We start from the raw sequence: 116,105 nt of genomic DNA, 5'->3' as shown, positions 1-116,105 counted from the left end.
GTTTGCGTCACCGGCACAAGAGTGGCAAATCAGAGACATTTTCAACATTCACAATTTGAATTTCTAAAATTTGCCTTTCGCGAAACAAGACAACTTGACGTCGAAAAACCGGGAGCACGCTTCAGTACTATTCGCGATGTTTTTGATCAGACCACCACTTATCGAAAAACTATAGTGCTTGAATCCCTCTGAGAAATCTGAGTCCGACAGGAGCTTGACATCAAAGCCCCGATCAGTGAGACAGAGCCTGATCTGAGAGTGAGCAGAGCAAGAGGATCCGCCTTACATCTCGCGATTCTGCACCGTTTGCGTCGAGCCCGTCTGACTTCGAACATGCGAAATGGACTTGACGTCTCAGCCTGATATGGGTCCGATGTCCTGCTATGGAACGTCAAGCCACATCGAGCTCCTGATATGGGGTTCTTCTTCTTGTTTTTGTTTTCTTTCGTGAAAGAGCTTGCTGATGTCTAATCATCTTTCTCTTTCAAGCGCATAGAAATGATAGGGTCTCCTATGCGCTTGAAAGAGAAAGATTATTAGACGTCACCAAGCTCTCAAGAGCTGTTGATTACATTTTTTTTATCATTGTTTATTAAATATTAAAATCTAAACTGCTTCCAGAAGCGACATTTTACAATAATAATTATTTATTTATTTATGTCGAAATCATCGTTGTCATCGTTGTCTGGCTTTTCCGGGATCAAGATCAAGCAAACGGAATACCCAAATCGTTGCGCCATAAAAATACCTGGAGAGAGGAAGTTTGTTCCGCGATTCGTTCATTACGTTCGGCGCTGTAAAAAAGGGAAGAAATTAAAATACAATTTGTGAAGGACAAAATATGATGAAGGATACTCACCAACTAAGCAGTCGAACCCGGATGCAATTGCCTCAGTAAAGTTTGGCGCAGGTTCGTTGCTGAGTCGAAGAATATTCGGAGAAGGATGTGGCAAGGGTTTCGATCCAAGACCCACAAAGATGAAGCATAGAATTGTTCCTCCACGGTTGCTGGGAAAATTTTAATTTGAGGGGATCAATTACGAGTAAACATTGCTGAAAGCGAAAGGAATATTGCTGAATCCTTGAGAAGTATGGAACTTTATGTGAAGATGTAAACATTCATGAAAAATCATAACATATTCGCACAGAAGGAGTTTTCACCATCGAAAAACAGAAATTTCTCAAACTATACCATCGGCAATTCCTACGATAATTCTTCCGGTAATTCATTTGAATTTCTTAAGGAATTCCTTCGCTCATTTCTTTCAGAATTCTTTCGTAAATTCGTTTGGTTTTTCTAATGGAATTACATAGCAAATCTCTTCAAAAATTCCTTTGGAAATTCTACGAAAATTCTTCGGGAATTCCTACGATGATTCCATTGGGAATACCTCAGGGAATTCATTCGGAAAATCTTCTGGGAAGCCTCTGTGCAGTCCTTCGGAAGGGAAGGTCCTATGTACAGTCCTTCCGATGTTCCTCTGGGAATTCCTTTGGAAGTTTCTCTGGCAATTTCTTCGGAAGTTCCTCTTGTAATTCCTTTGGAAGTTCCTCCATTGACGAATACGTCAATGGTTCCTCTGTCAATTCCTTCGGAAGTTCCTCTGCGAATTCGTATGAAAGTGCCTCTGGAAATTACTTTGGAAGTGTCTTTGGGAATTCCTTCGGAAGTTCCTCTGAGAATTCCTTCGAAAGTTTTTCTGAGAATTCCTTCGGATGTTTCTTTGAGAATTCCTTCGGAAGTTCCTCTGAGAATTCCTTCGGAAGTTCTTCTGGCCATTCTCTAGCAAGTTCCTCTGTGAATTCCTTCGGAAGATCCTCTGTGAATTCCTTCCGAAGTTTCTCTGGGAATTCCTTCGGAAGTTCCTCTGTGAATTCCTTTGGAAATTCCTCTGAGAATTCCTTCGAAAGTTTCTCTGGAAATTCCTTCCGAAGTTCTTCTGGGAATTCCTTCGGAAGTTCCTCTGGAAATTCCTTCGGAAGTTCCTCTGGAAATTCCTTCGGAAGTTCCTCTGGAAATTCCTTTCGAAGTTCCTCTGGAAATTCTTCGGAAGTTCCTCTAGAAATTCCTTCGGAAGTTCTTGTGGCAATTCTCTCGCAAGTTCCTCTGGGAATCCTCACGGAAGGTCTTCTGGCAATTCTCTCGTAAGTTCCTCTAGTAATTCCTTAGGTAGTTCCTCTGAGAATTCCTTCGGAAGTATCTCTGGGAATTCCTTCGAAGTATCTCTGGGAATTCTTTCGGAAGTTCCTCTGGGAATTCCTCCGGAAGTTCTGCTGGGAATTCCTTCGGAAGTTCCTCTGCGAATTCCTTCGGAAGTTCCTCTGAGAATTTCTTCGGAAGTTTCTCTGGGAATTCCTCCGGAAGTTCTGCTGGGAATTCCTTCGGAAGATCTTCTGGGAATTCCTTCGGAAGTTCTTGTGGGAATTCCTTCGGAAGTTCCTCTGGGAATTCCTTCGGAAGTGACTCTGAGATTTCCTTCGGAAGTTCCTCTGAGAATTTCTTCGGAAGTGACTCTGAGATTTCCTTCGGATGTTCCTCAGGGGATTACTTCGGAAGTTTCTTTGGAAATTCCTTCGGAAGTTCTTCTGGGAATTCCGTCGGAAGTTCCTCTGAAAATTCCTTCAGAAGTTCTTCTGGCAATTCTCTCGCAAGTTCCTCCCTTCGGAAGTTTCTCTGGGAATTGCTTCGGAAGCTCCTCAGGGAATTGCTTCGGAACTTCCTCGGGGAACTCTTTCGAAAGTTCCTCTGGGAACTTCTTCGGAAGTTCCTCTGTGAACTGCTTCGGAAGTTCTTCTGGGAGCTCCTTCAGAAGTTCCTCTGGGAACTCCTGTGGAAGTTGCTCTGGGAACTCCTGTGGAAGTTCCTCTGGGAACTCCTGTGGAAGTTCCTCTGGGAACTCCTTCGGAAGTTCCTCTGGAAACTGCTTCGGAATTTCCTCTGGGAACTGCTTCGGAAGTTCCTCTGGGAACTCTTTCGGAAGTTCCTCTGGGAATTCCTTCGGAAGTTCCTCTGGGATCTCCTTCGGAAGTTCCACTGGGATCTCCTTCGGAAGTTCCACTGGGAATCTCTTTGGAATTTCCTCTGGGAATCCCTTCGGAAGTTCCTCTGAGAATCCATTCGGAAGTTACTCTGCGAATTGCTTCGGAAGTTCCTCTGGGAACTCTTTCGGAAGTTCCTCTGGGAACTCATTCGGAAGTTCCTCTGGGAACTCTTTCGGAAGTTCCTCTGGGAACTCATTCGGAAGTTCCTCTGGGAACTCCTTCGGAAGTTCCTCTGGGAATTCCTTTGGAAGTATCTCTGGGAATTCCTCCGGAAGTTCTTTTGGGAATTCCGTCGGAAGTTCCTCTGAAAATTCCTTCAGAAGTTCTTCTGGCAATTCTCTCGCATTCTCTTCGGAAGTTTCTCTGGGAACTCCTTCGGAAATTCCTCGAGGAACTCTTTCGAAAGTTCCTCTGGGAACTGCTTCGGAAGTTCTTCTGGGAACTCCTTCAGAAGTTCCTCTGGGAACTCCTGTGGAAGTTCCTCTGGGAACTCCTCCGGAAGTTCCTTTGGACACTCCTTCGGAAGTTCCTCTGGGAACTTCTTCGGAAGTTCCTCTGGGAACTCCTTCGGAAGTTCCTCTGGGAACTCCTTCGGAAGTTCCTCTGGGAACTGCTTCGGAAGTTCCTCTGGGAACTCTTTCGGAAGTTCCTTTGGGAACTCCTTCGGAAGTTCCTCTGGGAACTCCTTCGGAAGTTCCTCTGGGAACTCCTTCGGAAGTTCCTCTGGGAATTCCTTCGGAAGTTCCTCTGGGATCTCCTTCGGAAGTTCCACTGGGATCTCCTTCGGAAGTTCCACTGGGAATCTCTTTGGAAGTTCCTCTGAGAATCCCTTCGGAAGGAAAAAAATCCATAGGGAATTCCTACGGGAACGAAGGAATTCCCAAAGGAACTTCCGAAGGAATTCCCAAACAAACTTTCGAAAGAATTCCCAGAAGAATTTCTGATGAAATTCCAAGAGGAACTTCCGAAGAAGATCCCAGAGGAACTTCTGAAGGAGATCCCAGAGGAACTTCCGAAGGAGATCCCAGAGGAACTTCCGAAGTAGTTCCTAGAGGAACTTCCGAAGGAGTTTCTAGAGGACTTCCGAAGGTGTTCCCAGAGGAACTTCCGAAAGAGTTCCAAGAGGAACTTCCGAAGCAATTCCCAGAGGAGCTTCCGAATGGATTCTCAGAGGAACTTCCCAAGGGACTCCCAGAGGAAATTCCAAAGCGATTCCCAGTGGAACTTCCGAAGGAGATCCCAGTGGAACTTCCGAAGGAGATCCCAGAGGAACTTCCGAAGGAATTCCCAAAGGCTCTTCTGGAAGAACTCACAGAGGAACTTCCGAAGGAATTCCCCACAGAAACTTCCGAAGAATGCACATGGAACTTGCGAGAGAATTGCCAGAAGAACTTTCGAAGGAAGTTTCAGAGGAATTTCCGAAGGAATTTCCAGAAGAACTTTCGAATTAATTCCCAGAGGAACTTCCGAAGGAGTTCCCAGAGATACTTCCGAAGGAATTTCCAGAGGAACTTCCGAAGGAATTCTCAGGGGAACTTCCGAAGGAATTCCCAGAGGCACTTCTGGAAGAACTCACAGAGGAACTTCCGAAGGAATTCCCAGAGAAACTTCCGAAAGAATGCACAGATGAACTTGCGAGAGAATTGCCAGAAGAGCTTTCGAAGGAAGTTTCAGAGGAATATCCGAAGGAATTTCCAGGAGAACTTCCGAAGGAATGCACAGAGGAACTTCCGAAGGAGTTCCCAGAGATACTTCGAAGGAATTCTAGATGAACTTCCGAAGGAATTCCCAGATGAACTTTCGAAGGAATTCCCAGAAGAATTTTCAAAGGAATTCCAGAGTAACTTCGAAGGAATTCTCAAAAAAAACTCCCGAAAAATTTCCTCGAAGAATTTCCGTTGGAATTTCCAGAGACTCTTCCGAAGAAGTTCCCAGAGGAACTTCCGAAGTAGTTCCCAGAGGAACTTCCAAAGCAGTTCCCAGAGGAACTTCAGAAGGGTTCCCAGAGAAACTTTCGAAAGGAGTTCCCATAGGAACTTCCGAAGGAGTTCCCAGAGGAACTTTCGAAAGAGTTCCCTGAGGAAGTTCCGAAGCAATTCCCTGAGAAGCTTCCGAAGCAATTCCCAGAGGAACTTCCGAAGGAATTCTCATAGGAACTTCCGAAGGAATTCTCAGAGGAACTTCCGAAGGAATTCACAGAGGAACATGCGAGAGAATTTCCAGAAGATCTTCCGAAGGAATTTTCAAAGGGAGGAACTTGCGAGAGAATTGCCAGAAGAACTTCTGAAGGAATTTTCAGAGGAACTTCCGACGGAATTCCCAGAAGAACTTCCGAAGAAATTCCCAGAGGAACTTCCGAAGGAATTGGGTTGTTTAGGGGTATATATGTTTTTAAATATTCTGAATCTGCATAAAAAACTGAGCCTAACCCCAATTTTTCAGAATTTTTGGAGCCCCGGAACTATTTTTAATTTGCATTTCAAATGTATATGGGACCAAAAATTTGTTCTTATGCTGCATGGGCCAACTGTCATTCTATGAATGTTAGTGTCATTCTATCGATTGAAATGGATTATTGTTTGCTGTTCAAAAATGTAAATAAAAGGTTTTCAAACAAAATAAAAATATGTTGGAGATCAGAAAGCATGCTCTTTATGTTAAACTGCAAAAAAACTAGATATTTTTCTGAGCTAAACAACCCAATTCCCAGAGATACTTCCAAAGGAATTCCCAGAGAAACTTCCGAAGAAATTCTCAGAGGAACTTCCGAAGGAATTCTCAGAGGAACTTCCGAAGGAATTCACAGAGGAACATGCGAGAGAATTTCCAGAAGATCTTCCGAAGGAATTTTTAAAGGAATTTCCGAAGGAATTCCCAGAAGATCTTCCGAAGGAATTCCCAGAGGAACTTCCGAAGGTATTCCCACAGAAACTTCCGAAGGAATTATCAGAGGAACTTCCGAAGGAATTCCCACAAGAACTTTCGAAGGAATTCCCAGAGGAACTTCCTAAAGAATTCTCAGAGATACTTCCGAAGGAATTCCCAGAGAAACTTCCGAAGGAATTCTCAGAGGAACTTCCGAAGGAATTCACAGAGGAACATGCGAGAGAATTTCCAGAAGATCTTCCGAAGGAATTCCCAGAGGAACTTCCGAAGGAATTCCCAGAAGATCTTCCGAAGGAATTCCCAGAGGAACTTACGAGGGAATTCCCAGAGAAACTTCCGAAGGAATTATTAGAGGAACTTCCGAGGGAATTCCCACAAGAACTTTCGAAGGAATTCCCAGAGGAACTTCCTAAGGAATTCCCAGAGATACTTCCGAAGGAATTCCCAGAGAAACTTCCTAAGGAATTTTCAGAGGAACTTCCTAAGGAATTACTAGAGAAACTTACGAGAGAATTGCCAGAAGACCTTCCGTAGGGATTCCCAGAGGAACTTGCGAGAGAATTGCCAGAAGAATTCCCGAAGGAATTTCCAGAGGAACTTCTGAAGGAATTCCCAGTAGAACTTCGGAAGGAATTTCCAGAGGAACTTCCGAAGGAATTCTCAGAGGAATTTCCAGATCATCCAAAGCAATTTTGAAAGGAACTTCCGAAGGAGTTCCCAGAAGATCTTAAGAAGGAATTCCCAGACGAACTTCCGAAGGAATTCCCAGAGAAACTTCTGAAGGAATTCTCAGAGGAACTTCCGAAGAAATTCTCAGAGGAACTTCCGAAGGAATTCCCAGAGGAACTTCCGAAGGAATTCCCAGAGAAACTTCCTAAGGAATTCTCAGAGGAACTTCCTAAGGAATTACTAGAGGAACTTACGAGAGAATTGCCAGAAGACCTTCCGTAGGGATTCCCAGAGGAACTTTCAAAGGAATTTCCAGAGGAACTTCCGAAGGAATTCCCAGAGAAACTTCGGAAGGAATTTCCAGCGGAACTTCCGAAGGAATTCTCAGAGGAATTTCCGAAGGAATTCACAGAGGAACTGCCGAAAGAATTCTCAGAGATACTTCCAAAGGAATTCCCAGAGAAACTTCGGAAGGAATTCTCAGAGGATCTTCCGAAGGAATTCACAGAGGAACTTGCTAGAGAATTGCCAGAAGAACTTCCGAAGGAATTCTCAGAGGAACTTCCGAAGGAATTCTCAAAGAAACTTGCGAAGGAATTCGCAGAGGAACTTCCGAAGGAATTCCCAGAGAAACTTCCTAAGGAATTCTCAGAGGAACTTCCTAAGGAATTACTAGAGGAACTTACGAGAGAATTGCCAGAAGACCTTCCGTAGGGATTCCCAGAGGAACTTTCAAAGGAATTTCCAGAGGAACTTCCGAAGGAATTCCCAGAGAAACTTCGGAAGGAATTTCCAGCGGAACTTCCGAAGGAATTCTCAGAGGAATTTCCGAAGGAATTCACAGAGGAACTGCCGAAAGAATTCTCAGAGATACTTCCAAAGGAATTCCCAGAGAAACTTCGAAGGAATTCTCAGAGGATCTTCGAAGGAATTCACAGAGGAACTTGCTAGAGAATTGCCAGAAGAACTTCCGAAGGAATTCTCAGAGGAACTTCCGAAGGAATTGTCAAAGGAACTTGCGAAGGAATTCGCAGAGGAACTTCCGAAGGAATTCCCAGAGAAACTTCCTAAGGAATTCTCAGAGGAACTTCCTAAGGAATTACTAGAGGAACTTACGAGAGAATTGCCAGAAGACCTTCCGTAGGGATTCCCAGAGGAACTTCCGAAGGAATTTCCAGAGGATCCTCCGAAGGAATTCCCAGAGGAACTTCGGAAGGAATTTCCAGAGGAACTTCCGAAGGAATTCTCAGAGGAATTTCCAAAGGAATTCACAGAGGAACTGCCGAAAGAATTCCCAGAGATACTTCCAAAGGAATTCCTAGAGAAACTTCGGAAGGAATTCTCAGAGGATCTTCCGAAGGAATTCTCAAAAAAAACTTCCGAAGGAATTCGCATAAAAACTTTCGAAGGAATTCTCAGAGGAACTTCCGAAAGAATTCGCAGAGGAACTTCCGAAGGAATTCCCAAAGGAATTTCCAGAGGTACTTTCGAAGGAATTCCCAGAGGAACGTCCGAAGGAATTTCCAGAGGAACTTCCAAAGGATTTACCAGAGGAACTTCCGAGAGAATTACCAGAAGAACTTCTGAAGAACTCCCAGAAGAACTTCCGAAGGAATTTTCAGAGGAATCCTCCGGGAATTCCTCCAGAATTTTCAGGAATTCCCCGAGAATTCCTTCGGGAATTCCTCCGAACGAAGAAATTCCCAGAGGAACTTCCGATGGAATTCCCAAAAACTTTCGAAAGAATTCCAGAAAATTTCCGATGGAATTCCCAGGAACTTCGAAGGAGATCCCAGAGGAACTTCCGAAGGAGTTTCCAGAGGAACTTTCAAAGGAGTTTCCAGAGGAAATTCGAAGGATTCCCAGAGGAACTTCCAAAGAGATTCCCAGTGGAACTTCCGAAGGAGATCCCAGAGGAACTTCGAAGGAGGAATTCTGACTCGAATTCCCAGAGGAACTCAGAGGACGAAGAATTCCGGAAGCGAGATTCACTCTCGGGAGAATTCTCGAAGGAGGAATTCCAGGAGTCGGAGAATTTTTTGTTTGGGATGCTATTTGTTGTGGCGACGTATATGATTTTGTAAAAGTTTCAAACGTCGATTTGTCTGATCTGATGGCACACCGCAAACCAACACCACCAACAGATGGAAGCCTCCCTATCTGTCTATGGTGATGTTTGCGTGGAAACTCTCAGATCGGACAAATGGACGTTAATCTTTGTTACAAAATCACTCCTTGAATAACACCTGAAATCTCAAAGTAATTTGGGTGGTTGTTACTAGAAATACTAGAATAAGAGATCGGCAAAGACACCATCTTGTTTCCAATCGAACCGTCAAAAGCGGTTCCATTTCGACTGTTTACTTTTTGCACCCATAAGAAGCAAGCAAAAGTTCAGCTGCCATTATCATTTCGCGATTTCATGCATTTTCATACGTTGCCATTCGACGGTTTTCACTCCGCTGGTCTCTGCTTATAGGGTTGCTAGTTGTTACTATGAATACCATTGCATATACCGGAACTAAGAGTTTCTTTGAAGTTATTTCTTCATCATCGGCGTCTGAAAGAGGTAGATAAAATAATTGGGCCGCCTCACTGCCGGCCCAAAAAGATTAGTAATTAATTACACAACAGACACAAAAATGCAGTTGTTATAATTCTGCCTTATTCCAGTGGATATGAAATCACGGAGGACCTGAGCCACGTCAGTTCATCCATGTTTATAGAGCTTAGCTTTTAAATATGTCACCGAATACGATCAGGTGCTCAGTCTGCCAAGCACCGAGTCACTTGAATCATTACAGACGCAATAAAGGTATCCTAATGTGATATGATACCGTGCGCACCTACCTGTGTGCAGCTTCTAACCTGCGCATATTGCAATTATTTTTTTATAGAATGGGTTTCAAGCTTAAATCGAAATAAAACAATTGTCACCAGAATATATATGATAATACGAATACATTTTCCGTTGTTGAATGAGACATTTTTTATCACTCAAATAAAGTTAAAAAAGACATTTTTGCATTTTATTCCTGTACTGTACTGAAAGCAGTGAAATGACAAAATGGCAAGTTTTGCACAAATGACAAAAATCTTTTGGATTCTATTGCTGCTGCTGCTGCTTTTAAATTTGAACGTTTGTTTGAGAAACTGCATATGTAACATTTTTGGCCAAAATGAGATTTTATATAATTAACTATTCGTCCAAAATACGTATTCTGGCAAAAACGAAAAAAAAAAAATTTCGTTCAGGAATGTATGAATTTTTTCGTTTGTTTGAGAAACTACATAAGTCCACGTACTTTGAAGAGCAATTGTGGAATACTGCCAGATTTTTTGAACTGAAAATGCCCAGGCTGGAGATTTGCCAAAACATTGATCTGTATCGAAGAAAATGTAAGATTTGGTAAATTTGTTCAAAAAAAGTTTTTGTTGTTTTCTGAAATAGTGTAAATGGACTTTTTATTTATTTATTTATTATTATTACATCAACAGATGATACAGCCCCAATGATGGTTTAAAAATATATATAAAATACAATATCCATCACTACATTAAACATTGTCAAGGATTAAAATACAATACAATACAAATACATTAACTATAGTCTATGTGCGTCAATTGTTCTGGTCGGTAAAAATGATGTGAAGAACCGGTGGAGGACATCTCGTGTCAAGTGGAAATCAAACACCGACGCCACTCTATTGAAGAACGCTGCAAACCATGGGAAGACTACGCAGCCCATAGTTTGCGACGAAAAGGAAGTCTTAGCATTTGGTTACTCCGCAGTTGTCTGGGTTAGTGCGTTGATGTTTATTTGCCGCAGAAGAGTGTCACAATCTATTCTTCCTTGCAAAATATCGGCGAGTTAATGCTCTGCATACATCCTTCGGATACATAGAGGTTCTAGCTGATCAGCTGACACGGCTCTCGTAGCGAGGAAGTCGTAGCGGATCTCTAGGAAGGTTGGAGTGCGTACCGTATAAATCGACGTTGAACGGATTCGATGCGTTCGACACCATTATTATAGTTTGGACCCAGACCGCAGAGCAGTATTCTACGTGATGCCAGAGAGCATACAGTGTTTTCAAACAGTAGATGTCTGTAAAGTCTTTTTTACTTTGATCACAAATCCAAGAGACCTGGATGCTCTATCAACAAATATGAAATGTGATCCGAGTATGTCAGTTTAGTCAATAGAACACGAGATCTTTCACAGTGCACTCTTTCAATAGTCGTCCCGAACAGGCAGTAGTTGAAGGTAATTGGTTTTCTTCCGAGAAAAAGTGATCGAGCACTTTTCGGTTAACTAAGTAATTTAGATCACCAATGAGCGAAAGCATCGATCTGGTCTTTAGTAAGTGACAATCGGCTATTGAGCATATGCGCAAAACATTTTAAGATCATCTGCAAAATGATAATCGCGGTCTTGCTAGAACTAGATGCGTCGTTGAAGTAGAAGGAATATCAACGGTCCCAGATGACTACCCTGCGGTATGCCAGACATCGCAAAGAAACTTTCCGAGCGACAATCGCCTAGAGCAACTGTCAGCTGGCGCTCAGTAAGGCATGAACCAAACAAGTAGGCTGCCTCCACCCAATCTGTCAAACTTGGCGATCGTCAATGCTGGTTCAACTTATCAAATGCTGCAGTTAGATCCGTATAAATTACATCTGTTTGATTACAAGCCAGCATACTGTCTGTAACGTATGAAGACACAGTAGATTCGTACATGTAGAACGTTTTCCATAAAGCCATGTTGATCGGTACTGATATAATGTTTACATGACCATTTAGAGAATCCATGACGACCAGCTCAAACAACTTCGATACAGCATAGCGACGTGATTCGTATAATATTTAAATCGCGCTTGCTTCCTTTTTGTACACAGGAAACATTTCAGCTGTCTTCCAGCAGGACGGAAATACACTATTAGAGAGGAGAGCTGGAAGATTCGATATGGATCGACAGAAATGCTTTTGTGAGAAACCGACGGAACACCGTCAGGTCCCGATTTGTACGACGTTTTTTAGTCGCGTGGCTGCTCTCGCTATGGCATCTGTACTTACATCGACAGCGTTTAGCGTTTGATTCGTTAAGAGTACTACCGCTGCGCTGGTTATGGAGTCATTGAGAGCGCTCATTGACAAACACGCTAGCAAACTTGGCCGAGAATAGGGTTACAAATCTCTTGTTGAGTTGAGCCATGTCTCCATTGTAGACCATGGACGATGGAGACCTACTTCACGCTGCTCGTTTACGTAGTTCAAAGGATTTCGGATGGGTTTAAGCCGTTGCTGTATCCTCCGCTGGTAACGTTTAAAGAAACGACTAACCGTTTGTATTCGTTGTTCAGCCTAGCATAATGGTGCTTCAAGGGAAGAGCGGAACCTTGTGAACCTTTCAGGACGGCCTTTAGTCCTTTCAACGAACGAAGGTCTTTTGTCATCCACGGAACTTAGAGTCGTATGGGCAATCTTTCTGGAACATGTCTGTCAATGACATATGCCAAGACATGAGAAAAAGTCTGTGCAGCGATATTTGCATCAGCCGGGTCGAGGATACTCTGCCAATCAAGTTAGACAGCACTTGGCAATACGCAATAATTCGCCTTGCGAAAACTATGACACAGCCGTTGAAGTACCAACATAGTCACGACGTCATCATGGTGCAGTGAAATAAATGGAGGTGTAACGACCGACGAAGCACAGATCCAGCAAGGATTATTCTCATTCAGGATGCAATTAATTGAGATAACGTTGCAGTACTGTAATTATCGCAACCTGAGAGCTCCGGTGAAACGAGAATGCTCCTGATCAGGGTGGAAACCGTTGTGAGTTGGAACCCATGCGACTCCTGGAGGTTGAAGTCGCCCAGAACGAGATTTCATCGTTGGGAGCTTATTCCGACGCAAAGAAGACTGATGGCAGTGCGTGTCGATGAGTTCAAGTCTCGAGTTCGGTCTGGAGGAATGTACACCGCACAAACAAATAGTTTACGGTCTCCGAGCTGAATAGATACCCAAACCTGCTCCACGGTGTTGAACGAATCTTCTTCGATTACTGATGCCTTCAGCCTAGAACTTACAGCGATTATGATGCCACCTCCTGTCGATTTCCTGCTGTTATTCGAGTTTCGATCACATCAAAACCTCGTACCCAGTTCGAAAATATAGCTTGAAATTGCGCGAGTAGCCGTTTCGTCAGAACTACGATATCGTAACAATGATCCATGACTGCTAGTCGATAATCTTCCACTAGACCATTCATTCCGCCAACGTTCTGGTAGTAATATAGTAACATGCGATTTCGGACGGGGGTTGTTGCTCTGGAAATCAGGATAATATCAGGAAGAGAGGCGGTGGTTGATTGATCGTACTTGCCGGTAATAGAATTCGGAAGACCCGTCTCCTTCCCATGCGCAGGACCGGAACGGCTGCTGGACGCTGGCAGGAGGGCTCGACAGCGATGGAGGAATAGGGCTTCCTTAGGACTTCAGACACTGAAGCGTCCGGTGTTCCGTTAGCAGCAGACTTGGTTGGCTTGACGAAGTTCCATTGCCTGAAGAGGAGTTCGGAAGACCCCGTCTCTCAACCAAACGCAGGACCAGGATGGCTGATGGTCGCTGGCGGGGGGCTGACTGCGATGAGAGATGAGGGCTTCCTCGTAGCTAGGGGCAGAGTGCATCGATGTACAACAGAATAACGGTCGTTGATTGCTCAGTTGTCCGACAACGTCCAGATGACTCCATAGATTCCACAGCAGTGGGTTCGGTCGTAGAGATTTCGCGGTTCCGTGATTGCATACAGTGTCAAAGGATAGCAGTTGATCCATAGAACTTGTAGTACGCTTGCGCAGTTGTCGAAACGGTTAGAATTGAAGGCGGTTGTTCAGTTGATAGTCGACTGGAAACAAGGATTTTTCAGGAAGCAAAATGTTTTGAATAGGAGCGTACGATCCTGAAGGACGATTTTGGGATCCTCTCCGGTCTCAAACACAGGACCAGGACGGCTGCAGGTCGCTGGCAGGAGGGCTCGACTGTGTTGAGGGGATTAGGGTCTTCCATGAAGCAGCGGCAAAATGCGTCCCGGTGAAATGCTGAAGGGAAGTTGCTAGGATCACTGATTATCACCATTTCTGTTTCCGCCGGAATGCCTAGCGGATCGTTGGTCGCAGGTGAGGCTTTGGTCGCAAAAATTTTCTCTTGGAGTTGTCGCGCAAAATTCTCGGTAAAGAATTCCTTTAGGCCATGTCGAACTAAAAGCGCTCTCGATTTCAATTCGGCATTTATTCAATTTGAATGAGACAAAGATAAGTGCGAACTTATGTCTCTCCCTCTAGGCACCAAACGAGCTACTTGAACGTCATTGGTTTCAAGACGCTTTTTGTCAATTCGCCAATTTGATCAGCTGAAACGTCTGGTGCAATCCGACAAATAAAGCCAGAATTTAGAGGCTTAGGGACTGTCTTGATTTCTTTGCATGAAGAAAGAGTGCGCTGGCCCGAGCAGAGATTAGGTTCGTAACTGGGACAGAATCGTTAGTCATACCTGAAAAGGCGCCGTTTCTTCGTAAACCGGGTTCAGTATAACTCTGTTTTTTCCTTCAGGGTGAGCAAGTTAGAATTCAATAATTTGTAAAATTCGGATTTCAGATTTCACCCGTCAGTATCTCAGACTTAAGCTGCCAAAATATCCCCATGATAATTAGAAGCTTGTTCATGTCCAGCCTCCTGGGCAGCTTGAAGTATTCGGAAACGCATATCCTTCATCAACGAGGTGCACGATGGACAGAACCAAAAACTTGATTGATATCCTTCACCATCTCAAGCGTCGGCAGAAAGACCGGTGCATTTAGGGGGAAATATCGCTTTACAAAATCCTCCACATTTGACGTGGGTTTTCGTTTGCGTCACCGGCAAGAGTGGCAAATCAGAGACATTTCACATTCACAATTTGAATTTCTAAATTTGCCTTTCGCGAAACAAGACAACTTGACGTCGAAAACCGGAGCACGCTTCAGTACTATTCGCGATGTTTTGATCAGACCACCACTTATCGAAAAACTATAGGTGCTTGAATCCTCTGAGAAATCTGAGTCCGACAGGAGCTTGACATCAAAGCCCTCGATCAGTGAGACAGAGCCTGATCTGAGAGTGAGCAGAGCAAGAGGATCCGCCTTACATCTCGCGATTCTGCACCGTTTTGTCGAGCCCGTCTGACTTCGAACATGCGAAATGGACTTGACGTCTCAGCCGATATGGGTCGATGTCCTGCTATGGAACGTCAAGCCACATCGAGCTCCTGATATGGGGTTCTTCTTCTTGTTTTGTTCTTTCGTGAAAGAGTTGCTGATGTCTAATCTTTCTCTTTCAAGCGCATAGAAATGATAGGGTCTCCTATGCGCTTGAAGAGAAAGATTATGACGTCAACAAGCTCTCAAAACTAATTGATTACATTTTTTTTATCATTGTTTATTAAATATTACAAACTGCTTCCAGAAGCGACATTTTACAATAATAATTATTTATTTATTTATGTCGAAATCATCGTTGTCATCGTTGTCTGGCTTTTCCGGGATCAAAGATCAAGCAAACGGAATACCCAAATCGTGCGCCAAAATACCAGAGAGGAAGTTTGTTCCGCGATTCGTTCATACGTTCAGCGCTGTGTAAGAAATTAAAATACAATTTGTGAAGGACAAAATATGATGAAGGATACTCACCAACTAAGCAGTCGAACCCGGATGCAATTGTTCCAAAGTTTGGCGCAGGTTCGTTGTCTGAGTCGAAGAATATTGGAGAAGGATGTAAGGTTTCGATCCAAGACCCACAAAGATGAAGCATAGAATTGTTCCTCCACGTTTGCTGGGAAAATTTTAATTTGAGGATCAATTACGAGTAAACATTGCTGAAAGCGAAAAATATTGCTGAATCCTTGAGAAGTATGGAACTTTATGTGAAGATGTAAACATTCATGAAAATCATAACATATCGCACAAAGGAGTTTTCACCATCGAAAACAGAAATTTCTCAAACTATACCATCGGCAATTCCTACGATAATTCTTCCGGTAATTCATTTGAATTTCTTAGAATTCTTCTGCTCATTTCTTTCAAATTCTTTCGTAAATTCTTTGAGTTTTCTAATGGAATTACATAGCAAATCTCTTCAAAATTCTTTGAAATTACGAAAATTCTTCGAATTCCTACGATGATTCCATGGAATACCTCAGGAATTCATTCGGAAAATCTTCTGGAAAGCCTCTGTGCAGTCCTTCGGAAGGAAGGTCCTATGTATAGTCCTTCGATGTTCTCTGGGAATTCCTTTGGAAGTTTCTGCAATTTCGGAAGTTCCTCTTGTAATTCCTTTGGAAGTTCTCCATTGACGAATACGCTCAATGGTTCTTCTCAATCTTCGGGTTCCTCTGCGAATTGCATGAAAGTGCCTCTGGAAATTACTTTGGAAGGTCTTTGGGAATTCCTTCGGAGTTCCTCTGAGCATTCCTTCGAAAGTTTTCTGGAGAATTCCTTCGGATGTTTCTTTGAGAATTCTTCGAAGTTCCTCTGAGAATTCCTTCGGAAGTTCTTTGGCCATTCTCTAGGTTCCTTGTGAATTCCTTCGGAAGATCCTCTGAATTCCTTCCGAAGTTTCTCTGGAATTCTTTGGAAGTTCCTCTGTGAATTCTTTGGAAATTCCTCTGAGAATTCCTTCGAAAGTTTCTCTGGAAATTCCTTCCGAAGTTCTTCTGAATTCTTCGAGTTCCTCGGAAATTCCTCGAAGTTCCTCTGGAAATTCCGGAAGTTCTTTGTAAATTTCCTTCGAGTTCTCTGAAACTTTTCGAAGTTCCTCAGAAATTCCTTCGGAGTTCTTGTGGCAATTCTCCAAGTTCCTCGAATCCTACGGAAGGTCTTCTGGCAATTCTCTCATTAAGTTCTCTAGTAATTCCTTGGTAGTTCCTCTGAGAACCTTGAAGATCTCTGGGAATTCCTTAAGTATCTCTCAGAATTCTTGAAGTTCCTCTGGAATTCCTCCGGAAGTTCTGCTGGGAATTCTTCGGAAGTTCTCCGATCTTCAGTTCCTCTGAGAATTCTTCGGAAGTTTCTCTGAAATTCCTCCGGAAGTTCTGCTGGAATTCCTTCGGAAGATCTTCTAGGAATTCCTTCGGAAGTTCTTGTGGGAATTCCTTCGAAGTTCCTCTGAATTCCTTCGGAAGTGACTCTGAGATTTCCTTCGGAAGTTCCTCTGAGAATTTCTTCGGAAGTGACTCTGAGATTTCCTTCGGAAGTTCCTCTGAGAATTCCTTCGGAAGTTCTCTGGAAATTCTTCGGAAGTTCTCTGAATTGTCGAAGTTCCTCTGAAAATTCCTTCGAAGTTCTTCTGGCATTCTCTGCAAGTTCTCCTTCGAGTTTCTCTGATGCCTGGAAGCTCCTCGGAATGTCGGAACTTCCTCGGGAACTCTCGAAGTTCCTCTGGGAACTTCTTCGGAAGTTCTCTGTGAACTGCTTCGGAAGTTCTTCTGGAGCTCCTTCGAAGTTCCTGGGAACTCCTGTGGAAGTTGCTCGAACTCCTGAAGTTCCTCTGGGAACTCCTGGAAGTTCTCTCTGGGAACTCCTTCTCGGTCTCTGAAACCAATGCTTCGGAATTTCCTCTGGGAACTGCTTCAAGTTCCTCTGGGAACTCTTTCGGAAGTTCCTCGGGAATTCCTTCGGAAGTTCCTCGGGATCTCCTTCGGAAGTTCACTGGGATCTCCTTCGAGAGTTCCACTGGGAATCTCTTTGGAATTTCCTCTGGGAATCCTTCGAAGTTCCTCTGAGAATCCATTCGGAAGTTACTCCGAATTGCTTCGGAAGTTCCTCTGGGAACTCTTTCGGAAGATTCCTGGAACTCTTCGGAAGTTCCTCTGGGAACTCATTCGAGTTCCTTCAAACTCTTGAGTTCCAGGAACTCCTTGGAAGTTCCTCTGGAATTCCTTTGGAAGTATCTCAGAATTCCTCCGGAAGTTCTTTGGAATTCGTCGGAAGTTCCTGAAAATTCCTTCAGAAGTTCTTCTGGCAATTCTCTCGCATTCTCTTCGGAAGTTTCTCTGAATTGCTGGAACTTCTCGAGGAATTCAGTTCCTCTGGAACTCTTCGAGTTTCTGGGACTCTTCTCGGTCTTCCGGAACTCCTCTGTGGTTCCTCAACTCTGGAGTTAACTCTCGGAAGCTTCTCGGAAGTTCCTCTGGGAATCCTCAATCTTTGGAATTCTTGAAATCTTAACGTTTCGAAGTTCCTCTGGAACCTTTCGGAAGTTCCTTGGGAACTCCTTGGAAGTTCCTCTGGGAACTCCTTCGAAGTTCCTCTGAGAACTCCTTTCGGAAGTTCCTCCTGGGAATTCTTCGGAGTTCTCTGGATCGGAAGTTCCACTGGGATCTCCTTCGAAGTTCCATCGGAATAACTATAGGGAATTTTCCGGGAGACGAAGGAATTCCCAAAGGAACTCGAAGAATTCCCAAACAAACTTTCGAAAGAATTTCAGAAGAATTTCTGATGAAATTCGAGGAATTCAGAAGATCCAGAGAACTTCTGAAGGAGATCCAGAGGAACTTCGAGAGATCGAGGAACTTGAAGACCTAGAGGAACTTCGAAGGAGTTTCAGAGGACTCGAGGTGTTCAGAGGAACTTCGAAAGAGTCTCAAGAGAACTCGAAGCAATCTCAGAGTCAATGGATTCTCAGAACTTCCCATCCCGAGGAAATCTAAGAGAGCAGTGGAACTCCGAAGAGATCCAGTGGAACTTCAAGAGATCGAGGAACTCGAAGGATCCAGAGCTCTTCTGAAGAACTCACGAGGAACTTCCGAATTCCCAGAAACTTCCGAAAGAATGCATGGAACTCAGCGAGAGAATTGCCAGAAGAACTTTCGAAGGAAGTTTCAGAGGAATTTCCGAAGGAATTCAGAAGAACTGAATTAATTTCGAGGAATGAAGGAGTTAGAGATACTTCCGAAGGAATTCCAGAGAACTTCGAGAGAATTCAGACTCAGGGAACTCGAAGGAATTCCCGAGGCACTTTGAAGAATCGCAAACTAGAATCAAGAACTTCGAGCAGATGAACTGGAGAGATCCAGAAGAACTTTCGAAGGAGTTTCAGAGGAATATCGAAGAATTCAGGAGAACTTCGAAGGAATGCACAGAGGAACTTCCGAAGGGTTCCCAGATACTTCGAAGAATTCCCAGATGAACTCTGCGAAGAATTCAGATGAACTTCGAAGGAATTCCCAGAAGAATTTTCAATAGGAATTCTGAAGTAACTCTGAATTCTCAAAAAACTCCTGAAAAATTTCTGAAGAATTTCTAATTAGAGACTCTTCCGAAGAAGTTCCCAGAGGAACTTCCAGTAGTTCCAGAGGAACTTCGAAGCGTTCCAGAGGAACTTCAGAAGGGTTCCCAGAAACTTTCGAAAGGAGTTCCCATAGAACTTCGAAGGAGTTCCGAGGAACTTTCGAAAGAGTTCCTGAGAAGTTCCGAAGCACATCCTAGAAGCTTCCGAAGCAATTCTGCCAGAACTCTCGAAGGAATTCTCATAGGAACTCGAAGGAATTCTCAGAGAACTTCGAAGAATTCCTGAGGAACATGCAGAATTTGGACAGATCTTCCAAGGAATTTTCAAAGGGAGGAACTTGCGAGAGAATTGCCGAAAGAACTTCTGAAGGAATTTCAGAGGAACTTCCGACGGAATTCCTAGAAGAACTTCCGAAGAAATTCCCAGAGGAATTCCGAAGGATGAGTTGTTTAGGGGTATATATGTTAAATATTCTGAACCTGCATAAAAACGAGCCTAACAATTTTTCAGAATTTTGGACCTGAACTATTTTTAATTTGCATTTAAATTATATGGAAAAAAATTTGTTCTTATTAGGGCCAACTGTCATTCTATGAATGTTAGTGTCATTCTATCGATTAAATGGTTATTGTTTGTCATATAAAAGGTTTTACAAACAAAATAAAAAATATGAGATCAGAGACATGCTTTCTGTTAAACTAAAAATCTATATTTTTCTCTGCTAAACAACCCAATTCCCCAGAGATTTAAGGAATTCTAGAGAAACTTCGAAGAAATTTCAGAGGAACATTGTCCTGAAGGAATTCTCTCTGTAGAACTCCGAAGGAATTTCTAGAGGAACATGCGAGAGAATTTCCAGAAGATCTTCGAAGGAATTTAGGAACTTCGAAGATTTCCCGAAGATTCGAAGGAATTCCAGAGGAACTCCAACAAGCCCCCAGAAACCTGGTTGAAATTAATTGAGGAACTTCCGAAGGAATCTACAAGAACTTCAAAGGAATTCCGAGGAAATCCCAAAGAATTCTCACAGAGATACTCCGAAGGAATTCTGTGAGAAACTTCCTTGAAGGAATTCCCAGAGGGCCTGAAGGAATTCACAGAGTTGAGCGACACGTCTACTGGGCAACATGTCCGATGGGCACTGTACTAAGGTCTTCTTAGATGCAACCGGACCGAGATCTATTTTAGGCTCCGAAAGGTCCCGTTTCGTAGTGATATGTTGCCATAAAATCATAATTTATACACTCACTCTTGCACTTGGTAATCCACTGGAATATTCTATCGTATTATTGATATTGATTATTAACGATGTGTCTAAATATGTGGCAAGTCAATTCAATCACTGATCAGATTAGAACGAGCTCCGTGCAATTAAAATATAAACGGTACACTTATCTCTAATTCACAGAGTATATGGGTGGTTGTTAGCTATGAATACCATTGCATATACCGAAACTACGAGCTTTCTTTGAAGTTATTTCTTCATCATCGGTCGTCTGAAAAGAGGTAGATAAAATAATTGGGCCGCTCTTACTGTTACTTACATTTTTTGCATTTTTATTCCTAAAAACTGTACTAAAAACAGAGAAAATGATTAAAATGGCAAGTTTTTAGCACAAATGACGGTCCACCAGAAAAAAACTATAATTTTTACATTTGATAACAACAGGTTACATATGGAACCAATAATTATAATAATGTTAAAACCATCTCATGACAATCTGATTCGTTGCTTATGATGTTCTTTAAAATATATTGTGCGCAAATTTTGGAATCATTTTTCAACACATTGTACCTAATTTTGCGCACAACTCTTATTTTCGCTATATTTAAAAAAAATAATGATATGTCATCAAAAAAGACATAAAAAGAACTTTTGTAATTATTAAGAACAAGTTATATGTACCTTACAATTGATAAGGATTTCTTTACAACATTATCACATTTTATTTGAACCGAAAAAATCGTCCCCAAAACAACAAAAAAAAAAACATTCTGAAACAAATCGAAATAAAACCAAAAATTCAAGTTTTCACGGAAAACATCTTTATAGCCCCTAATGCATTGGGTTATTGTCAAAATACTACGCATATAAATTCTTCTGTTCAGTACTAAGTCCGGCGAATTTTTGACTCAAAACTTTCATAGTGTCCGCGTGGTTACTCTCACCCTGTCGCACGTGCTTGTATTTGTCTTTCACGAACGCAGCAAATCCTTTTCCTGCCTTGGCCGGAGTGGCCACAGTTTCACCGTCTTTGTTCTTCTTATTCACAAATAGCTCAATCTTGCCGTGACAATAAGCACATCGAATGTTCTCCGTCTTTTTAGAACGGGTGTGTGCATTGTATCTGAAAATGAGACGCATATATTGGTTAAACGCCTGTTTGAAATAGCAAGAATATGGTTCATTACTTAGACTTGCAGAGAACACATTGGTACGTGTACTTGTACTCGATCTCATACTGGTGGCACACGGTGATGGGTGGCAACTCGGGAAGAGCTCGCCGGGCACGATACGTCCAATGCTTCCAATGTTTACCATGGCCGTTTTCTGCGTGGAAAATCCACGCCGCAGCATGACACATTTCGTGTATCAGCGTCGATCGCATTCGCTCGGCACAAGTAATAACTTTGTCACTCAACTCAATTTTGCACGATCGCTCTCCGTTCCTGTTGAAATATTATTTAAAGCATTCTTATAATATTTAATCAAATTAGTATACACAAATTTTCTTACTTACTTCTTAATATTGAAACAACGTCCGGCAGTGCAGGTTAATTTCTTGTTCCAGCTCAGTGGTACATTCATTTTGTCTTCAAATACCTCCCGATTGTATAGCTCATACAACTGAGCCATCAATTTGTCTTTAGTGGTATTGAAATGTGTTCTGTATTTCCGTAATTCCGTGGAGCACAAGTCCAAGGGGGTTTTCTCTGGAAAGTAACAGGATTATGAAAGTAGATTCGTTTCCAAAGTAACATCAACTTATTTATACATTACCATCTAACGACTGAAGAAATGATACTTTCCCGGGAATTGTGGAAATGTGGTCTGGAATATGCAACTCCTTAAAAATAATTCGCAATGATCGCTAGCTGAGTAGCCAAACAGTAATACTAATTTTCAATATGTAGTCTTCTTCTGGTGGCATCAAACGTACCTATAGATCACTCAATTCCAGTAATGGAAGGTAGACACAGGACAAAACAATTTAGTTCGATTTCATACGTTTCACAAATGAAATGAGTTGAACATGAATCCTTGAACAAGGCTTAGTAAAGAGCAATTTTATATCAAATATCTAACGGCACATCTTTAAAAAAATATCCGAAAACAGGATTCCCAATGCTGCATTTTAATTGACTTGCAAATGCCAGAAATGATTTTTTTTTTCAAAATATTGAACATGAAAGCACAGTCGAAATGATAGTTTACTCTCAGGCTTAACTCGTAGATTGCAGTCGGGTTACATTTTTATTGTAATATCCCATGTTGACGGAGGATCCAGATATTGGTTATGATGTACATTCAATACGCATTGTAAAACTACATATGTTCCCCTGACCGGGCCTCGATTGAAGTCTTCCAAAAGATCGCTTACCTTTCGGTTGAACAGGTCCCTTTTTCGGTCTTGGTTGACAGAGAGCCACATTTTTCGGAGTCCTCCATGCGTTGCCGTATATTTCCGTCAGAATGTCCATCATATCATTGTCGATTATTTGCTCTGACCTCTGGATGCCCTGATTTGCTTTTGATTGGTCCGTTTTTTCAGTAGGTTTCTCAGACTCAGAGGAACTTTCGTCGCTGAGTTCCGAGACGTGAACTTTAATTTTGATTTTAGCCGAAATCTTCAAATTTCTCAATACCGGCGAATGATCCTCCTTAGGTTCACTTTTTTCGTTCATTACGGGGGAGGTTTTGTCAGATGTCTGCGTTTCGACAATAGACTCTTCTTTGCTGCCTTCGTCTGGTGTGTGCTCGAACATGTTGTCAGACAGCTGAGATTCGGTCAGTTGAAATTCTGGTTTACTTATATTTTGCGTCGAGCTGGGGATGTTGTCGAAAAAATCATTCAGGCGAGCCCGTGCACCGGAACTCAGTCTATTGGCACTGCTGTTCATCGTCGAGCAGTTCAGCTGAGCGGAAGAGGAATTGGCACTGTCAGAAAGTACGATTGGCGAACATGGTGTGTTTTCGGACGTTTCTACATATTCTGACCGTTTTGAGGAAACTGTTTCATCGAGACTGTTGGACAGCGTGGTCAAATCGACGAGTCCTTCAGAATGTTGTTCCAGTACTGGGGAAGGTGACCGTGTTCGATGACTGGTGTTCTGCGAAAGGGTTTCATCCGAATCGCTAATGCACAATATTTGAGAGAATGGCTGCGTCAAACTTGCCTGATGATAATCTGCTGCAGAACTCAGGGATTCTGAAAAAACTGATTTTGTTGTTGTTAGAATTGAAGATCTGATGCAATAAACGAAAGAATAACTGAAGTTCTGATTTCCGTTTGAGAACCTCTGCATAACCGTCAACGACGCTGTCGTTAACCGTTGATGTTGACATTTTTTGTATGGACTTTTTTTATTAAATAGAATAAAACTTACCTGGGAGGGACATTTCTGTAATTCAGTTTCGACTACTCACTGTGTTAACCTATGAACTAAAATAAACCATTTACTATTTTTATAACATCAATTAAAGAAAATTTGATTCAATCAACTGAAAGCGATTTTCATTTTTGAACCTGAAATACCTACACTGGAAATAATGTCTACCTAAAACGTCTTTGCAGACCTGCGCCGCGACGCCGGTTTTCTTTTGACATGAAGAAATCAAAGTTTTCCAACAGCAGGTTATTGTTTAGAATTTGTTAGGCGCACTGGTCATTGACAATAGGCCTTTTCACGAAACGTTTAAAATCAGCGACTCACGCAAAGAAATAACGGGAATAACCGAGGGGATAACAATTTCAATGAACTGTCAAAATCTCGCTCTTAGATTCATAGGGGCGTAACTGTATATATCGATTTCTCTTCAATTTTTGCCTTTCTCGTACAACAAAGTTGTACCGAAAGGCTATCATTTCACTCCGAATACTAACTTTTTATAAAAGCCTCGGAGACCCATAGTGTTATATACCAATCGACTCAGTTCGACGAGCTGAGCAAATGTCTGTCTGTCCGTGTGTATGTATGTGTGTATGTGTGTGTTTATGTGTGTGTGTATGTGTGTGCGTATGTGTGTGCACAAAAGTTAACAACTTTTAGACAACTTTTCATATAGTAATCCTTAACCGATTTTCTCGCAACAAATTTCATTCGACATGGGACAAAGCCTAGTTGATCACTATTTAATTTGATAACGATTGAACGCTGCGTTTAAAAGTTATAAAGAAAATGGTACACCGAATCATATAAGCAACATATAATGTTGGTGTCTTGGCTAAATGCGAGAAAGGCAGTATCACTACTCGGTGAATTAAGTTGGGTTTTTCTTCTCATTATTGTACCGAATTGCGCTAGTTTTTCGATGATTTATTAGTTTGGTGTGATAAAGGACGATTGTATCTTACACCAGAATCAATAATCACGAATGTACACGTAAAAAATTTTAATGTTGTTTATTATTAATATTTCTAATATTGCAGGTTGCAGTGGAATGTCAAAATGCATGCAATCTGGCTAGCAAAAGTTGAGGAATGCCTGAACATCTTGCAACCAGTGTTGTTGGCAATTAAAATAAAAATGTTTTTGAACTTCGCAAAACAATTTTTTTCAGTCTTGGAGGAGTCAAATAAAATCTTTGGTTTTTAGCCACGCTATATTCCAATATATGTTCAATTTTCAAAACAGTAAAATACTCGTTTAAACAAGACAAATTTCACTTCAAAAGCATATTTTTTGATTGTCGTAATTATACAATTAAAATCATTCCTGAAAGTCTGGCATCACTGTTTTTGGCGCGCTTCGAAAAAAAAGCTCGACGAAAACAAACGGACAGCTTTCAGCTGACGTCTAATCGTCCTTCTCTTTCAAGCTCATAGGAAGGATAGGATTTGACACAAAAAAAGTTGACAGCTCGCTGCTTGCATTTTGGTCGGAAACTTCTTGCAAGATCTTTGCATTTCGCGTTTTGGAAGAAATTTGCAATACTTTTTTACCAAAGCAGGCGCTTAATGACATGTATAAGAAAAAACTTATACATCGCATTAATCACATACAATATAAGTTTCCCATACTTTTCATTAACTTATGAATGTTATTAGCTTTTTGATATGGGATCATTCATTAGGTGGCATAATGAAGAGTATAAGTATTTTCGAATGGTTTTTTGCCATAACATATAAGGTTATTTTTTTACGTGTAGCTTTTGAAACAATTGAGTTATTACCAGAATATAAAATCGATTAAGAGAAATCGATCAATACAGTTACGCCCCTATGAAACTAAGGGCGAGAAATGGGCGCGTCGCATCGCGAACAAAATATTTTAGTTACAAGATAAAGATTGTCGCTGTCCGGAGCACGTTTTGATGGCGAAGGTGCTAAATGTCAATGACAGTAAGGTACCCAGCATGTTTCGGACAGCAGAGCAAAGGGAACCGAGATGTCTTATCTCATTTCAGGTTTGTATGTTAGGGGTAATATGTGTACGACCCCTTATATTACAGGTTTGGTCTTTAGGCCTTTTCACGAGACGTTCAAAATCAGCTTATTTTAACGTCAATTGACAGTTCTTCTATGAAAGTGACAGCTTCGGGTTTGCAGGCCTGTTCAGCGGCTGTAAACAAATGCAGTCTCGGCAGTGTCAGATAAAAAGGCCTATACTCTGGCTTCACCCTAAATTTAGTGTTACGTAATTTGTGAAGAATCCTTATGCGCCGGTGCACCGGCCGCCGGGGTTCGAACGAAGTGCGGAGAAACAAACAAAAATAGCAAAACAAAAGTCTGTCAAGCGTTGAGTTTAGTATTTTTTTATGAAACTTTAATTTTAGTGAAAATGTTATCAAAATGTGTGATAGTAACATCGCTATGCAGTCTCTTGCTATTTGCGTATGGACTACTCATAAATATCACTAAAATAGAGGAAAATCGCTGTAAACTAACGTATATGTACGAGTACCCCCAGTTTGTGGTAAGAGGCCTTTACTGCTTATAATCCATCAAACCATAATAACCATCCCCTTTTTACTGCACAGAGGATTAGTTTCGCCGAGAACGACCAATTTCCGGCGTATGGCTTGTACGCTTACTCGGAGGGCCAGCTGGCCCACAATGCTCGTAACATGATGTTCCGGGGAGCGCCGGTGATATTCATACCGGGAAATGCTGGGTCGTACAAACAGGCACGATCACTGGCATCCGTTGCCCTGCGGAAGGGCATTGATAATGGTATGCGGTATCATCTAGATTATTTTACCGGTAGGTGGACATTTGAATTTATACTCTGTTAAAAGTTACTCATGACGTGTACAATAGTCTCAATAGTACCTACTTATATATAATAATCCTGATAGCAAAGTCATGATGCTCATTGACTTTTCAGCAGCAAGGTTGTTATCGATCATTTAGTAATTTGTGTTCGATCATTTAGTAGTTTGTCAATAGCTCATTAAAAAAGTTGAATTTCAAAATGTTTTGTATGGTGGACTTCTAGTGCGAAGTTTTTTTTTTCAACTCTGCCTTATGGTTTGCTGTTTGAATCCCACTAGCAACGAAGTTATAGCTGAAGTTTCAGTAACTTAGGCTAAATGATAACAAAATTCCAATCATTTAGCTTAAGTTGCTTCAACTAGCGCTATAACTCCGTTATAGTTAAATTTTAACCTTCGCACTAGAAGTCCACCATACAACACATTTTGGAATTCAGCTACTGGAATGAGTTATTGACAAACTTCTAAATGATCGAACGCAAATTACTAAATGATCGATAACATCCTTGTTCAGCAGTCTTGTACATATAACAAATATTGCATGCCAAGTTCGTCAATGAGTTTAGGTTTTCTCGATGGCAGGAGCCAGATAGTGGAAGTGGGTAAAAGTATGTCGGGAGAAAATGGTCTTGCTTAATCGCTTTTCCGTTCAGCCTCTACATAAATAACTTGCCGTAGAAACGTTTGCGTTGCGTTTGACACATTTCCCATTGTATAACTGTCAAATGCAACGCAAACGTATCATATGTGCGGGGCTCAGTAGTCAATTTCCTTTCCTCACGCGACGGTTAAATGAGCAAATCAAACCACCTTCATTTTGCCTTTTCATACGGACATTCTTCCTTTCCTTTTCATACGGAAAAATAGCAGAAGCAAAGTCGTGCGACTTATATCGTTACCAAAATTTCCCTCCGCTCGCTTTCAAATCCATTACTTATATCAATCTTTATGTTTGTCGTATCCTAACGGAATTTTCAAATCTGTACGTATTTGATCGTATCTAAATGTATCATGATTTACATTTGCATTTCCATATCATTGTAACAAAAAATAAACTCAAAAGTCGTTAACCTGGGGCTCACAATGAACTGTGGTCTAGAATGAGCAGATCACCTCAACCTGGGCCTCAACCAAATTGTCTTGAAGATCTTCAATGTTCTTGAAAGAACGAAGAAGGAAAACAAGGAAGAAAAAAAAAGAAAAGAGAAGAAAGAAGACGAAAGAAGGAAGATGGAAAAAGAAAAAAGGAACAGGGAGAAAGAAGAAGAAAATATAAATAAGGAAGATGGAAAGTTTAAGAAACGAAGAAGAAAGAAGAGAGAAATGAGTAGGGAAAAAGAAGAAGGAAGAACGATGGAAAAAGGCAGAAAGAACGAAGAGAGCAAAAGAATAAATAAGAAAGAAAATAAAAAAAGAATGCATAAGGATTAATTTCTCACTTTTCAAACGTTATTTTTCATTTCTCTCTCTTATTTCACATTCCACTTCTCACTTCTCAGTTCTCAATTAATTTCTCTCTATCCACTTCTCACTTTTTAGTTCTCAATTCTCATCTCTCACTACACACTTCTCACTTCCAATTTCACATTTCTCACCACTCACTTCTCATTTCTCACTCTTAATCTTCACTATTCATATGCTGGGGTATTTTTTTTTAATTTCGGCCAAACGACCTGTGCAGCCAAATGGCCTGACATCAAAACTCAATAGACCAGCGGTTCTCAACCTTGTTCTTGAGAGGTACCCCTTAGAACTTTTGCATTAATTGAGGTACCCCCTCTCGAAAGTAGGCTACCAATCCTCTTGAAAAAATAATTCCGAGGCCTTTGAAGGGAAGCTCCTTTCAACTTTTGAATCCCTTTAAAGTAGGTTTCCGCGGCTCTTGATTAAAGGCCTCTGAACCTCTTGTAGATAGGCTTCCGAGCCTCTTGAAGGCGGTTTTCGAATCACTTAAAAGGAGGCTTCCTTTGCATCTTGAAAGGACGCTTCTGAGCCTCTTGATAGTATGCTGCCAAGCCTCTTGAAAGAAGTATTCCGAGCTTCTTGAACTGCGGCTTTCGAGCATCTTGAAAGGAGGCTTCCGAACCACTTGAAAGTAGACATTCGAGCCTCTTGAAAGCAGGCTTCCGAGCCTCTTAAAAGGAGGCTTACGAGCTTCTTGAAAGAAGGCAACCTAACCAAAATAAAAGGCTTCTGAGCCTCTTGAAATGCGGCTTCTAAGTTTTTTTTTAAATGCAGCTTCTAAGCCTCTTGAAAGGAGGCTTCTGAGCCTATTGAAAGGAGGCTTCTAAGCCTCTTGAAAGAAGGCTTCTGAGCCTCTTGAAAGGAGGCTACTGAGCCTCTTGAAGAGCTTCTGAGCCTCTTGAAAGTAGGCTTCTGAGCCTCTAGAAAGAAAGCTTCCGAGTCTCTAGGAAGAAGGCTTCCGAGCCTCTAGGAAGAAGGCTTCCGAGCCTCTTGAAAGAAGGCTTCCGAGCCTCTTCAAAGGGTCTTTAAGGGATGCTTCCGAGCCTTTTCAAAGGAGGCTTGCTTCTCGAAAGGAGCCTTCCGAGCCTCTTGGAAAAAGGCTTCAGAGCCTCTTGGAAAAAGGCTTCAGAGCCTCTTGAAACGAGGCATCTGAGCCTCTTGAAAGGCGGCTTCTGAGCTTCTTGAAAGGCGGATTTTGAGCCTCTTGAAAGGAAGCTTCTGAGCTCTTGAAAGGAGACTTCCGAGCCTCTTGAAAGGATCTTAAAAGGAGGCTTTTGAGCCTCTAGAAAAGAAGTCTTTTGAACTTTTTGAAAGGAGGCTTCCGAGCCTCTTGAAAGAATGCTTCCGAGCGTCTTGAAAAAAGGCTTCCAAGCCTCTTGAAAGGAGGCTTCCGAGCCCCTTGGAAGAAGTCTTTTGAGCTTCTTGAATGGAGGCAACCTAACCATTTGAAGGAGGCTTCTGAAGTGCCCAGGAGGCTTACGAGCCTCTTGAAAGGAGGCCTTCGAGCTGCTTGGAAGAGGGCTTCCGAGAAGTGTAGAAGGATGCTTCTAATCCTCTTGCAACGAAGCAAATGAGCTTTAGTGAAAACAAATCATTTTGTTCGTGCGACGTTTTGTTCGTTTGATCTTTTGTTCCGCAGCCCTTCATACATTGTGTTGATTGTGGAACGCAGGATTCAATTGGAATTTATTGATCGCATTGCATATTATATACAATATTAAGTTTTGAAATAAAAAATACACAATTATCAAAACTTTATCAATGAGTTTTGATTGGAAATGTCCGCCATTACGCATTTTTGTCCGAGGTACCCCTTAGAACCAGTGAAGGTACCTCCAAGAGTACATGTACCCCAGGTTGAGAACTGCTGCAATAGACAAACCAAAAGGTTTTCCATTATTAATATGTTAAAGAATTGATCTCCTATATCTTTTACCATCGCTTGTATTTGTATTTATTAATTGAGCATGTATAAATCATTGCAGTTGATCTCAATGAGCAATATTCTGGTCTCTATGGTGGCGTCTTAAACTATCAAGTAGATTTCGTACGACTATGTATACAAAGCGTTCTGAATTTGTATAAATCAATACCGGGGGGACCTACGACGGTCGTATTGATTGGTCACTCTATGGTAAGATGGTGGAGTATTTTCTGTATACATTCGTCTAAAGTTATAATAATTTCCTCTCAAGGGAGGAAAAATTGCACAAGCTGTGGCGGCGTCACCCGGTATGGGTCCACTTATCAATTCAATCGTTGCCATATCATCACCAATGGATGCTCCGGTCATTTCACTGGACCATTATCTTCAAAACTTCTACAACACGGTTAACAATCAATGGAAACAGAATCGTACAGTCTGTACGACGCCGGATAGAGCTGCACGTTTGAAAGTTGAAGACGATTACTGTTTAACGACTGGAAAAGCTTCCAGACAGCTAGATCATATTCTACTAGTAACAGTTGGTGGAGGAATTCGTGACACGATGGTTCATGACAGTTTTACCAATTCATTGTTCAGCGACGTCCACTCTATGGTAAGTTCTAGCTACCTGACTATCGAGTATAAACTATATTAATTTATTATTCTAGACCTACAATGTTCCAAAAGTGTGGCTATCAGTCGATCACCAGTGCGCGGTATGGTGCTTGCAATTTGTGCTTGTGATGAATCGGTTTTTGCACAGTCTTCTGGACTTCAATGCCAAACGTGGACCAAATAAGTTTGTCGAAGATAAGGACATAAAGCTAAGGAACGCGCTTTTCTATCTCAAAGTTTGTTAATGTAGCAAAGTACTCGAGCAAATTGATTAATTCTAAAAATTGCATTCGCAGAACGTGAGATCGGTGGAACCATCTGACATGGTGGTCAAAAACGACGTCGTAGAAGAGGATTGGATTGAGGATATACGACGAAATTTTCAGCTCTCTTTCGAAAAAGGTCTACAGCGTACTCGTGTGCAAATGATAATACTCAATTCAAATTCATTGTATCGTGTAAGTACTTTATAGGAATATTTTTTCTAAGGCATAATCATTTTAAAGGAAAAAAAGCTTTCTTAAACAGTCTTTAACACTTTCACCTGCTTGCCAAACTTGTCTAAGTAGCAATAAAGTCCGTCAATGTCTTTCAAAACTTGATCCGACTTGCTGAAACATTGCAGTGAATCCTAATTTCCCCCATAGACCCATTGTCTCCCCTGATTACAGTAGGTACATAATAAAATGCAACTGAATAACAAAGGTCGAGAACGAGAATAGGGTTTTGCAAATCAAAGTTGTCCCATAAGTTTAAGAGCAGTCATCAATTTCTTAACGATAGAACAATAATAGTGTATTCTATTGCAGTTCATGAAAGCGGAAGTTACCAACCTAGACACTGATAACTGGATCTTTGGATGTACGGCTAATGAAATCGATATAAACATGCGTTATTGGTAAGCACTAATATCAATGTTTTTATAATCATTGAAAAAACCAACCTTGACATTTTATTATTCCTTTTTAGTTCTACTGCAACGCCATTGCATAATTATAGTAGCGTTCTGCCATATACTGAAAGTGTTCGCCGGGTTGCTCAAGTGAATCTTCACACCATAAAAGCTCAAAACCCGTCATGGACCCATTTGTTACTGAAGCTACCCAGAACCGACGATGCGCTAAAGTTCACCGTGGACATCAACAATTATGACGATCGTGTGCTGGACATTCAAATGCCAAAATGGTACTCATTTGGGAGTTCGTTATTGCTCGATGACACGGCACTAGGGGCCTCTTTCTATAAGTTAAGAATTTTTGGTAAGTCGATACCTCGATTAGGCGGACAACCATAAAAGCCCGTTGTTAAAATTGACTTAACTATCAGACTCTAACATGTTTTTCTCTGGTGTTTGGAAAGTTCGATGAATTTTGTATACAATGTATTTTTTTCTAGGAATGGATCATAGTTATCAAACGTTGGCTATTAATATTGACGTGCGCTCATGTAATGCAGATAATCCATCCGTGGTTGCCAATATCAGTGTACCGTGGACTGATGGGTTCACTAAATATTCCCACTATTAGTAAGTTTGAAAATTAAACAACTTGAAAATATGTCGTCATATAACAATTTGGTAATCGGTCAAATCAAACATTGTTTGTTCAGTACAGGGTGGCAATTGAACCGGGAAAACCGGGAATTAACAGAGAATTTGTCCTGGAGAAACCGGAAAATAATATGGAATTCGGCTTGAACAAAAAAATTATTTTATTTATCATGGTTTTTATGGGTCTTCCACGAAAGGCTGAATCACATAAAGCTGAAAACTCATAAGGCTAAACACGAAAGGCTGAAAAGTAAAAATCTCACATAAGGCTGAAACTCGAAAGGCTGAAAAATCGTGAGAAACCAATTTTAGTGGAAGAATTCACATTTGACGTTAATAGGGGCACAAACTAAAATAATCCGCAACCTTCTTGCAACTTCCTGTTGTCTTTCAATTTTTATACGGAATTGGGTTGTTTAGCAGAGAAAAATATGAGATTTTTTATAGTTTAACGAACAGAGCAAGCTTTTCTGATCTACAACATATTTTTATTTTGTTTGTAAACCTTTTTGTATAGCAAACAATAAGCCATTTTAATCGATAGAATGACACTAACATTCATAGAATGACAGTTGGCCCATAAGAACAAATTTTTAGTTCCATATAAATTTAAAATGCAAATTAAAAATAGTTCCGAGGCTCCAAAAATTCTGAAAAATTGGGGTTAGGCTCAGTTTTTTATGCAGGTTCAGAATATGTAAAAACATATATAGCTTAATTCTTATTTTTTAGTCTATACAGCTCAATTTTTTTTAAAGGTAACATAGGAAGGAAGAAGACTTTATTGTTCTTAGTTCTTGTATTTGTTTTTTGATTATTGCCCCGATTACTCTCTTATTTTTTTATTTTTCATTCTTTATTCTTCTTTCTTCTTCCGTCTTTATTCTTCCTTCTTCCTCACTATTTCCTTCTCTTTTTTTGCTTCTTCCCTCGTTTTTATTTTATTTTGATCTTCCGTTTTCCTTCTTTCTTCTTCAATCCTTCCTAGTCCCTTCTTCCTGTTTCTTTCTTCCTTCTTCGTTCTACCTTCTTTATTCTTAGTTCATCCTCCATAGTTCTTCCTTCGTTTTTCCTATTCCCTTCTTTTGCCTTTCTTGTTCCTTCTCTCTCCTTCCTTCTTCTTTGTCTGGTTTCTTTTTCTTTCATTTTTCATTGTTCTTCTTCTTCCGTCTTCATTCTCTCCTTTTGCTTTTCTTCCTTTTTCCTTGGTACAGGATAATTTAAACACTACAACTCACTTCCTTTTCTAGTCCATTTATGTACCGCTATCGGGGGTGACAATGGGTCGTCGCTCTCACCGGCAGTCGTAGAGCAAAATCGTTCAAAAAGGTCTCTTGCATTTTAGTCTTCTTGCGCTCAGATACATTCAATGTGTTCTACAAGCACTCAAGTAGTTGAAACAGTGACCCATTCTCACCCCCATTTGACGTTAACTATTAAATAAATAATCATTTTCAATAAATGTTCCAGCAAAAAGAACCATAGCGTGATTTATGTGTACGCTCCATATGACAAACCGAGCGGTTTCAACTCAAGTGCCAATCCGATAGCGGTTGATTTGCATTTAAACCCAAGTTGCCGATACACATTGAGGTGAGCTTCACTCACATAGAAGAGCCCGATAAATTTTTAATTTTTTTCTACTTTCAGCTCTTCACAGTCACTCAGCGTGATGATGGCGAGGATAGTTCAACAATTCGGTCAGTGGATTCCGGCGCATTGCGTGGCCATTTTACTCCTAGCAATCAAGCATCAGGTGTCTGTTACACCTGAGAATGAGAGCTTCAAGTGCGGAAAGCTGCATACAGCGTTGAGCAAAAGTACACCATTTTTTATCGTCACAGGTACAACGTCGGGACCAATGGGAGTTTAATCAATGTTAGCATTAAATTATTATCATTTCAGCATCACGTGTTTTCACCAAAATGGTTCTCATGTTTAAGGTTCTGCCCCAACCCGAGCAGTACGATTCCTCCATACTGGTATCTGTTATCATCCACGGAGCATCTTTGGCGATTCTCTTGATATCGACGGCCTTTGCGTGGGCAGCTATCGTTTTTTGCGGGAACTTTGTTCATAAAATTTTGATCAAGTAATAAGAACTTTCATTAAACTATTATTATTTCCATAACAATTTCGTCAATTAAAAGAACTACACTTTCAGAATTGTATGCTTACCAATACCGGCATTGTCATCGACACTGGTGTCTTGTATTGAAAAGTTCCCCATGCTTTTTGGAGGAATACTGATGTCGATTGCATTAGCATCATGTGGTAGCGCTGCCTTAATATGCGCTTGTGTTGTATATTTCATAATTGTAAGTATGCGCGGGTTGATCATTTAACTCTAGTCTCTAGTGTCATCCAAGAAGTAATAGTCTAAGGTAGATATACTCTTCATCTCACTTGAAAATATTTCCATATTCTGCCAAACTTACTGGAACATAACCGAGAATTATGGAATTTAACAAGATACCTGTACGCTTTTATTTAATGGATAAATTCAATCAAGTAGCTCTAATACATAGGGCCCTCCTTAGCCGTGCGGTAAGACGCACGGCTACAAAGCAAGACCATGCTGAGGGTGGCTGGGTTCGATTCCCGTTGCCGGTCTAGGCAATTTTCGGATTGGAAATTGTCTCGACTTCCTTGGGCATTAAAGTATCATCGTGTTAGCCTCATGATATACGAATGCAAAAATGGTAACTTGGCTTAGAAACCTCGCAGTTAATAACTGTGGAAGTGCTTAATGAACACTAAGCTGCGAGGCGGCTCTGTCCCAGTGTGGGGATGTAATGCCAATAAGAAGAAGAAGAAGAAGCTCTAATACATTAAATAATAAATTAGACCGCTAATAATTTTCGAAAAAAAAGTTGTTAGCCAACTATCACAAAATTTGTTCAAAACTTTGATAGTGGATAATGTCTGTTCTTTGTGTCCGTGGCCTAAATATCTTATACACTCCGGAAATAATTATAGCACAATGCTTTGATTTTCATACGAAAAGATCATGTTTGAGGATTAAAATCTCGATTTCTAGCGATTAGATAGAGGACATATTTGGCACCCCTAAAATGACCTAAATTTTCTATTAATGATTGTTTTTTGTATGTATGTTTACTGCCACAGTTTACATTTCAGTAAACATGCATACAAAAAAAAAACAATCATTATTCGTAAATTTATATCATTTTAGTCTAGGATGCCAAATTTGTCCTGAACCTAATCGCTGGAAATTGAGATTTCGATTCTCAAACATGACCATTTTGTCTGAAATCAGCGCATGCGTTATAAATATGTCCGGGGTGTAAAATAGAGAAGCCGTATACCTTGACACTACGAAAGCATCAATCCTTTACCGTCTCTATGAACTTCAAAGTTTTCCTTACTTCTTTCAGCTAACAAAGATGTATGAAGACTACCTTGAACATTTCGTTCTGAAAACAGCCCAACGTATCGCCCGAAAGCTGTTCGGGATAGATATTCGGTGTAAGGGCGATCGACAGGAGAAAACCACAAAGCCCAAAGGTTCCCCTTTTTTAATGGGGTTTACACATCTTGTAGAAAAATGAGTTGTTGATTATGTTCTTTGCTTTACAGAAGAAACCAAAGAAGCTGCTCCCGCCAGTCAAAATGCTGAAGCGGCAACTCAACGGCACGAGTACGATAACGTGCATCACGGACTGATCAATATTAACTTTCATTTACCGTTGTTTTTGTTGCTGGTTGTTGTAACGCTTTTGAATTTCCCAAGTTTTCTAACGTGGGCCAAACACTATAGGTATGTACGAGTTTCGTATGTTTGAGGGCATTTTAATTGATTTCAATATTTTTAGACTTTCACCTTCACTGAAACCAGACGCATCACTTATTCCTTCAATCGTAATACTTGGTAGTCTCTCGGTTTTATGGCAAATGAACGTACCAAAAAACATGTAAGTAGAAATCGGTTCTAGTTACTTTCAGCCTGGTCTTTATCACTTAGGTTCAAGGATGTTATCGATCATTTAGTAATTTGCGTTCGATAATTTAATGGTTTGTCAATAACTCATTCCAGAAACTGAATTTCAAAGTGTGTTGTATGGTGGACTTCTTTTGCGAACGTTTTTCTACAACTCTGTCTAATGATTCATTGTTACAAGTCAACTAACAACGGAGTTATAGCGATAGTTGCAGTAAATGTTTGGAATTTCGTTATCATTTAGTCTAAATTACTGAAACTATAGCTGTAACTCCGGTACTAGTGGAATTCAAACAAAGAACCATGAGGCAGAGTTGTAGAAAAACCTTTGCACTAGAAGTACAGTACAACACATTTTAAAATTCAGTTTTTGGAATGAGTTATTGACAAACTACTAAATGATCCACAGTACAGCTGGAAACACTGTTGTGTTAACCTCGTGCGCGAATACGCCAGCTATTTATTTACAATTCTCGCTAACGTTCTGCGTAAAAAAAACGTTATTTTTCAAGTCAATAGTCCGCTTTTATCCGTCTCTATAAGCCTCGGATAAAAGTATACCGTGAAATCCACTATATCGTCGTAAATTGTACAATTTCTGCGGTGTTTGTCGTTCCCACTTGTTTACTCTTGCAAGTGCACAACGACCGACGTCCGCAACTGACAAGAGACGTCTATAAAACGATAAAAGAACATATCGTCTTGCATCTCGCAACTTGCGGGAAGTAAACACGATATTTACATACCGAAACAGAACAAATCTGGGGTAGATAACAGGTGACTGTTACCAATCAACAACTGTCTCTGTTTTCGGAAAGAGGACATGATCATCACATAGGATTCTGAGGTCCAACTTACGGCATGGCCTCCTCTGGAGGTGACCCCAGAAACCCTTCTGGATCACGTCCAGTGCTCTCTGATTTACGAAATGAATTCGGTAAACTGATCGTCCTTCAAATGACTGCGAAGGATAAACATTCTCTTCCAAATCCATTCATAATTGGACACAGCATTGAATCTGCTATTGGAGGGACAGTGCAATCAGCACGTAGTGAAGCAAAAGGAACAAGCTACTCGATCAGCATACGTACTGAAAAATTAATCAACCTTACCGAGCTTTCTGATGGGACACAAGTGTCAATCACGTATCACCCTAAGTTGAATATGTCGAAGTGCGTCATTTCATCATACGATATTCTGCATATGGAAGAGAATGATATCCTAACTGCGCTAACACCACAGGGTGTCGTCAAGGTTCAAAGAATAACAAGAATGGTCGAAAAGAAGAAAGAGAACACTACAGCGATTATACTATCGTTCAATAATACAACGTACCCCGAACACGTGAAGGTTGGACTGTTACGCGTCGCTACAAGACCGTTCTATCCCAATCCACTACAATGCTATGGATGTTTTCTTTTTGGACACTTAAGCGTAAGATGTCCCGGACCAAGAAGATGCTACAACTGCTCAGGAGCGCACGATGTCAGGGAATGCACTGAACCAGCCCACTGTGTAAACTGTGAAGCTGAGCATCGTCCCACCAACAGAAAATGTCCAGTATATCAGACAGAAAAGAAAGTAGTTAAGGTAAAAGTCGATCACAACCTGTCATATCCAGAAGCCCGCAACAGAATCCTGAACGGCGACAGCTACGCTGATGCCGCAGCACAAGCTCGATTGGATAGAGCCAGATTCAACGCACTTATGGAAGCCAACAAGAAGAAAGATCAACAAATAGCTCAATTAGTCGCAACCGTGAATGAAAAGTCGCAGGAGATCGAAAAGTTGATGCAACAGATGAACCGAATGAAAACGTACATAGCGAAGTTCAATGAACAGAACAGAAGTTTCGCACAGAAATCGGTTCCACAACAACAAGCAGACCCAATGGAAAACGAGGAGCAGGACCAGCGATCGACAGGACGAAATACAGTTAATTCGAAACGACGTAATAAGAACAACAAACAAGATACAGCTCCAGAAAATCAAAGAACGGAACAGATGCACCCAGAACACAAAAAGTCCTCCACCTAAACGTTCGATATTATGTAACCAACCGACCCCAATGTATGAATCCGACACCGATGAAGCTGCCCGATGTAATTCCCCGGCTAATCTCGGCCTGCACGGAAAATAATAACTTTAAAAACATCATCAGCAACACAACCAATTTCGACGCAACATCAACAAACTTTGACAACAATACCAAACTAAACAACTGTAGACTTGAGGGAGGGGAAAGTGCAGTACCCACCTCACTCTCACATACGAGAGCGCAACTGGGAGGAGGATCTATCCGGGACGTCATACCCCAGCCCGTTGACGGTGAATCCCCCAGCGCGGTCTGCCAACACCGAACGACATACCCACACATTGAGCACGGATCAAAACCATCAACCAGGCCTAGCTCGACGCCGACCCTGTCCGGAGATGATCCAGGTTCGCCTGTTGTTCCTCCGGCGGCAGTCGGCGACGGGCGCCTGTACCATACTCAGGCAAGTACAAGATTACCTACCAAAACGCAACAGACAACTGATGCACACCACGTTTCAGAAATCCCTCCACCAACCCACTCATCGAGACAAAATAACGACGGTAGACGACAAAGACAAGAAGACAACGTGTCCGTTGCCCTGCAATGGAACGTTAACGGATTACAGGAACGGTACAATGAACTTCAGTTGATTACGACCAAACATCAGCCAACCGTAATAGCGCTGCAAGAAACTCGTTTGTCCAGGACAAATATTTTACAGAAATTTCACCATGGAGAATATGATTGGACCATTCTCCCCGGTCCGTATTCTGCCTCGCAAAATGGAGTCGGACTCGCTGTGCACAGAAATACTTCCTATAAGTTTTTAAAACTGAAAACATCACTGCAAGTTGTAGCAGCGCAGGTTATGCATCCCATAATTGCTACATACGCCAGCGTGTATATACCCTGTCACACTGCATCCCATACCCTTAAAGAAGAGCTAGATAAGCTTATAAGTGAATTGCCACAACCAATATTGCTGCTAGGCGATTTCAATAGCCATAGTCCAATGTGGGGAAGTTCAAAAAGAGACTCTAATGGGGATGTCTTGGAAAATTTTATCACAAACAATGGGTTAGTGTTGCTGAATACCGGAGAACACACTAGACTAGATCCCCGTAATGGTGGAACATCAGCTCTGGACTTGTCAATAGCTTCCCCGGAAATTGCAAACAAACTCAAATGGAAGGTAGACGATGACACCTGGACAAGTGATCATTTTCCCATACTCATCAACACAAATCTGTCAACACAAACATTACATCAACGTAAAAAATGGCAACACAAAAACGCCAACTGGACCGATTTCGAGGATATAATTTTAGAGCGTATACCAAGGAATAGTACGTTAACCGTAGAAGAGTTCAGCCAAAAAATAATTGAGGCAGCGGAAGCCAGTATACCTAGATCATCCGGTAAACCAGGCCGGAAATCAGTTCCCTGGTGGAACAACGAAGTAGAAGCAGCAGTTAAGGCACGACGAAGAAAACTACGAAGACTGAGACGCTTGAAAGATGACGACCCACGTAAGGAGCAAGCCTTAACAGAATTCAAAGAGGCACGAAACTATTCCCGAAAAATAGTTGAAGAAGCAAAAAAGCATCCTGGGATGCGTTTACGACAAGTTTCAACCCCCAAACAACCAGCAGCGAAATGTGGCTTTTCAATGATTTTATGGAAAACGACGAAATCCCAATCACCCTTTGAAAATCAACAACAAAATAGTTACGGAACGTAAGAGTATAGCTGAACACTTGGCCGATTTCTTTCAGCATGTTTCTCAATCGTCCCAACCAACAATTGACATTCTTCCGAATCACTCTGAATCAATAGGATCTGAAAGTTTCAACGAAGACTTTACAATCGAAGAGTTATTATGGGCGTTGGATAAAGCTGGGAGCAAATCCATAGGTGTTGACGAGATCAGCTACCCTATGCTAAGTCACCTTCCTATACGGGTCAAAATGCAGCTATTGAACACGATCAACGGTATTTGGAGAACGGGTGAAATACCACCGAGTTGGAAAGAAGGAATAGTCATTCCGATCCCTAAAATGGGCAAAGATCACAAAATCCTTGGAAATCAACGACCTATAACGCTGCTCAGTTGCTTAGGCAAAACAGTTGAGCGAATGGTTAATAGGCGACTTTACGAAGAACTCGAAAAACAACAACGACTAAATAAACACCAGTTTGGTTTTCGCAAAGGACGCGGAATCGATCTATATCTAGCAGCTCTAGAAAAGTCGATACGGAAAACAGTAGACAGCAATGCTCACTGCGAAATCCTTATGGTAGACATAACAAAAGCATACGACACGGCCGACAGGAATAAAATTATATCAATCCTAAACATATGGGGAATTCGAGGAAGAATGCTTCAATTTGTACAAAGCTTTTTGACCAACCGAACCTTTCGTGTAGCGGTTGGAAACACGTTATCGGCGAAACGAGTTCAACAAAACGGAGTCCCTCAAGGTTCAACACTATCTGTCACCCTGTTCCTCGTACTTATGGAGACGATTTTCGAAAGCATACCAGAAGGAATCGAAATTTTCGTGTACGCCGACGACATCATCATTGTGGCTTCTGGTCGTAGCCCAAAGGTGCTGAGGAGAAGACTACAGAAAGCTGCAAATGCTATTGACAAGTGGAGCGATCGGATTGGGCTAACTATATCGAACGAAAAAACAAATTTCATGCACCTTTGCAAAAAACGAAAACATCCCGAAACACCCGCTTTGCTCATCAAAAATCGAAATATTCCCGAAGTTCAATATGCGAGAATTTTAGGTGTTTTGGTCGACCGCCGCATGAATTTCAAAAAACACGTAGCAGAAATACGAAATAAGTGCCAGACAACAATAAACTTCATAAAAGCAGTTGGAAATCGCATGGGAGGAGGAGCAAGAAAAACATTACTGCAAATCACCAACGGAGTCCTAGTTCCAAAACTATTATTCGGAATAGCAATGGTAAACGGAGGAAGTTTGACTAATATGAAAATGCTACAGCCCCTGTACAATGCCGGAGTACGTGAAGCAAGTGGCGCATTTCGGTCAAGCCCTGTCGAGTCGATTATGGCAGAATCAGGTCAACTACCTTTCTCCCATTTAGTAGTTCAGCAAAATATATCCAGAGCTATACGTTTATTGGAGAGGGAGCATCTTCTATGTGGTAGACAGGAATCTAACCAACAACAAGAAGATGATGAAGCAATTAACACTATCGGAAGTTACCCTTCCGTTCGAAGGGCTAAATTTGACTACGAAAAACTCACCGGGAAACAACTCCCTAACATTGCTCAATTACCTTGCGTTGGAGGAAGATCTTGGTGTGGCAAAAAGCCCAGCATTGATTGGTCAGTACGGAGAAAGTACAGGGTTGGGCAACCGACTGCCAAAGCTAAGCAGATCTATCAACAGTTGATTCACACTACTTACGCACAGTTCAAAAAAATCTTCACGGACGGCTCCGTCGACGCGGAAAACGTAGGATTTGGCATAGCAAACGAGGATAACAACCTTTCAATTGGATTACCGAAAGAGTGCTCAATATTTTCCGCAGAAGCAATGGCTGTCCTATACGCGGTTGAACATCTAGTCGAAGGAAAGGAACAAACCGTGATTTTCTCGGACTCAGCAAGTGCATTGGAGGCGCTACAGAAGGGCAACTCTAAACACCCATGGATCCAGCAACTAGAAAATGAACTGAGGACAAAGCTAGTGGTGTTGTGCTGGATTCCAGGGCATGCCGGTATAGAAGGTAATGTTAAGGCAGATAAACTGGCAAAAGAAGGAACGACGGCGCAAAAATTGGAGGTCCCTATTCCCGGAAAAGATGCATTGAGATACTGCAAAAAAGCCATCCGTCTTCAATGGGAAAATGAATGGTATAACAGTTTAAGATTTCTTAGAACCATAAAAGTTTCTACCCTTCCGTGGATTGATCGTAATGTAGCAACAGAACAAAGAGCATTAAGTAGACTAAGGATAGGCCATACAAATGTAACTCACAGACACCTTTTCTGCAAGGATTCGAATATTTGTGAAACGTGCAATGTTCAGATAACTGTACCTCACATTCTTTTGGAATGCCGAAAATTTGAAGAACACAGAAGGGAATGTAAATTAAAGAACAATCTAAATGAGATACTAAGTTTTGAAAAAAATGAAGAAGACAAACTAATTAAGTACCTCAGGGCATCAAAATTACTATCCAAAATATAATAATTTCAATAGTTAGTAAGGATGAATAACTGTAAAGTTAAATCCTTTAAATACAATAAAAAAAAAAAAAAAACTAAATGATCGAACGCAAATTACTAAATGATCGATAACATCCTTGCTTAGGTTTTAAGAACATAATCAAGTGAAATTGGCGAGCAAATAGCAGATTAGTAAGATTGTTTGTCTTATTTTGTTGTTGCAAAATGCTAAGGTTTATCATAGGTTAGCTGTAAAATGAGCGCGATACGCTGTCGGCTACGAAACAAGACCGTGCTGAAAATGGCTGCGTTGTAAATATTGTGCCACGCTTGGCATAATGCAGTTTTACCTGAAGTCGTTAGGTTGAGTATATAATTGTCCAAAAATAAAACTCTAAACAACGGAAAAACGTAATTCAAATTTGTAATATCCATCGGCACATAATTTGAGGTCGTTCCATCTAAAATGTCGTAGAGCGAAGCGGATAAACTTTCCCTGGATGACTTTGATGTGCTTTTTATCGTTTTCGTTGTTAGGGGGCCACACAACAGACAAAAACTCCAAGATCAGTGCACAATGGAACAATGCAATGCTTTTAGACATTACATATATTAAATCCCCCTCCCCTGATGCATTGATTAATTGCGGGCCGGGGGATACAAACTGGCGAAAGAGTTTTGGTTTTAGTGGGTTTGGTAAGAGTTATATGCAGGGATCGTAATGCTCCCTCATTCTCACAAGCAGAGGATGCTCACTCACGTAGATTTTCACCATTTCATTTTGCGGAAAAAAAAGACCTGGTGAGAAAAAAGTATTTCTCCCTCACTGTCAGTGCCGATTTGCTCGTTTTCTCAATTCTTTCATCCTTTTCGTGCCTTCACCAATACAAACAATATTAGGTTTTATGGAACAAAATAACCTATCCTCAATAAGCAGTCAATGTGGTGGTATGGCTAGAGTGAGCGCAACCCAATACCATTTTTGTTGGTGTTCTGGGTTCGAATCCCGTTGCGATCATAAAATTTTAATAAATGGACACTGAAAGTTTTCGCGAAAAATGAGTGAGGTGTAAGAATGATGAAAAGAAAAAATAATTTCTTCTAGTAGGCACGATTTTTGTTTATCTTTCAGGCTTGTTCTTGAGAAAAGTAGCGTGTGAAAGATGGTTCTCCCCACATACTTGGAAAAAAGATTCTCCTTCGGCCCGAAAATCGCTTGTTTTCGTCTCACCGAAACGAAAAGTACGAACCCTGGGGTGGCATTGTGCATCTCGACTCGAAACGAGCAAACCATGCAAACTCTCATACGAAAGGGCTATCGAAAGGAGATACGCAATGAGGCCCCTGGTTATATGACCTAAATCTGCAAACAGACACCTCCTCAGGTGTCTGTTTGCAGATTTACATTTACCCTTGCTGAAGAAAAAAAAGTACATGCATATCTTTAAATTTTGGCAAATACAAATTACTATTATCCAGTTGCAAAAAATTCTTCAAAACACAGTCGATTCATGCTGTAACTGTTTATCTTCAATAGCATATTTGAAAAGATAAAGTGATTGTTGCGGCCATACGAGATAACCGAACATTTTGAAGCAATTAGCGATAAGAAACTCAATTTCATTTACAGAAATATTCATAGCTTTTGCTGTCGTAAACTAACCTTCTTCGACTAATTCTAGCAGAGTAGTTTCATCCTCAATCCACTCATAAGATGAAATTCTGCAACTTTCGTTTTTGCAGGGTTGAGGCGATTTACAAAGGGTTATAGAGCTACTTTTTTTTCCACTTGCAGATCTATTATTATTCTGATGATCGCGGCCAATGATCGTTATTGCTTTCTTCTATCCTTTTTCTTCTTCTACTTAAATTTACCAACATTCTGTACCGCTGGGAGAATATGATGGATGCCCACTGCGGGACGTTAAAATCGTCGTCGGCGGCATGAACGCTAATGTAGGAAGAGAGGAAATGTATAGATCGGTTATTATGCCGGATAGTCTGCATACCGTATCTAACCTTTCTTTCTTTCTACCTTACCATGAAACGGAAAACCAAATCGATTACGTTCCAATTGACGGTAAATTCTTTCTCGACATCACGAACATCCGCACTTACCGTAGTGCGAATATATAATCCGATCACTAAATACCTCGATGCAATATGCTTGCGCTCCTTACTATCGACACGCGTCGAAGTCGAATGCTAACATGTTGTCCATTGTACAATGCCCAAGACAGTAGACTAGCCCAATAAGACGCGCAGCAGCTTGGAAAGACACAGAAATTGCAATAGAAAAGTACCAAGGCGTAGCTTCTCTGGAATATGGATGCAGAGATATTCAATCCGCCATTGTCACAGGGCCGGATTTAGGCCTGTGGGCCAGGATCTAAACGATTTTGATGCACAAGGTTTTGTGGGAGCCAGGAACCCTGACCCCATAAATCAGGCCCTGGTCATTGGCAAGACCATAACCACTAGACACAGTGTCCCGGATCAAAGAAACGATTAGTTTGACGGCGAATTTGAGCAATTCGGCAGCAACATTTCATGAGGGCGGAACTGTTTTTGTAAACAAGAGCTTCTCACGACGCTGGTGGGCCAATATGAGCCCACCCACGCAACCCAACCCCACTAATGGAAGCAGCCAATCCGCTTATTTTATTAAATGGCACTGGATTGCGTAATCGGGTAAAAATAGGACCACCAGCGACGTGAGAATTATTTACAAAACAGTTTCGCCCTTTGGAAATTTTATGCCGAGTTAGTAAAGAAGCATGGATGAAATTGCTCCAACACCGCACGAGGGCGAACGAGGCACAATACAAACGGGCGCGGAACAGAAAAAAACTCGATTTTCCGGAGAAAAAAGTGCCAAGTGATGGAGAAAATGTAGCCCGCTAATAACGCACGAGAGTTTTGTGGGAATTAAGTTTACGTTTACGTGGGAACAGTTTACGTAAGGTCCACGTGCCCCAGCCTGACACTTCTAAGAATCAAAACGGAAACCTTATACGAACCGGCGCGTGAGATGATCCAGAGATGGCAGCACTGGCAGCAGCACTATGGAGAGCACCTGAATGACTATGTGGCTGACAACGTTGGCGATATGGACATCCATCTAAACAACTAAGTCTCTGGAATTGACCAACAACCATTTAATTTATTTAGCTTACAATAGAAAACACTAGGGGCCCTCCTTAGCCGTGCGGTAAGACGCGCGGCTACAAAGCAAGACCATGCTGAGGGTGGCTGGGTTCGATTCCCGGTGCCGGTCTAGGCAATTTTCGGATTGGAAATTGTCTCGACTTCCCTGGGCATAAAAGTATCATCGTGCTAGCCTCATGATATACGAATGCAAAAATGGTAACCTGGCTTAGAAACCTCGCAGTTAATAACTGTGGAAGTGCTTAATAAACACTAAGCTGCGAGGCGGCTCTGTCCCAGTGTGGGGAGTGTGGGTAATGCCAATAAGAAGAAGAAGAATAGAAAACACTGAAATAACTTGACGCCTCAATAAATAGCTCGAGGGCACATCTCGTCATCCTCGACTGCGCCCCACGCTCGCCAAGTCGTTCTGTATCTGGTCAACCCACCTCGCACGCTGCGCTCTCAAATTATTATTATTTATTTAATTTACATCTAAACAATTAACACTGAATCAACAATTTGACGCCACAATACACGGTTCGAGACCGCATCTCTCCATCCTCGAATGCTCCCCACGCTCACCAAGTCGCTTTACACCTTGTCTGCTCACCTCGCGCGCTGCGCTCCACGCAGTCTCGTACCTGCCGGATCGAAAGCGAACACCATCTTTGCAGGGTTGATGTCCAGCATTCTTGCAACATGTCCTGCCCATCGTACCTGTCATGGCCGAGCGAATATCCTTAGGTCGAATATCTAAATTTTCAAGGACTGGATACTCACAAGTACGTCCAGCAAGAACATGTGGCTCTAGTGATATATAGGCATAGTATCATCAATTCGTATCAGAATTGCCTTTTTTTATCCCGTTCAGTCAATTGAGCTCACATTTAGATAAAGATGGGCGCATATGCATTCAGAAACCGATTGCTTTGATCAACAATTTCATTTGGAGTCAAATAACTCATGCTTTTCATCGAAAACTTCAATTTTAATTCCATTACATTCTGCTACTACCGTGCGGTATCGAAATCCGTACAGCACCGAAATCCGTCCACCTCATGAGATATCAATAAATTAAAAGAGGTTAAAGGTAATTAATGTAGGAATAATTAATCTTATTCTGTTCAGATACTTGACAGTAAGCTTTCAGGGCATAGAATTGGAAAGAAGACTTTGAAATTAAAACCACAAAAATCAAAAACAAATCTCCACCCACCAAACGCGGAGTTTGTGCTGCCATCTTGTTTTCGGGTAGAGCATAATTGCACCAAAAGTAACTGTGTTTTAATTGCTAATTGCAAATCATTACATAAGATAAGCGGAATACAAATCGACGGGATCGCTTCTCAAGTTGCATATCGAACTATTTACAGTGGTAGTTTAGTCAATCAGGTTGTTTCAATTTAGATATTTAGTTAAGAAATAGCTATACGGATTTTGATCCTTTGATTCGATTCCGTCCACCGTGGAGGATTTCGAGTCAGGAGTAGTTGATTTAATTCATTATTTTATCATGTTTATCGTAGTTTTCAATTAGTAAATGTGAAACACTTCAAAAGTAGAGGCCTTCATGCGCCTGTGTCAATGACAAACGTTTTATTTTCAATCTTTTCCTATTTTCTAATGACTTTTTCATATACGAAGGTGCTTAAGTGTACGGCTTTCGATGCCCCACGGTACCACAGTACCCTTCCGGCTTTAGCTACTTTCTGGATACTTGGTTCGCCGTAGACCTGGGCGAGCTCGCTCTCAAATACTCCGAGTGGGAAATACTTCCCACGATTCAGTCGAATTTCCGTAGAATTTCCCGAATGATCCCCACAGCATCACGTTGAAACCCTAGAGAAATTTTCCTAAAAATACCAATGATTTCCTTGAGAATTACCGTTGAAATTCCAAAAACCTCTCCGTAAAAACTTATACAAACTGTTAGTAGAAATTCTGAAGAATTTCTCGCTGAAATAGAATTTTTGTCGGTTGGCAGAAAGTAATTTGGCCGAAAGTTGTTAGTCCGAATATGTAGTTTGACCAAGCACATCATTTGACCGAAGTCCATCTAGCCCAAAGTTATTTGGTCGAAAATGTTATTCGGTCGACGATCCTTTCCTGTTTTCCAATGGAACTTTTGAAGAATTTCTTATGGACAATACAAAGAACCTCCCGTAGAAATCCAAAATCCTTCCGGAATTTTTTTTGTTGAAATACTGAACATTTTCCGTGAAAATTCGATAATTTCGCTTATAAATTCTGAATTTTAGTGGAACAAGGTGTCTACTCAACTGTAAAAACAAAATTCCCTAATTTTTCCAGTTTTTTCAGGTACTCTACATTAATTTGGAGTAAAAACAAACGTGTCATATACAGATTTTTGCAGCAAAATAATCAATTCAAACAAGTCGAACAAAACACGTTTTTCAAAAGAAATTATTGATGGCCTCACAACATTTCTTATCGTCATCTTTTTCTTCTTATTGGCAGAGGTTGCATATCCCACTAGCACATTGCCGCCTCGCAGTTCATTGTTAATTAAGCACTTCCACTGTTATTAAATGCGCGGTTTATCTAAGCCGGGTTACCATTTTTCATTCATATATCGTGAGGCCAAAACGATGATACATGTATATGCCCAGTAGACTGGCCCAGATTACTATGGGGAGAAAAAAATGTTGTTGAATTCCACGGGGCACCCCCCAGAATTGTGTCTTTGGGTGAGAAAATCAATCTCTGAATTTCAGCTCAATTGCTTGTTGCATAAGCTGGCGCATTTGATTTGAAGTTTGTATGGGGATTTCAGCCAAAATGTATAGGAAAATACACCTTCGTCACTCATTCGATCTGGAAATTGGTTCTGATTGCTCGATTGACCTCAGAATTGCAAAAACGGCAGTTGGTATGCTACAGAACAATTTCACAGAACATTGCATGATGATTAAATGAACTTTTATTTAATTTTCGGCTGATTTATTAGGAGCTGATTTGTGTATTTTTGGGTTTTTTGATCGAATTGCATCAGCCGAAACCTATATAAAAGTTCATTTAATCATCATACAATGTTCTGTGAAATTGTTCTGTAGCATACCAACTGCCGTTTTTGCAATTCTGAGGTCAATCGAGCAATCAGAACCAATTTCCAGATCGAATGAGTGACGGAGGTGTATTTTCCTATACATTTTGGCTGAAATCCCCATACAAACTTCAAATCAAATGCGCCAGCTTATGCAACAAGCGATTGAGCTGAAATTTTCAGAGATTGATTTTCTCACCCAAAGACACAATCTTGGGGGGTGCCCCGTGGAATTAGACAACTTTTTGTTTCCTGGGCCAGTCTATTGCCCAGGGAGGTCAAAAAAATCCAACCCGAAAATTTCCTAGACCTGATCGGGAATCGAACCCAGTCACCTTCTGCATGGTTTTTCTTTATGACCCTGACTCGTAAATTAGTTCATCCAGAAATTGCTTCAATCATTCATTCAAGAATTCCTTCAGCTATTCCTTCGAAAATTCATCCAGGAAATGAAATTGGAAATTTCTTTAAAGAGACATTCTAAGAATTTCTTCAAAAAAAATTTTTCTCGGGAATTCCATACAAATTTTTTTTTAGGGTATGCTTCGTAAAATACTTTGGAGATTTTTGCAGATATTCTTATTATTAGTAATTTCTTTGAAGGAACTTTAGTAAACTTTTTCAAGAATTGTTCCGGAAATTTATTTTGGGCTTTCTTCGGGAATTCCTTCAGAACTTCGTACGGATATTCCTTCAGAAAATCATTTGACGATTCCTTTGTAAATTTTTCTACGAGTTCCTTTAGCACATTCCTCGGAAATTTTAATTTCTTTATTAATATGGAACTACTAGCTTTATGTACCCGGCCTTGCTCGGAATTGCCAGTTTGGTTCGCCGATTTTTTTACAATCGGAAAATGATAAAACCAATTGGTCAACAGGGTAATTGTGTTTACTTATTGATACTTCATCATTTGATTAAAAGAAGGCTTTTGGAAACATTGACTGATTTTGAAGAAGGGATCGTGAGTTTGAATAGCCTTATTCCGAACAAACGTTTATTTCTAAAGAAGGAAAAACATCCACCGATGCCTTATTCCGGGCGAAAGCATATTTTAAAGAAGGGATCACACCCTCCATTGCTTTATCCCGGGCAAATTCCTACTTTTGAAGAAGCATTCACATCTACTATCCAGAAGAAAACACATTAATCATTGCTTTTCTCTGGGCAAACCATTATTCCGATGAAGTGTAACAATAATCATTGTTTTATACCCAGCAAATGCTTGCTTTCTATGCATGATTTTTCTGATGTTGTTTATAATTATTCCGAATGCCCTTCATGTCGAATGACCTTTGGCCGAATAGTGTTATATTAATGACCTGCTTCATTCAGGGATATGTCATTTTCAGCGAAATCTCATATTCTGGGATATGTATATCGGGAAGTATTATTTACGGGAAATATCATTTTCGTTAAAGTCATTTTTGGGAAAATGTTATTGTCGAGGATTTTCCAATTTTAAGGAGTTCGGGCAGTTTGTTTTCGGAGCCTTGTACAATGTCAAAGAACATCGGATGAACTAATTAAGAAGGATTTTAAATTAATTCGTTTTCTAAACAAAAACAAACCGCAATAACCTCCTGCATTCCTCCTAGCCTCTCTTTAATAGCTTCCTTTGGGTAGAGATTATATGCTTACAAATAGTTTGAATAGACCCATGCGATAAAAAGGTATGCTAAACTGTTAGTTTAATAAATATATCCTCTCTCATTCAGCTATGACACTCCTACCCGGTCTGATATAGTCTTCTTTAGACAGAGAATATGGGCTCAGATGTTATGCGAAATTAGACGATAACTAAACAATACCCCTCTCTCACACCCTCCCTCTTTTAAAATGATCTACCCATATCAACTGAATTGATCGATAACTAAGCAATACCCATCCCCCACACCCTCTCCCTTTTCCAAAGAGCATCCCTAACCCCCATATAGTCGCCTCCTTAAGATAACGAATTTGTGTTCCAAATTTGGTTGAAATCGGCCAAGAGGTTCAGAAGTTACACTAAGTTGATAGATAATCAAGCAATACACCTCCCCCCACACCCTCCTCCTTTTCCAAAGATTATCCCTAACACCTCTATCGTCGTCTCCTTAAGATAAAGAATGTTTGCTCCAAATTTGGTTGAAATCGGGCAAGGGATTCAAGACTTACACTGAGTTGATCGATAACTAAGCAATACCCCTCCCCCCGCACTCTTTCTCTTTCCCAAAGAGCACCCCTTATCCTCATATAGTCGTCTCCTTAAGATAACGAATTTGCGTTCCAAATTTGGTTGAAATCGGCCAAGAGGTTCAGAAGTTACACTGAGTTGATTGATAACTGAGCAATACCCCTCCCCCACACCCTCCCCCTTTTCCAAAGATTATCCCTAACACCTCTATCGTCGTCTCCTTAAGATAAAGAATGTGTGTTCCAAATTTGGTTGAAATCGGCCAAGGGGTTCAAGACTTACACTGTGTTGATCGATAACTGCAACACCTCCCCGCACTCTTTCTCTTTCCCAAAGAGCTACCCTTATCCCCATATAGTCGTCTCCTTAAGATAACGAATTTGTGTTCCAAATTTGGTTGAAATCGGCCAAGGGGTTCAGAAGTTACACTCAGTTGATTGATAACTGAGCAATACCCCTCCCTCCACACCCTCCCCCTTTTCCAAAGATTATCCCTAACACCTCTATCGTCGTCTCCTTAAGATAAAGAATGTGTGCTCCAAATTTGGTTGAAATCGGGCAAGGGATTCAAGACTTACACTGAGTTGATCGATAACTAAGCAATACCCCTACCCCCATACTCTTTCTCTTTTCCAAAGAGCACCCCTTATCCTCATATAGTCGTCTCCTTAAAATAACGAATTTGCGTTCCAAATTTGGTTGAAATCGGCCAAGGGGTTCAGAAGTTACACTGAGTTGATTGATAACTGAGCAATACACCTCCCACCTCACCCTCCCCCTTTCAAAAGGTTAGCCCTAACCCCTATATCGCCGTCTCCTTAAGATAAAGGATGTATGTTCCAAATTTGGTTGAAATCGGCCAAGGGGTTCAGAAGTTACATTGAGTTGATCGATAACTAAGCAATACACCTCCCCCACACCCAAAGAGCATGCCTAACCCCCTACCGTCGTCGCCTTAAGATAAAGAATGTGTGTTCCAAATTTGGTTGAAATCGGCCAAGGGGTTCAAGACTTACACTGTGTTGATAGATAACTAAGCAATACCCTCCCCCACATCCTCCCTCTTTTCCAAAGAGCATCCCCAATCCCCATATAGTCGTTTCCTTAAGATAACGAATATGTGTTCCAAATTTGGTTGAAATCGGCCAAGGGGTTCAGAAGTTACACTGAGTTGATCGACAAACTAAGCAATACCCCTCCCCCCACACCCTCCCCCTTTTCCAAAGAGCATGTCTAACACCCCTATCGTCGTCTCCTTAAGATAAAGAATGTGTGTTCCAAATTTGGTTGAAATCGGTCAATGGGTTAAGAAGTTATGCTGGAACATACATACAAACATACATACAAACATACAAACATTGAGTAACTTATATATATATATATAAGACTAGCTTTATGTACCCGGCCTTGCTCGGAATTGCCAGTTTGGTTTTCAGTTTTTTACAATCAGAAAAAGATAAAACCAATTGGTCAACAGAGTAATTGTGTTAACTTGTTGATACTTCGTCATTTGACTAATAGAAGGCTTTTGGAAGCATTGACTGATCTAGAAAAAGGGATCGTTGGTTCGAACAGGCTTATTCCTGGCAAACGTCATTTGCTAAAGAAGGAAAAACATCCACCGATGCTTTATTCCGGGCAAACGCCCATTTTTAAAGAAGGGATCACACTCACCATTGACTTATTCCGGACAAATGCCTACTTTTAAAGAAGCAATCACATCCACCATCCAGAAGGAAACACATTAATTAGTGCTTTTCACTGAGCAAACCATGATTCCGATGAAGGGTAACAATAATCATTGCTCTATACCCAGCAAATGCATGCTTTCTATGAAATATTATTTTGATGCTGTTCATAATTATCCCAAATGCCCTTCATGTTAAATGACCTTAAGCCAAATATTGTTATGTTAATGGCCTGCTTCATTCATGGATATGTCATTTTCAGGGAAGTTGAAGTCATTTTTGGTGAAATGTTATTAACGGGAAAATGTTATTGTCGAGGATTTGCTATTTTTAAGGAATACGGGAAATTTGTTTTCGGAGCATTGTACAATGTGAAAGAACCTCGAATGAACTAAATAGGAGGGATTTTAAATTAAGACGTTTTCTGAACAATACCTAACCTCAACAACCTCCTGCATTCCAAAAGTTTCTCCCAGCCTCTATATAATATTTTTGGGCAGAGAATATGTTTTTACAAAATTGGTTTGAATTGGCCCATGCGGTAAAAAGGTATACTAAACTGTTCGTTTAATAAATATACCATCTCTCTCATTCAGCTATGACACTCTTATCCAGTCTGATATAGTTTTCCTTAAACAGAGAATATGGGTTCCAAATTTAGTGGACATCGGTAAATGGGTTCAAAAGTTATGCTGAATTGATCGATAACTAAACAATACCCCTCTCTCACACCATCCCCTTTTAAAATTACCTACCCAAATTTAGTTCAAATCGGTCATTGGGTTCAAGACTTACATTTATTTGATCGATTGCTGAACAATACCCCTCCCTCCATACCCTCCCTTTTTCAAAGAGCATCCCTAATCACGCTATCGTCGTCTCCTTAATATGAAGAATGTGTGTTCCAAATTTGGTTGAAAACGGCCAATGGGTTCAGAAGTTACACTGAGTTGATCAATAACTGAGCAATACCCCTCCCCCCACACCCTCCCCCTTTTTCCAAAAAGCATTCATAATCCCGCTATCATCGTCTCCTCAAGATAAAGAATGTGTGTTCCAAATTTGGATGAAATCGGCCAAAAGGTTCAAAAGGTACACTGAGTTGATCAAATAACTTAGCAGTACCCTCCCCCCACACCCTCCCCCCTTTTCCAAAAAGCATCCATAACCCCCTATCGTCGTCTCCTTAAGATAAAGAATGTGTGTTCCAAATTTGGTTGAAATCGGCCAAGGGGTTCAGAGGCTACACTGAGTTGATCGATAACTAAGCAATACACCTCCCCCCACACCCTCCCCCTTTTCCAAAGAGCATTCTTAACCCCCCCCCCCCCTATCGTCGTCTCCTTAAGATAAAGTATGTGTGTTCCAAATTTGGTTGAAATCGGTCAATGGGTTCAGAAGTTATGCTGGAACATACATACAAACATTGAGTTTTATATATATAGATGACTAGGTATTTTTTCACTCATGGGCATACAAAATCGCAGTTTTTATTATGATCTATGGAAGTACATAAGAAATGAACCCTATTCATTAATTTAACTCAAAAGTGACAAAAAGTCAAATGGGAATGTTATGCGAGTGGGGGCAGTATTGTGCTCAAACATAGCAGCCAAAAAACCCGTAGTATAAGTGTCAAACCGATGTTGTTGATGCAACCAATTACACTACACTATGATAGACAGCATATACCAAGTTAAGCTTATTGAAGCAAAATAATTTTAAATGACAAAATACAGCGCTACTAGCGTTTTAGTACTTATGCTCTACTGGGAATACATTCGGAAAATGTTTCGGATTTTTTTTGAAATCCTTGGGGATTTTTTAGGAATTCATTCAAAAATTTATTTACGAAAACTTTAGAAAACACCTTAAGGTATTGTTCTGGATATTCTAAGGAAAATTCCTTTAGGGGTTCCTTCGGACATTCCTTCACGAATTTATTTGGAAATTTTAATCAATTCTTTCAGGAATTTCTTTGGAGATTATTCCTAGAGTTCCTAGAGGAAATTATTTTCGCTATTTGTTTTGAGGAATTCCTCCAGTAACTTCTCCGGAAATTTTTTCGGTCATTTCTAGAGAGCTTCACTTCTACCAATTCCTTTGAACATTCTGAAATTGATTTCGAAAAACTTTCATTTTGGAATCCTTCTGAGGAATTCATTGATTTTTTTTTTGAGAATTAGTTCGAGAATACCTTTACAAATTCTTTTGAAAATTCTTCTGGGAATTCCTTGAAAAATCTATTCGATATTCCATCCGAAAATTCCTTTAGCAGAAATCCTTCACAATTTCCTTTAGATTTTTTTCTTCAAAATCTCTTCAGCGGTAGAACGCGGGAATTGAAAAATCCTTTTGTAAATTCCTCCTGAATTACTTTAGAAATTCCTCCAGGAATTCATTCGGGGACTTATCTTGGAAATTCCCAATAATCCATGCGTTTTCAATTCTTAAATTGCTTAATTTTTTTTCATGTTTGAAAGTTCCCTGATTGTGTCAGAAATTCTCTGATAATTCCAGCATTTTTCCAGGTTTTCTAGGTAGTAGTCACCCTGTGGAAATTCTGGAAATTCCTCGTGAAAATTCTAAAGAACTTTCCATGTAAATTTAAAAAAATCTCGTGCCAATTAGAATAAATTTCTTATGGAAACTCCTAACAATTTCCATTGAAATTGAAATTTTTTTCTCATTTTGAAAAATTTCCCGCGGAAAATTTCTGGTGAAAACTCCAGCGAGTTTCCCGTAAAAACTCCTTAGAGTCTCCCGCGGATGTTCCAAAAAAATTTCAGTGTAAATTTAACAAAATATTTTGTTGAGTATTCTGGAGTACACAATTTAGAACAATTTCTCATAAAAAATCTGAAAAGTTTCTCATGCAAATTTTGAATTATTTTCCCCTGATTCCAAACAATTTTCCTTGGGAATTACAAAGAGCTGCAAAGTAGTTCCTGTGGAAAATTCGAAAATAATTTACAATAATGATCTTTTTGTAAAAAAAAAATCTGGAACAGATGCTTCTGTTGATGTAGTAATGTTGAAAATAAAAATATCCCGAAAAATTAAAAAAAAAAATTTCGAGGACGTTATAAAAAACCACCACGCCGATTCACGCCGCCGCCGGTTAAAATGACTTTCGGCGTGACGCCGAAAACGCCGCCGCCGCCGACCAAAATTCTGACAAACGCCGCCGCCGTCCATTTTCGGCGCACACCTCTAATTGCAGGTCTTTCTCGTGAATTTTTCATGTCCGCAGAGAACTACCGGTCGAAGCGTTTTCTTGGGGGCGGAGTCAATATTCGTCAAACTGCTTGACTGGTGTGTACGTTGCATTATGAGCGTTTTGTACATGGCAGATTTTGTGCGGATGGGAATCTTTTCTGACCGCAGTTTCTTCTGAAACCCGTAGTAGGTCCGACATCCACAGATGATGTGTCTTTGTATTTCACGACTAACACTATTATCAGCCCTGGCATGCTTGTGTTTGATGCATTCACCACCAGTCTAACTTTTGATGCTTCACGTTTCAGGCGGGTGTACAGCTCTGCCACCCAGGCAAATGTTCGGCTGAGAATGTCCATGTCATCCGCGAAACTAATAAATTGACCGGATCTGTTGAAAACCGTAACCCGACTGTAACACCCAGAGAGCATGACATCTTCCAGTGTCAATTGGAGTGTTCATCTGGAATTCACACAGTTTTGCACACCATCCATCGCTGCTTTTGTCAGTCCCGAGAAAGCTTCCTCGTCCATGATTTACCATAGATCTGAGCGGTGTATACTATCGTACACTCAGAAATAAAGAAAATTTTTGTTAGAATAAAATTTAACCTATGTTGACATTTCAGCAATTTATACTATCAATAGATTAAAATCTATACTACCGAATATTGAAATTAAATCTTTGGATGATTTGTATCCAAATATATTGTTAATGTATTCGTTATTATTGGCACTCAACTATTTTGCAAAAATGTAAAGTGTTCCGAGAGATATCGCTGAAAATTTTAAATTGTTCTTTCGTATCTCTAAAGATTACCGCGGATACATATAATAAATGGTTTAAGAGAGCTGGAAACCTTAAGTTCACCTTTTTTAAAATAATTCAATACGGAATTTGCTTGAAAGTGCTGAGATGTACACATTTCCTGATTTCACCGCTCCATTTGCCGAAGATGGCGACCAGACGTTGAACGGACATGAACATGGAAAATCCTTCTTAAAGTGGTAAGTTACCATACTTCTGACATGGTATGATCTGTAGGGTAAAATGCCCAATAGTGGACCCCCTAGTAGCGGAATTTTGCTCTCCCTGTCATAAGGAGTAGAAGTTTTCAACATATTAATTCTGCTTGATGTCTAATAACAAGTTATGCATCTCCTCTTCACGATACATACATAAAACACTCAAATACACGACGTTATTAGTTGAAATTAACATTTTAGTTTCTGACTGAATTCGCCCTATAGTAGACCCCCTGGGGGTCCATAATATGAAATTGCTTCCCTATAGTCGACACTTCATTTGATTTTCATGTTTCGTTTCGGGACGTTCTTGTTCCCTATTATGGACCCCCCAAAATATTCCTATAATGGACACTCTCGTGTTTATTTTTTATAGAATTGTAAAAAATCATCTAGTTTTACTTTCCATAGCATTTCCAATGCATGTAATCAAATCATAGGACTGTAAGGTAGGTTCTCCCGATGGAATTTCATAGCAAAATGTATACATTGTGCTGTAATAATGCAAAAATGGCTGGAGGGTCCACTATTGGTTGGGGGTCCACTATTGGGCACTTTACCCTACCACATAAAAAATGCATTAAATTGAGATATGTATTTTAATTTGTAAAATTCGATTACGGTTGCAGGAAGATTACAGTAAATCATCAGCGGAATTTACCAGAAAAAAAAACAAACAAGTCATCAGCTGCTGGGATGGATAGGATATGCGGTGCTAAAACTTCGTACCCACTAACTGGAGTCAAAAATGTTTTTTTTTTGGCAACTTAACCATCAATGTAATCGCGAATTAATCACGATAATCACCCAAGTAGTCTCCGGAATGCTGACAATAATAATTAATAACTAATTACTAAGCTAATTACGTCGCATTTTCTTATGATAAGGATAATAAAAATATATGTGTATTTTATTTACTTCCGTCATTCTCTTCTTCTTCAAAACAAAACAACACATTTCACTGCAGAATCCATCTACATCAAGAAAAAAATATGGCCTCAAACTATACTATGTCATAATAACTCAAAGTTATACTAAGCCCGTTTAGGTGACACTTATACGAAATCGGGGTCAACCAGGCGAATAGCCAGTTAGAATGACTTTTAATCTATTTAGTATAGATTTTTCTCAGAGTGTATACCACCAAATTGATAAACAGGTGGTTCGTTGGGATCTGATATTCATGGCATTTTTGAACGATTTGCCGTACAGCAAACCAACTTGATAACTTACCACGAACTCATTAATTATTGGTGATAGACGGCGGAAGATGATCTGGGATTTCACTTTGGCGGTATTTAGAATGATAATCTGATTCACAGCCTGTGCAGACAATTGGACCGCCTTTTCAAATTCATCTTGATGAGTTCAGCTCCGACACCATCCTTACCAGCTGCTTCATTGTTCTTGAACCACTGCCTTAGTCTGAATAAATAATAATACTCTGTCTGGTCAAGTCTTGAGTCAAGATACTGTACTAAGCCACACACATCTTTGGAAAACTAGTCTAACCAACACTTTTTTACACTGTATCTGTAAAGGAGATAGTGCCCATTGTCGATAATTTCCCTAAATAGAGGATACCTAGAAATGTTGGATTAGGTTGTAATGTGTCCATAATTAAAATGAATTTGAATCTCCACACGCTCCATTGCTTAGGGTGGTTATCTTGTCCCACAATTCCTTAATTTATGAATAACTAAGATTTATAGCGTAACAATACTAATGTCTACTATAAATTTGTTTGCATTTTAGATCGGGCTATAAACTTATATCCGGATTTCTGTACATCGCTGCCGTGGTGTGTATCATTTACTGTCAAATATCTCTGTACCGGTTGAATTTTATAATCGCAACCACTTTTGCTGTTATCACAATACATCAACTAGTCGGACTGAAAGTTAGCAATGAATAAGAAATTAACCGAAAGTTGTCTGCAAATGCCTAGTTAAGTAAAAAAAAGTTTTTATGCCTAATAATTAGAGTAGATTAAGTTGAACGAGAATGAGACTAGAGTTGAACATCAACCCGTTAACTCGAAAATATCGGTATCAAAAAATATTTTATTTTACAAAATTAGTCAATGATTTCGGTCGTCAAATCGTTCACAGTAGCTTAAGCTAAAAATGGTTGGTAGTTGTTAGCAAATTTATATGTTTTCTGTGGTTTGTGCTCATTTTGTGTATTTTACTTAGTAAGATGCGTCGATTTTAATTTGTCTATCTTTAATTCTAAATCAATCGAAAACATTGTTCGAAAATGAGCAATGGTTTCAATTACATACAATCGCCCATATTATATCAGACAGCTTTTGTAAACGATCGACGAGCTTTTCCTACAATCCGGGCGTAATGGAGATAAACTCATGATGAAGGCTTAGATTCGCCCAAACAGTTGCCAAAAAGTTAGCTTGTTAAATAGGGTTGGATCGTAATTTTCCGCAGATCCGACTCAAACTCAGCGAGGATTGCTCTGAGATATTTGCGCGACATTCATATTTTTTGTATCGAATTTTACTCCGAATATGAGTTTTCAGAACATTATAAATTAATGTCAGTCGTGTGGTCTAATACCCGGAAAATAGGCAATTAACTTTGATTGAACTGACAGTTCGAGGTTGAAGCTTAACTGAAAACGATAATAGTTTGCACAAGGCAAAACAAGTGTCCAACCAGTTTTTATGACCAGTTGAACAGTAAGAACTTATCAAAAACTCTAGATCGCACCATGATTGGAGATAAAGGGTCGTCCCTAGTCGAGCTACAATGCATTACAAAAACTAAAATATCTATTGTTTAATGAAATGAAATAGATTAGATTAGTCGTTTGTTTGATCTCAATCAACAGGATTATATTACATGCTCGTTTTTGTGCTCAATGATCACTTTATTAAGTTATTGACGACCAACACACGACTCATATGTCCTGAATGTGTCGGCCTTGTTGACCGATTACTAAATACTATAACAAATTGTCAATAGCAAAGAACACATCTAAAACTACACTTCAAATAAATCAAACACAGAATAACACCTATTGAATAAACCGGATTTGCTTCAAATTGGCTCATGTAGTCCATAATTAGTTCTAGCTGCAGGAAGATTCAGGAACGAGTGTGATCTGAAATTGCAGCAGCGAGTGGTGATGTCTAGAAAACTGAATAGCCTAGGAAAGTCGTTGCTTCTTTGCAAAAGATTGCCGTTGAAGCGAGCCTTAGCCATGTTACGCCTTGTGTCATCAATTGTAGTACTCTAGCATAATAATCAGGATATTTTCAAATGAATAATTTAACAGAAATGCGGAATCAACAGAGGGTGGTAGAAATATTCTTTCCCAAGTCATTAGTTATGTTCAAATATAATATTAGATTATTTTTTTGAAATAGAGCAATACTTAAAAAGGGTCTACTACAAAAGGCCGAATCAAGTCTAGTATTAAGTAATTTACTCAGTTCAATGAAATCCGAAAATTCCTTTTACGTTGTTTTAGGTATATTCGATAGCCTCGAGTAGAACATTAGTTGAATAATACCGAGGACCGTCTTCGCTAATACGTAACTTTTTGCTTTTCTCGTACTCAAAGTACATGCGAATGCTATATGATTACCCCGATGATAAACTTTCTTTAATGTTTTATATGCAATCGATTCACATCGACAATATGAAGTGATGTTACAAGCAGGGTTGGTTCGCTCTGAGGAGTATTCAAGAGAAGGTGTAAAAACTTCTCTTTTCTCGATCTGTTAGCCGAGTGTATTGTGCAGAAATACACTTTATCTTTGAATGGAGGAGCGTGCGTAGTATCCACTCTTCGTCGCACAAGTCCACAAGTGTAAAGAGTACAGGAAAATGGTAATTTTCTGTTTACTAAAATGCATACATTTAGGCTATATTCTAAATCTTCCATGTAAATACGCTGTTGTGAGCGCCTAAACATAGGCCATTTTGTACACAATATCAAAACACACGCGACCGAAAATATTCTCACTCTTTATCGATCATGTTTCTCTTGGCTTCAATCACACGTACGTGTGAACGCTCTCGAGTGTGAATCGATACACTTCTCTTTATTTGTAAAATTTCTACACATTTCAAGACGAAGTGTGAGGAATGACCAACCCTGGTTACAAGTATGAGTCACGTTTTGTAAACACACTTTCCGTCAAAAATCAATTTTTAAACGTTTTTAATATGTAAAAAAATATTGTTTTTCACTTTTATTGATAAATGCTATCAGCCAATTCAGACTAAGAATTTTGAATGTTGCTCGATGATGTCTTGGAGTTTAAGTAAACTATATTGGCTTTAACATTTTTTTTTTAAAAATTCAAATGGTGTGATATAACAACGGGTCAATAATTACAAATATTTTTCAATAAATTATAATTTGTTAAACTAATCATCAAACGTCAACCTGCCTGGCCCATGATTCTTCATGTACCGCCGATAGGCCTTATATCTAGGATTATCTGCCATCTGTCGCTTCATCTCTTCCTCCTGGGCACCCTTCCAATCTTTGTAATTCGATTTTATCCACAGTTCTTTCTCTAGGTACTCATCGATCTTCTCGCTCTCGATTCCTTTGAACTGGTGCACGCCCAGATTCATGTTCTTTCTTATGAGATACAACTTATCCTCCAAATCGTAAGGCCTTTTCAGCACAGAGTATTTGTAGATCCACAGCACGTTCCACTTCACATACTTTGCCAGAGTGTAGGGAATGAGCAAAATCTGTATCCATAGGATGTCGGTGATTTGTGGTTTGGCATACGCGCCCTGTATGTCCAGGTTTTCTTCGATTACTTTCCGTATGTTTCGCTCGGATTCTTCTTTTCGCTCACCTTTGGAGAGTTTGGATTTTGATGACCCCTAAAATATCGCATAATATTTGAACTATGACAAAAAAGTATCTTTTTTAGCTTTGCCCAGTGGAATGGAATGGCACTAATTCGTTTTTTTTGTTTTGAGGATTTGTTGAACTAACTGCTAACTGCTCGCAAAATACTAAAAAATGACTAAAAAATTAGCTGATTTAAATATTGTAAATCATATAAAATACGGCTGATCATCAGAAGCAAAAACAATATTCAACAGACAACCAGGACGACGACTCCGTGAAAGGGCACCAACACGCTGGATGCATGTGATTTCTGTTTCAGCAGCCCCTCAAGTTCCTTGCATCCCTCAGAAGTTCTCCTCCAGCAATTCATCGGAAGTTCCCCATTCTCCGGAAGTCCAGAAATTCTTCCTACAGAAATTCCTTGAAGTCTCTAAAATTCTCCGAGTTCTTCTGGGAATTCTGGAAGTTCCTCCGAATTCCTCCGAAAGTCTTCTGGAGTTCCTCCGGAATTCCTCCGGAAAGTTCCTCCGGAATTCTCTGAAGTTCCTCCGAATTCCTCTAGACTTCCTCCGGTATTCTATGGAAGGTCCTGGAAGTTCTCCGAATTTCCTGAAGTTCGAATTCTAGAATCTCCTCCGGATTTCTATGAGTTCTCCGAATCTTCACAGTTCTCTCCTCTGAAGTCTCTCCAACTCTGAAGTTCCTCCGGGATTCCTTCGAAGTTCCTCCGAATCCTTCGAAGTCTCCGAATTCTCCGAAGTTCCTCTGGGAATTCCTCCGAAGTTCCTTCTGGGAATTCCTCCGGTCTCGAATTCCTCGAAGTTCTCCAGGAATTCTACCCGGTGCTTCCTCGCGAACTTCCTCCGGAAGTTCCTCCGAATTCCTTCCGGAATTCTCCAGGAAGTTCCTCCGGGAATCTCGGACTCCTCCGAAGTTCCTCCATTCGAAGTTCTCCGAATTCCTCCGAAGTTCCTCCGAATTCCTCCGAGCTCTGAATTTCCTCCTGAAGTTCCTCGAATCTCCGGAAGTTCCTCTGGGAATCTAGAAGTCTCCTTCCTCCGGAAGTGAACTCGAAGTTCTCCGCCCTCCGGAAGTTCCCGAATTCTCCGAAGTCCTCCTGAATTCGTTCTCCGGAAGTTTTGAACTCTTCCGGGAATCTCCGAAGTTCCTCCGGGATCTAGTTTCCCTCCGGAAGTTCCTCCGGAATTCTCCGAAGTTCCTCCATTCTCCCAATTCTCCCCCAGATTCCACCGAGTCTCGAATTCCTCCGGAAGTTCCTCCGAATTCCTCCGAGTTCCTCTGATCTGAAGTTCTCCGAATTCCTCCGAGTTCTCCTGACTCTCGAAGTCTCCGAATTCTCCGAAGTTCTGGAATTCTCCGAAGTTCCGATTCTCCGAACTCCTGAAGTTCTCCATTCCTCCGAAGTTCCTCCTGAATTCCTCCGAAGTTCCTCCGGAATTCCTCCGAAGTTCCTCCGAATTCTCCGAAGTTCTCCGAATTCCTCCGAAGTTCCTCGAATTCTCCGAAGTTCCTCCGAATTCCTTCCGGTCCTTCCTGAATTCTCCGAGTTCTCCAAATTCCTCCGAAGTTCCTCCGAATTCTCCGGAGTTCCTTTCCGAATTCTCTCCGAATTCTCTGGTTTCCCAATTCTTCCAGAATTCTCCGAAGTTCCTCCGAATTCCTCCAAGTTTCTCCTGAATTCTCCGAAATTTCGAATTCCTCCGGAATTCTCTTTGAAATTTCTCCGAATTCCTCTGGGAAATTCTCCGAATTCTCCGAAATTCTCCATTCCGGAATTCTCCGAAATTCCTCCGAATTCCTCCGGAATCGATCGAAATTTCCGAATGAAATTCTCGCCTCCAGAAATTCTCCTGAATTCCTCCGAAATTCCTCCGAATTCCTCCGCGAAATTCCTCCGAATTCCTCCGAAATTCTGGGAATTCCTCCGAAATTCCTGAATCCGAAATTCTCCGGGAACTTAGACTCAATCGAAGTTCCTCCGGGAACTCCTCCGAAGTTCCTCCGGAATTTCCGAAAGTTCCTCCGAATTTCTCTGAAGTTCTCCGGAATTTCTCCGAAGTTCCTTCCGGGAATTCTTCCGAAGTCGTCCAGCAATCCCTTCGAAAGTTCCACACAAATTCTCTCACCAGTTCCACCAGAAATTTTTCCAAAAGTTCCTCCAGGAAATCATCCAGAAGAATTTCTTGAAATTTCTTCTATAAGTTCCTCCAAGAACTCCCCTAGAAATTCATCTGAAATTTATCCGGGAATTCCTCTGAAACTTCTACCGAGAGTTCCTCCAGAATTCTCCAAGAGTTGCCGAGTGTTCCTCAAATTCATTAATCTTTTCAAAGGACCTAAGTAACATTTGTTTTAATGAAATAATTTGAATATGCAACACAGACCAATAATATGAGCTTTTGATTGCAGTACTCAAATTAATTAATTTGAAAAATGTTGTTTAGGTCCTTAAAGTTAAGGAGAAATTCTCCAGATGTTTCTCGAAGAAATTTCTGTGTTGAAGGAATTCTCCAAGTTCTACAAAGGAATTTTTCTGAAGTTCTTCAGAACTCCTCCAGAAGTTCCTTAAAGAATTCTCGCCTCAAAAGATTCGCCGAAGTTCTCAGGAGTTCCTCCGAAGATCCGAAGAAAAACTTCGCCTTATAAGCGAATAAATGGGCTAGATTCCAACCTTTCATCAAACCTCGTCAGTCACCGGCAGCGCAGTCCCAACGGTGGCGTTTGAGGTAACGCCTCACGGACACGTCTGCCAGACAACAACTGATAAACTGATCTTGAAACATTCCTCAACGTACTTCGAAAATGGAACCGAACAAAGCAACGATCATTGATTCACCATATGGACAAATCGACACAAGGACTCACGATGATATCGGAACGACAAAATATCGAACTACGGGTATCCATAGATTCTGTACAGCAGAATACTACATAGATCACGGTTCAGTAGCGCTAAGAAACGGAGTGCCTACAATAAATATATGAATAAAAAATCAGCAGTTCCTCAAGGAATTCTGGCGTTTTTTTCGAAATCTCCGAGAATTCATGGAAGTTCCAAAGATTTTTTCGAAAGCTCCACAGGAGATTTATCCGAAGTACTCCAGGAAATCTTCTGGAAGGTTTCCAGACACTCTTCAAGAATTCCCCAAAACTAGAAATTGAAAAAGCCAAGAATGCAAGTTTTAATAAAAATAAAATTTTACTTAATTATGTTGTCGACGGGACAAGCGTGGGCGGACACGCTTGCCGACGAAGGGAGAGAGACAGCAACCAGGGACATTCCTTTCCAATATCTCACAACGCTTAAGGGGCGAAGATGAATGCAACGATGCCTGTAAAAGACGCGAATAGTCAAATTGTCGACCTTTTTCAGGCGCCAACCAGGCCACCACCACCTCAGCATGATCTGTCCAGGATGTAACGCGTCAACACCGAAGTGCCATCACTGCCAGAGATTCAAACATCTGCCAGACATCTGCTCATCTGTGCATCGTTTATTCGTAAATAGACACTTAACCTTCCCGGTCGACTGGTTTGCAAAGTATTAGTGAAGGTGCCCAAAGGATGACCTGTACTATGAAAAGTTATCCAGTCGAATTCAGAAAAAATCGATGCGACTTTCAGGCGGCAGCAGACCGGAAGTTCCGGAAGATCCCAGTGGACCATTGTCACGATCCGTATCATTCTGAAGTCAACGAATTCCAAGAGTCTCTTTACTTGGTATTCTTTTGATATATGGGACCCTGAGACGCAAGGGGGTTCTGAGAAATTATGCCATCTCGAGGCATAGTAAGAGGTTCTTGTGAGTACCGTGCCAATGGGGTCGTGTGGCTTCATCCGGGTCAGAAGGAGTATTAAGGGTGTTCTACCACCGTTACTACCCTTATTAATCGACGTTAATCTGCCAAACCTATGACCTTTAACCATGGAGAATCTAACGACATCGAATAGGCTTATGACGTGAACTTCGCTCAACGGTGTTCTGATATGCAGAGTAAGCCAACGACTCGTCTTCCGCAGGTTTAGTATTAACGCAATAAACCAAATCGTAGGACGGCACGCTCTTTCCAGGTTTTACAGTAGTTTGACAATCAGTGGAGAAATGTTGAAAAGTTCGAATATTTTGGAAGTGTGGCGTCAGACAGCGGTACCAAGATCAACAATAGGCGCACGGATCAAGGCAATGCCCTTTGCGAGTTTAAGTATCTGGAAGAACAGGCAGATATGCATGCATCAAAACCGAATTTTCAACTCTAACGTGAAATCTGTACCACTATACGGTTGTTCATCAACAGATACCCGGTACACAATTTGTGCCTGGTGGCCTCACACTGGATCTCTCAACGAGCTCCATTGTCCGATAGTAAGGCGAGGCCGATAGTAATGGAATCGGATCGAAGGCTGGATCGGCCACACTTCACGAAGGAGGAAACGAAATATCAAACTAGCATTAGACTGGAACGCAAGGGACATCGCAGAGGCAAACCCAGAGGCTTGCGAGGTACAGTAGAAGAAGTCGACCTTAATCTAACTCGCGACAGGTAAAAGCGATAGCTGGTCGTCGCTCAGGATGGAGATCTTTCAAGTCGGCCCTTTGCTCCACCGGAAGCGTATTGATCATAAGGTATGTAATTTAATCTTCATGCTGCTATAAAACTGAACATGTAAAAATCTTCAAAATTGTACAACACCCTTCAACCTCTTTAACAGTTCTCCAATATCCATCGATATGGTAGAAAGTATTCGTGGCGTGGTAAATTATATACAGCGGCATGCCGACGCGAACGACGGTATAAGAAATTCACAGGTCTAACTGGAAGTCGGCCATTTAAATTCCAAAATAACGCCAAACACCATTCTGGCTTTCGCTCATCGAGCTTCGTCGCAATACCAGTTTCTAGGTTTTGTCAACGTCAGCTATTTGATTGATAGTCTTTTCACTTATAACCAATTTTTATAATAAAACGACTAGAAAATTTTCGAGTTTTTTACACGGATTAATTAACGCTTTTTTACACGGATTTTCGAATTAAGGTTTTTTTACACGGATTTTCGAATTAGACGGTTTTTTTACACGGATTTTCGAATTAACGCGGTTTTTACACTTGTTTTTTATGGGACGTATCCCGTAAAAAACCTGGGTGTACGATGTTTGACGCCATTTTGAAATTCAAGATGGCCGACTTCCGGTTTGATAAAAGGACCGGAAACCCATGCAATATGGGTATTGCCGGAATGAGCTCAACAGTAGAAGCCGGAAATCGATGTTTGGCGCCATTTAAAATTCAAGACAGCCGACTTCCGGTTTGATAAAGGACCAGAAACCTCATACAATATGGGTATTGCCGGAATGAGCTCGACGAGTAGAAGCCGGAAATCGATGTTTGGCGCCATTTTGAAATTCAAGATGGCCGACTTCCGGTTTGATAAAAGGCCGAAACCCATGCAATATGGGTATTGCCGGAATGAGCTCGACAGTAGAAGCCGGAAATCGATGTTTGGCGCCATTTGAAATTCAAGATGGCCGACTTCGGTTTGATAAAGAACCGAAACCCATGCAATATGGGTATTGCCGGAATGAGCTCAACGAGTAGAAGCCGGAAATCGATGTTTGGCGCCATTTAAAATTCAAGACGGACTTCCGGTTTGATAAAAGGACGAAACTCATGCAATATGAGTATTGCCGGAATGAGCTCAACGAGTAGAAGCCGGAAATCGATGTTTGGCGCCATTTAAAATTCAAGACAGACTTCCGGTTTGATGCGGACCGAAACGCAATAGTATTGCCGGAATAAACTCGACTGAAGCCGGAAATCGATGTTTGGCGTGAAATTCAGATGCCATTTGAAACCCATGCAATATAGGTATTCGGAATAAAGATGGCCGAAATCGATGTTTGGCGCCATTTAAAAATTCCGACTTCGGTTTGATAAACCTATGCAATAGTAAATGAGCTCGACTAGAACCCGAAATCGACCCATTTGCAAGATAATAAGGGTAGGCGAAACCCATGCAATATAGGTATGTGCCGAAATGAGCTCGACGAGTAGAAGCCGGAAATCGATGTTTGGCGCCATTTTGAAATTCAAGATGACCGACTTCCGGTTTGATAAAAGGACCGGAAACCCATGCGATATGGGTATATCCGGAATGAGCTCGACGAGTTGAAGCCGAAAACCGATGTTTGGCGCCATTATAAAATTCAAGATGGCAGACTTCCGGTTTGATAAAAGGACCGGAAACCTGTGCAATATGGGTACTGCCGGAATGAGCTCGACGAGTAGAAGCTGGAAATCGATGTTTGACGCCATTTTGAAATTCAAGATGGCCGACTTCCGGTTTGATAAAAGCACCGGAAACCCATGCAATATGGGAATTGCCGGAATGAGCTCGAAGAGTAGAAGCCGGAAACCGATGTTTGCAATATGGGTATTGCCGGAATGAGCTCGACGAGTAGAAGCCGGAAATCGATGTTTGGCGCCATTTTGAAATTCAAGATGGCCGACTTCCGGTTTGATAAAGGAACCGGAAACCCATGCAATATGGGTATTGCCGGAATGAGCTCAACGAGTAGAAGCCGGAAATCGATGTTTGGCGCCATTTTAAAATTCAAGACGGCCGACTTCCGGTTTGATAAAAGGACCGGAAACCTATGCAATATGGGTATTGCCGGAATGAGCTCGACGAGTAGAACCCGGAAATCGATGTTTGGCGCCATTTTGAAATTCAAGATGGCCGACTTCCGGTTTGATAAAAGGCCCGGAAACCCATGCAATATGGGTATTGCCGAAATGAGCTCGACGAGTAGAAGCCGGAAATCGATGTTTGGCGCCATTTTGAAATTCAAGATGACCGACTTCCGGTTTGATAAAAGGACCGGAAACCCATGCGATATGGGTATATCCGGAATGAGCTCGACGAGTTGAAGCCGAAAACCGATGTTTGGCGCCATTATAAAATTCAAGATGGCAGACTTCCGGTTTGATAAAAGGACCGAAACCTGTGCAATATGGGTACTGCCGGAATGAGCTCGACGAGTAGAAGCTGGAAATCGATGTTTGACGCCATTTTTGAAATTCAAGATGGCCGACTTCCGGTTTGATAAAAGCACCGGAAACCCATGCAATATGGGAATTGCCGGAATGAGCTCGAAGAGTAGAAGCCGGAAACCGATGTTTGGCGCCATTTTAAAATTCAAGATGACCGACTTCCGGGTTGATCAAAGGACCAGAAACCCATGCCGAAATCAATGTTTGGCGCCATTTTGGATTTGAAGATAGCCGAATTTGAGTTCGTTAAAACGACTGGAAACCCCTGGAATATGGGTATTAACGGAATGAGCTCGACGAGTAGAAGCCAGAAATCTATTTGCCGCCATTTTTGAAATCAAGATGGCCGTTTTCCGGTTCTATAACACGAATGGAAACCCTTTCAATACCAATGGCCGGAAACCATTATAAGAATTCCTCCGGCATTTCTTCCAGAAAAAAATTCTCCGGAAGATCCTCACAAAAATTTCTTCGGAAAATCCTCCCAAAAATTCCTCTAAAAGTTCCTAAGAAAAATTTCTCCCGAAGTTCCTCAAAGGAATTCCCTCGGGAGTTCTTTAAAGAAATTCTCTGGAAGTTCCTTCTGGCATCCCTCAGGAAGTTCCTCCAGCAATTCATCGGGAAGTTCCCCCATTCCTCCGGAAGTCAGAAATTCCTTCCTACAGAAATTCCTTCGAAGTCCTCCAAAATTCCTCCAGGTTCTTCCTGGAATTCTCCTGAAGTTCCTCCGAATTCCTCCGAAAGTTCCTCCAGAGTTCCTCCAGGAATTCCTCCGAAAGTTCCTCCGGGAATTCCTCTGGAAGTTCCTCCGGGAATTCTCTCTAGAATTTCCTCCGGGTATTCCTATGGAAGGTCCTCCGGAAGTTCCTCCGGGAATTCCTCTGGAAGTTCCTCCGGGAATTCTCTCTAGAATTTCCTCCGGGTATTCCTATGGAAGTTCCTCCGGAATTCCTATGGAAGTTCCTCCAGGATTTCCTCTGAAGTTCCTCCAGAATTCCTCTGGAAGTTCCTCCGAATTCCTCTGGAAGTTCCTCCGGGAATTCCTCTGAAGTTCCTCCAGAATTCCTTCGGAAGTTCCTCCTGAATTCCTCCGAAGTTCCTCCTCGGGAATTCCTCCGGAAGTTCCTCCGAATTCCTCCGGAAGTTTCTCCGGGAATTCCTCCGGAAGTTCCTCGGAATTCCTCCGAAGTTCCTCAGGAATTCCTCCGGAAGTTCTTCCGAGAATTCCTCAGGAAGTTCCTCCGGGAACTCCTCCAGAACTCCTCCGGAAGTTCCTCCGGGAATTCCTCCGAAGTTCCTCCGAATTCCTCCGGAAGTTCCTCCGAATTCCTCCGAAGTTCCTCCGGGAATTCCTCCGGAAGTTCCTCCGGGAATTCCTCCGGAAGTTCCTCCGAATTCCTCCGAAGTTCCTCCGGGAATTCCTCCGAAGTTCCTCCGAATTCCTCCGGAAGTTTCTCCGAATTCCTCCGAAGTTCCTCCGAATTCCTCCGAAGTTCCTCCGAATTCCTCCGAAGTTCCTCCGAATTTCTCCGGAAGTTCCTCCGGGAATTCCTCCGGAAGTTCCTCCGGGAATTCTCCGAAGTTCCTCCGAATTCCTCCGAAGTTCTCCGGAATTCCTCCGGAAGTTCCTCCGGAATTCCTCCGGAAGTTCCTCCGAATTCTCCGAAGTTCCTCCGGGAATTCCTCCGAAGTTCCTCCGAATTCCTCCGGAAGTTCCTCCGAATTCCTCCGAAGTTCCTCCGGGAATTCTCCGGAAGTTCCTCCGGGAATTCCTCCGGAAGTTCCTCCGAATTCCTCCGAAGTTCCTCCGAATTCCTCCGGAAGTTCCTCCGAATTCCTCCGAAGTTCCTCCGAATTCCTCCGGAAGTTCCTCCGGGAATTCCTCCGAAGTTCCTCCGAATTCCTCCGAAGTTCCTCCGGGAATTCCTCCGGAAGTTCCTCCGAATTCTCCGGAAGTTCCTCCGGGAATTCCTCCGAAGTTCCTCCGGAATTCCTCCGGAAGTTCCTCTGAATTCCTCCGGAAGTTCCTCCGAATTCCTCCGAAGTTCCTCCGGAATTCCTCCGAAGTTCCTCCGGGAATTCCTCCGAAGTTCCTCCGAATTCCTCCGAAGTTCCTCCGGGAATTCCTCCGAAGTTCCTCCGAATTCCTCCGAATTCCTCCGAAATTCCTCCGGAATTCCTCCGGAAGTTCCTCCGAATTTCTCCGGAAATTCTCCGGGAATTCCTCCGAAATTCCTCCGAATTCCTCCGGAATTCCTCCGAAATTCCTCCGAATTCTCCGGAAATTCCTCCGGGAATTCCTCCGAAATTCCTCCGAATTCCTCCGAAATTCCTCCAGAATTCCTCCGAAATTCCTCCGGAATTCCTCCGAAATTCCTCCGAATTCCTCCGAAATTCCTCCGAATTCCTCCAGAAATTCCTCCGAATTCCTCCGAAATTCCTCCGGAAATTCCTCCGGAAATTCCTCCGGGAATTCCTCCGGAAATTCCTCCGGGAATTCCTCCGGAAATTCCTCCGGGAATTCCTCCGGAAATTCCTCCGGGAATTCCTCTGGAAGTTCCTCCGGGAATTCCTCCGGAAGTTCCTCCGGGAACTCCTCCGGAAGTTCCTCCGGGAATTTCTCCGAAAGTTCCTCCGGGAATTTCTCCGGAAGTTCCTCCGGGAATTTCTCCGGAAGTTCCTCCGGGAATTCCTCCGGAAGTTCGTCCAGCAATCCCTTCGAAAGTTCCACCACAAATTCTCTCACCAGTTCCACCAGAAATTTTTCCAAAAGTTCCTTCAGGAAATCATCCAGAAATATTTCTTGAAATTTCTTCATAAGTTCCTCCAAGAACTCCCCTAGAAATTCATCTTGAAATTTTATCCGGGAATTCCTCCTGAAACTCTACCGAGAGTTCCTCCAGAATTTCCTCCAAGAGTTGCTCCGAGTGTTCCTCAGGGAAATCTAGCTTAACTTTTCAAAAGGACCTAAGTAACATTTGTTTTAATGAAATAATTTGAATATTGCAATCCACAGACCAATATGAAAGCTTTTGATTGCAGTACTCAAATTAATTAATTTGAAAAAATGTTGTTTAGGTCCTTTTAAAAAGTTAAGCGAGAAATTCCTCCAGATGTTTCTCGAAGAAATTTCTTCGGAAGTTGCTGGAAGGAATTCCTCCTGAAGTTCTACAAAGGAATTTTTCTGGAAGTTCCTTCAGGAACTCCTCCAGAAGTTCCTTAAAGGAATTCCCCTTAAGTTCCTCAAAAGCATTCCGCCGGAAGTTCCTCAAAGGAGTTCCTCCGGAAGATCCTAAAAGGAAAAAAAACGTTCGCCTTATAAGCGAATGAACATGGGCTAGATTCCCATCCCTTTCATCAAACCCTCGTCAGTCACCGGCAGCGCAGTCCCAACGGTGGCGTTTGAGGTAACGCCTCACGGACACGTCTGCCAGACAACAACTGATAAAACTGATCTTGAAGGCATTCCTCCAACGTACTTCGAAAAATGGCAACCGAACAAAGCAACGATCATTGGATTCACCATATGGACAAATCGACACAAGGACTCACGATGATATCGGCAACGACAACAATATCGAACTACGGGTATCCATAGATTCTGTACAGCAGAATACTACAGTAGATCACGGTTCAGTAGCGCTTAAGAATACTGAGTGCCTACTAAATAAATATACGAATAATAAAATCCTCCAGCAGTTCCTCAAAGGAATTTCTCCGGCGTTTTTTTTTTTCTGAAATTCCTCCGAGAATTCATGCGGAAGTTCCTCAAAGATTTTTTCCGAAAGCTCCACAGGAGATTTATCCGAAGTACCTCCAGGAAATCTTCTGGAAGGTTTTCCAGACACTCTTCAAGAATTCCTACAAAAAACTAGAAATTGAAAAAAGCGCCAAGAATGCAAGCTTCTAATAAAAATAAAATTTTACTTAATTATGCTTGTCGACGGGACAAGCGTGCGTGGGCGGACACGCTTGCCGACGAAGGGGAGAGAGAGCCACAGCAACCAGGGACATTCGCCTCCTCTACGATATCTCACAACGCTTAAGCGGGGCGAAGATGAATGCAACGATGCCTGTAAAAGACGCGAATGGTCAGTTATTGGTCGACCCTTTTTCAAGTGCCAACCAGGCCACCACCACCTCAGCATGATCTGTCCAGGATGCGACGTGTAACGCGCGTCAACACCGAAGCGCCATCACTGCCAGAGATTCAAACATCTGCCATGACATCTGCTCATCTTCTGCATCGTTTATTTCGTAATATAGGACACCTCAACCTTCCCGGTCGACTGGTTGCAAAGTATCTTAGTGAAGGTGCCCAAAAAGGATGACCTGTACTATGAAAAGTTATCCTAGCCCGAATTCAGGAAAAAATCGATGCGACTTTCAGGCGGCAGCAGACCGGGTTCCGTGCCGGAAGATCCTGTGTGGACCTTATTGTCACGATCCGTATCATTCTGGAGCAGGTCAACGAATTCCAAGAGTCTCTTTACTTGGTATTCTTGAGAATATGTGGGGACCCTGAGACGCAAGGGGGTTCCTGAGAAAATTATCGGCCTCATCGAGGCATAGTAAGAGGTCTTCTTGTGCAGAGTACTGCACAATGGGGTCGTGTGTGGCTCTATCCGGGTCGTAGCTGGTGTGAGACAAGGGTGTGTTCCATCACCGTTACTGTTCCTTATTGTAATCGACGTTAATCTGCCAAACCTATGGCAGCCTTTAACCATGGAGAATCTAAACGACATCGAATAGGCTGATGACGTGAACTTCTCGCTCAACGGTGTTCTGATATGCAGAGTAAGCTCAACGACTCGTCTTCCGCAGGTTTAGTCATTAACGTCAATAAAACCAAATCGTAGGACGGCACGGCAACCTCTTCCAGTTTTACAGTAGTTTGACAATCAGTGGAGAATGTTGAAAAGTTCGAATATTTTGGAAGCCATGTGGCGTCAGACATCGGTACCAAGATCAACATAGGCGCACGGATCAAGAAAGCAAGGGCTGCCTTTGCGAGTTTAAGTAATATCTGGAAGAACAGGCAGATATAACGCATCAAAAACCGAATTTTCAACTCTAACGTGAAATCTGTACTGTTATACGGTTGTTCATCAACAGATACCTACGGTACATAATTTGTGCCTGGTGGCCTCACAACTGGATCTCCCACAATGAGCTCCATTGTCCGATAGTAAGGCCGAGGCCGATAGTAATGGAATCTCGGGATCGGAAGTGGGGCTGGATCGGCCACACTTCACGAAGGAGCGGAAACGAAATATGCAAACTAGCATTAGACTGGAACGCAGCGGGACATCGCAGCAGAGGCAAACCCAGAGGCTCATGACGGCTCATAGAAGAAGTCGACCTTAATCTAACCTGGCGACAGGTAAAAGCGATAGCTGGTCGTCGCTCAGGATGGAGATCTTTCAAGTCGGCCCTTTGCTCCACCGGAAGCGTACTGGATTCATAAGTAAGTATGTAATTAAATAATCTTCATGCTGCTAGATAAAACTGAACTTAACAGTAAAAATCCTCTTCAAAATTGTACAACACCCTTCAACCTACTTCTTTAACAGTTCTCCAATATCCATCGATATGGTAGAAAGTATTCGGTGGCGTGGTAAATTCACATACAGCGGCACGCCGACGCGGCGACGGTATAAGAAATTCACAGGTCTAACTGGAAGTCGGCCATCTTAAATTCCAAAATAACGCCAAACACCAATTTCCGGCTTTCGCTCATCGAGCCCGTTCCGGCAATACCCAGTTTCTTAGGTTTTGTCAATGTCAGTCTATTTGACTGATAAACTTTTCACTTATAAATCAATTTTTTATAATAAAAACGACTTAGAAAATTTTTCGATGGTATTTTTTTACACGGATTTTCGAATTAACGCGGTCTTTTTTTACACGGATTTTCGAATTAACACGGTTTTTTTTTACACGGATTTTCGAATTAGCACGGTTTTTTTTTACACGGATTTTCGAATTAACGCGGTTTTTTTTTACACGGTTTTTTTTTGCGAGGTACGTATCCCCCTCGTAAAAAAAAACCTGGGTGTATTGTAAATCATATAAATTACGGCTGATCATCTAGTTCGATCATCAGAAGCAAGAACAATATTCAACAGACAATCAGGACGACGACTCCGTGGAAGGGCACGAACACGCTGGATGCACGTGTTAGAAACAACTAATGCAACTATCATTTTGCAAAAACTTATATTTTATCCCATAAACGTAAATGTATACGTTAATACAAAATCAAGAAAAAATCTTATTTCCACTATCACCGACACAGCTGAGAGTTCACATAAATTCATGATTTAGATTTCATATTGTTCTATATTTATAGGTGATCCACATCTGTGGGGTGACTGTATATCATGTGCGATTGATATCCAACCGGCATTCGAAAAAGCCATCCCGCAAAATATCTAATTTTTTTACCTTTTTCGTAACAGAACCATTTTGGTTGATGATTTCCAACGCCTTGTTGCGATACTTGGGGACAGTCATAAAGTACTTGATCGCTTCCTCGTAGCGTTGTTTTCGAGAAAAGTACTGCACCAATGAAATAACACTGATAGTTGCCAACACCACCAATCTCACGTCTACTTTGGTACGACGTCGGTAGTACCGATAGTAATGCGAATAGTACGCATCCGGGTTGTCCAGCATATAATTATAATCCGCTCGGAATTCGTCATCTCGGAGAATTTCGTAGGCCCGGGCAATCCGTTTGAACTGCTCTTCGGCTTCCTGCTTTGCCTTTTCACCTTTGTGCAGATCGGGGTGATACTTTTTGGCCAGTTGTCGATAGTTGCGGCCGATTAGCTGCCTATCGGCGTCTCGCGTAACTCCCAGCACATCGTAGCAATTTTCCTTACCACAGTACAATCCTTCCAGCAAGTGTGCCTGCGAGCTGATGAAAAATTGACTCAAAAGGAATAAATAATACAGCCACATTGCTGCAAAATTCCTAACTATGAACTAAATTTCACTTTGCAAGTCTGCACTGATTGATGGTGACGTTGTGCGGACCAAAAGAAATCGAAACTGACGCTTCTTCAATGTTTTTTACGCTTTTTGACAGTTTGTTTCACATGCATCGTATACACGGAGGAAATAGACTACCCAAAAGTAAGTTCAATCCTTCCAACATCGACCATCGATGCTTAGCGGGAGAAAAATTTGAATACATTCGTGTCGCTGGATTTAAATCTCAGGATTTTATTATGTTCGGACGGGAAGGAAAACAATCCAGATAGCAGCTAGTATGCAGCTTCAAAGCTGTAATATATTGGAATGATTCGTTTTTTGCCATACAAAAATACAAATGTTAACTTACATTATCGTTTTCTTCTTCTATGCCCTTATCCGAAACAATTTCTCCAATTATGTGTTTGTAGCGTCCTGTATGACAATAATTCATTCTTTAGACATAAGTTCACTTTAGTTTTAAGTACTACTTACTTGTAGGCAAATTTAATTCAATTAGCATGAACTAACACTACCTTTTGCCGTAATAACAGCTTTTGTACTATCTAGAATAAGTTTAGGGTTAAGTATACATATAGCTGGTAAGACAATTGCATGTTTATATAATCACCTTGTTCAATAATTTAGTTTGTAATCACTTAATATTTAATTTTAACGTTACTAGTTTTTATATAATAGTTTAAGAGAATAATCGTATAATAAGCAATTTAGATTTATGGGTCAGTAACTACTACTTTCGCTTTCAATCCACGTTTTGCTTTCTCTGTATGACAGTCCGTTCTCGTTTTATGCTCCCTCATCCATTGACATCTATGCTCGTGCGACGTTGACAGTGACGGCTACTGGCCGAACTGAACTCACTTAAGTGAGACGTGAGGGTGCTCAGTGGTCCCGCAACATCCCCCCGCCCGTGTAGTTCCTGGTCGGCCAGATGTCTGAAGGTCCAGGAGAGCTAGCTTAACCGCCGGTCGGTGTAGCAAGCCATTTTTTGTTTGCACAACTGCTCGCCGAACTTGTCCGTCGCCAGCTGTGATTACGTTCAGAATGCGCCCCCTTAGCCAACCGTTCCGCTTGCCTTCGTCGACGACGAGTACAAGGTCCCCTGGCTCCAACGGCTTCACAGGCTCGAACCATTTAGTGCGTCTAGTTATTGTGGGCAGGTACTCGCGAAGCCATCGACGCCAGAACTGGTCCACCAAATATTGAGCAAGCCGCCAACTGTCCGTCAAACTGCTCCCGGTGTTATTCAGCACGGATGAAGGTTGAACAACGGTTTAGCGTTAATGCCTCTTGTTCGGCAAATTCCAGAGGAATGTAGGTTAACGGTCGCGAGTTTATTACAGATTCCGCTTCGGCGATTACAGTCTGCAATACTTCGTCGTTTGGATGATGCGGGTGATCCGCAATCGCTGCTATAGCTACCTTAACCGAGCGCACCATGCGCTCCCACGAACCGCCCATATGAGGCGCTGATGGTGGATTGAACTCCCAGCTGGTCCCAGAGTTAGTAAAGGTGACTGCACAATCTTCATGGATATCTCGAATTTGCTTTGCAAGCAAGTTGCTGGCTCCCAGGAAATTTGTCCCGTTATCGCTGTGGAAGGACTTCGGCGAGCCACGACGAGCCACAAATCGTCTTATTGCCAATATACAGGATTGTGTTGACAGCCCTTGCACTAACTCAACATGCACAGCACGTATCGCCAGACACGTGAATAGCGCCACCCACCTTTTCACTAAACTACGGCCTAGTTTTACCTGTATTGGACCAAAATAGTCCACCCCGGTGTGCGTAAAGGGACGAACAAGTCCGGTGACTCGTACTTCGGGTAGCTGTGCCATCATTGGTGGTTGCGGAATGGTTTTCTTCACACGGCAGATTACGCACTGTTTCGACACCTGTCGTATTACTGTTCTCAATCCAGGTATATAAAATCGCTGACGCATCTCGTTGCAAACTGTCTCCCCGTTACCATGAAGAAACCTCCGATGATAGTTATCCACAAGAAGGTAAGTTGCAGCGTGCTGTCGAGGCAGTATGATCGGATATTTTAAATCAGTCGCAATGGATTTCGCTGCGGCCAGCCTGCTATTCATACGGATAACCCCAGTCTCATCAAGGAAAGGTGACATCCGATTTAGTGGACTGGATTTTGGAAGTGGGACTGGGTTTCTGGGATTTTCTCGATTGCGAAGAAGAATCGCGTACTCGTCTGGATACATTTCAGTTTGTATCTGCCTCCACAACACGTTTTCTGCATCGTACAGTTCTTTCTGTGTCAGCGGATTTTGTTTAAAGCCTTTTTCTCTCTTGAATCTACACACCGATCGTAGTTCGTTGTTCGTCTCTGTACATTTCTGTACCGGTTCTTTTGGCCACTGTTCCTTCGATGAATACAAAAAATCCGGTGCACGAAACCATGGGCTATTCGGATAAAAAAATTGGGCCCGTCTTTCCATTTTGTGGCTAGGTCGGCTACATTCAATCTGGATGGCACGTAATGCCACTCATCCACGCTTGTAGTGGTGAGAATCTCTCCCACGCGAAATGCTACGAACTGGTGATATTTTCGGCTATCAGATCGCAACCAGCTCAAAACGGTTAATGAATCCGACCAGAGGTAGCGAGTGGCTACTTGAATATCCAGCGAAGTCACTACGGCATCGAGCAATCTTGTGCCAATCATCGCCGCTTGCAACTCTAAACGTGGTACGGAAACGGGTCGCAATGGCGCGACTTTTGTTTTTGCTGCTACAAGCGCACATCGAGGAAGCCCATTGTCAACTAACCGGAGGTATAAAACCGCCGCACAGGCCCCTTCACTTGCATCGACGAACAGATGAGCTTCTACTTTTTTTTTACCGCATAACTTTCCATCGTATTGAAGAAGCAGCGTGGCATTGATACCTCTGCTAGTCGCTGTATGTACTAACACCAATATCTCCACTTCTCCTGAAGATCATCTGAGATAAGCTTACCCCAGTCGGTACTCGCTCTCCATATTTGCTGCATTAAGATTTTGCCGTGAACGACAAAATGCGAAATAAAAACAAGCGGGTCAAACAGAGACATACTTGTTCGCAGAACCTGCCGCTTGGTCGGTGTCCCAGAGCTGTCAATCAGTACGTTAATTTCATCCTAGCGGCTGCTAAGATCGAAAGTGAAGACGTCCTCAGTTGGTTTCCATATCAAGCCTAGGACACGCTCAGATTCTCCTGATTTCTCCAGGTTCATGGATACCTTCTGCGGCGTTCCGGATTCTCCGATACAGCTTAAAACTTCGACTGAATTGGAACAAAAATTGCGAATTTCGAAGCCTCCTTTTGCATGAATATATTTCACATCATTGATCAATGTCACAGCTTCTTCTGGAGTGTCCACACTGTCTAAGAAGTCGTCAACATAATGGTTGTTCGTAATCGCAGTCGTCGCTCTCGGGAAGGACTCCGCATACTTCTTCGCATTCTCGTTCTTCACGAATTGCGCTAAACTGGGCGAACACGTGGCGCCGAACGTTGCAACATCCATGATGTAGATTTGCGGACTTGATTCTGGATCGTGTCGAAAGATGAAACGTTGAGATTGTTTGTCTTCGTCACGTATACGGATCTGATGAAACATCTCCTTTATGTCTCCTACGATGGCGATATTTCTTTGCCTGAAGCGCAACAAAACTGATATTAGCGCCACCAATAAATCCGGCCCTTTAATCAACATGTCGTTGAACGATACTCCTCCAGCTCGGGCCTTAGCGTCCCAAATCAACCTTATCTTGTCCGGTTTTCTTGGATTCTGCACAACACCGAGAGGTAGATACCAGACTTTACTGGGATCTGTGGATTGAGCTTCTTCCAAAGTGATACGGTGTGCATATCCTTTAGCCTCATACTCAGCAACTTGTTCTTTTACCTTGGTTTCTAGAAAAGGATTTTTTCGCAGCCGCTTTTCACGTGCTATCAACCGACGTAATGCCATCGAGTAACTGTCCGGGAAGTAAACGTGGTCGTACTTCCACAAGAGTCCAGTTTCGAATGCGCCGTTTACCTGGCGAGTTGTGGTTTCCATAATCTCCCACGCTCTTCTGTCTTCTTCGGCCTCGGGTCTAACCGTTACAACCGCTTCTTCCACTGTGAAGAATTGTTTCATCCACAAATGCAGATCCCGATTTCCCATCTTGCTAACTGAATGTAGATTTAAATATTCTATGGCGTTCCTGGAATCAGAACTCCTGCCGAAGATACACCAACCTAGCCGAGTTTTCGCTGCAACTGGTTCATTGTTTTTCCCTTCTCGGATCCGTAAGGAAGTTAATAATTGAACGTGTTCTATGCCGATGATAATTCCAGGAATCGCATCCGAGTAGCTGTTAACCGGCAAGCCCTTCAGATGATGATACGTACGCTGTAAATCTTCGTAACACATCGTTTGTGCTGGTAGTCGCAGCTCCTGCACTGTTCTGACATTATGAAGTTTGAACTTCTTTCCTTCACCGCTGATCACTACGCTGATACGTTGGGAAGTGCTCTCCTCTCTTGACATGTTACCGGTCCAACTTAATGAAAAGCCGTCGTTCGGTCCTTTGACGCCCAACGCCAACGCTATACTGGATTCTAATAGCGTGCATGACGACCCGTCGTCTAAGAACGCATAGGTTTTGATCTGATGACCATTACCATGGATTATCACCGGCAAATACCGAAAGAGAGAGTATGCCATTGACTTGTGTAGATTGTGGTGTTCTACTATCCTTGGCTTTACTGCAGGCTCCGATCTTTTTGTTTCTAATGGTGTGCTCCTAACGTCATGCAGAAGTTTGTGATGGTGTTGATGACAACCTTCTACGCCGCATTCCTTCCTCGTACGGCATGGCCATTTACGATGTGGCACGAGGCAACTCCTGCACAAATTCTTTTGCTTTACTGCCTTCCATCTACCATCAATACCTAACGCCTTGAACTGTCCACAATCTGCTATCTCGTGGTTGAAATTAGCACAATACATGCAGGATTTCTTCATCGACTCCGATGTTACTTTCTCAACTGCTGACGACGCCTTCCTTTCCAGCTGATCCTCCGAATGTACAAACAGTTTTGGTTTCTCCTTTCCCGATTTACTTGATCTGGTCTGGCCCATAGTTTGACTATCGACCGGTAGTGTAACCTCAGAGGCCATTACTACGAGCTCCGATACGAAGGCACTGAAAGTCGTTAGGTTGACACTGCAGAATCTACTTTTGAAGTAGGACCACTGCATTTTGAGCTGCGATGGAAGCTTTTCAACAAGCTCGTGAAGTAGTGCAGGGTTGCACAGATGATCAACGAGATTAGCAATGGTCATGTGGTCCACGACGTTTTGTACTGCTAGACCAAAAGCGATTTGAGATTGCAAATTTTCGGATTTCGGAGGAGGGACAGTTCGCAACTGTTGAAGTAGAGAGTGGATAATAACCTCCGGCCGACCGTACAATCTTTTCAGTGTTTCAATAACGAATGGAACCGACTGCGGCATCAGCAACCTGCTCTTTACAGCTTGTAAGGCGTTTCCCTTCAAACAGCGCTGTAATCGCGCTAAATTCTCCGCGTCGCTGAACCCGCATGCATCTGTGGAGTTGCAGAATGAACTGTAAAACAGTGGCCAATCCTGCGGATCGCCAGAAAAAGTTGGAAGTTCTCGCGGCATCACATGTCTTGCCGCAAGTTGTTCACCTGTTGGACCACGACGCGACGATGTTGCTGCTTGTTGAAGTGGTTGACTTTGTATACAATGCTGTTGTGGTGGAGGTGGAGCTGCTTGAGGAATGCCGAGATATGCTGAACCCAAAGCCGGCTGCGGGTAGGTCGTCTCAACCTGGGCTGGTGCAACCCGCGCTGATTCGCCATCCTTAGCAAACATATTTCCCGCTCTCGATGAAACTGCGATTGGATCCACACCGACACCAGTACTAGTAACATTTTTGTTTACCCAGGTTGAACTGCAGCTGGTTTTCAGGGCTGGCCAACCCAATGGTACTGATGATATCGTATTTCTGGAAGCAGCCTGGTGGTACGTACCGCCAAAACACGGCTGCTGCGCAAAATTGCTAACACCCGCTGCTACGTTTGCAGTAGACGACACACCAAAGTGCGTCGCATAGCAAGTGTTATTGTGATGGATATCCGACCCAGAACGAATGGTTTACATTGTGGGATTGAAGTTGTTTGGACAATGGAGGAGCATCAGGGAGAGATATTGTCGGGTACTTTGAATTGACATACTGAGGGACCCTACTTATATTATTTTCTTTCAAAGGCGGTATCGGTACAATACTTGCAACTAAGTTACCGTCGGAATTTGGACCGATTCCGACTGAAGATGGAATTTCGTAATTGCCTAGTTTAGATACATTGTTCGCGTTATTCGGATTGTCACTAATGACGATCGACGATACCCCTTTCACGACTGGGGAAGGAATTTGAGATGACTTTGAGTGGAGGTTTACGACTGACGGCGGAGCACTACTGGTAGGTTTCGTGCCACCAAACCGTGGACTCGTTGTTACGAAAGTGTTTACTCCTAGTAAGGATGCGCTTCTTGCCAGCAGCGAAGTACTTACCGGCGGCGGCTGATTGATCGAAATTTCAGTGCATGTTACAAAATTACCGGTTGAGAACATCCTATTTGAGGTCTCAGTGCTGGTGTTGTTTCCAGAACAGACAACTCCGGCAAATTCCTCTGCAGAATTCGGTGTGGAAGTTGACGCAGGTTCAGCAGCCACTATTGCTGGATTGTTACCTGCGATCAAAGCGTTTGAAACGTTCCTGGTTGACGCTACGGGAATAGTTGCTGCGATCGATGACTGTTGAGCTGCTTTCGAGGTAATCGTCAATGGGGACATAGCGCTGGAGGGTTTCACCGCTACTTGCTGAGGAACACCACCTTCTTGTTCGCTTAACCATGAACGTACCTTTTCGCGACTGGCTCGACTACTCAGTCTGGATCTTCTACTTGCACTTTCCTCTGCATTGTCCACTTCTGTGAGGAGTAAAGCATACTTTTGCTTTAAAAAGTTCTCCTCTTCTTCGGCGATCTTCCTTCTCGCCTCCGCCTGGGCCGCTTCTTCTTCCTGAATCCTTTTTGTCCTTAGGGCCTTCTGCTCCTCTAACAATCTCAAATTGATCTCAATGCGAGACGAATGCCTGCTCGTTACTGAATGATCAGTAGTATAAACTGAATCTTCTTCTCTGGACCGGCAACGATCGCACCTCCAACTTCGGTTCGGATCTGCGATAGAATCGGTGACGCCCGCACATCCATAGTGCATCCACAATTCGCAAGTATCGCACCCAACAAGATTATCCGCCGTATCTGGCCGATCGCATTTGACGTAGTGCTTTCCGGCTGTACCTCCATCTATACTGCGGTTTGACTGGAGCTAGATAATCTTTGAAGATTGTTCGGACGGGAAGGGAAAAGAATCCAGATAGCAGCTAATATGCAGCTTCAAAGCTGTAATATATTGAATGATTCGTTTTTGCCATACAAAAATACAAATGTTAACTTACATTATCGTTTTCTTCTTCTATGCCCTTATCCGGAAACAATTTCTCCAATTATGTGTTTGTAGCGTCCTGTATGACAATAATTCATTCTTTAGACATAAGTTCACTTTAGTTTTAAGTACTACTTACTTGTAGGCAAATTTAATTCAATTAGCATGAACTAACACTACCTTTTGCCGTAATAACAACTTTTGTACTATCTAGAATAAGTTTAGGGTTAAGTATACATATAGCTGGTAAGACAATTGCATGTTTATATAATCACCTTGTTCAATAATTTAGTTTGTAATCACTTAATATTTAATTTTAACGTTACTAGTTTTTATATAATTTATGGGTCAGTAACTACTACTTTCGCTTTCAATCCACGTTTTGCTTTCTCTGTATGACAGTCCGTTCTCGTTTTATGCTCCCTCATCCATTGACATCTATGCTCGTGCGACGTTGACAGTGACGGCTACTGGCCGAACTGAACTCACTTAAGTGAGACGTGAGGGTGCTCAGTGGTCCCGCAACATATTATATGGCGCTTTTTAGACCTTCGCTAGATAGATCATGGCCTAATTAAAAAGTTAAGTTAGTTAAAAGTTAAGTAAGTTAAAAAGTCAAAATCGAACGCAAACGCTGAAAACGGGATTTGGCGTTCAAGTTGAAATGCACGTGCCCAGTGTGCCCAGTTGACTACCAAAAAGCAGAATTCGTTAGTTGAGTTGAAGCATCATGCTTTCAGGGGCACTCCAAAAGCAAGCGTGAAGATGAGGGCTAGAATGGCCATTGTGGCAGCCATTTTAGAATTTTGTCGTGATTTGTTCAAGCAAGCAGTTGAGTGAGCTGAGCTTGATCATCTCTACGCAGCGCAGATCCTTAGAAATGATCAATACGTCGTCCACGTAAAGCAGAAGATAGACTGGACCGTTACTTCCGTATCGCACATACATAGATGCAGCTAGCTTTTTCGAATCTTCGTAGCCCGCATCTACCTATGAGTTCGTTGAACCGAACGTTTCAGGCCTTCGACGATAACGCCGACCATAAATGGATTTGAACAGCTTACTAACTGTATCTCCCTCCTCGAAACATTTGGGCTATCGCATATAAATATCTCTGATTTTCATACGCAAGCATAGCACAAAGGATAGCCATCCTCACGAGCGGCGCTTAGGGTTTGAAAAAGTCAAATCCATACTTCTGGGTAAAGTCTTCGGCGACCAATCTCGCCATCCGCTTCAGCAGGGATCCATGCGAGTTGGTCTTCGTTCGGAAACCCCACTTTTAGTCGATCGGCTTCGGCCAAGGGCTGCGAAATGGTGAGTTGACATCCGGGAAGGGGCGCCTAACATAGCTCTGGTCCTCACAAGTTCCAATACTCACGCTTCCACGGGTCTTGCGTACTTAGCTGGTAGTGCAACCTGGGCACTGTTGTCCTTCTGACATCAGCTAGAGTGAGAGGGTGCGTCATGTGGGGTTTGCCTAGGATGTGGTGGGGTTCGACAGTGAGCTCTGTTGAACTTCTATAAAAAACTGCATGTGTCCTCAAGCAGGCCCTATCAAAGCGACCGTGTGCCGCTCAAAGCGCACTAGCCTACTTCTGGTGTTGGGTGGGACTTTAAACAAATTTGACCCGACTGATCGAGCGTCTGTTCACCAAGGAGGTGCGGCTCCAACAGCGTCTGTTCTGGCATCCAGCGGCATAATGAAAGAAAACGGACTGATTTTACGGCGACGACTTTTAGCGCGAAAAAACGGACACGAATAGGAACATGGAACGTTTTAACCCTAGCCCAGCAGGGTAAATTGGCACAACTTACCAATGAGGCACGCCGCATGAAGCTTGAGATCCTGGGACTGAGTGAAGTCCGTTGGCCAAACTTTGGAGAACACAAAACGCCGTCGGGACAAGTTCTGCTATACTCTGGTTCGAGCACTTCGAACAACTTTTTCAAGTGCCTTCCATGCCATCACCACCTCGGCATGATCTGCCTAGAATCCGTCGTATAACACGCGTCAATACCGAAGCTCCATTACTGCTAGAGATTCAAACAGCCATCCAAAGCATGAAATCGAATAAAGCCCCAGGGGTCGACCGCATATCAGCCGAGATGCTCAAAGCTGACCCCATGTCATCCGCTCAACTACTGCATTGTTTATTTCGTAATATCTGGGACACCGCAACTTTCCCGGTCGACTGGATGCAAAGTATCTTAGTGAAGGTACCCAAAAAGAGTGACCTGACTGTATGCGATAACTGGCGAGGCATTATGTTGCTGTGTACCGTTCTCAAAGTTCTGTGCAAAATTATCCTAGCCCGGATTCAGGAGAAGAGGGAGAAGATCGATGCGGCTGCTCGGCGGCAGCAAGCCGGATTCCGTGATGGAAGATCCTGTGTGGACCATATTGTCATGCTCCGCATCATTCTGGAGCAGGTCAACGAATTCCAAGAGTCCCTTTACTTGGTATTCATTGACTACGAAAAAGCTTTCGACCGTCTCAATCACGAGAATATGTGAGGCGCCCTGAGACGCAAGGGGGTTCCTGAGAAAATCATCCGCCTCATCGAAGCACAGTACGAGGCCTTTTCGTGTAGAGTGCTGCACAATGGGGTCCTGTCCGACCCTATCCGGGTCGTAGCTTGTGTGAGGCAAGGATGTATTCTATCACCGTTACTGTTTCTCATCGTAATCGATGAGATTCTGGTAGATGCGATTGACCGTGAACCAAACCGAGGGCTGTTATGGCAGCCTATAACCATGGAGCACCTAAACGACTTCGAATTGGCGGATGACGTTGCACTCCTCGCGCAACGGCGCTCTGATATGGAGAGTAAGCTCAACGACCTTGCCGAGCGCTCCTCCTCGGCAGGTTTAGTCATCAACGTCAACAAAACCAAATCGCACAATAGCCGGGCAACCAGTGGAGAATGTTGAAAGCTTCCAATATCTTGGTAGCCAAATGGCGTCAGACGGCGGTACCAAGATCGACATAGGCGCACGGATCAAGAAAGCAAGGGCTGCCTTTGCGAGTTTAAGAAATATCTGGAAAAACAGGCAGATAAGTGAACGCACTAAAATACGAATTTTCAACTCTAACGTGAAATCTGTGCTGTTATACGCTAGCGAAACATGGTGTGCATCAGTTGAGAACACTCAACGGCTGCAGGTGTTTATTAACAGATGCCTGCGGTATATAATTCGGGCCTGGTGGCCTCACAACTGGATTTCAAACAACGAGCTTCATCGGCGTTGTCACCAGAGGCCGATAGCAACATAAATTCGGGATTGGAAGTGGGGCTGGGTCGGCCACACTCTACGTAGGAACCGGAAACGAAATCTGTTAGCAAGCATTAGACTGGAACCCAGCGGGACATCGCAGCAGAGGCAGACCCAGAGGCTCATGGCGGCGAAGCCTCAATAAAGAAATAAAAGAAGTCGACCGAAATCTAACCTGGCAACAGGTTAAAGCGATAGCCGGGCAACGCTCAGGATGGAGATCTTTCAAGTCGGCCATTTGCACCACCGGAGGTGTACAGGATCCATAAGTAAGTAAGTAAGCTAACGCCCAGCAGGCATGTCAACCAGTTGCTATGTGCCGTTGTCAGCCAACGACTGCAATTCGATTTATTTCATAATATATATTATTTTAATATATATTTAGAAGTATACTTTGGTATGGAACTATTAAATGGGTTATAATAATATTTATTATTTGTGCAAAAGTGAATCAAAATCTGGAATGTGACTGTTATGCGAATAAATAGCAAGATGAGACAACACAAGTGAATTTTGATTTTTGAATTTCTAGAACAAAGTCTATTATTTTATTAGTTTTTCTTGCAGATAAGGTCATTTGAGGTTTATTTCTGGATGAAAATCAAAATCGTCAAAAATCTACATGGGACTCTTATGCGAATCGCGGCAGTATAGCGTACTTAATCCGATTTTCTTTTACAGCAAAGAACTTAGTGAAAGTCTTATTCACGTATTCGCCCCACAGCGCAAATGGCGGATGCTGCTACCATGTGCTAACAAAGTTGCCTCATAAGATTTATACAATTCTAGCACCTGAGCACTTTATTTTTCTTCAGCGATAGGTCACTTAATAACTGTGGTAGTGGATAATGAACACTAAGCTGCGAGGCGGCAATGTCCCAGTGGGGGATGTAATGCGAATAAGAAGAAGAAGATCCGATACAAAGTTCTTAGACCTATTTTATCGGAGATGAATTGCCCAACTTCGGAAGTAGTGCGTTGGAATCGTCAAAAGGTACGGTACGGTATGTTTACGGTATATTATAACACATGATTTAGTTTGACTGATACCTACAACTTCGGAAGAAAGTTCGGTTCGGAAGCCCCTAGATCAGTGGCGTGGCTTCTGCCATTTTCTTACGTTCCTTATAAATAAAAAATGATTTGTATGGGAAAAATCTTAAATGAGAGGGGTGTTGAAAAACCCAGAAATAATGCTTACGTAATTAATGTACGGCCCCTAATGTTAAATACCTTTACACATTCTCCAAGTAATCTTCAAAGGATTTCTCTACTCATTAATTAATGCGCATCTTCTAATACTTACTTTTTACTATCTTTCAACTATTCCTCTTTAAAAGTTATAGAACCATCCTTGAAGTTATGAATGTCTTCATGCCAAATATCTTCATCCGCATACAGATCATTCTCGGACCCGAAATGCGTTGGGAAGGCCGGTGCCTCTTTATACTTTCGGAGTGGCAGAATCGTATCATAAATATAGACCAATCCGTTCGTTTCACCAGCAATGTTGCTACTCTGCACCCACATTACGTTGTACTTTGTGTTGATCCGCCAAATTTTCAATCCCCTTAAATTGCGCCATCGGTTGCCCATGTGACCGGGCAGTCTGGTTCCTGGCCAAACGCGGCCTTTCTCTCCACCGCCACCAATGTTACCGGGTCGGCGATGGGTTTTCGTCACACCATGCGATGCAGGCATACCCTTGAAGCCGTGCCGTTTAATGACGCCTTGGAAACCATGATCAACACTAAAAATAAATAAAACGATGAATCGAGCCAATTTTCTTGTATTGCACTCAGTTATGTTGTGAGCACTTACGTTTTTCCACGAACATCAACAATGTCACCGACTTTGAAATGAGTAACGTTTAACGGTGTTCCTGGCAACAGTTGTGCTTCCGGCGATACGATGAATCGGCAAAGATGCTGCTTTGGTAAAACTCCTGAATCCTTGAACAGGCCACAGTAGGCTTTGGTAAATGTAGCGGGATCTTTGCTATGAGCGCCTACAAGCAGGCAGCCGTAAGGGTTCTTCCAGTTTTTCTTTTGCCTTGGCTCATGGGGAGGACTAAACTCTTCCGGCGGAATGTACTTCACCACGTGGTTGTCGATCACCTAGAATTGGAAGTCAACTGGCGTTAGGAACTGGCGATAAAAGGCCATGTATTATTTAGAAACTAATCATAAAATCTACACATATTTTTATAAATGGTTTATAAACCAATTGACTCAGTTCGACGTGCTACCTGTATTTTTATGTGTACAACAATGTGAAACATTTTGACGTAAACTACGTCTAAGGGGAAGACTCGGATACAGGGTGACAAATGAAAATTTCCAAATTCGAGACCGTCACGAAATCATGTAAGATTTCAAACGTTAATAGCTCGTTTATTTTTCAATGGATTTTCGAGATTTTATTATCAATGGAATCGTAAACTCTCCAGAAATTTTTCAAGCTAATTGGAGCTATTGATTATCAATGTAAAAACATTGAAAATTCCTATTCTTTACCAACCCAGTAAAATTTTGTTACGACCGCCGTCTGGTGCCGTTGGTTCTTGCGCTCTACTTTTGTGCGGTGATTCGCACAAAAAGTACAACCAAAAAATCAGCAATGTCCGCGGTCGGAGCAAAAAAGTAGTGTTTATGAAAAAGTGCTACAGATGCTGGACATGTTGATGTAAGCAAGAGGTGATCATTCAAATTGATTATCAACTATAAACAATATTATCTTACTAAGGCAGCACCCCTTTAAAATAACACTTCAAAAGTCACACAACAGTCGGAGAAAGTAAAGGTTCCACTGCGGAATAATAAATTTGGAGGTTTTAAATGAAAATTTTAAATTGTCATATCCAACCATTTTCATATATTGAGTTACACAAATGAATTGGTGTGAGATCGAACATGATTTGCGGAAAAACTACACATTACACGCGGCAAAACGTTTACCAAAACGAACTTGCTACCTCCCGACCCCATATATCCAACATCCCAATGGTTACTCGTGGAAGTGCAGATGACTCGTCGGCCTCTATTAATAAGAGTATCACGTCAACATATTCTTAACCATTCATTAATTGGGCCCGCATTCGGACACGGCCGGCGCCGGTATTACTTAAATTTGGGTCACCCGTTTGTACACATGAAAGGTTATATTATTCTCAAATATCATCTGTTGGTTCTCTTTGTAATTGTAATTAAATTTGAAAAATTTTAAGGTTCGAACACCACAATTACATAGAACATCTAACAAATCTTCATCATTATTTAAAATATGGCTAATATTGACCATCTTCACATAATCAGAATGCATTTGATTCATTTTAATATTGTTGGTTCAAACCTTCTAAAATAACGCGAAACATCAAAATTTTAAGCATTTTTATTAAATTTCAAATTTTGTACAAAGCTTACCACATGAAGATCTGATATCCCAAGCCGTTAAAAGCCTTTTCAATAGCTTCCTTTTGTACTTAATAAGTTGAAGGAGGGAGCTCTGTAAGTACCGTTTTAAGAAGTGTCCGGTATTGGGAGGTGTCCTGCGCTGGGGGATCTCCCCCAAGCCGCCGCACGAAACGATCTTTCACATACGGGTCGATTTCCATACAAACTTCAAACTGTTCGTACTCAGTTAAATTACAACCAATTCAGTTGAAAATTTAGGAGGTTCATCAAAACAGCAAATGTTATCGTTCAAGCATAGGGGAGCGAAAAAGTCAAAATTTCAATCACTCTAAGCTCTAAGCAAATTAATTATTATCTTATGATCTGCTTTACGTAGTTTACGTCAGGCGGTCATATCTTGTATATAACCCTTCTGATTTTTTTTGGTACTTAGCATTATCCGATTCCTTTCCAGCATATACACGAAGACAGTTTGTTTCACTGTGGCGGATTATAGCGCTGTCAACGGGCCTTATTACGAATTCCACTTTACAGTGAAAAGCAAAAGCTTATTACGGAATCTACTAAATTCCAATCATTTAGTCTAAGTAACTGCAACTAGCGCTCTAACTCCGTTATTAGTTGAATTCTAATAACGACCCATTAGGCAAAGTTGTAGAAAAACCTTCGCACTAGAAGTCCACCATACAACATATTTTGAAATTCAGCTTCTGGAATGTGTTATTGACAAACTACTATATGATCGAACGCAAATTACTGAATGATCGTTAACATCCTTGCCTAAAATCTCTGTACTGCTCTTTAGTTCGTTCTATCTTTGAATTTTGTGCTGTAGTTTGGAGCCCTTATCATAGCGTCTGGATCTCAAGGCTAGAAACCGTGCAACGTAGAATCGTGCGTCATGCTCTTCGGCACCTTCCATGGAGGGATCCCGCTCATCTTCCCACATATGAGGATCGATGTAGACTACTTGGTATTGACACTCTTCAAATGAGAAGGAATAGATCGCAGGTTGCCTTCGTGGCCAAAATCGTGACTGGTGAAACTGACTCTCCGGAACTTCTCATGAGGTTAAATCTTTATGCTCCGGAACGAACAATACGTCAACGAGATTTCCTACACCTTCCTCCGCGTAATCGAATGTATGGCATGAATGGAATGAACCTTTCCGTGCTGCTGCTGCTGCTGCTTTTAACAGCATTTATAGGCTATTTGATTTTAACTCATCATTGACTATCTTTTTAAGAAGATTGTAATCGTTTAATGTATACTCGTTTCAATTTACTATATTCATTAAGACCACTAAATGTCAGATGAATCTATACAATAAACATAAACATACTCAAGCAAATGCGGGCAAACAATAGTTTTCAATTGAATAATAACTGAGGAATTGCTAATAGAATTGTAGGCAGAAAAGCAGGCCAAGTTCCAGTTGGAATGTAGGGCCACTGGAGAAGAAGAAGAAGAAGCTATATACTTCCTTATTCTCTAACTATAAACTGTTTTATTCTGTGGTGGAATGATGACTGACTCGTACTCTACTACTCTGGTATGAACTGAAAAATAAAACCCAAAAAAAAACTTACCTGCAGCAAAGTGGTCCGGATCTTCGTGCCATCTTTTTTCCACAACGGATATTGTCCTATTTTGCGGGCAATCAAGCCGGTCCTTTTCAAACCCGGTCGCCACTGTACGGCGGGCAGTTCCTCCGTGCGGATCAACGACTGTTGGGACTGATCGAACGTTTGCACACCCTTTATCAGTGCAGGAGGGCCATATTTGTGATGGAGCACCTCCTTCACGAAGGCCGTATTTTCCGGAGTTATCATTTCATCGTGAACCTGCAGGAAGGAGCGGGATTAGTTTGAACCTTGCCGGTTCATACCTACATAAATGGATATTACTCACCGTTCTTTCCTTCCTGACAAACCAAATCGGGTTTCGTAACCGGGGTCGATTGAGATAGTTTTTGTTGCGCGTTTGGTTTAGACTGGAAAGTAAAATTATTTAGATTGAACAATTTCAGAACTAATATATTTCATGTGGTTAGCTTACCTGCTCAGAAAGGGAGTTTGTCGCAAAAAGCGAGAAGTTAAAAGACTGCTGCTTAACATTTTTACTTGATCTTCCTAACTAAATTTTGTAACAAACAAACATGCGGCCGTAGAAACTGCTGTCTCGCAAGTGACAGAAAGAAAATCACAGAATGGAAGCTGTTCACAAATTACGTAACGCAAAATTGGGAAAAAAATTAACACCCCTATCCCTTGGACACATTTTGTAAGAAAGATTAAATTTATTTGTATGAACCGTATGAACAATGAACTGACTTCCTCCCACCTCTCACAGCGTCACGTAATTTGTGAATGGCCTGAATTAAGAAAATCAGACGGAAACACAATAATCATGGATTGGATCGATGTGAGTAATTATTTACACTAATAAAAGTAAAAGGATATCAAGTAAAATTTACTTTAATATGTAAATAACATATTATATTATATGTATTCAAGTTATGGTAATTTAAATCATTATTAATAAATGTATCTAAAATATGTTTTTGGAAAAAAAAGTTGTGCGGTTCAACAAATACCAAAATTATTGAACTTTTATGTCATATTTTTGTAAAATATTCGCCATGAATTTGGCTATCTTTTTAGAAAAGTGTTACGATGCGGCGCGCGGCCAAAACAAAGAAGTGAAACACGCCCAAATTTCTTATTGGAATTTATTATCTTATCAGTGCTCCTTGCAAATCTTTCGTAACAGCCTTATTTATTTCACAGTAATAGGACTTAGTAAATTACAGGTAACTATACAGCGTACAAAGTTCATGTATAATAAGTAGTCATTTAATTGCCTAATTATTGTTTCAGCCTGTTAACTACAAAATGGCATTGATTGCTCCCGTCACGAAAATATCGCCCAGGTTGATTAGAGTGCTAGGCTGCAATCCAGGACCTATGACCCTTCAGGGTACTAACACCTATATCATCGGCACCGGAAAAGAGTGAGTCTAATCAGTGAATTCATTCGATTTATTTAGTTAACAATAAATATAGGTATATTTATCCTTACCATATTATAATGTATACAATAAGTACATATACAGATTTTATCTGTACGGTAAGGTTTACAGATTTTATCTGTAGGGCTAAATAAGTCACTTAATGGGAACTCTCATCATGCCGTTAGAACCTATTCACATTAACTACGTCTGATAAGTGCATTTAATGCACCGGATAATATTGGATAGAATTGGTCAATTTGAAGACGGGTCATATAGATCATACATGTCCATCAAACGACTCGGCTCAACTATACTGCCGTGAATCGCATATCTGTCCCATTTTTGCTGGGTTTCCTATTCATATGGGTCAAATATGCGATTCACGGCAGTATAGTTGAGCTTATATTATAATTAACATTAAATGGGTATAAGATCTCGTATAATATAGAGAAATAATCCAAGTGAAGAAGTTTTATTGCTAAATTTTTTGTCACTGTAGGCGCATTTTACTGGACACAGGCGATGAGAACGTTCCCGAGTATATCGCAAACTTGAAGCAGGTTATATCGGATGAGCGAATTCTAATCAACGATATCATCGTTTCCCACTGGCACCATGATCATATCGGAGGCGTAGATGATATCCTGGATGCTATCGAAAATAAAGGTTACTCATCAGTTTGCCTTACATCTTCTAGTGGTAATCATCCTACAATTTGAGTTCTCGTTCGTATCAGAGTCTTGCAAAGTTTGGAAGTACCCCAGGAGTGATGCCCCAGATGCCACTCTGCGGAATGCCAACATTAACGAGTTGCAGCATGGACAGAAGTTCACAATAGACGGAGCAACACTGGAAGTGCTGTACACCCCGGGCCACACCACTGATCATATCGTTTTGGTGCTGCATGAAGACAACTCACTGTTCAGTGCCGATTGTATTCTGGGTGAAGGAACGGCTGTGTTCGAAGATCTGTACGAGTACATGAAGAGTTTGCAGATTATTCAGGATGCGAAACCATCGGTAATCTACCCTGGTCACGGAAACATTATTTTAGTGAGTATTTATTCCTTTCCTGTTCCATATTTTCATGTAAACTATACTGCCTGTAATCGCATGTCTGTCCCAAAACCTCTGCATAAATGGAACAATTATGCGATTACATGCAGTATATGCATTCTATACACATGTACAAATAAATATAGGATAGATAATACAAAAGGGTACGGTGGGCAAGACGAATGACGGGGTGAAATGGATCAATGGCGTTTTGCCTTTCTCGTATACTGAGTATACGGTAAAGGCTATATGATCGCTCCAAAAACAAACTTTTTATAGAAGGCCCGGAGACCCATAGTGTTATATACCAATCGACTCAGTTCGACGAATTGAGGTGATGTCTGCGTGTGTGTGTGTGTGTGTGTGCGCAAAACTACTCATTAAAATGTCACTCATTTTTCGGGCACTTATCCTTAACCGATTTGCTCGCAACAAGTTGCATTCGACGCAGAATCCTGTCCCATTGTTTCCTATTTGGAATTGGCCAGATCGGACTATGGGATCGAAAGTTATGGCCAAAATACAAATTCATACGAAAAAATCGCGTAAAAAAAGTCACTCATTTTTCGGGCACTTATCTTCAACCGATTTGCGCGCAACAAGTTGCATTCGACGCAGAATCTTGTCCCATTGTTTCCTATTTGGAATTGGCCAGATCGGACTATGGGATCGAAAGTTATGGCCAAAATACAAATTCATACGAAAAAATCGCGTAAAAAATGTCACTCATTTTTCGGGCACTTATCATCAACTGATTTGCTCGCAACAAATTGCATTCGACGCAGAATCTTGTTCCATTATTTCCTATTTGAAATTGGCCAGATCGGACTATGGGATCGGAAGTTATGGCCAAAATACAAATTCATACAAAAAAATCGAGTAAAATATGTCACTCATTTTTCGGGCACTTATCTTCAACCGATTTGCTCGTAACAAGTTGCATTCGACGCAGAATCCTGTCCCATTGTTTCCTATTTGAAATTGGCCAGATCGGACTATGGGATCGAAAGTTATGGCCAAAATACAAATTCATACAAAAAAATCGCGTAAAAAATGTCACTCATTTTTCGGGCACTTATCATCAACTGATTTGCTCGCAACAAATTGCATTCGACGCAGAATCTTGTCCCATTATTTCCTATTTGAAATTGGCCAGATCGGACTATGGGATCGGAAGTTATGGTCAAAATACAAATTCATACAAAAAAATCGAGTAAAATATGTCACTAATTTTTCGGGCACTTATCCTCAACCGATTTGCTCGCAACAAGTTGCATTCGACGCAGAATCCTGTCCCATTGTTTCCTATTTGAAATTGGCCAGGTCGGACTATGGGATCGGAAGTTATGGCCAAAATACAAATTTATACGTAAAAATCGCGTAAAAAATGTCACTCATTTTCCGGGCACTTATCCTTAACCGATTTGCTCGCAACAAGTTGCATTCGCTGCAAAATCCTGTTCCATTGTTTCCTATTGAAAATTGGCCAGGTCGGACTATGGGATCGAAAATTATACCTTTTTTGCCTTTCTCGTATACTAAGTATACGGTGAAGGCTATATGATCGCTCCAAAAACAAACTTTTTATAGAAGGCCCGGAGACCCATAGTGTTATATACCAATCGACTCAGTTCGACGAATTGAGGTGATGTCTGTGTGTGTGTGTGTGTGTGTGTGTGTGTGTATGTGTGTGTAAAAGAAACTACTCAAAAATGTCACTCATTTTTTGGGCACTTATCCTTAACCGATTTGCTCGCAACAAGTTGCATTCGACGTAGAATCCTGTCCCATTGTTTCCTATTTCAAATTGGCCAGATCGGACTATGGGATCGAAAGTTATGGCCAAAATACAAATTCATACGAAAAAATCGCGTAAAATATGTCACTCATTTATAGGGCACTTATCCTCAACCGATTTGCTCGCAACAAAATGCATTCACCGCAGAATCCTGTTCCATTGTTTCCTATTTGAAATTGGCCACATCGGACTATGGGATCGAAGTTATGGCCAAAATACTAATTCATACGAAAAAATCGCGTAAAAATGTCACTAATTTTTCGGGCACTTATCCTTAACTGATTTGCTCACAACAAGTTGCATTCGACGTAGAATCCTGTCCCGTTGTTTTTTATTGAAAATTGGCCAGATCGAACTATGGGCTTAGAAGTTATGGTAAAATGACTATTTATTGTGAAAAAGAGTTCAAAAAAGTCTAGCTCAATTTTTTAGCACTTAGACTTCATCTATTCCCCAAGCAACACAAGTTCAACAAATCTGGTTGCAGTAACCATATTGTGATTGAATCCGGTCATATATAAGTTACTGTGATAGATGTGCAATATGTGTGCTTCTCATGTCGCTCGCAACAGATTGCATTCGACGCAGAATCTTGTCCCATTGTATCCTATAGAAACTTGGCCGGATCGTACAATTGGGTCAAAAGTTATGGCGAAAATACTAATTTTAAAACTACAAAATAAAATGCCATTTTTTGCTCTTATGCTCATCCGATTTGTTTGCAACAAATTGCGTTTAGCGAGAATTTTTTTTATGCATATAAACAAATATGAAAAATGAGACCAATCCACAAATTAGTGTTATTTTAGATTTTTCCAAACCTTTTGAACAAACGAGAAAGGCACCATCACCGCTAGGTGGATTAATCTGGGTTTTTGGTCATCATTAAAACTTCAATGCAGATATCATGCCTTTTCAAGATAATGTGGTCATACTTTGAGTACAGCATAAACTCTGTCCAAAGGCTTGAAAATTTCTTCGCAAGCCACTGCGAGTTGTGGGCGCCTATGACGTGTAGGCTCTGAACGTCTATTAAAAGCTCCATGTATCCGCAAGCAGACCCCACCAACTAGCCCAGTTCTGCTGTTGGGTAGAACTTTAAACAGACCTGAGCCGGTGGCCCCTCACCAAGCACCTGTTTACTAAAGAGATCTACGGCTTATGACAACGTCTGTTCCCCGTGTTAGGGGCGACCGATCTTTGTCCGAGTGCCAGCAAAACTGTGCATTATAATCCACCAGAAATTTAGAAGAAACGGTCAACAACGGAATAAACGAATAAATCTTACATAATGCAAATCCTTCTAAAATGCCGTAAACATCAGGTCCCAACGCACCATTGTAGGTGCGTATCCATGGGGGGGGAGAGTTGGCCAGATGTATCATGTACAAAACGCTTATAAGACCTTTCACGGACAAGAAACTTGGACCATGCTCGAGGAGGATTTGCAAGCACTCGAGGTATTCGAGAAATGCGTGCTTAGGACCTTTTATGGTGGTTTGCCAGAAAACGGTGTATGGCGGCGAAGGATAAACCACGAGCTCGCCCTACTCTACGGCGAACCCAGTATTCAAAAGGCGGAAAAAGCTGGAAGGATACGATAGGCTTAACAAGTTGCTAGAAAGTCGGATAGCAACCCTGCACAGATGAATCAAGAAGGCGTGTAGCACAGCAATCATGGTGGATGGACCAGGTACAGAACGTACACGTGGTGTACTAAGGAAAGTCACGATAACTGTAGAAGCCATAGCCGGATTTTCGTTATCTCATTTCATTCGCTCATAGATTATAATGCGTAATTGACCCATAATTTTTGTTTTTTGTTTTTGAGATATTTAAACTTCGCCTCAGGTGACTCATCTTGCCCCACTCTACCCTACATAAATTAGAGATATCATGTCTAAATCGGATACGCAATAATCGTTGCCCAATAATGTTGTAGGACCCCATAGATCGTATTGCAAAGTACATCAGCCACCGCAATCAACGCGAGGCACAAATCATGGCAGTTTTCGTGCAGCATCCCAGTGATTCGTTCGATGAGATGGATCTAGTGAAGCTGATCTACAAAGACACACCGGAGAACCTGTGGTTGGCCGCAGCCTATAACGTTGGGCATCATTTGCGAAAACTTCAAACTGAAAGAAAAATCGCAAAGGAAGGTGACTCCTGGAAGCTGATACCACAGGCCTCCCTTTAGAAACAACGTGAATAGTTTTAGTTTGAATACGGGTTTGGTTACTTTGTTGTAGATGTAAGAGCATATTGTTTTAACAATATGAATAAAGTTGTATTACCTATAGTTAAGTTAATATATTGTTACTGACTTTGCATTACCAATAGTTCTGAAGCGTCACCTAATTCCTAATCGAAGAGTGATATTATCGTGCGTTTACTTGTTTTGATATAACATTTTGAAAATTCAAATATCCCTCTATTAGTTGCACTTACTGAATTGAGACTATATATAATATTTGCGACGGTGTAAAATAAAAGAGACATTTTTTAGCACAAAGTATATGGCAACTGCTTATAAGGAGAGAGAAAAGATCCACCAACTGTTTTCTCCTGGAAGAGATAGAGATCTATCTCGTGATAGGTGACCGAGTGCAACTTTGTGTGGCCGAGTAGTGCAGACTGTGATCGGTGAGTGGCTTTCAACCATCGTAAGGGTAAATTTTTAAAAAAAGACCGACAAAGAAAACCCCGCGCGTCGATAAGTGGTGCCGATTTTCCCGAGAACGAACTTTTAGTTCGTCGGAGAGCTAGGTTGTAGAATGCGTACGCCGACGGCTCAACCTGTAGAAAGAAGTCTCGATGAATAGCGAAGCCCCATTCCTTGTGTTTAACCTCAACGGCCACGCCGGCTGTTCACTCCGCGAAGCCACGATCCGGTACCGTCGACAGCCAACCCGCCGAGATGAAGCCTCGACGAATAGCAAACCCATCGTCCTCGTGTTCAACACCTAAGGCACATCTGGTGGTTCACTCTGAAGTCAGGAACAGATCCCGCCGGCGACTCAACCCACTGGACAACCGCCTCGACAAATAGCAAAGCCCTTGTCCTTGTGTTTATCCACGATGACCACGCCGGCTGTTCCCTCCGCAAAGCTAGGATTCGACCACGTCAACAGCCCAACCTGCGGGAAGAAGCCTCAGTCTCGACGAATCGCAAAGCTCTCGTCTTTGTGCTCAACACCTACGGCCCCGTCGGCTGTTCACTTCGCGAAGCCAGGGTCCGGTCCCGCCTGCGGCCTAACCCGCTAGTAAGATGTCTCGACAGCCCTTGTCTAGCAGCCCAGCCGGCTATCGACGGCAATTAAGAAGAGTAATCTCAAGTACGTCACCCACGAGCATGTTGACAATGGGCCCCCACGTTTTAACACTAGGATTTATTCGCAAAAAAAAAAATACGCGGATACATTCGTGCAGAAAATCGTTGTAACTAAATTTTCAAATGGCTATATCTCAGTGGTTTTTCAACCGATTTTCTCAGTTTTTTCACAAACCTCTTAGCCCTCTCTTCTAGTTTCTGAACATTGTAAAATATTGCATCTAGGGGTGTTCAATTTTTCACTAGAGCTGTGGGAGTAAAGCAACGGGTTTAGAAAAATGCGATTTTGGAGATATACTTATATTTTGTTACCAAAAATGATATCTATTCATATAGAGACGAGCTCGGTGGTCTAGTGGCTACCGCTTCTGCCTTATAAGCAGGAGGTCGTGGGTTCAATTCCAGGCTCGTCGGTTTTTCCTACTTTGTATTTCTATCTTAGTTTCTTCTTTCTGTGTTTCACGTTATACCAAAACGATTCCTACTGTTATAACCTTCCACACAATCCCAAAACCTCCCGTGGCACCTATGAGAGGTCGTAGAGTTCTCTGCATCTTTCTTAAGTAGGTGTCCAACAAACCATCCTTCCCCTTCCTCAGCATTCGCAAGGACGTGGCCAGGACAGATCTCGACTATTGGAGAGTACATTGCTTCCATCTAAGAGTTAGTGATTAGTCCCAAATCAATATCTGTGGTAACGGATGAATGTGATACTCTCATACAATAGTATTGGCTTGTACCACCTACGAATTTGTGCGAACTGCTAAATGCTAATGCTAATGCTAATGCTAAAAATGATATCTATTCATATAGTGATGATGGAAATGATAGAATAACACATACAAGACATCACTTGGAACGTAAGAATACATTTTGAGCATCCCTACTATGCATACGATGATAATTCGGTGCCTTTAGGAACCACTTTACACTACAGGATGTATGATGCTTCAGAAAATGTTTTCAAGCATGTTGTCTACTGTGAACTTGTTAAAATAAATGTAAACTATATACGAAACATGTGTGATAATAAATTATGATGTTCTAGGATCTCCGAACTGTACTGGAATTTGAATCAAATGGTCTACCGAATCAACCAAGGCTTCCATGATGTCCACAGCCGCGGTATCAACCCAATTATATCCTCCGAGTATTTGTCTTTCCCTTGCGTCTCAAATCCAGGCATATGAGATGTTGTAGGATCTCCAAATTGTCCTGGAGTTTTAATGAAATGGTCTATCGAATCAACCAAGGCTTCCATGATATTCACAGCCGCGGTATCAACCCAATTATGTCCTCCGAGTATTTATCTTTCACTTGCGTCTAAAGTCCAGGCATTTTAAATGTTGTTAGATCTCCAAATTGACCTGGAGTTTGAGCAAAATTGTCTATCGAATCAACCTAGGCTTCCATGATGTCACAGTATAAGCCCTATTATGTCCTCCGAGTATTTGTCTTTCAGTTGCATCTCAAATCCAGGCAATTGAAATGTTGTAAGATCTCCAAATTGACCTGGAGTTTGAGTAAAATGGTCTTTCGAATCAACCAAGGCTTCCATGATGTCCCCTGCCGCGGTATTAACCCAATTATGTTCCTCCCTTATTTATTTTTCACTTGCGTCTCAAATCCAGGCATTTGAGATGTTCTAAGATCTCCGAATTGTCCTGGATTTTGAGCAAAATGGTCTAGCGAATCAACCATGGTTTCCATTATGTCCCCTGCCGCGGTATTAACCCAATTATGTTCTTCCCTTATTTATTTTTCACTTGTGTCTCGAATCCAGGCATTTGAGATGTTGTAAGATCTCCGAATTGTCCTGGAGTTTGAGTAAAATGGTCTATCGAATCAACCAAGGCTTCCATGATGTCCTCCGCCACGGTATCACCCCAATTATGTACTCCGAGTATTTGTCTTTTACTTGCGTCTCAAATCCAGGCATATGAGATGTTGTAAGATCACCAAATTTTCTTGAAGTTTGAATCAAATGGTCTAACGAATCAACCAAGGCTTACACAGGGCTAGTAGCGATGAATGTCGTTCAAAATAGTGACTTTAGTGACCAACGATGAAGAAAAAATGACCAAATAGTGACTTTCTATTTCTGAAAAAGTGATAAAATAATGACTTTTGTATAATGGTTTTGTTACGGCACAATTCATAGAGTGCAAACTAGTGTTTTATTTTTTAAATCCTTATCTAGAATGCTATAAGAAATCAAGAAAAAGCAAAAACAACAAAAACATGAGGATTACTGCTACTGGCCACGCGGCCACGAACATTTTCATCGTAACCCTAGCAGCACACATGTATCACATAGGTTACTGCAACTCATATATCTAGATTGCTTTGAGAATAGGTCGTATGTGCAAAAGAGAGGCTCTCTTTGTTCACGCTCTCTTTCGCTTGTACATAAGCTAGTTTTGCATATTTTGCCACATTTCCACTTCAGAACGCTAGAGAAAGCTAAAATCTTCTGATATCTGCCAAGAAATCTGAAGTAAACTTTATTATAGATCTGTAATAATCTAAAGAGAATGGAGGTAAAGAGAAACTCTCTTTTGCACATACGACCTATTCTCAAAGCACTCTAGAATATGTCTAGATTTGATCACAATAAAGTTGCTGCAACCATTTTTGTCTGACTTGTGTTGCTCGGAAAGGAGGGAGATGATAGAAGCAAGAGGCCAGTGACTGCGCTACTCTCATAAGTACCACGGAGTTGATATTAATGATGGTATTCGTTTGATCAGCCAGTAGCAGTAGCTACCAATAAATATCTCGTATTAAGTTTCACACAACGAGAAGATATCTACCAGGTGTAGTGAGTAACAAGTCACAAAATGCGTAACAAAGGAAGTTGACAATTACAACATTTGTTGCTTAATATGAGCTCAAAGTTTTCTGTATAACAGCCAAAGAATGATATAAAATGAACTATTAGATCTCGCAAATTTTTTAAATCTTCAGTAGGACCATTTGTTTAGAAAATATTAAGTACCTAATAATTAAAAAATTTACCTGTTATGAAACTATGGATTAATGATAAATTTAAATGAAGTTTTCTGAGATTTTGAACTTGACGTGGCATTCTGTAGAAAAATCCAATAAAACGATGATTTTATAATGAACTTTAAATTTCTAAATGGCAAACTTCAGTATTAAAGTCAATTAAAAATCGGTGGCCAAACAATCTGGAATTGAAAAAAACAATTTTGGTACAGATTTATCAAATTAAAAAATCATCTTTTTGCAACTTGTTGCACAAACTACCATCGTGCGGGGCTTCTTTTGACAAATCGGGGGCTACTTTGGACATTTTGAAACAAGATAAACAACGTGAATTAATATCAAATTGTCATTATCACCATTCTGGTGGCTTGTTGATAGCTAGATGGCAACTTTCTGTTTCAAATTTGGTATTTTTTTGTTTATTTTTTTTTATAAAATCAAAAATCCAAAGTGGCCCCGGAGTCAAAAGAAGCCCCGCACGACGGTACTATTGTCAGATTTTCTGGATATGATACACTGCGCGGCGTTTGTAATGTTCCCAAATGGGTACTTGCACAAAACTTCACGCGGCGAATGACTGTCGAAAGGTACGGCCGCGACAAACGATACACCGCAATGCTATTCATCCATAAGAATCAAGTAAACGGGGTGCAGAAAGCGCGGCGGTACCTTTCATGAAAGGTTCGCCGCGTGCAATTTTGAGAAAATCAGGCAATATTAAATCTAATTAATTCTTTATTTGATTTTGGATTAAAAAAATCCGACCAATTCATTCACCTCTACACTAGTTTATTTTTGGTATTTATTCTTAATTGCTAATAAACAGAATCTCTACATTTCTTTTTATTATTTCGACTTATTTCGAAGGGTCGCAAGGCGGATTTAACAATCATTTATATACTTACTGTCATTGGCGTTCTTATTGCTCATTATTCTCCCTGACGCTGAGAAACATCAAACACCATTGTCGTGTGATGAAACTGAGGCTGTTCACTTTATTTGTCACCGGAGAGTAATGAAGCTCACCAACATACGTGGTTCTGGTTCCAATAGTCCTCAATACTGCACTCTTTACTTGTTATTAGCGTTTTAACAAATTCCATATGTGAAGAAAAATATTATAGTAGTCATGGAAATAACTTCAAGATTTTCACAACATACTTCTTTAGTGCATATTTCCCAAATTCAATATATTTCTACCAGGTTCACATTTGATTTGGTTGATAATAGTAGGTACAAATGATTTTTAAAATCTTTTTTATAACAGGAAATGTAAAAATCTAGGAACTTTTTTCAAATAGACGTAGGGTAACCGTACCCTTAGTGGAGGTAGCACCAATAGTGGAGGTAGTGGGGTTTTAATGAGATTTATCATATTTATACACTTTACGATGGTTTCAGTTGATGCGTCGTGCTTTAAATGTCATGTAAAATACAACTTATCTTAAGATTTTGCTTGAAAAACTATTGAAAACAATGATTTTCCTTAACAAAATTGTCTCCCTTGCACCTATAGTGGTGTAACTAGGGGTCCTATATTAAGAGATGTGCGAATACTTTTCCAGACGATTTAGCAACGCTGTTACTTTCGTAAATAAACGCTGCCAGCACTTGCCGCAGTGAAAAATGTTTAGGCTTGCACATGACTACATTCGAAGACACTTTTTGATTATTTTGTCTATCCTCTAGCAGTGCATTTTCGTTAAAATTTAAGTGCAATACGAATGAACACGATATAAGGCATCAACTAGACTACACTGCCAAAAATATCTATATAAGATATATGTGTCGCCGTTATAAATTTTTGCAATAGCTCCACCCTAATATAATCGATATAGAACCACACATAAATTAAATAATTGCTAATTTGAGACCACACATAAAGTTTATTTGGATATGTATTTTATTAGTAGTTCGCGTGGAGAATGGTTATGTGTGCGCTGATATACATCATAAGTTAAATCTATGGATTTTTGCCAATAAATATGTGTGGATTTTTAGTAGTGTACTTTCACTTACGAAAGTAAAACAAATTGTTTATTCGATAAAACTTTTCATAAAATCTATTTCACCAAAATCGCAATACCTTTCGATCTGCAACAATAACGATGTTCATTTGGCTCAGATTTTGACAGTTCTCAATGCTCGATTGGCTCAAGATGGCCGCTTTCGCATATCTCTGAATGTAGGATCCCTAGGTGTAACTGTACCAATAAGGCATTTTATGAGACAGATCGAAACAGCTGTTTTTCTCGTGTTTATCTACTTTGACAATTAGTGGGAGCCCGTTTGTTTGGTAATTTCGCACCGAACATTCCGATGGGTCCCATCATCAATTCTGCCTGTTTTACTTTTCGTCTACCAGGGTTTTAGAACATAATTTTTCATATGATTCTTAAAATGTATCATTAGATAATTCATACCATTGCATTCTAAGCATGAAATGCTGAAGAAAACACGAATGAAAAGTAAAACGTTACAAACATTATTTTGTGTTCGGACCTAACGAAATGTTCACGCAGAATCATACCGCAGACAGACGTTCAAGTTCGACTCATTAACTTGTGTAAAAAACATGGCCGCCTGATTGCCAAGTAGCAATAAGCGAAGAGATGGCGCCACATGTCAAAGCAGCATTCGTTATTTGCTTTTCTGTTTTAATTTTCGATTCCGACAGAATCCTTTAGTTTCTTGGATCTGCTCGATGGGACTGTTTATAAAAATGCATAAATCACGACCACGCGTACTGTTGATTTTTGTTCATAGGCTGTTGAAAAATGGCGCGATCAGCCCGCGAGAGATGGTATTTGCGAGTCAGGAGGGGTAATTTCATTTTTGAATTTTAGATTCTTTTTCATGTCCTACATGCACTATTTGTTGGTTTTAATCTTTAATAAAAATCTACGAATCTCGGTCCAGACTCATGTTTTCGAAGTACAATCGCAAACAAAAAATCACGCCTATTAAAGGATTCAAAACAACCTAAGCGAAAGTTCCGGACACATGGTAACAGCTCACAATTTATATACAGTCACTCTCAAAACTGAGCGTACAGTATAGATTAGTTGACTACATTCGAAAATTTCAAAGGAAATTAAATGGTTAGCTCGGTTGTTTTTAATGCATTTCAATATTCATCCCTTCCTTTAATGTATGTGTACATAAAAATGTTTAAATTTTTTCTCCAAAGTTCATTTATTTGAAAATAATCTCAAAATACGCCTATTAGATGTGACAAAATTGAGCGTACAGCTAAAGTTTTTCTATAAAATTTCTTATTATAAACACGAATAATGTATTTTAATATTGTTTTTTCATTATTATATTTATAACAATAAACATCCACTACTTAAACATTCAATGTTTTGAAATTAAACCATGTTTTGGTCAAAATGGCGAACAAGTGAGAGGTAAGAACATTGCTATTTAACAATTCAATACCTGTGGGCAAAATAAATGCTTAAATTTGTATGTTTCACCGGCATCGCATCTTATATATGATAAATAATCGAAATCGAGCGAGACATACGATTAATTTGTCAAAATTCAGTCGGTAAATGATGAAAACAGATGTAAACATACAGAGAAAACGACAAATATTAGGAATGACATAATTCAAATTTAGTATGTCTTTAACATAAATTTGTTTTAAAGCTCGGTTATTGTCTCAGGTCTATCATTAAGAGTCAGTCCAATCATTCACAGTCAAATTCTAAAAGTACAAGGTGCATGTTAAGGTACCGAACATAAAAACAGCTTTTCAATCCCGTAGAGCACTTCTGATTGAATATTGAAAAGTTAGCTTAAAATCGTAATTTCATAATTAAATTTGGATTAAACTCCACGATCTGTTACCATAAGGGATACAATTGGATGATTTCCATGTGGCGAGTAAAAATAAACTTTTTTAAGAGTTCGGCAGCTTATTTAATGATATCTTTGTGAATTGAAATGATTCAACCAAATTTGTTCCTACGGTGACTGAGTCTTCAAATATAAAATGACATCTTATAATGTATCCGTGTGCTGCTCTTTTATTAATATTATTATTAATGAGTGTCCTGAGCTTATAAGCTACCTATACATCGACTTTTAAATAAAGTTATACTTAATTTGAAATATGCCGTTCCCAACATTTGTCGTTTTCTTTATATGTTTACATCTGTTTACATCTGTTTTCATCATTTACCGACTGAATTTTCCCAAATTTATCGTATGTTTCGCTCGATTTCGATTATCTATCATATATAAGACACGATGCCGGTGAAATCCATATCTTAAAGTATCTATTTTGCTCAGCAGCATTGAATTGTTAAATAGCATTGTTTATACATCTTACTTGTTCGCCATTTTGATTAAAACATGGTTTAATTTCAAAACATTGAATGTTTAAGTAGCGGATGTTTATTATTATAAATATAATCATGAAAAATCAATATTAAAATACATTAATCGTGTTAATAATAAGAAATTTTATAGAAAAACATTAGCTGTACGCTCAATTTTGTCACATCTAATAGGCGTATTTTGAGATTATTTTCAAATAAATGAACTTTAGAGAAAAATTTTCAACCATTTTATGTACGCATACATTGAAGGAAGGGATAAATATTGAAATGCATTAAAAACAACCCAGCCAACAATTAAATTTCCTTTGGAATTTTCGAATATATTCATCTAATCCATGCTGTACGCTCAATTTTGAGAGTGACTGTACGTAGCTTTGCAATCATCTACTCTAGGCATAAACTGCAAGTAAAGTGATTCGCTTAGTTATATTGTAAAATTCGATTGTTTAAAGTTGAATATAAAGTCAAGCAAATAGAAATGCTTTTTTGCAGCCGTGCGGGAAGATCTTTGCGTTGATTGTTTCTGTGTTGCTTCCATTATTCGTTGAGAGGCAAACGGGGGTGAGGTAGAACTGTGGAAGGCGATAAGGCAAAACGTCAGTTTTCATGTAGCAATAAGTTGTGTAGGCGGCGCTAGCGTGCTATGCAATTCCAACGTATTTAGATTTGAAAATTTACACAAGAAAATCGAATTCAAATGTATGAACATAAACGTCTGTCTGCGATCATACCAAAACAAAACATTAGAAGTAAATAAACGGGCCACTGCGAAACGTCTCATAAAATGGCTTATAGTGGCGAGTCACATAAGAAACCAATGGATAGCACCACTATGGGAACCAAAACTATTTTTTACCGCCACTAAAGGAACAGTGTACCAATAGTGGTGCAAGCAATATTTGGTAATTGTTGATGTTAAATGAATTCTATCTCATTTTTGCAAATTTATTAGTTTATCTATTGGCTAAGATATTAAAGCTGCTAATTTCCCATAATTATCAATTAGAAAGATCTTTTGTGGATCTACTAATACCTCCACTATTGGTACCGTTACCCTAATTGTACGTGACCTTGAAATTTGAAATGGCCAATACTCTCTCTGTTCAGCATATTTTGTTCAACTGACGTTACTATCAGATAGATTGGAATCCATTCTTTATGTTAGGTACATTAGTTGACGAAAATAGTTTGAATGAAGCGCAAATTCGTCGTTCCAAAAACCAAGGTCAAAATCAATTACGCCCATTTGAATAAAATCCCTAGAAATAGCATAGCTTAGCTTAATTAACTGTACCCATCGTACGTGCTAGTCGTGATTGGCCGAGAAACAACAAATAATGCACAGCTCACCAATTGAATAGTTTTTTCAGGACTAAAAAGCTATTCTCACTATACATGCTTCGGAGTTTCCTTAATTCAAGACCAATAACGATGCCGGCCACGTCCTCACAGTCAATTAATATAAGGGGAGAAAAATTAGTTCGACACTCATTGCTACAAGAGACCGAGGAATCCCCTTCATCTAGGAATAGTATGTTAGTTGGGAAAGAAATATATTGGAAATCGCCTTGGTAAGCGACTAAGTATTTCTTTTGAACGACGCCAAGTCATGATGATACAAAACCGGAAAAGCAACATGTTTCTTACGTATTTTCCCGAAGACTGATTCGATATCTTAACTACTTTGCGACGACTAAAACACGAACTGCACAACGCTTGCTCGATAGCTACTCCGAAAAACACGCACTGAACTGATTAACTTTATTACCGGTCGATACAACAGGCAATGTAAAAATAGTGACTTTAGTGACCATTTTCCGAAAAATAGTGACTTTAGTGACTTTTGGATGCAAATAGTGACTTTTTAGTGACTAGACTCAAAATAGTGACCAAGTCACTGAAAAGTGACTCGCTACCAGGCCTGCTTACATGAAGTCCCCAGCCGCGGCATCAACCCAATTATGTCCTCTAAATATTTGTCTTTCACTTGCGTTGCAGTTTCAGGCAATTGAGATGTTGTAAGATCTCCAAATTGTCCCGGTATGAGTAAAATGGTCTTTCGAATCAACCATGGCTTCCATGATGTCCCCAGACGCGATATCAACTCTTGTGCTCCGAGTGTTTGCATTTCACTTGCGCCTTAAATCCAGGCATATGAGATGTTGTAAGATCTAAAAATTGTCCTGGAGTTTTAGTAAAATGGCCTATCGAATCAACCAAGGCTTCCATGAAGTCTCTAGCTTGCCTTTCACTTGCGTCTTAAATCCAGGCAAATGAGATGTTGTAATATCTCCTAAATGTCCTGGAGTTTGTATCAAATAGTCTAGCAAATCAACCAAGGCTTCCATGCTGTTTCTAGCAGTGGCATCAACCCAATAATGTTCTCCGAGTCTTTAAGTTCCACTTACGTCACAAATCCAGGCATATGAGATGTTGAAAGATATCCAAATTGTCCTGGAGTTTGAAACAAATGGCCTACCGAATCAACGAATGCTTCCATAATGTCCCCAGCCGCAGTTTCAACCCAATTATTTCCTCCGAGTATTTGTCTTTCACTTGCGTCACAAATCCAGACATATCAGATGTTGGAAGATCTTCAAATTATTTTGGAGTTTAAATCAAATGGTCTACCAAATCAACCAAGGCTTCCATGAAGTCCCTAGCCACGGTATCAACTCAATTACGTCCCTCGAGTATTTGTCTTTCTTGTGCGTCACAAATCCAGGCATATGAGATGTTGTAAAATCTCCAAATTGTCCTGGAGTTTGATTCAAATGGCCTACCGAATCAACCAAGGCTGCCATGATGTCTTCAGCCACGATATCAACGCAATTTAGTGGACATAATTGTTTTTAAATTACTTAACAAATAAACCACGACTTGAAAATCAACCCTGCCTTGAAATATGTCTCCAGCAGATGTTTTTATCCAATCCTCCGAGCCCAGCCCCCAAATCGCCCTGGATGTGGATCAAGTTGTCTGTCAACCACATCAACCTCGCCTGGAACTATGTCTCCAGCGAAGGTATGTATCTAATCATGTCATCCGAGCCCATGCACACATTTTGTCGAGTCAAGTACGAGACACTAAAGAAGGCCTCACGTATCTGTTAAGTTACAATTACAAATTGTCTTATGACAAGTGATTACCCTATAAGCACAATTCATATTGACTCAGTTGCGGTAACTTATATATGACCACATTCAGTCATATATGAGTATAAGCAACTGATTTACATCATGTGTTTCGCTCGGGTATGCATGAATATGTATAAGATATTCTACACTCTCTAAATATTTTTTATGCACCAATTTAATTATGACTAGGCAAGTAATAAGCTAGTTTATAAAATTTATTAATTGCGTGGACATGAAACTTAATGGGTATACTGTTAGTAACCGCAAGTCAAACTTATCTGTATATGGGCGCCATATACAGATAAGACTGACTTGCGCTAAGCGGAAGTATATGTCTAAATGAAAAAACATTTGTTTTAGATTTATACGAGTTACAGGATAAGTCAAGGCTTTCAGATATCATCAGCAACGACATAAAACAAAACGTGTTTTATATTATCATATTTTATATTTTTATATATAATGTAAATTTATTATTACATTGATTAACAAAATACAAAAATAAAGTTACAAGAAGATTGGGAGGTCCTCATTTACCTACACAGCAATATTTTTGGAAAATCAACGTAGTGTAAAGTTGCAGCTCATCCCAACAAACGAATTATTATTTGATATTCAATAAAATTTTACTGAATTTTACAAACAAGTACATTTTAAATTTATTTCGATTTAAAAGAGCAGTTATATCGATTGAATATTGTGTTTATTTACATGCTTCAAAAATGAAACATGGACAATGCTCGAGGAGGACTTGCAAGCACTCGGAGTATTCGAGAGACGGGTGCTTAGGACCATCTTTGGCGGTGTGCAAGAAGACGGTGTGTGGCGGCGAAGAATGAACCATGAGCTCGCCCAACTCTACGGCGAACCCAGTATCCAGAAGGTAGCTAAAGCCGGAAGGGTACCATGGACAGGACATGTTGCAAGAATGCCGGACAGCAACCCTGCAAAGATGGTGTTCGCTTCCGATCCGGCAGGTACGAGACGGCGTGGAGCGCAGCGAGCGAGATGGGCAGACCAGGTGCAAAACGACTTGGCGAGCGTGGGGCGTATCCGAGGATGGAGAGATGCGGCCTCGAATCGTGCATTATGGCGTCAAATTGTTGATTCAGTGTTATCTGTTTAGATGTTAACTAAATAAATGAATGAATGTAGACGAATTAAGTCACATTTGAGTTGCTGCAACCCAAATCATACAGCTAGGGATGACAGTGTACCGAATTGTGAGATTTCTGCTGCCGTGACTGGTCCTACGCTGGGAGCTGCGGACTCGATCGAATCCAATTTTCAAGATATTTTGCTTGAAACCCGCAAATTTCCTCTCGGTGTTCAATGTGCACGTTACGATTTTCTCACATTGAATTATCATTGTATTTATCTTTATAGAATTAATTATAAAGGCAATTTTTTGGCACTCGTTTTGACTCTATCCGCAGCTCCCAGGTCCTACGTAGTACTTAACGTACTCCTCCCAAAACAACACGCTTTCAAAGCCTCTCTGGAATGTTTTCGATTCTCTCATTTTCTCGATTCAAAGAGAAAAAAACCGAAATAAACCAGAAAGTAAGTGATCCTTCCTTTCTTGCGTTTAACCAAGGCACCAACCTTTTTGGATTGTTTCACATTTCTCTTCATAACTTTTGACAGCAATGACCGTCGACTAGACTGTGCCAATTACAGAGGGATCACCCTTCTGAACTCGGCGTACACAATTCTGTCCCGTATTCTGTTTAACAGGCTGAGACCGCTAGAAGAGTCCTTCGTCATCGAACACCAGGCAGGTTTTCGTGAGGGTCGATCAACGATGGGTCAGATGTTTAGCATGCGGATGATCATTGATGAATTCCGGGAGTACAACTTGCAGACTTACCAAAGTTCTTGTTGGTTTATCGGGTAACCACCCCCTCCTCCTTTTTTTGGCGATAATGGACATCAATGTGCTTGCCTATGACATGAACGCTCAGGTAGGAAGGGAGGAAATGTATAGACCGGTCATCGGACCGGATAGTCTGCATACCGTATCGAACGACAACGGCCAACGATGCATAAACTTTGCAGCCTCCCGCGGAATGGTAGTCCGAAGCACTTTCTTCCCCCGTAAGAATATCCACAAGGCCACATGGAAATCACCTAATCAAGTAACGGAAAACCAAATCGACCACGTTCTAATCGACGGTAAATTCTTCTCCGACATCACGAACGTACGCACTTACCGCAGTGCGAATATTGAATCCGACCACTACCTCGTCGCAGTATGTCTGCGCTCAAAACTCTCGACGGTGATCAACACGCGTCGGAGTCGTCCGCCGCGGCTTAACATTGGGCGGCTACAAGACGGTAGACTAGCCCAAGACTACGCGCAGCAGCTGGAAGTGGCACTCCCAACGGAAGAGCAGCTAGGCGCAGCATCTCTTGAAGATGGCTGGAGAGATATTCGATCCGCCATTGGAAGCACCGCAACCGCTGCACTAGGCACGGTGGCTCCGGATCAGAGAAACGACTGGTATGACGGCGAATGTGAGCAGTTAGTTGAGGAGAAGAATGCAGCATGGGCGAGATTGCTGCAACACCGCACGAGGGCGAACGAGGCACGATACAAACGGGCGCTGAACAGACAAAACTCGATTTTCCGGAGGAAAAAGCGCCAGCAGGAAGATCGAGACCGTGAAGAGACGGAGGAACTGTACCGCGCTAATAACGCACGAAAGTTCTATGAGAAGTTGAACCGTTCACGTAAGGGCCACGTGCCACAGCCCGATATGTGTAAGGACATAAACGGGAACCTTCTTACGAACGAGCGTGAGGTGATCCAAAGGTGGCGGCAGCACTACGAAGAGCACCTGAATGGCGATATGGCAGACAACGGTGGCGGTATGGTAATGAACCTAGGAGCACGCGCGCAGGACATGCGACTTCCGGCTCCGAATCTCCAGGAAATCCAGGAGGAGATCGGCCGGCTGAAAACAACAAAGCCCTGGCGTTGACCAACTACCAGGAGAGCTGTTTAAACACGGTGGTGAAGCACTGGCTAGAGCGCTGCACTGGGTGATTACCAAGGTTTGGGAGGATGAGGTTCTGCCGCAGGAGTGGATGGAAGGTGTCGTGTCTCCCATCTACAAAAAGGGCGATAAGCTGGATTGTAGCAACTACCGCGCAATCACATTGCTGAACGCCGCCTACAAGGTACTCTCCCAAATTTTATGCCGTCGACTAACACCAATTGCAAGAGAGTTCGTGGGGCAGTACCAGGCGGGATTTATGGGTGAACGCTCTACCACAGACCAGGTGTTCGCCATACGTCAGGTATTGCAGAAATGCCGCGAATACAACGTGCCCACACATCATCTATTTATCGACTTCAAAGCCGCATATGATACAATCGATCGGGACCAGCTATGGCAGCTAATGCACGAAAACGGATTTCCGGATAAACTGATACGGTTGATCAAGGCGACGATGGATCGGGTGATGTGCGTAGTTCGAGTTTCAGGGGCATTCTCGAGTCCCTTCGAAACCCGTAGAGGGTTACGGCAAGGCGATGGTCTTTCGTGTCTGCTATTCAACATCGCTTTGGAGGGAGTAATACGAAGGGCAGGGATTGACACGAGTGGTACGATTTTCACGAAGTCCGTCCAGTTATTTGGTTTCGCCGACGACATTGATATCATGGCACGTAACTTTGAGAGGATGGAGGAAGCCTACATCAGACTGAAAAGCGAAGCTAAACGGATTGGACTAGTCATCAACACGTCGAAGACGAAGTACATGATAGGAAGAGGCTCAAGAGAGGTCAATGTGGAGCCACCCACCACGAGTTTCTATCGGTGGTGACGAAATCGAGGTGGTTGAAGAATTCGTGTACTTGGGCTCACTGGTGACCGCCGATAACGATAACAGCAGAGAAATTCGGAGACGCATAGTGGCTGGAAATCGTACGTACTTTGACTCCGCAAGACGCTTCGATCGAATAGAGTTCGCCGCCGTACCAAACTGACTATCTACAAAACGCTTATAAGACCGGTAGTTCTCTACGGACACGAGACCTGGACGATGCTCGTGGAGGACCAACGCGCACTGGGAGTCTTCGAAAGGAAAGTGTTGCGTACCATCTATGGTGGGTTGCAGATGGCGGACGGTACGTGGAGGAGGCGAATGAACCACGAGTTGCATCAGCTGTTGGGAGAACCATCCATCGTTCACACCGCGAAAATCGGAAGACTGCGGTGGGCCGGGCACGTAGCCAGAATGTCGGACAGTAATCCGGTAAAAATGGTTCTCGACAACGATCCGACGGGAACAAGAAGGCGAGGTGCACAGCGGGCAAGGTGGATCGATCAGGTGGAGGACGACTTGCGGACCCTCCGCAGACTGCGTGGTTGGCGAAGTGCAGCCATGAACCGAGCTGAATGGAGAAGTCTTTTATGTGCAGCACAGGCCACTCCGGCCTTAGTCTGATGATAAATAAATGTGCTTGCCTATACGTTCCATTCTAGTGTCTTCTCCCGTTTACCTCGAGGACACCATTACTAGGACCTGATTGTACCAATTTGATCAATGATGATCGGATTTAACGAGACGTGTCCGAAATTCGACTTCGACTGACAAAGTGATGTTCTTAAAATTGAGGTTTTTAGAGTAAAGTTTCATTAACACAAACATACACTGCCGGATGATTATTATAATAATAATAAACAATAAACATCATAAATAAAGTACAACATCTCATATGCCTGGATTTGCAATGCAAGTAAAAGACAAATACTCGGAGGTCATAATTGGGTTGGTAGCGCAGCTGGGGATATCATGAAAGCTTTGGTTGATACGATTTGATTCAAACTCAAGGACAATTTGGAGAACTTACAACATCTCAATTGCCTGAAACTGCGACGCAAGTGAAAGACAAATATTCAGAGGGCATAATTGAGTTGATGCCGTGGCTGGGGACTTCATGGAAGCTTTGGTTGATTCGTTAGACCATTTGATTCAAATGTCAAGACAATTGAAGATTTTACAACATCTCATATGCCTGGATTTGTGACGCAAGTAAAAAACAAATACCCGGAGTGCATAATTGGGGTGATACCGCGGCATAGGACATCATGGAAGCCTTGGTTGATTTGATAAACCATTTTGCTCAAACTCCAGGCCAATTTGGAGATCTTACAACATCTCAAATGCCTGGATTTGAGATGCAAGTGAAAGACAAATACTCGGAGGACATAATAGGGTTTATACTACGGCAGAGGACATCATGGAAGCCTTAGTTGATTCGATAGACCATTTTACTCAAACTCCAGGTCAATTTGGAGATCTTACAACATCTCAAATGCCTGGATTTGAGACGCAAGAGAAAGATAAATACTCGGAGGACATAAATGGGTTGATACCGTGGCTGGGGGCATCATGGATGCCTTGGTTGATTCGATAGACCATTTTACTCAAACTTCAGGACAATTTGGAGATCTTACAACATCTCAAATGCCTGGATTTGAGACGCAAGTGAAAGATAAATACTCGGAGGACATAATAGGGTTTATACTGCGACTGAGGACATCATGGGAGCCTAGGTTGATTCGATAGACCCTTTTACTCGAATTCCAGGTCAATTTGGAGATCTCACAACATTTCAAATGCCTGGATTTGAGACGCAAGTGACAGATAAATACTCCGTGGACATAATTGGGTTGATACAGTGGCTAGGGGCATCATGGAAGCCTTTGTCGATTCGATAGACCATTTTACTCAAACTTCAGGACAATTTGAAGATCTTACAACATCTCAAATGCCTATATTTGAGACGCGAGTGAGGACATAATTGGGTTGAAACCGCGGTATGGGACATCATGGAAGCCTTGGTTGATTCGGTAGACCATTTCATTAAAACTCCAGGACAATTTGGAGATCCTACAACATCTCATATGCCTGGATTTGAGACGCAAGGGAAAGACAAATACTCGGATATAATTGGGTTGATACCGCGGCTGTGGACATCATTGAAGCCTTGGTTGATTCGGTAGACCATTTGATTCCAATTCCAGTACAGTTCGGAGATCCTAGAACATCATAATTTATTATCACACATGTTTCGTATATAGTTTACATTTATTTTAACAAGTTCACAGTAAACAACATGCTTGAAAACATTTTCTGAAGGTTCATACATCCTGTAGTATAATGTAGTATAATGGTTCCTAAAGGCACCGAATTATCATCGTATGCATAGTAGGGATGCTCAAAATGTGTTCTTATGTTGCAGGTGATGTCTTTTATGTGTTATTTTATCATTTCTGTCATCACTATATGAATAGATACAGGGTTCGGATTTCTCACTCACTCATGCGACAACAGATCACTCCACCATGCATTTTATCCGGATAAATTACAGTGCGATAAACTCCGGCACAAGCGATAGTGCGAAAAATTGTTATCCTTCTTCTCATGTTTCGCGAAAATCAAATGCTGCTTACTTTGCCTCTCCAAACTGATTGAATCTGACGATGCGCCACGATAAGCAGAAGGTCCAATACAGCAGTTTTTCCCTTCGTTTTCAATCAATTCATGTGGTGGCGTGGTTTTAGTGGGCGCTATGAACATTTTAAAATTGTTTTGGGTTCGAATCCCGTTGCGGTCCTAAAGTTTTGTAAATATGCTTGTAAAATTTATCTAGAGAGGCGACGAGAAGGAAAATTTGTTATCCGTTATGTTATTAAATTATCCGGCGATCCGACGCTCACGAATTTATCACCCGCCATTCTATCCGGATAAAAATGTTGTGTGAGAATACTTCCTCACAGGGGGACCATGAAAAATCACACTCCGCTTAATGGAATAATCGCAGGT

The 116,105-nt window shown here is 41.3% G+C and overlaps 6 protein-coding genes and 1 long non-coding RNA gene across 9 annotated transcripts; 2 read left to right on the top strand and 5 right to left on the bottom strand.

The window, feature by feature from the left end:
* Window positions 1-20,945: 20,945 nt before the first annotated feature.
* LOC134205404 (germ cell nuclear acidic protein-like) lies at window positions 20,946-23,749 on the bottom strand. Its single transcript, XM_062680634.1, has 7 exons — window positions 23,684-23,749; window positions 23,531-23,586; window positions 22,525-23,361; window positions 21,924-21,974; window positions 21,664-21,856; window positions 21,335-21,592; window positions 20,946-21,270 (listed from the first exon to the last, which is right to left on the bottom strand). Exons 2-7 carry the CDS (start codon window positions 23,541-23,543, stop codon window positions 21,006-21,008), a joined length of 1,617 nt encoding a protein of 538 aa, XP_062536618.1. The 5' UTR covers window positions 23,544-23,586; window positions 23,684-23,749; the 3' UTR covers window positions 20,946-21,005.
* A 2,070-nt stretch (window positions 23,750-25,819) lies between these two features.
* On the top strand, window positions 25,820-59,869 carry LOC134205403 (GPI inositol-deacylase). Of its 3 annotated transcripts, XR_009978131.1 has the most exons (18): window positions 25,820-26,059; window positions 26,124-26,346; window positions 29,807-29,955; window positions 30,017-30,361; window positions 30,417-30,599; window positions 30,660-30,821; window positions 31,173-31,261; window positions 31,333-31,622; window positions 31,759-31,888; window positions 33,383-33,505; window positions 33,563-33,756; window positions 33,818-34,004; window positions 34,077-34,230; window positions 35,311-35,440; window positions 35,513-35,693; window positions 35,749-35,847; window positions 56,233-56,425; window positions 57,073-57,321. XR_009978131.1 is itself a non-coding variant. In XM_062680632.1 (17 exons), exons 1-17 carry the CDS (start codon window positions 25,925-25,927, stop codon window positions 58,356-58,358), a joined length of 2,934 nt encoding a protein of 977 aa, XP_062536616.1. In that variant the 5' UTR covers window positions 25,821-25,924; the 3' UTR covers window positions 58,359-59,869. The 3 variants fall into 3 exon arrangements, 2 of the variants coding, with proteins under 2 accessions (XP_062536616.1, XP_062536617.1); XM_062680632.1 differs by lacking the exons at window positions 56,233-56,425; window positions 57,073-57,321 and adding an exon at window positions 58,199-59,869 and having other exon boundaries at window positions 25,821-26,059; XM_062680633.1 differs by lacking the exons at window positions 56,233-56,425; window positions 57,073-57,321 and adding an exon at window positions 42,355-42,465 and having other exon boundaries at window positions 25,821-26,059.
* A 939-nt stretch (window positions 59,870-60,808) lies between these two features.
* Window positions 60,809-75,418, bottom strand: LOC134207868 (dnaJ homolog subfamily C member 25 homolog). Its single transcript, XM_062683840.1, has 2 exons — window positions 74,800-75,418; window positions 60,809-61,311 (listed from the first exon to the last, which is right to left on the bottom strand). The coding sequence occupies exons 1-2, from the start codon at window positions 75,316-75,318 to the stop codon at window positions 60,838-60,840; spliced, it is 993 nt and encodes a 330-aa protein (XP_062539824.1). The 5' UTR covers window positions 75,319-75,418; the 3' UTR covers window positions 60,809-60,837.
* A 296-nt stretch (window positions 75,419-75,714) lies between these two features.
* Window positions 75,715-76,255, bottom strand: LOC134205402 (uncharacterized). Its single transcript, XR_009978130.1, has 3 exons — window positions 75,962-76,255; window positions 75,826-75,896; window positions 75,715-75,765 (listed from the first exon to the last, which is right to left on the bottom strand). It is a non-coding gene; the product is annotated as an uncharacterized LOC134205402 (long non-coding RNA).
* Window positions 76,256-78,490: 2,235 nt separating this feature from the next.
* LOC134206669 (uncharacterized) lies at window positions 78,491-81,244 on the bottom strand. The gene has a single exon (XM_062682396.1). It carries the CDS (start codon window positions 81,242-81,244, stop codon window positions 78,491-78,493), a length of 2,754 nt encoding a protein of 917 aa, XP_062538380.1.
* A 6,205-nt stretch (window positions 81,245-87,449) lies between these two features.
* Window positions 87,450-91,889, bottom strand: LOC134205395 (large ribosomal subunit protein uL3m). Its single transcript, XM_062680627.1, has 5 exons — window positions 91,628-91,889; window positions 91,481-91,562; window positions 91,159-91,413; window positions 87,978-88,273; window positions 87,450-87,906 (listed from the first exon to the last, which is right to left on the bottom strand). Exons 1-5 carry the CDS (start codon window positions 91,684-91,686, stop codon window positions 87,480-87,482), a joined length of 1,119 nt encoding a protein of 372 aa, XP_062536611.1. The 5' UTR covers window positions 91,687-91,889; the 3' UTR covers window positions 87,450-87,479.
* Window positions 91,890-92,223: 334 nt separating this feature from the next.
* LOC134205396 (beta-lactamase-like protein 2 homolog) lies at window positions 92,224-97,752 on the top strand. Its single transcript, XM_062680628.1, has 5 exons — window positions 92,224-92,381; window positions 92,449-92,582; window positions 93,082-93,248; window positions 93,319-93,635; window positions 97,379-97,752. The coding sequence occupies exons 2-5, from the start codon at window positions 92,464-92,466 to the stop codon at window positions 97,634-97,636; spliced, it is 861 nt and encodes a 286-aa protein (XP_062536612.1). The 5' UTR covers window positions 92,224-92,381; window positions 92,449-92,463; the 3' UTR covers window positions 97,637-97,752.
* Window positions 97,753-116,105: the final 18,353 nt, after the last annotated feature.

Source organism: Armigeres subalbatus, chromosome 1 (genome assembly GCF_024139115.2).
Source record: "Armigeres subalbatus isolate Guangzhou_Male chromosome 1, GZ_Asu_2, whole genome shotgun sequence".
Classification (NCBI taxonomy): domain Eukaryota; kingdom Metazoa; phylum Arthropoda; class Insecta; order Diptera; family Culicidae; genus Armigeres; species Armigeres subalbatus.
This window is presented reverse-complemented; position numbering and strand designations above follow the sequence as displayed.

Coding starts and splice junctions, on each gene's coding strand:
- LOC134205404 (XM_062680634.1), bottom strand. Junction 21,975..22,524: donor GGGACCTGTTCAACCGAAAG/GTAAGCGATCTT, acceptor TGCATATTCCAG/ACCACATTTCCACAATTCCC. Junction 21,271..21,334: donor TGTGTTCTCTGCAAGTCTAA/GTAATGAACCAT, acceptor TCTCATTTTCAG/ATACAATGCACACACCCGTT.
- LOC134205403 (XM_062680632.1), top strand. CDS start 25,925: ATGTTATCAAAATGTGTGATAGTAACATCGCTATGCAGTCTCTTGCTA. Junction 29,956..30,016: donor TATTGATTGGTCACTCTATG/GTAAGATGGTGG, acceptor TTTCCTCTCAAG/GGAGGAAAAATTGCACAAGC. Junction 33,506..33,562: donor AGTTGCCGATACACATTGAG/GTGAGCTTCACT, acceptor TTCTACTTTCAG/CTCTTCACAGTCACTCAGCG.
- LOC134207868 (XM_062683840.1), bottom strand. CDS start 75,318: ATGTGGCTGTATTATTTATTCCTTTTGAGTCAATTTTTCATCAGCTCG. Junction 61,312..74,799: donor ATGGTTCTGTTACGAAAAAG/GTAAAAAAATTA, acceptor GCGATATTTTAG/GGGTCATCAAAATCCAAACT.
- LOC134206669 (XM_062682396.1), bottom strand. CDS start 81,244: ATGTTTGCTAAGGATGGCGAATCAGCGCGGGTTGCACCAGCCCAGGTT.
- LOC134205395 (XM_062680627.1), bottom strand. CDS start 91,686: ATGTTAAGCAGCAGTCTTTTAACTTCTCGCTTTTTGCGACAAACTCCC. Junction 91,414..91,480: donor TTGTCAGGAAGGAAAGAACG/GTGAGTAATATC, acceptor TCCTTCCTGCAG/GTTCACGATGAAATGATAAC. Junction 88,274..91,158: donor TCCGGACCACTTTGCTGCAG/GTAAGTTTTTTT, acceptor TTCCAATTCTAG/GTGATCGACAACCACGTGGT.
- LOC134205396 (XM_062680628.1), top strand. CDS start 92,464: ATGGCATTGATTGCTCCCGTCACGAAAATATCGCCCAGGTTGATTAGA. Junction 93,249..93,318: donor GGATGCTATCGAAAATAAAG/GTTACTCATCAG, acceptor CGTTCGTATCAG/AGTCTTGCAAAGTTTGGAAG. Junction 93,636..97,378: donor GTCACGGAAACATTATTTTA/GTGAGTATTTAT, acceptor ATAATGTTGTAG/GACCCCATAGATCGTATTGC.